At 33.0% G+C, this 144,179-nt stretch overlaps 1 long non-coding RNA gene across 1 annotated transcript; it reads right to left on the bottom strand.

Moving 5' to 3' along the window:
- Nucleotides 1–36,089: 36,089 nt before the first annotated feature.
- LOC142238028 (uncharacterized) lies at nucleotides 36,090–136,268 on the bottom strand. The gene is made up of 3 exons (XR_012722618.1): nucleotides 136,107–136,268; nucleotides 83,855–84,034; nucleotides 36,090–36,181 (listed from the first exon to the last, which is right to left on the bottom strand). It is a non-coding gene; the product is annotated as an uncharacterized LOC142238028 (long non-coding RNA).
- Nucleotides 136,269–144,179: the final 7,911 nt, after the last annotated feature.

Here is a 144,179-nt window from a genome sequence, read left to right as displayed (position 1 = left end):
AATGCATCAAGATATGAAACTACAACAACAAGTAAACAATTTGCATTCTCATAAACTTGGCTTTGTTGTTTGAGCACGATAACACTCTATGAGAACAACAGCAAGAAAAAACCAAAAGGCAATTATCTTTTTATCCTTCCTTTCGACCAAAACAATCACATAAGCCATTAAGGCTAAGTGATTTCGTTTTTGTTAAGGAGCTTTTCTTCTACTTGTGAGTGGTTAAGGGAGAAAGAGAGAGTGCACCCAGTATGATGCAATTGTTGTCTGTGGTGCATTGTATTTTGTCTCATTATAATGAAAAGTTAAATTGTTCTCTTTGTGCAAGATTGGTTAATGCACTGATGTATGAAATGTTGGCCTACTGTGCTATTCCTCAACTTTTGTGCATAAGGACAAAGGAAAGAGTGAGGTAATCGAGCTTAAGATGTTTACAGCGATGATTGCGAGTTAATGTATTTTGTTTAATATTTTGGAACTGGAGCATAGATGCCCAATGTAATAGTATTGGTGAGAGCGACGAAATAACACTGGAAGAAAAGATTTTTATATTCATTTTATTTAGCCGTCAACGAGATAGCGACAATAGCACAAAAAGCGCAATAATTTCAATTTATGTGTTCACTATCAGCAGTCTCCATCACCATTAAATGTAAATAAGACACAGAATTTCGGCTAGTGTAGCTTGTCTCTCCCACTCATATTTCTGTTTTGCTATTGGTTGATTGACGATCAAACAAAAGAGCGTAAGAATACGTGTGAGTTGAAATTGCTGAAATCAGCCACTACTGGGCATCTATGAACTAGAGCTAATTACATTGAGGGATAAATTCCATTAGCAATTTTTTCTATGAAAATTCGAATATCATCGAAAATTTAATGATAATCGACTTTTTATAAAAAGTTTGATGACAATCGAATTTTCATAGAAAATTTGGTAATAATCGAATTCTTATAAAAAAAAATTTATAATAATCGAATTTTCTTAGAAAATTTGATAGTAAACGAACTTTCATAGAAAATTTTATAATAATCGAATATTCATAGAAGATTTTATAGCAATCGTATTCTGAATTGAAAAATTGTATATAATCGAAATTGTCGATGAAAATTAGATGGCCATTAAATTCTTCATGAAACTTCGATTACAATCGACATTTTCTATGAAAATTCGATTACCATCAAATGTTCTATGAAAATTCGATTACAATCGACATTTTCTATGAAAATTCGATTACCATCAAATTTTCTATGAAAATTCGATTATTATTAATTTTTCGATTATCATCGAAAGTTTCTATTTTTCTATTTTCATAAAATTTTCTCCAATTCGATGGCCATTAAATTCTTCATGAAACTTCGATTACAATCGACATTTTCTATGAAAATTCGATTACCATCAAATTTTCTATGAAAATTCGATTATTACTAATTTTTCGATTATCATCGAAATTTTCTATTTTTCTATTTTCATAAAATTTTCTCCAAGATTAGATTAGATTAGATTAGATTAGATTAGATTAGATTAGATTAGATTAGATTAGATTAGATTAGATTAGATTAGATTAGATTAGATTAGATTAGATTAGATTAGATTAGATTAGATTAGATTAGATTAGATTAGATTAGATTAGATTAGATTAGATTAGATTAGATTAGATTAGATTAGATTAGATTAGATTAGATTAGATTAGATTAGATTAGATTAGATTAGATTAGATTAGATTAGATTAGATTAGATTAGATTAGATTAGATTAGATTAGATTAGATTAGATTAGATTAGATTAGATTAGATTAGATTAGATTAGATTAGAATAGATTAGATTAGATTAGATTAGATTAGATTAGATTAGATTAGATTAGATTAGATTAGATTAGATTAGATTAGATTAGATTAGATTAGATTAGATTAGATTAGATTAGATTAGATTAGATTAGATTAGATTAGATTAGATTAGATTAGATTAGATTAGATTAGATTAGATTAGATTAGATTAGATTAGATTAGATTAGATTAGATTAGATTAGATTAGATTAGATTAGATTAGATTATTATCAAAAATCTATGAATATTCGATTACCGTCAAAATTCGACCAGTATAAAATTTTTTAAGAAAATTCGATTAATACAAAATTTTCTACGAAAATTAGATTATTACCAAATTTTTCATGAAAATTCTATTATCATCGACATTTTCTGCGAAAATTCGATTATTATAAAATTTCTATAAAAAATTCGATTACCATCGACAATTTCTACGAAAATTCGATTATTATAAAATTTTCTAAAGGGTGATTCTTTTGAGGTTAGGATTTTCATGCATTAGTATTTGACAGATCACGTGGGATTTCAGACATGGTGTCAAAGAGAAAGATGCTCAGTATGCTTTGACATTTCATCATGAATAGACTTACTAACGAGCCACAACGTCGAATTTTCAGTGAATGGGCCCTAGAAAAGTTGGCAGAAAATGAGGCGATGAGGCTCATTTCTGGTTGAATGGCTACGTAAATAAGCAAAATTGGCGCATTTGGAGTGAAGAGCAACCAGAAGCCGTTCAAGAACTGCCCATGCATCCCGAAAAATGCACTGTTTGGTGTGGTTTGTACGCTGGTGGAATCATTGGACCGTATTTTTTCAAAGATGCTGTTGGACGCAACGTTACGGTGAATGGCGATCGCTATCGTTCGATGCTAACAAACTTTTTGTTGCCAAAAATGGAAGAACTGAACTTGGTTGACATGTGGTTTCAACAAGATGGCGCTACATGCCACACAGCTCGCGATTCTATGGCCATTTTGAGGGAAAACTTCGGAGAACAATTCATCTCAAGAAATGGACCGGTAAGTTGGCCACCAAGATCATGCGATTTGACGCCTTTAGACTATTTTTTGTGGGGCTACGTCAAGTCTAAAGTCTACAGAAATAAGCCAGCAACTATTCCAGCTTTGGAAGACAACATTTCCGAAGAAATTCGGGCTATTCCGGCCGAAATGCTCGAAAAAGTTGCCCAAAATTGGACTTTCCGAATGGACCACCTAAGACGCAGCCGCGGTCAACATTTAAATGAAATTATCTTCAAAAAGTAAATGTCATGGACCAATCTAACGTTTCAAATAAAGAACCGATGAGATTTTGCAAATTTTATGCGTTTTTTTAAAAAAAAAAGTTATCAAGCTCTTAACAAATCACCCTTTATAAAAATTCGATTATTATCAAATTTCTATGAAAATTCGATTGTAATCAAATTTTCTATGAAAATTCGATTATAATTTTTGGAAAACTATATCATCATAAAACTTTCTCCAAAAATTCGATTATCATCAAATTTTCTGTAGAAATTCAATTATCATTTTATTTTCTATGAAAATTCGATTATCATCTAAATTTTCTATGAAAATAATCATCAAACTTTTTATAAAAAGTCGTTTATCATTAAATTTTCTAAGAAAATTCAATCACCAAGGTTTTCTAGGAAAATTTTCTATAAAAACTCGATTATGATGAAATTTTCTATTAAAAATCGATTATCATCAAATTTTCTATGAACATTCGATTATCATCGCAATTTTCTGAAAATGATCATCACATTCGATTTTCATAAAATTTTCTGGTAAAAAATTAAAATTCATTTGTAATATTTTTATTTACGAAAATTCGATTTCTTAAAATTTTCTGGGAAAATTCGTTTTTCTTCAAATTTTCTATGTAAATTCGTTTAGAAGCAGAAAAAATATCAACAAAATATTTCCAATTAAAAAGTGAATTGAAGTTGAAAATTTTTCCAATAATTTATTAATTGATACAATTAACTTTTTAATCGAGATAGAAATATTAAGTTAATTAAGTCAATGATTGAAAATTTTTAAATTTTGAATTCAAAATTAAATGATACAATTAACTTTTTAATCGAATGCGGAAGACTAAGTCAGTTAAAAAAAGTGATGAACATTTTTTTTAATTTTTAATTAAAAATTTATTTCAATCAATCAATTGTTTAAACTAAAAACACTAAGCGAATTCAAAAAGTCATTGAAAATAGTTATCTTTTTTTATTAAAAAATTAATTGAGTTTTGCAATCACCATCAATTAAGTTTTTAATTGAATCAATTAAAAAATTAATTGAAATTTGCTAATGAAATCAATTAATTTTTTAATCAACAATTTTTTATATGCCCAATGAATTTTATGAAAAAATTAAAAAAAAAGAAATCGGAAAAATATCAGTAGGTATGAAATTATAAAGAAATTTAAATTAATAATTAAAATTCACGAAAAAAGCCAAACTAGATCATTAAAAAATTCCGTAAGTGTATTTGAAATTGTATTTGGCATTGTGAATCTGCCTTTAACGTCAAATGTCATGTTTTTCAGCGTTACGGAGTAGTTAGTGTAAGAAAAAGTTTGTTCACGTTAGGCGGTGTTCACATTAGGCCGAGTGCACTGTACTGCGAAAAATTTTCTATGATATGTCGATTATTATGAAACTTTCTTATCACCAAATTTTATATGAAATTTGTATTATTTTCAAATTTTCTAATAAAGTTCGCTTATTCTTAAATTTTCAAATGAGTTAGAGGTTAAAATGGTGTCCCATCTAGCTTATCCCTCCCCTCCGTCATCCCACCCAAATCAAACATAGCCAACACTGCCGTGTCCGCTAACAATTTATGCAAAATTAAATTTTTATTTGTTTACATCTAACCTAACAAGGATATCCGCTTATAATCGTTTGACACTTGAACGTATGTATATCCTTCGAAGGATTTTACAATTCATATTTACGCTCCTTGTCAGACATTACTGACAAACTATTTAGATTCATAAGACCTGCGAAAGGAGGAGTTGTGGCTGAAGTAAACACAAAACTCCGGAAATTAGGGTTACCTTCTCTAATGGTCCTAACTAACCACATCACCACACATACAGTCTAATAAGAACATATCCGCTAAAATGATATCCGGCTACTTGGGTATGCATATCACGCTTACTGTATGTACTAAACAACCAAACAACGGTTATCGTTGGCTTTTTGGGTCTATACGTTAAATGAAAACAACAAGGACATCTAAGAAGCAAGGATTGTAAGGCAGCATATGATAAGGTTTAATACTTTCAGTAATACCCTATGATATGATAGTAGGAGTGTAAGACTATTATGGATTCGTTTGTGTAATGGATTTATGAAGGATATGCACTCATATTTTTGACAGTAATTGGTGGCATTGAGATTACAGTGTCCGTCTTAGTTTCAGATGTTTTGGAAGGCTTCATGGGTAGTAGAAGCCTTCACAATATGTTACATGCTGAAGAAATACAACATCTAGTGGATGTTAGGGGCCAGATCAAGTGCATTTGTTGCACAATTGGGGATGTACTTAGTTTGGTATTGCGAGCACGGTTATCACATTTGGTAGAATTCTATCAGAAATTGTAGATTTTTTTCTGTTTGGTAGATTGGTAGAATTCTCGATGTTTTGGTAGATTTTTTTCACAATATTTCTCTCTTCTATAACATAGAAATAAAATTTTGACAAAATTTTCTAAAGAAATAACATTTTACCAAAATTTTCTATAGAAATAAAATGTTCCGTGTTTTGTTTTTTATTGGTGGTTTCTACTTCAATCATATTTGTTCGTTTTGATCTCAGCTTTAAAACCATTGTGTTGACTAAACTACAAGAGTAGCTTAGCCAACAGAGGAAAAGAATGTTTGTCAAATTTATTTGGGCAAAGCCCTATAGACTGCAAGATGGTTGGATGGGCTCACGTTTCGGAATTACCACATTCCTCATCAGCATCCTCTACTTGCAGCAAAACTATCAACCAATTATCAGAATAAACTCAGGCTGTTCACTAAACCCAAAGTGAACCACACTTGAACACTCCGAAGAAAGGTTTATAATAGCCGGCTTATGCCGAAATAAAAATTTTCCATAGAAATGAAATTTTAACAAAATTTTCTAAAGAAATTAAATTTTGACACATTTTTGATAGAAATAAAAATGTAATTTTGACAAAATTTTCTAAAGAAATAAAATTTTTACAAAATTTTCTATAAAACTGAAATTTTGACAAAACTTTATATAGAAATAAAATTTTGACAAAATTTTCTATAGAAATAAAATTTTGACAAAATTTTCTGTAGAAATAAAATTTTGACAAAATTTTCTATAGAAATAAAATTTTGACAAAAATTTCTATTGAAATAAAATTTTGACAAAAAAATTCTATAGAAATAAAATTTTGACAAAAATTTCTATTGAAATAAAATTTCGATAAAATGTTCCATCCAAATAAAATTTTGGTAAAAAATAATTCTATAGAAATAAAATTTTGACAAAATTTTCTATAGAAATAAAATCTTGACAAAACTTTCTATAATAATAAAATTTTGAAAAAATTTTCTACAGAAATAAAATTTTGAAAAAATTTTCTACAGAAATAAAATTTTGACAACATTTTCTATGGAAATACAATGTTGACAAAATTTTCTATATAAATGAAATTTTGAAAAAATTTTCTATTGTAATACAATTTTGACAAAAGTTTCTATAGAAATACAATTTTGACAAAGTTTTCTATAGAAATAAAATCTTGACAAAATTTTTTATAGAAATAAAATTTTGTCAAAATTTTCTATAATAATAAAATTTTGACAAAATTTTCTATTTAAATGAATTTTTGACAAAATTTTCTATGGAAATGAAATTTTGACAAAATTTTCTACAGACATAATATTTTGTTAAAAAGAACTTTCTAAAAAATAAAATTTTGGCAAAGTTTTCTATAGAAATAACATTTTTACAAAATTTTTTATAGAAATAAAATTTTGACAAAATTTTCTATAGAAATAAAATTTTGACAAAATTTTCTGTAGACATAAAATTTTGACAAAATTTTCTATAGAAATAAAACTTTGATAAAATTTTGAAAAAAAATTTCTATAGAAATAAAATCTTGGCAAAATTTTCTACAGAAATAAAATTTTGACAATTTTTATAGAAATAAAATTTTGATAAAATTTTCTATAGAAACAAAATTTTCGATAGTAGTAAAATTTTGACAACATGTTCTATAAAAAAAATTTTGACAAATTTTTCTATAGAAATAAAATTTTGATAAAAAATTTCTATAGAAATACAATTTTGACAAAATTTTCTATAGAAATAAAATTTTGACAAAATTTTCGATGGAAATGAAATTTTGACAAAATTTTCTACAGAAATAACAGTTTGACATAATTGTCTATAGAAATAAAATTTTGACAAAATTCTCACTAGAAATAATATTTTGACAAGATTTTTATTTTTTTTAGTTTTATTTCTATAAACTTTGACAAAATTTTCTATAATAATAAAATTTTGACACAATTTTCTATAGTAATAAAATATCGACAAAATTTTCTATGGAAATAAAATGTTGACAAAATTTTCTATATAAATGAAATTTTGACAAAATTTTCTATGGAAATGAAATTTTGACAAAATTTTCTATTGACAATATTTCGTTAAAAAGAACTTTCTATAAAAATAAAATTTTGACAAAATTTTCTATAGAAATAAAATTTTGACAACATGTTTTATAGAAATAAAATTTTGCCAAATTTTTCTATAGAAATAAAATTTTGCCAAATTTTTCTATAGAAATAAAATTTTGCCAAATTTTTTTATAGAAATAAAATTTTGACAAAAAATTTCTATAGAAATATAATTTTGACAATATTTTCGATAGAAATAAAATTTTGACAATATTTTCTATAGAAATAAAATTTTGACAAAATTTTCTATAGAAAAATACAACTTTGACAAAATTTTCTATTAAAATAAAATTTTAACAAAATTTTCTATATAAAAATAAAAATTTGACCAAATTTTCTATAGAAATAAAATTTTGCCAAAATATCGACAAAATTTTCTATTGAAATAAAATTTTGAAAAAATTTTCTATGGAAATAAAATTTTTACAACATTTTCTATAGAAATAAAATTAAAACAAAATTTACTATAGAAATAAAATTTTGACAATATTTTCTATAGAAATAAAATTTTGACAATATTTTCTATAGAAATACAATTTTGGCAAAATTTTCTATAGAAAAATAAAACTTTGACAAAATTTTCTATGAAAATAAAATTTTAACAAAATTTTCTATATAAAAATAAAAATTTGACAAAATTTTCTATAGAAATAGAATTTTGACAAAATTTTCTATAGAAATAAAATTTTGACAAAATTTTCTATAGAAATAAAATTTTGACAAAATTTTCTATAGAAATAAAATTTTGGCAAAATTTTCTATAGAAATAAAATTTTGGCAAAATTTTCTATAGAAATAAAATTTTGACAAAATTTTCTATAGAAATAAAATTTTGACAAAATTTTCTATAGAAATAAAATTTTGACAAAATTTTCTATAATAATAAAATTTTTCCAAAATTTTCTAAAGTAATAAAATATCGACAACATTTTTTACAGAAATAAAATTTTGACAAAATTTTCTATGGAAATAAAATGTTGACAAAATTTTCTATATAAATGAAATTTTGACAAAATTTTCTATGGAAATGAAATTGTGACAAAATTGTCTATAGACATAATATTTTGTTAAAAAGAACTTTCTATAAAAACAAAATTTTGACAAAATTTTCTATAGAAATAAAATGTTGACAAAATTTTCTATAGTAATAAAATATCGACAAAATTTTCTATAGAAATGAAATTTTGACAAAATTTTCTTTAAAAATTAATTTTTGAGTGCTTTCCGATTGTAGGTTCAGCTCAATGACAAGGGACTTCCTTTTTGTAGTAGATTCCGAATGGAATTCCTCATTGCTGTGAAACCTCTAAGAGAAGCTTTGAAATACTCAAAAATTTTGTAGGTTTTGTCAAATTCTAAAATGAAAGTATGAAATTTGCATTTTAACAAATATAGAATTTAATATATAGGATTTTTCCATTGAGACATTAAAATTTCCCAAACCATTTCCATCCATAGACTCTGCTACTTAACTTTATGGTAGAATGTTTGAATTGTGATACCAAAAATGTATTTCTTATCAACCCTCATATAAAACTTAAACCCTTTTAATTATCGTCAACAACATTCACGTACTCTAGATGGCCCTTCCCCCCACCGTTATAGTTGCTGTCGACCATAAATTGAAACAAAATTTATTTATTATGGCTGTAGTAGAGAACCCTTTTTAGTTCGTTTCACATTTGAATTAATTTTCCCTTAGACATTGGTTGACACTTCTTTTGGTGTTGTTTGCTTTCCCCAACCAAACAATGTGCGGAATGGTGGTATAGCTGAGTGTGAACAAATAATATTTTAGGATTTAGATCCCACCATAATGTCATGCTGGCAAAATTTTGCGAGAATGAGCAATTACTTTGTGGAGTTTGGTCGATGAGGTTAATTACCGAACGTTCTTCGGTCAGGTCGTTTGAGATAAAAACTTAAGCAGTTAAGAGTCATCGTACAACCCCACATGAATAATAAATCCCTGGCATTTATGGTTGATTTGTAAATTTTGAATTTGAATTTAAATTTTTGTTTACGTGTATGAGTGTAATGATTTTGGAAATGTGTAGCTTTATATGAGTGAGTTGAAGTTAATACTGAAATAAGAGCTTTTGGGACATTGACTTAAATAAATGGGAAAAAGCTTTATTGAAATTTTATTTGAGTATAAAAATTATCATAACTTTATGTAAGCTTAAATCATAGTTTAAAAATTTAAGTCACACCACTTTTAATACAAATCATATTTGAATTGAAAGCCACATATTAAGTATTTCTAATTAAAACCTCCCAGATGGACTTGCAGACCAATTTGTAAATTATTAAAGATATTTTACAGCGTAGTCTAATGATTGAAATCTATGGTGGAGGTGCAATTTAACGTGACCCCCTTAAAACCACAGGCCTTAATATGGCCTTAATATTAGTTTATTATTTAAATTATGGGAAATACCCTTTTGCAGATAGTCAATCAATAAAATACCTTTGAAGTCCCAAAAAACCGTTGCCATAACCTTACCAGCCGATTGAATTGTTTTTGCCTTCTTTGGGCCAGCTTCAGTCCATTGCTTGGATTTTTCTTTTGTCTCTGGAGTATAGTGGTGGATCCATGTCTCATCAACAGTTATGAAACGACGCTTAAAATCCATTTTATTTCGCTTAAAACAATCCAAACAAGCTTGAGAAATGTTCATTCTTATGCGTTTTTGATCGACTGTTAACAAATGCGGCACCCATCTTGCAGAAAGCTTTTTCATCCATAATTCTTCATGCAAAATTAAATGGACTCGATCAGTTGAGATGCCCATGATATTAGCAATTCCACGCACTTTTATTCGTCGATCATTTAATACCATATAATGCACTTTGGCTACAATTTCTGTTGTTGTTGCTATTTTTTGGACGTCCACTACGTGGTTCATCTTCAATGTTTGTACGACCACGTTTAAATTCAGCAACCTAATTTTTTTACTGTTGCATATGAAAGAGCACTTTCACCTAACACATTCACCATATCATTATGAATTTTTTGTCCCGATAAATCCTTTTTATGAAAGTATTTAATGACAGCACGCATTTCTAATTTTTCCATTGTAAAAAAATTACGGATGCGTCTTTTTTGAACACCTGTTTCTATATGAAGGAGTTGCCAGATCGAAACAAAATTTAACATGTGTTCATAACAGAGATGCAAGTTTCCAAAACACTTAACTTTTTTCTGTTTATACCGCGCTTTTGTCTCAAGAATTACTCGCACATATCGACACGTTTAAAGTAGATAGCCAAACATGGTCAGATCATATGCCGATTTCCTTAGCCATGGTCTTCAATCGGACCAGTAGCTCAAATAGAAATGTTTTGCTACCGAAATTACAGTGGAACCAAAACAAAATTAATCAATACAACGCCATAATACGGGAAGCTTTGGAAGACCACTTAACTACAAGACAACCCTTAGCACTTAATTTTGGAACCATTGCGGGAATCATAAGAGAAGCAAATAATCTTTGCTCTGCACAACATACCAGATTCGCAAAAAAACAAAAATGGTTTGATTTCAACTGCTACAAAGCCAGAGAAGCATCTTTCAAAAGTCTAGGAAAATATCAAAGGGAAAGCACATTGGACAATAGGTCTAGGTACTTAAATCTAAATCGCAAATATAAGGATATATGTATCAAATCGAAAGCGAAATACCAGTCCAATATCGAAAGGAAAATCGATAATGTGCGAGATTCCAAAGACTGGTGGAAAATTGTAAGGGAAATACGAAATGAGGATGCAATAAATAACATAGAGGTGCCTATGGAAGACTTGAAACATCACTTTTTTCAGTTACTTAACCAACCCCTGTTGGCACCAGATTTTCATTATGCACACATGCTTCTATTTGATGAAGATTTGGATGGAGAAATAACGCTCCGTGAAGTTAAGGAAGCGCTTGCTAAGACTAAAGTTAATAAGGCTCCTGGAGAAGACCGTGTACCATACGAATTTTACAAATATGCCCCGGATGAGCTCCTATTGCAAATTGCGATATCTTGTAATTATATACTTGAGAATGGGGAAGTAGACAATTCATTCTGCAAGAGCATTATATACCCTATATTCAAGAAAGGTGATAAATCACAACCAAGTAATTACCGTGGAATTTCGTTTATGAATTGTCTTCCCAAAGTTATGATGGGAATTGTTTCACAGAGATTAACAGATTGGGTTGAGAAACACGACAAATTAAACGAATTTCAAGCAGGTTTTCGTAGAAATTACTCCACATCTGACAATATTTTCTCACTAACGTCGGTCATTCACCTAAACTGGAATAGAAAAATGAAGACGTATGCATTCTTTGTCGACTTCAAAGCTGCCTTTGATAAGGTATCTCGAAGTGCAATGATGTATAAGCTACATAACATTGGTGTATCGACAAAAATAGTCCGATTTATCGAAAGGGTGTATGAAAAGACCATATTTTCTGTGTGGACAGGCACAGAACTGTCAGAAGAATTTTCCACAAAAACAGGAGTGAAGCAAGGCTGCCTACTTTCACCACTTTTATTTGCTCTGTACCTAGATGATCTTTATGAATGGCTTGGAGGCGGCACAAACGTGGAAGGTTTAAATATACGTCTTTTGCTTTATGCTGATGACATTGTCCTGCTGGCGAATGATGTTAATGTACTTCAACGGATGATTAATAGACTGGAAGAATATTGTAATTTGTGGAATATGGAGGTTAATATGAGTAAATCCCAAATTATGGTATTCAGGAAGGGTGGTAAAATATCAAAATATGAACAGTGGTATTATAAAGGCGAACAAATTAAGGTCACATCTGAATACTGCTACCTTGGGTTGACTTTGACGCCGAAACTATCCTTCACCAAACACGTCGTAGCTAGAAATCAAGCTGCAAAGAATAGCATTAATTGCACATGGGAAAGTTTTCTAAATAAGCCCAATGTATCAGTAAACTCTAAATGGAAATTATTTTTGGCGGTTTGCAGAGCGATACAAAGTTACGGGTCGCAAGTTTGGGGTTACTCCAACTTTGGGGAAGTCGACAGACTTGTTCTATACTTTTTGGAAAAAATTTTAAGATTGCCAAAATGTACGCCCACATATGTACTAATGCTGGAAACTGGTGTAGAAAATGGCCACATATTTACCTTGGGAACACATATGAAATATTTGTCTCGAATTATTTTTGACTATAATGAAAAACGACTTCCTCACCAACTTGCAAAAAAAATATTGCAAAGCGGAATATTTTGGGCAGAAGCCATAAATAACTTAATGTTGAAACACGATGTTGGGAGAATGGAGATAAATACGAAATCTGACTGGATGTGGAGAAGTGAACTTTTGCTGCAAAATATGCGAATAGAATATCTTAACAAGTGTAATAGGCAAGCAAGAGAAAGTCAAAGGTTTTATAAAAAATTTAATCCTGCAAGCGCCCAGTTTTATATAAATGAGCATCTCTCTCAGGAAGAAATTATGTGGATCTTCAAAGCTAGAAGTGACCTAATTCAATTGAATGGCAACATATTTCCACAGACCGTAAACCGTCAATGTTCTATGTGCAATATGCTTGGAACTGAAAACTCAACATTTCCTAGGCCATTGTCCTGCATTAAAGGAATTCAGACACATGTATTTTAAAAAGGTTTTGCTTACTGAAAATGATCTAATTTATGCTTTAGATGGCCTCTTAATTGCTTGGAAAGATTTAGCTTATTATATTAGAACTTGTATCCAATACAGAGAACAACTTTTACATGAATTTACTTTTTAAATAACTTACGTTCACATAAAGAAACAAGCTTAATGACTAACGACCATAGGTCAATGTCATGTATTCTTACAACTACATTATTCTTTATATCTTAAGATACCTAAATATGTTATCGTAAAATGCATTGTATTGATTTGTAAATGTATTACTTAAGAAAATAAAGAGAGAGTACTACTACTACTATACCGCGCTTTTTGTGCTGGGCTAAGAAGTTTCCGAACTGCCCTCGTATACATAGTTTTGTTGTTCCGAATAGTATTATTTCGCATCAAGTATATTTCTTACATGGTCGGCCTTCGTCCGGGGTTTAAGTATTTCTCCAAAGAACAGAGTCAAAAGTAGGTTTCATAATGAATTGTTAGGGTGCATTTCTTTTAAATGAACATTGTTTTTAAGTGAAAACCAGTAAGGAAAGTCTAAAGTCGGGCGGGGCCGACTATATTATACCCTGCACCACTTTGTAGATCTAAATTTTCGATACGATATCACATCCATCAAATGTGTTGGGGGCTATATATAAAGGTTTGTCCCAAATACATTTAAATATCACTCGATTTGGACACACACAAAAAAATATTATAATTTTTGAGCTGACAATAAATTGTTGTTACAGAAAATTTTGAAGTTCAACTAAATTTTTGTTGATATAACAAAATGTTTGTTGATATAACAAAATTAGTTGCTAAAGTGACTAAAATCGTAATTGTATTTACAAAATACGTTGTTAGCTCAAATTTAAACATAATTTTAATTGTATTGACAATCAAATTAATTGATATTTTTTTGTGTGCAGAATTTGATAGACTTCTACAAAATCTATAGACTCAAAATTTAAGTCGGCTAATGCACTAGGGTGGAACACAATGTTAGTAAAAAAACAAGTAAGTAAAGTCTAAAGTCGGGCGGAGACGACTATATTATACCCTTCACCACTATGTAGACAAACATTTGTGTTACCATCTCAACTACTTAAAATTTGCTGGGAGCTATATAAAGGTTTGCATTTCCAGATACAAATACTTTTAATGGAAACAATTTTTTGTACTTCTACAAAAACTCTAGAATTAAAATTTAAATCGGCTAACGCCCTGGGATGAAACACAATGTTAGTAAAAAACAAGTAAGGAAAGTCTAAAGTCGGGCGGGGCCGACTATATTATACCTTGCACCACTTAGTAGATCTAAATTTTCGATACCATATCACATTCGTCAAACGTGTTGCGGGCTATATATAAAGGTTTGTCCCAAATACATGCATTTAAATATCACTCGATCGGGACAGAATTTGATAGACTTCTACAAAATCTATAGGCTCAAAATTTATGTCGGCTAATGCACTAGGAACACAATTTTAGTAAAAAATATGGGAAACATTTAAATCTTAAGCAATTTTAAGGAAACTTCGCAAAAGTTTATTTATGATTTATCGCTCGATATATATGTATTAGAAGTTAAGGAAAATTAGAGTCATTTTTACAACTTTTCGACTAAGCAGTGGCGATTTAACAAGGAAAATGTTGGTATTTTTACCATTTTTGTCGAAATCAGAAAAACATATATATGGGAGCTATATCTAAATCTGAACCGATTTCTACCAAATTTGGCACGCATAGCAACAATGCTAATTCTACTCCCTGTGCAAAATTTCAACTAAATCGGAGTTAAAAATTGGCCTCTGTGGTCATATGAGTGTAAATCGGGCGAAAGTTATATATGGGAGATATATCTAAATCTGAACCGATTTCAACCAAATTTAGCACGCATAGCTACAATGCTAATTCTACTCCCTGTGAAAATTTTCAACTAAATCGGAGCAAAAAATTGGTCTCTGTGGTCATATGAGTGTAAATCGGGCGAAAGCTATATATGGGAGATATATCTAAATCTGAACCGATTTCGACCAAATTTGGCACGCATAGCAACAATGCTAATTCTACTCCCTGTGCAAAATTTCAACTAAATCAGAGTTAAAAATTGGCCTCTGTGGTCATATGAGTGTAAATCGGGCGAAAGCTATATATGGGAGCTATATCTAAATCTGAACCGATTTCAATAAAATTTGGCACCCTTGACTATAGTACTAATTGTTCTTCTTGTGCAGACTTTTAAGCAAATTAGGGTAAAACTCTGGCTTCTGGGGCCATATAAGTCCATATCGGGCGAAATATATATATGGGAGCTATATCTAAATCTGAACCGATTTCTTGAAAATCTTAATGGTTCTATTCTGAGCAAAAACACATACTTGTGCCAAATTTGAAGTCGATTGGACTAAAACTTCGACCTAGACTTTGATTACAAAAATGTGTTCACGGACAGACGGACATGGCTATATCGACTCAGGAGCCCACCCTGAGCATTTTTGCCAAAGACACCATGGGTCCATCTCGTATCCTTCTGGGTGTTGCAAAAATATGCACTTCCACAGTGTGGCGCAGGGTATAATTAGCCCTAATTTTATTTTGGAGTCGATTTTCATGCTTCCGTCATAATTTTCATGCGGCTCATATTATTAATGAAAAGTTAGCCCTTATTTTTGACCCTGTTTCATTTGTGTATTGGGGCAAAATTACCAGGGACCCATTTTCATACCGCCAAAATAGCATTTGACTGTATACGATTGTTTCTTGTTATATATGGTTAGGTTAGGTTCATTCAGTCCATTGTGATACCACTTTGTCCATTGTGATACCACTTCTCTCTTCTCACTTATCACTTCTCTCTTATCACTGAGTGCTGCCCGATTCCATGTTAAGCTCAATGACAAGGGACCTCCTTTTTATAGCCGAGTCCGAACGGCGTTCCACACTGCAGTGGAACCACTTAGAGAAGTTTTGAAACCCTCAGAAATGTAACCAGCATTACTGAGGTGGGATAATACACCGCTGAAAAACTTTTTGGTGTTCGGTCGAAGCAGGAATCGAACCTACGATCTAACCTAACCTATATATAGATCCAAAGTGGGTTTTCGCGAAATCGCAAATATAAGGGTGGGACGCCTTTGATTAGGGTTCGAGGTTTTGTCCTAAAGGGTGATACGGTCAAAATTTGGTCAATATAAACTTGACGTATTTCTTTCAATTTTGCATTTAAAAAACCTGAACACCCCTCATTTTGAAGGTGTGTGTGTGTAGAATGTTGCTCCTATTTTGACTTTGGAATTCACTCTTCAGTTGTCAAAATGCCGTACAAGCAAGAAGAACAGCGTATCAAAATTTTGCTCGCGCTGAAAAACTTTTTGGTGTTCGGTCGAAGCAGGAATCGAACCCACGATCTAACCTAACCTATATATAGATCCAAAGTGGGTTTTCGCGAAATCGCAAAGATAAGGGTGGGACGCCTTTGATTAGGGTTCGAGGTTTTGTCCTAAATGGTGATACGGTCAAAATTTGGTCAATATAAACTTGACGTATTTCTTTCAATTTTGCATTTAAAAAACCTGATCACCCCTCATTTTGAAGGTGTGTGTGTGTAGAATGTTGCTCCTATTTTGACTTTGGAATTGACTCTTCAGTTGTCAAAATGCCGTCCAAGCAAGAAGAGCAGCGTATCAAAATTTTTCTCGCGCATCGCGAAAATCCGAGCTACTCGCACGCAAAGCTGGCAAAATCGCTAAAACGTTGCCAAATCAACCGTTACATATGTAATTAAAGTGTTTGGGGAACGTTTGTCGACAGCCAGGAAGTCTGGATCGGGGGGAAATCGAAAACCGGAAGCCGCTGAGACGACAAAGAGAGTTGCCGGTAGTTTCAAGCGAAACCCTAACCTCTCTCTCCGAGATGCCGCAAATAAGCTGGGTGTATCGTCTACAACCGTGCATCGAGCCAAAAAACGAGTCGGACTATCGACTTACAAGAAGGTAGTGACTCCAAATCGCGATGATAAACAAAATACGACGGCCAAAGCGCGATCCCCGACGATGCTGACGAAGTTTGACTGCGTGGTAATGGACGACGAAACCCACGTCAAAGCCGACTACAAGCAGCTTCCGGGACAGGAGTTTTATACGGCAAAAGGAAGGGGAAAGGTAGCAGATATTTGCAAGCACATAAAACTGTCAAAGTTCGCAAAGAAATATCTGGTTTGGCAAGCCATCTGTACCTGGGGCTTGAAAAGCAGCATTTTCATAGCTTCCGGGACTGTCAACCAAGAAATTTACGTGAAAGAGTGTTTGAATAAACGTCTGCTGCCTTTCCTGAAAAAACACGGTTGTTCCGTACTGTTTTGGCCGGATTTGGCATCTTGCCATTACGGTAAAAAGGCCATGGAGTGGTACGCCGCCAACAACGTGCAGGTGGTTCCCAAGGACACGAACCCTCCCAACACGCCAGAGCTCCGCCCAATTGAGAAATACTGGGCTATTGTCAAGCGGAACCTAAAGAAGACCAAAAAACTGCTAAGGATGAGCAGCAGTTCAAGGCAAACTGGCTTTCTGCGGCGAAGAAGGTGGACAAGGTGGCTGTACAAAATCTGATGGCAGGTGTCAAGCGTGAGGCCCGGCAATTCGGATTTGGAAAAGCGAAAGCCTAACTGAATATTTTTCCTGAATTTTATACTAATTGAACTTGAAAAAGAAATTTAATTTGGTTTTTTTAAATAAACGATTTCACCGATTTACACGCGTTTTCCCTTGACCAAATTTTGACCGTATCACCCTTTAGTATTCTCTATGATACGCCCAAAGAAAAAATACTTTACTCCGAAACGAAATTTTAGACAAACGAAATTCTCCATTCTTATACAGTATTTTCTCTCAGAGCAAGTAAACCCGAGTTTATGATAAGAGATTGGTGCAATGGTTAGCATGCCTGCCTTGTATACACAAGGTCATGGATTCGATTTCTGCTTCGACCGAACACCAAAAAGTTTTTCAGCGGTGGATTATCCCACCTCAGTAATGCTAGTAACATTTCTGAGGGTTTCAAAGCTTCTCTAAGTGGTTTCACTGCAATGTGGAATGCCGTTCGGACTCGACTATAAAACGGAGGTCCCTTGTCATTGAGTTTAAGATGGAATCGGGCAGCACTCAGTGATAAGAGAGAAGTTCATGAACTGAATAGTCTAAGTGAGCCTGATACATCGGGCTGCCACCTAACCTACGTATTTCATCGGCCTTTAGAAAAAGGGTTCGTGTGTTAATGGATATCGACTGTTTTTTCATATTGAAACAATTGTTTCATTCGATCAATTTAATTCAACTTTGATGCACCCTGTGTATTTGCCATTAATTGGGTTCTGCCAAATTTCTCTAGAACATATTATTGTAGTCATAAAAATTTGCCACGAAAAAAAAACTTTCTAATTATCCAAATAAAACATAGTTGTTTAATTGTCAACAAAATATCCATTTATTTAAAAACTATATCACAAAATAATTTAATTTCATAGTTCATTACTTCCTCTTAGATTCCTGCATAAGACGACCTTTGGGGTATATTGCCTCGATTAACTCTATAAAACCCGCCATATTCTTCATAATCATTGGTCGATCCATAATTACTTCCACTATATTGGCCAAAACGGCCAAATTGACGTTTATCCCGAGTCAAAGTGTCATCATCATTCTCCCCATCAGCCGCCTGGGCCATGACAATCGTCATCAACAGAAAAACGAATGTAAGAACTGGTAAAACTTTCATTTTACTAAAACAATTTTACGTAAAACACTGCGATACGCATAGATTGGCTATTCAAACTGAAGTGACTGGCCTAGCTAAAGCTGATATAATCTTTTATATTGAATTGACTTCCAAACCGGTCATTTGGAGAAAAAACTAAACAAGAATATGATGTCTCATTACCATAACACTATGGTGGGGAGGGTAAATATTTCATTATTTAGTTCACATATTGAATGATTTCAAAAAAAAAAAAAAGTTTACTATTCTCATAAGTTTTGCTTTTGTTTTTAATATTGGTGGCGTTAATATTTTTTCTGTTTTTAATTACATTATGTAACAAAAAAGTACATTTTCACGTTTAATAAAATGACTTTTATTTTTGTAGTAATTATAGTTTTTTTTTAATAAATTAATAAAACTTCAAGGAAATAATAAATAAAAAATATTTTTTTGTTTTTAATAAAATCATGCAAGTTCTTTATAGAAATATTTCTGGTAGTTTATTTTTTAATAAAAATTAAAATTATAGTATAATGACCACATGTGCTAATGGAATTTCACGAAACGTCGTTTGTACTAGCCTATAATAACCCAGCAAAAAAAGCGTCGCCAAAAAAGTAATGAACATGTTGCTTTTTGGATCCGGCAGTGGTGTAAAATTGGCGCAGAAGCGATGAATTTAACATGGGCTTGTCATAGGATGGATGTCCACAATTTCCACAGCCGTTGCACTGAATTTGCTTCACTTTTTTAGGTGTGATCCGAATTCAGTGTTTTGGATGTAAATTAAAAACATTTGTGATATATTGCCAAATAAATAATTTATTATATTTTTTTAATGCATTCTAACCTTTGTTCGAAACTTTTGACCTCAAATATTTCCCGAAATTCTCAATTTTTCTAGAATGGATTTTGCATTTTTTTGACAAAATTTAAATAATTTGTACCATTTTATTAATACTTACTCTGTTTTTAACCTATTTGAAACAAAAAAAATTAAAATTACCCTTTGAAAATATGAAAAAAGCTAGTTATAAAAAATTTCATTAAAATAACTTCCTGAGTAGTTAAAATAAAGAACATCTTTGGAGGACACTTTTTGGAAGTGCTTTTAACGTTGTGCCCTTAGAAGTACTGGGTTCCTTCCCAGGAAGTTGTTCCACAAACAAGTCTTTTAAAGCGCATCCCGGAATCCTCCATTTTTTTCCACTTTTGAACAATTCCACAAATTAAGTGAAAATAAAACTTTTGGACATTTACATTTTATAAAAATGCCGTTTGACTTTTTCACGCCCATGGAAGTTCTTTTGAGAGGGTTTTGCAAATTACAATACGATTTTGAATTTTTTGTTAATTTTTAATGGAAACAAGTATATACGGCCGTAAGTTCGGCCAGGCCGAATCCACCATGGACTGCGTAGAAACTTCTTCTAAACACTGCCATCCACAATCGAATTACTTGAGTTGCGGTAACGCTTGCCGATGGCAAGATATCTTCAAATCTCCTAACACCGTCTTCTAAATTGTAAGTAAGTTCATACGAGGTATATATTAAATAAAAAAATACCGATTAAAAAGGTATATAATTCAGTTTGACAAAATTTTGTATATAAATAAAATTTTAACAAAATTTTCTATAGAAAAAAATTTTTGACAACATTTTCTATAGAAATAAAGTTTTGACAAAATTTTCTATAGAAATCAAATTTTAACAAAATATTATATAGAAATAAAATTTTAACAAACTTTTCTATAGAAATGAAATTTTGACACAATTTTCTATGGAAATACAATTTTGACAAAAGTTTCTATAGAAATTTTGGTAGATTATTTTTGGCTCGAGTGGCAACCGCGATTGTGAACCGATATGGACCACTTTTTGTGTGATTGAAGATCGGCTATATATAACTATAGACCGATAAGGACAAATTTTGGTATGTTTGTTAGCGGCCATATACTAACACCAAATTTGAACCGGATAGGATGAATTTTGCTCCAGATTTGACCTCCGGAGGAATCGGTTTATATGGGGGCTATATATAATTGTGAACCGATGTGGACCAATTTTTGCATGGTTGTTAGAGACCATATACCAACATCATGTACCAAATTTCAGCCGGATTGGATGAAATTTGTTACTCTTTGAGGCTCCTCAAGCCAAATCTGGGGATCGGTTTATATGGGGGCTATATATAATTATGGACCAATGTTGACCACTTTTTGCATGGTTGTTAGAGACCACATACCAAAACCGTGTACCAAATTTCAGCCGGATCGGATGAAATGTGCTTCTCTTTGAGGCTCCGCAAGTCAAATGTGGAGAACGGTTTATATGGGGGCTATATATAATTATGGACCGATATGGACCAATTTTTGCATTGTTGTTAGAGATCATATACCAACACCATGTACCAAATTAAAGCAAGATCGGATGAAATTTGCTTCTCTTTGAGGCTCCGCAAGCCAAATCTGGCGATCGGTTTATATGGGGGCTATATATAATTGTGAACCGATGTGGACCAATTTTTGCATGGTTGTTAGAGACCATATACCAACACCATGTACCAAATTTCAGCCGGATCGGATGAAATATGCTTTTCTTAGAGGCTCAGCAAGCCAAATCTGAGGGTCCGTTTATATGGCGGCTATACGTAAAAGTGGACCGATGTGGCCCATTTACAATACCATCGGACCTACATCAAAAACAACTACTTGTGCCAAGTTTCAAGTCGATAGTTTGTTTCGTTCGAAAGTTAGCGTGATTTCAACAGATGGACGGACGGACATGCTTAGACCAACTCAGAATTTCACCACGATCCAGAATATATACAATTTATGGGGTCTTAGAGCAATATTTCGATGTGTTACAAACGGAATGACAAAGTTAATATACCCCCATCCTATGGTGGAGGGTATAAAAATATATTTATACACAAATACATGCCAAAAAAACACAACAAAGTAAGAACCATGTATACCATACAAAAATTATTTTTTAGAAAAATATTTAATAAAAAATTGCTGCTGGTGAGATTAATAAAGAACATCTCAGGAAGTGGTTAGAATGTCATGCCGTGGTGTCATATTAGGTTCAAATCACAAACATTTGAATAGACATTTTGATGCATCATGTTCAATGGCGTTTGTGGCAGAGTGTGTTAAGGCGTTCTGTTATGGTGCCAACAGACCCAGGTTCCACCCACGGTCTAAGCGAAGAAAATTTTCAATTCATAAAAATTAGATAATAAGAAAATAAAAGTGGAACAAAAAATGCTGCTAAAAATAAAAAGTGAAATTGGACAAACATTTTTGATTTTTTGTTTTTTTTTTTTTAATTTCTTCGTCCAAATGAACTTCCAAGGCACAACTTCGAAAGCAATGCACAGGATCCAAAAATGGAGTATTTCCGCCCTATGACAACCCCATGTAAAATTCATTGGAGATGATCCGGAAGCTCTTATTTTGCTGGTCCCTTTTTAATGACCTTAGTCATACACCGACATAAAAATTAACATAATCCACCGACAAAAAACTTTTTGGTGTTCAGTCTAAACTGACCCTATTTATGGAAGACGGACATGCTAACCATTGCACTACAGTGGCTATCCTTTGAAAAGTAAATCACAAGTCAATACACTTAATTTGAGGCAATCATTTGATTGGAAAAAGATTTCTTTTGATTTGACATGAAACATGTGTCGTTTGATTTGAAAACGCTAGTTTAAGCAATACGTTAAGGCGAAGTGAATATTAAATCAAATAACTCAGGCAATTTATTTGGAAAGTACTTTCCTCCGGAACAAAATTTTAGACGAATGAAATTCGATTTTGCTATAAACTTTTTCAAGAGTAAATAAATCCGAATTTATGACAAGCGTTGGAATTAGAGTGATAAAATTGCAAGTCGGGGTTTTCGGTTTTAAAACACCTGTCTTTTTACCAAAAACCAGTGGGCGGTGTTTTTGAAACAAGTAGCTGACATAACAAGTTTAGGGTTTGAAAGGAAGCCCTAATTTGATTGGCACCAAAAATCAACGAAAAAACTAATTCCATAATTTATTAAAAGTTGGACACATTTTTTATACCCTCCACCATAGGATGGGGGTATATTAACTTTGTCATTCCGTTTGTAACACATCGAAATATTGCTCTAAGACCCCATAAAGTATATATATTCTGGGTCGTGGTGAAATTCTGAGTCCATCTGAGCATGTCCGTCCGTCCGTCCGTCCGTCTGTTGAAATCACGCTAACTTCCGAACGAAACAAGCCATCGACTTGAAACTTGGCACAAGTAGTTGTTATTGATGTAGATCGGATGGTAAGCAAATGGGCCACTTTTACGTATAGCCCCCATATAAACGGACCCCCAAATTTGGCTTGCGATTGCTCTAAGAGAAGCAAATTTCATCCGATCCGGCTGAAATTTGGTACATGGTGTAAGTATATGGTCTCTAACAAACATGCAAGAATTGGTCCATATCGGTCCATAATTACATATAGCCCCCATATAAACCGATCCCCCGATTTGGCTTGCGGAGCCTCTAAGAGAAGCAAATTTCATCCGATCCGGCTGAAATTTGGTACATGGTGTTAGTATATGGTCTCTAACAACTATGCAAAAATTAGTCCACATCGGTCCATAATTATATATAGCCCCCATATAAATCGATCCCCCGATTTGGCTTGCGGAGCCTCTAAGAGAAGCTAATTTCATCCGATCCGGCTGAAATTTGGTACATGGTGTTGGTATATGTTATCTAATGGCCATGCAAAAACTGGTCCACATCGGCCCATAATTATATATAGCCCCCATATAAGCCGATCCCCAGATTTGACCTCCGAAGCCTCTTAGAGGAGCAAAATAAATCCGATCCGGTTGAAATTTGGTACGTGGTGTTAGTATATGATCTCTAACAACCATGCAAGAATTAGTCCATATCGGTACATAATTACATATAGCCCCCATATAAACCGATCCCCCGATTTGGCTTGCGGGGCCTCTAAGAGAAGCAAATTTCATCCGATCCGGCTGAAATTTGGTACATGGTGTTAGTAAATGGTCTCTAACAACCATGCAAAAATTGGACCACATCCGTCCATAATTATATATAGCCCCATATAAACCGATCCCCCGATTTGGCTTGCGGAGCCTCTAAGAGAAGCAAATTTCATCCGATCCGGCTGAAATTTGGTACATGGTGTTAGGTTAGGTTAGGTTAGGTTAAAGTGGCAGCCCGATTAAATTTCAGGCTCACTTAGACTATTCAGTCCATTGTGATACCACATTTAACTAAAAGTACCTATTACATGGTGTTAGTATATGGTCTCTAACAACCATTGGTCCATATCGGTCCATAATTAGATATAGCCCCCATATAAGTCGATCCCCAGATTTGTCCCCCGGAGCCTCTTGGAGGAGCAAAATTCATCCGATCCGGTTGAAATTCGGAACATGGTGTTAGAATGTGGTCTCTAAGAAACACGCAAGAATTGGTCCATATCGGTCCATAATTATATATAGCCCCCATATAAACCGTTCCCCAGATTTGGTCTCCGGAGCTTTTGGAGGAGCAAAATTCATCCGATCCGGTTGAAATTTACAACGTGGTGTTAGTATAAGGCCGCTAATAACCATGCCAAAATTGGTCCGTATCGGTCTATAGTTATATATAGCCGATCCCCAATCACACAAAAATTGGTCCATATCGGTTCATAATCATGGTTGCCACTCGAGCCAAAAATAATCTACCAAAATTTTATTTTTATAGAAAACATTGTCAAAATGTTATTTCTATAGAAAATTTTGTCAATATTTTATTTCTATAGAAAAATTTTTCCAAATTTTATTCTTATAGAAAACATTGTCAAAATGTTATTTCTATAGAAAATTTTGTCAATATTTTATTTCTATAGAAAAATTTTTCCAAATTTTATTTCTATAGAAAATGTTGTCAAAATTTTATTTTGTCAAATTTTTATTTCTATAGAAACTTTAAACTTAATTACATACGTATTTAATCGGCCTTTTTAGTTTAATATATACCACGTATGGACTATGTGGTATATATTACGGTGTTAGGAAGTTTTAAGATACCTTGCCATCGGCAAGTGTTACCGCAACCCAAATAATTCGATTGTGGATGACAGTCTTCAGTAGAAGTTTCTTCGCAATCCATGGTGGAGGGTACATAAGCTTCGGCCTGTCCGAACTTACGGCCGTATATACTTGTTTTAAATTCAAACCTATCTGGAAGTGTTTTGATTGCAGTTTATTAAAATTCCCAGAAGTATTTGCCTAAGAACGACATTAAATTTTCAACTTTGCAATGAAAATATAAAAACGGAAAACGGGATTTGAGGCCTTAAAACACGGGGTATACAGAAAATGGGATTTTCACGAAAACTGGCAATTGGTGTAATAAGATACACCGGTTTTAATCACTCTAGTTAGAGTGATTATATCCAATGATCTTTATTATTTGCTTTAAAAGAATATATTTTATAATCAAAACAAAACCGCCGTTTGTATAAAAATTCGTTCCTCTGAAAAGATCGCTCTTCTTTCAATGTCCTTTCTTGCGAAACGATGAAACATTCTTATCTGTATTACCAACACACAAAAAAAATTAATTTCTTTTCTCGAAAACGAAATTCTACATCAACGAAGTTTTCTTTTATTGCTAACGTTGTTGTCGTTTTAGGGTTTCATAAACAAATATATATTTGTCATTAAAGAGACAACTTTACCATTAGAATAAAACATCGTTGGTCTAAAATTTCGTTTTGAGAATAATACCAATATATTGTTCCATAGTGTTATGTATTCATTCATTTTTAGGAACAAATGGTTATTGACTCATTGGCTTTCGTTTAAATCTAATTGTCATTGTTTCAACATTTTAGAAACTATTACTTTGAATACAATGATTCATATATAATTTACAATATAATAAAAGAACACCATTAAACCGGATGGTGGTGTTACACCCAGACAGAATGGTCATCTATAATGAATGGCAATCTTAATATTCATACGAGTATATTTGTGATTGAAAGATTAATACACGCAAAGAAAAAAAAAACGTTTGGAAAACGTGTACCGAAAACGTTTTTCTTTTGTTAGAGTTTTTTGAATTGAAAACCGGAAGCCGCTGAGACGACAAAGAGAGTTGCCGGTAGTTTCAAGCGAAACCCTAACCTCTCTCTCCGAGATGCCGCAAATAAGCTGGATGTATCGTCTACAACCGTGCATCGAGCCAAAAAACGAGCAGGACTATCGACTTACAAGAAGGTAGTGACTTCAAATCGCGATGATAAACAAAATATGACGGCCAAAGCGCGATCCCGGAGGCTGTACACGACGATGCTGACGAAGTTTGACTGCGTGGTAATGGACGACGAAACCTACGCCAAAGCCGACTACAAGCAGCTTCCGGGACAGGAGTTTTATACGGCAAAAGGAAGGGGAAAGGTAGCAGATATTTGCAAGCACATAAAACTGTCAAAGTTCGCAAAGAAATATCTGGTTTGGCAAGCCATCTGTACCTGTTGCTTGAAAAGCAGCATTTTCATTGCTTCCGGGACTGTCAACCAAGAAATTTACGTGAAAGAGTGTTTGAATAAACGTCTGCTACCTTTCCTAAAGAAACACGGTTGTTCCGTACTGTTTTGGCCGGATTTGGCATCTTGCCATTACGGTAAAAAGGCCATGGAGTGGTACGCCGCCAACAACGTGCAGGTGGTTCCCAAGGACAAGAACCCTCCCAACACGCCAGAGCTCCGCCCAATTGAGAAATACTGGGCTATTGTCAAGCGGAACCTAAAGAAGACCAAAAAAACTGCTAAGGACGAGCAGCAGTTCAAGGCAAACTGGCTTTCTGCGGCGAAGAAGGTGGACAAGGTGGCTGTACAAAATCTGATGGCAGGTGTCAAGCGTGAGGCCCGGCAATTCGGATTTGGAAAAGCGAAAGCCTAACTGAATATTTTTCCTGAATTTTATACTAATTGAACTTGAAAAAGAAATTTAATTTGATTTTTTAAATAAACGATTTCACCGATTTACACGCGTTTTCCCTTGACCAAATTTTGACCGTATCACTTTATATAACTATAACTTATATGGATATTTATCTATTGATGACCATAACAGGTACATAGCTCAGAGGTTAGTGTGTTGGCTAACAAAGCGCATGGTCCGCGGTTCGATTTTCCGTCCAGGCAAAAGATAAAAAAATGTTAATAATTTATAAAATCGTATAATTTCTTCTACATTGTTGGTATTACAGGAAAAGGTGTTAAGAACTAAAAAACCTCGTGGATGTGAGGGAAAATGCAATTAGCAAGAAAACTATGTTTTTTGTCTTTATGAAATTGTTTTTACATCCTGGAAAAGAATAAACGTTTATCACAAAAAGTATACACTTTTCTTCCAAATACACTTGCTTACAGCGAAAAGCAAATGAGAAACGAACTTTGTTTGTCTAAAATTTCGTTTGGGAGGAAAGAATTATTTTTTTGCGTGTATTAGAGTAGGAGTTGAACTTGGATAAATAACTTGGTAACAATTTCATCAAATGTTGTGGTATATAGAGCACCAAGAATTCAAATCGCGAGATAGGTCTATACACTGAAAGACGATTTTTTTTCCTGAGGAAAGAAATTTTGGATAAGCGAAGATTTCTTTTGCCGCTATTTTTATTTTATTTTTTTTACTTTATATTATTTTATTTCTTTAAAACCAAATAAAAAATTTTAGAGACAATCGTTGCATCACTTGTCTTAAATTCGGTCTTAATTGCTTTCAATGAGGATACTTTATAAGAAAGGGAAATTTCTTTTGTAAAAAATTTCGTTTCGGAGAAAACCATTTTTACTTTCGGTGTATGGGTGTATTATTGAAGCCTATAGCGTAATTACGCAAGGCAAACAGGGCAGATAGATGATATCCTTAGATCGTCTTCGAATTTTTCCCTAATCAAAAACATTATATACTATATAAGGTCGGAAATCGATATTTCGATGTGTTACAAACGGGATGGCAAATTTATTACACTCCCATTATCTTACGAAAATTATGATTTTTTTGGCGGCAACTTCTTTTACAAAAAAAAAAATGAATTTCTATTTTTACATCTTTATTTTTCCTTAAATATATATGACATGAAATCTCCATTATGAAGTTAATTCACTACTATATTGTCAGTGATGTGAGACATCATCGCTGTTGTTGACCCACTGATCTTACCATCTCAATGGCGTCCACCGCTTCTTTCCTTCCAGTGATCTACTCCACCATGCTGACCATCCCAATGAGGTCCATTGCTTTGTTCTTTCCAGTGGTCTGATCCACCATGCTGACCATCCCAATGTGGACCACCGTTTCGTTCTTTCCAGTGGTCTGCCCCACCATGATGGCCATCCCAATGATTTTCTACCGAGGATCCCAAGGATATCATTGCCATAAAGGAGAATATAGCGATAATCGTTAATACGAATTTCATTGTAATGGCTACTGAAGTTGAATAATTCAAATGTACTAATACTTCTAACTCCAATCCATCAGACTTTTATATGATATCAAGAGATATTGTAGAAAATTTGGAGAAAGTGAAGTAATCTTTGAAATTGCTTGTGCTTTAAATAAAAAGGGTCATTACAATCTGCAATTACAGCAATGATGACATGATGTGCACGTCAAATATATTTTCATGGCCTAAGTAAAATGATCCGCTTTCATATTTGTTAGAATTTAAATTTAAAAGGGGAAAAATTAATAATTTCATAATTAATATGCAACTCAGACATGATCTTGGCTTTATTTAGATCTTACATTTCAGCCAACCAGTTCGTCATTGCAGTAATTATAAATAATAATTGCAGAGGATTTATTTGCATCATAATTGTTTCCATTTTTATCCCTCAATATTTATGCCACAGTTTCTTTTAACCTAACATATAAAAACCTATGCCGTTGAGGTCGAAGTTATCAGTACAATTCGATAATTTCGACTACAATATCTTTATAGCATTAAAATGGAATTGTTCGTTAAAGTTGTCATCGCTTTAGCCTTTTTGGCAATGATATCAATGGGATCATCAGTTCAAGATCATTGGAATGGTCAACATGGAGGCGCAGATCATTGGAGTCATACAAGCGGTGGACCCCATTGGGATGGTAAACATGGGGGAGCAGATCTATGGCCTCTTAAAAGTGGAGGACCCCATTGGGATGGTCAACATGGAGGCGCAGATCTATGGCCTCTTAAAAGTGGTGGACCTCATTGGGATGGTAAACATGGAGGTGCCGACCAATGGCCTCTTAAAAGTGGTGGACCTCATTGGGATGGTAAACATGGAGGCGCAGATCAATGGCTAGTTAATAATGGCAATTCCAAAAATTAGTTCTTATGACAATCATAATTATAAAAATAATACAAAACAGAAATATCTAATTAATATATTGTGTTATAATAATAATGGAGTATACAAATAAAACATTATTTTCAAATATTATGTATTTATTCAATTTATTCATTATTACTCATTTAATTTCAAGAATAACAATTCACACAAAAAAGAAAATAATACTTCCCTCCTAAACAAAATTTTAGACAAGCAACCATTGTATAACCATTTGAAAGAAGTCTGTTTGGAAGAAAAGCAACAATATTTAATTAAATTTGTTCTAAAGGCACAACTGTAAAAGCACTTAAGTGGAAGTTGTTTTTATTCAATTTTTATAACATGCTTTTTCTTATTTTTATAGGGTAATTTTAACTTTTTATAGCCACCACCATAGGATGGTGATGGAGGTATAATAAATTTGCCATCCGGTTTGTAATATATCGAAATATCGATTTCCGACTATATAAATTATATATATAAATATATATATATATATATATATATATATATATATATATATATATATATATATATATATATATATATATATATATATATATATATATATATATATATATATATATATATATATATATATATATATATATATATATATATATATATATATATATATATATATATATATATATATATATATATATATATATATATATATATATATATATATATATATATATATATATATATATATATATATATATATATATATATATATATATATATATATATATATATATATATATATATATATATATATATATATATATATATATATATATATATATATATATATATATATATATATATATATATATATATATATATATATATATATATATATATATATATATATATATATATATATATATATATATATATATATATATATATATATATATATATATATATATATATATATATATATATATATCAGGGAGAAATTCTACGCCCATATAAGCACGTCTGTCTGTCTGTCTGTTGTAATCATGCTACAGCCTTCAATAATGGCGCTATCGTCCTGACATTTGGCACAGATTCGTCTTTTGTTTGCAGGAAGGTCAAGTTCGAAGATGGGCTATATCAGTCCAAGTTTTGATATAGTCCCCATATAAACCGACCTCCGATTTGGGGTCTTGAGCTTATAAAAACTGTACTTTTTATCCAATTTGCCTGAAATTGGAAATCTAGAGGTACTTTAGGACCATCAAAAAGTGTACCGAAAATGGTGCCTATCGGTCACGATTTTGCTTCTTGGGCGTCTAGAAGGTGTATTTTCTATCCGATTTGCCTAAAATTGGAAATGTAGAGGTATTCTAGGCCCATAAAAAGGTGTGCCTAAAATGGGGTGTATCGGTCCATGTTTTGATATATCCCCCACATAGACCGTATATCTCCCGATTTTACTTCTTGGGCATCTAGAATCCGTAGTTTTAATCCAATTTACCTGAAATTTGAAATCTAGAGATACTCTAGGACCCTAAAGATGTGTGCCGAAAATGGTGAGTACCGGTCCATGTTTTAATATATCCACCATATAGACCGATCTCCCGATTTTATTTCTTGGTCTTTTAGAATCCGTAATTTTTACCCAATTTGCCTCAAATCGGAAATCTAGAGGTATTCTAGGACATTAAAAAGGTGTGCCAAAAATTGTGAGTATCGGTCCATATTTTGATATAGCCCCCATATAGACCGATCTCTTGGTCTTCTACAATCCGTAGTTTTTACCCAATTTGCCTGCCATTGGAAATGTAGAGGTATTCTAGGAAAATAAAGATATGTGCCGAAAATGGTGATTATCGGACCATGTTTCGATGTAGCCCCAATATAGGCCGATCTGAAGATTTACTTCTTGGGCTTCTAGAATCCGTAGTTTTTATCTAATTTGCCTGAAATTGGAAATCTACAGGTATTCTAGGACCATAAAGAGGTGTGCCGCATATATTGAGTATCGGTACAGTTTTTGATATAGCCCCCTTTTAACCGGCTCTCCGATTTGGGTTCTAGATTCTAGAACTACACGGACGAAAAAGACTGTTTTTCATATGTTTGGATGTAAAAATTATATGGTTAGGAACTCAAATTTTTAACACAATATTTTTAAGTGCAAGCATATAATGTTCATAAATAACCATAAAATTTTTGGGACATATAGGGTTAATATGTGTTAGAACATATTATGTTTGGGACATAAAATGTTTGTAAATATAATAATGCTTAAATGCAAACATATATTAATTTGTAAATAGTCTATAAACATATATGTGTTTAGAAAGAGAGACCTAGAGAGTATGCTGCAAGTAAAATAATGGAACTAACCAATTAGCGCCTTAAAAATATATCCACATAAAGAAAACTTCATTAAACTTTTTTACTACCAGTGTATGCCCTATGGTGAAACATAATATGTTTTAATAATACAAACAATATTTTGTTTGGACCAATCCTAAAAATATATATTTGAAGCAAACTGTGTTTGGGACATATATTACAGAAGCGTTTTTTTTTTTTTTTTTTTTTTTTTTTTTTTTTTGAGGATGTACAATTAAATGTGCTGAATACTGTGTGCATCCTTCCATGTTTGGGTATAGCGCACTGATCACGGAAATTGCTTGAAACCAGATTTTACTTCTCGTAGTCATTTAAATAATTGGGATGAAAATTCACAGATTTTAGATTTCAAATCAAGGCGTTATTTCATCATTTTCTTGCACTTACAAGAGATGTTTATGATTCTCTAAAACTCAAACAAAAAATGGTTCTCATAAATTCAGAATCTGATCTAGTCGTCATAAGGTAAAATCTTTACATTTATCTGTGGGAAGTGTACTGGTTGAACTGATCCGCTTGGGAAAATATCTGTCATCAAACCCCCCCCCCCTGAAATTTTCAAAGGAAACTATTATATTTGATTCATGGTGGTGGGTATTTAAGAGTCGGCCCGGCCGAACTTACTACTGTATATACTTGTTAATGGGTAATTTTAACTTTTTATAGCCACCATCATAGGATGGTGATGGAGGTATAATAAATTTGCTATTCGGTTTGTAAAATATCGAAGTATCGCTTTCCAACCATATATAGTATATATACTCTTGATCGGGGAGAAATTCTAAGACGATATAACAATGTCCGTTTGTCTGGATATTTATTGTAATCACGCTACAGCCTTCAATAATGAAGCTATCTTGCTTAATTTTTACACAAATTCGTTTTTTGTCTCCAATCAGATCAAGTTCGATGATGGGCTATATCGGTCCATGTTTCGACATAGCCCCCATATGACTTATTGTGGGCATGGAAGCCGCAATGCTTATCCGATTTGCTTGAAAAATGAAATCTAAAGGTACTTTAAGTCAATTAAGACATATGCTAAATTTGGAATATATTGGTCCATGTTTAGATATAGCCCCCATATAGACCGATTTCCCAATTTGACTTCTTGAGGGCCTAGATGGCATAATTTTTAACCAATTCGCTTGAAGTTTTAAAACCAGAGGTATTTTAGTTTTATAAAGAGCTGTGCCAAATTTGGTATATATCGGTCCATGTTTAGATATAGCCCCCCGATTTGACTTCCCAGCAAAAAAATTTGGAAGTTTTTCTTAAGGCACAACTTTAAAAGCACTTCCAAAAATGTTCTCCCAAAGATGTTCTTTATTTTAAATGTACAGGAAGTTCATTTGAGTCAATTTTTTTAACTCGCTCTTTTTATATTTTTAATGGGAAATTTAAAATTTTATTGTTTCAAATGGATTAAAAACAGATTAAAAATTAATAAAATAGTGCAAATTATTTTAATTTTACCGAAAAAAAATCCTTTCTAGAAAAATTGCGAATTTTTGAAAATATTTGATGTCAAACGTTCCAGACAAGCACAAAATTTCTTTATTCACATCCAAATCACTGGATTTGCATCACACCTTAAGAAGTGATGCAAATTTAGTGCAACGGCTGTTTAAATGGTGGACATCCGTTTTATGACAAGCCCATGTTAACATCATCGCTTCTTCGCCAATTTTGCACCACTTCCGGATCCAAAAAGAACATTTTCACAACTTTTTTGGCGACGCTTTTTTTGCTGGGTTATTGTGGGCATGGAAGCCGCAATGTTTATCCAATTTGCTTCAAAATTGAAATCTAAAGGAATATATTGGTCCATGTTTAGATATAGCCCCCATATGGACCGATTTCCCAATTTGACTTCGTGAGGGCCTAGATGGCAAAATTTTCAACCAATTTGGTTGAAATTTTAAAACCAGAGGTATTTTAGTTTTATAAAGCGCTGTGCCAAATTTGGTATATATCGGTCCATTTAGATATAGCCCCCATATAAACTGATCCCCCGATTTGATTTCTTGAGGACATAAATGACACAATTTTCATCCGATTTGCTTGAAATTTGAAATCTAGAGGTACTTTAGGTCCAGCGTTGCCAGAATTGTTTCACCAAAAACCGCTAGATTTGTCCAAAAAACTAGCCAAAAAAAGCTAAAAAATTTTAAAAAATAGCTAGAAAAAAAGCTAAATTTTTTTGTATCAAAAGTCACGTTTTTGATTGAAATTTAACAAATTTAAAGGCTTTATTTCACTTAAAATGCATATTATTTTAATTGTATTCATTTTATTTCCATTTCTGTGAGACCGTAAGAAAATCTAAGTCATATTAGCTCTGTTTGCGTACTCGATACATTTGGATTACTATCACAAATTTTTACTGGAAGTACTTCGTTTATATTTCCTAGTAAAAACATTTTTCCCAGTAAACTTGCAATTATCAGCTGGTTAATCATCAACAAGTCAAATGTGCGATATATTGCACAATGTCACATAGAACTGCATTCGAAAATATCAACATATTTCATTTTAACTGAATTAATGATAAATTCGTGAACGAGTACACTTCTCCTAATATTTCCCAAGAGAATAAAACCCATTCTAACTATCTTGCAAGTTTATACTGAATAACTTTTATTCAAAAATTTCCCTACAAACCTATTGTTGTCCAATTTTCGTAAATGTAAATCCATTCCTTTAATAAATAGCAGATTTTTTGATCCTATCACTACGAATTTTTTTATTGCATATTTTTATGTTAAAAAAATAATACCACATTCAAAACTTTATTATTATTATTTTATTTATTATTATTATATTATTTCTATGTTCGGTTCCAAAGATTTTGAACACTAATGATTTTGGTATTGATTCCGAGTCAAATTTGAACTTATTCGTTTTTTCAGCTTTTTATTCATGAACTACCACAGTGCTTTAAAAACGTGCTAACGAAAACTTAAATTTCCAAATTCAGACTCTAAGTAGAAATTATTCTATGTATACGTTTTTAAAATAAAATGTTGAAAACCCTCTTCTATTTTTGAGCCCTATTTTGGTTTGTGGTCAAGATACAAAAACTCCACAAATTTAAAGACTATTTCATTAATTTTAAGAATTTTGTAGAATTGACCCTAGCCTTCTTTCATGTAAAGATACCCACTTTTAAGTTAAATCAATTAACTATAAGGACAAAACGACTTTATCGGCTTTTGGACAAGGAAAAAAGTTTATATAAGAGAAATTCACAAATGCTATTATAACCAAAATTCGCGTTCGTATTTTAAGGACATGAAATTCACAAATGCTATTATAACCAAAATTCGCCGACGTATTTTAAGGACATGAAATCTTTGGCCTCACGACAATGTTTTTTTAGTGTACAAAGCAATTCACATTTACTATTTTAGTTTAGTAATATCATAATAAATTTAGAATATTATAATAACATAAAAAGGATAAACGAGTCAAATGCTAATATTCCTAATAATTTACTGACAGTTTACATAAGGAATTTGTATGGTAATAGTAGATTTAAAGCTTACGATAACTTTTACGAATACGAGGAAAAAACTTTACAACAAGGTGTATTTGCTCCAAAAATGCCCGGATAATGGCTGGAATAATTATTAATGCTTCAATTGAGCTTCGAATTATTTCATATTTCAATAGGAACATGTCGAAAATAAAAAAGCCAAAAATAGCTAAAAGGGCCATGAAAAAAAGCCAGAAAAAAGCTAAAAGCTAAATGCATTTTTTTCCCGCTAAACGTCTTCAAAAAAAGCCAAATCTAGCGGGAAAAAAGCTAAATTGGCAACGCTGTTTAGGTCAGTTATGAGTTATGCTAAATTTTGTATACAACTGTCCATGGTTTGATATAGCCCCCGAGATCCCGATTTGATTTCTTGAGGGCATGGAAGCCCCAATTTTCGTCCGATTTGCTTTAAATTTGAAATCTAGGTACCTACTTTAGGTAATTTAAAAGGTGTACTAAATTTGATATCTATAGTTCCATGTTTTGCTATAGCACCCATATAGACCTATGTTTCCAATTGGGAGGGCATAGATACCCAAACCATTTTCCGACACGGATCCAGTCAAAATTGAGCTCATCTTGAGTTAGCCATAGACAAAAATATTATGAAATCTGATATACTTTGCCGAACTTAACTCTGTTCTTACTTATTTTGTTTCAAATAGGTTAAAACAGAATAAAACTTAATAAAATGGTACAAATTATTTAAATTTTGTTGAAAAAATGCAAAATCCGTTATGCATTGCGAATTTTTAAAAATATTTGATGTCAAAGCATTTGCTATTTTTGGTGGGTTTTTATGATAAACGATGACTCTTGTTATGAAAACAATTTGATAAAGACTTACCCAAAAAAACTGGAATTGTCTAGCCAATCGTATCTTTTCTCATAGTTTTCTCATTTTCACCTGATATATTTCGTTGTCAGCACATTTTTCTGTAAAATAAAAAATTTTATAATTTTTTTAAAAATTTTACTTTTGTACAGACGGAGAAGCAAACACACTATCTACTGGGTCATATAACTCTTATAATCACATGCAACACACAATTATCGTTATAGTCATCGATACACAAGCAACATATACAGTCAAGCAATTCTGTCTATAGACCAGATTTTTGGGCACACACATGTCGATTTATAGAGCCTTTAGTTAAGGAAAACAAACCACTTGAGATGGTCACTTTCTTAGAAACATATTTCAAGAATTTTGGCAAACCAACGAATATAATTTTCGGCACATTGTACTACAATAAATTTGTTACTACGAAATTTCAAATGTGACATAAGGTTAGGTTAAGTTAAAGTGACAGCCCGATTAAGATTCAGGCTCACTTAGACTATTCAGTCCATTGTGATACCACATTAACTAAAAGTACCTGTTACATATGGGCACTTCTAGTTTTAACCACTGAACCTTCACTATTATTTTCTTTTGTTGAACCAACCAGATTGTTCCAAAAACATTAGCAGACTGCTTAAGTTAACGTTTTCCAGGTCAGCCAGTAATCTAAAGCTATATGCCCCTAAAATTTGCTTACGCCTTACATACAATGCAGAACACTCACACATGAGGTGTTTAATTGATTCCTTTTCCTCCGCGTCATGACAGCTCATACAATAGTCATTATACTTCGCGCCAATAGTTTTTGCAAAATCGCCTACCAGGCAGCGACCCGTTATAGTAGATATCATGAGTGATATCTGACGTCTCGAGAACTCTAGCATATCTAGTGTGCGGTTTAAGTTTAAATGGGGTCATATTTGCTTGGTGTCGTTGCAACCCTTGCAATTCTCCCATCGAACATTTGCCATCACGCAGTATGAGCTTGCAGGTAGCCGGGGGCATACCAACAGATTCTAGTTCCCCTGGAATATGTAAGGTAGTTCCTAGCCTTCCTATCTCATCTGCTTCGCAGTTCCCCGGTATGTTCCTATGGCTAGACACCCATATTACGTGAATATTGTGCTGCTCAGCCATCTCATTGAGAGATTTGCGGCAGTCGATGGCCGTTTTCTAGTTGAGGAACACAGAGTCCAAGGATTTTATTGCAGGCTGACTGTCTGAGTATATATTAATGCCAATATTGCTTGGAGCATTACTTCTCAGCCAATTCACCACTTCTCTTATTGCTAATATTTCAGCTTGAAAAACAGCCAGTGATCAGGTAATCTTTTCGCTATTCGAAGTTTCAGATCTTTAGAATATACTCCGAAACCCACTTGTCCATCCATTTTGGAAACATCAGTGTAAAAATCTAAATATCTTTTATTCCCCGGGGTCCATGTACACCACGCCTCACTGTTGGGAATTAGAGTATCAAACTTTTTATCGAAAAGTGGTTTCGCCAAAATGTAATGGCATTATTTTGAGGACCGAACTGTGACCGTAACTTTTTTCCGACCACAGCGATAGCTCGCGCAACCGCACAGCCGTTATTGCAGTTGGCTGTTTGGCCAAAATGTCTAAAGGCAATTGATGCAGTATGACATTAAGGAATTTGTTCCTGTCTTGCTGAAGGCACCTGAGATGCGCAAGCACACCATACGCTGAACTTTGTCTAACCTTGTCGGCTGGTGAAGTGCCGGCCACCAGACTACAACACCATATACCACTGCCGTGTATAGCCAATGTACAATTTTTGGTTTTAGTCCCCACTTTTTTCCTATTGCCTTTTTGCACGAGTACAAAGATACCGTGGCTTTTCTCGCCCTTTCTTCAATATTAAGCTTACAGTTCAGTTTCCTGTCCAAAATAACGCCAAGGTATTTTGCACACTCACCAAAGGGAATTTCAATACCCACTAAGGATATGGGCTTAAACGTGGGAGTTTTGCGATATTTGCAGTACATGACTAGTTCTATCTTTGCAGGATTTACCCCAAGACCATTATCTTTCGCCCATTTCTCAGTCATCCGGAGGGCTCTCTGTAAAACATCTCTGATTGTGGATGGGAATTTTCCTCTGACTGCTAGAGCCACATCGTCTGCGTATGCCACCACTTTTATCGTTTCTTTTTCTAGGGAAACCAGAAGGTTGTTTATGGCAACATTCCAAAGAAGAGGTGATAGAGTTTATAACCTTGGCTTCAAAATTTTTGTTGCATTAAATTTAGGACACAAATTTTGAAAATTTGCGTCCCTTCGTTAAAGTCGCATGTCTTTGAACTAAACTCAATTTACCTTAAAGTAAAAAAATAAACTTTTGGTTTAAAGAAAACGTCCTTAAATTAACTGAAATATTGAATCTTTAGATTTAAGATAAAAACGCTTCTAATATAGGATAAGACTTATTTTTATGATTTTGCATCTTTGGTGTAAAGTTTTTTTTTGGAATTAAGAACACATTTTTTACTTTGAAGTATCTGTTATAATTTGAATTTTTAAACTGGCATTTGTTTGTACGTGAATGGCTTTATCAATATAGATTAGAATGAAAATTCGATGATATCTGTATACTATATATAATTTTTTAAAGCCAGATAGGTCTCTAAAAAATTTCCTTATTTTTAAAGAAGCCGCATCTTTGGCTCGGAAGCAATACCAAAATGCTTAAAGGAAGGAATCATTTGATCCATGTAAACTTTTTTAAGTGCAGCAAAGGTCCTTGGGTTTACATTTCTAGCTACAGATGATTATCGTCCTGTGGCACGGCCTTGTTGAAACCAAGCTCTTACATTTTGGACAAAGTTTCAAGGTGGCGCTCACAATTCATAGTTACATTGAAAAAATATTGTCATGTCCTTAAAATACGAATGGGAATTTTGCTTAGCATTGAAGACGTATTTCTTTGATATGTTATAAAGTTTTTTCTTTGTCCAAAATTCGATTCGAACTTTTCACTGAATTCGTTTTGTCCTTTTAGATAAGTGATTCGACTTAAAATTAGATTGTATAAATGTTGTCTTTATGAGGTCAACTCGACATTAAAAATTCAGAAAAATTCTTCAAAATTAATAAAAATCATCATCATACAAAGCAAAGAAATCTTTCAAAAATACACCCTATAAACAAGTAAGGAAAGTCTAAAGTTGGGCGGAGTCGACTATATTATACCCAACACCACTTTGTAAATCCACATTTTCGATACTATATCAAATCGGTCAAATGTGTTGGGTGCTATATATAAAGGTTTTTGTCCAAAATACGTACATTTAAATCGGACTCCATTTGAACAAAATCTATCATTTAAGCCGGCTAATGCCCTAGGATGGTACACTATGTTAGTAAAAAAATATGGGAAACATTTTAATCTGAACGAATTTTGAGGCAACTTCACAAAAGTGTATTTATGAATTATCGGTCGATAGATATGTATTAGAAATAAAGGAAAATGTGAGTAACTTTTACAAGTTTTCGATATATATATATATATATATATATATATATATATATATATATATATATATATATATATATATATATATATATATATATATATATATATATATATATATATATATATATATATATATATATATATATATATATATATATATATATATATATATATATATATATATAAAAATATATATATGCGAGCTATATCTTAATCTGAACCGATTTCAATAAGATTTTGCACACTTGACTACACTACTTATTGTACTCCTAGTGCAAAATTTCAACCAAATTGGGCTAAAACTCTGGCTTCTGGGGCCATATAAGTCTATATCGGGCGAAAGATGTATATGAGAGCTAATTTTATTATTTAATTTTATTTTTTTTAAAACCAAATAAAAAATCTTAGAGACAATCGTTGAATCAATTCGGTCTTAATTGTTTTTAATGAGGATACTTTATAAGAAAGGGAAATTTCGTTTGTCAAAAATTTCGTTTCGGAGAAAACCATTTTTACTTTCGGTGTATGGGGGGCTATCCCAAAACCATTATTTAAGCCTATAGCGTAATTACCCAAGGCAAACATGTCAAATAGATTATATCCTTAAATCGTCTTCGAATTTTTCCCTAATCAAAAACATTATATCCTATATAATGTCGGAAAACGATATTTCGATGTGTTACAACGCCATGGCAAATTTATTACACCCCCATCATTCTATGAAAATTATGATTTCTTTGGAGGCAATTTTTTTACAAAAAAAAAAATATATATGAATTTCTATTTTTACATCTTTATTTTTCCTTAAATCTATATTACATGAAATCTCCATTATGGAGTTAATTCACTACTATATTGTCAGTGATGTGCGTCATCATGGTTGTTGACCCACTGATCTTACCATCTCAATGGCGTCCACCGCTTCTTTCCTTCCAGTGATCTACTCCACCATGCTGACCATCCCAATGAGGTCCACCGCTTTGTTCTTTCCAGTGGTCTGCTCCACCATGCTGACCATCCCAATGTGGACCTCCGTTTCGTTCTTTCCAGTGGTCTGCCCCACCATGTTGACCATCCCAATGATTTTCTACCGAAGATCCCAAGGATATCATTGCCATAAAGGAGAATATAGCGATAATCGTTAATACGAATTTCATTGTAATGGCTACTGAAGTTGAATAATCCAAATGTACTAATACTTCCAACTCCAATCCATCAGACTTTTATATGATATCAAGAGATATTGTAGAAAATTTGGAGAAAGTGAAGTAATCTTTGAAATTGCTTGTGCTTTAAATAAAAATGGTCATTACAATCTGCAATTACAGCAATGATGACATGATGTGCACGTCAAATGTATTCTCATGGCCTAAGTAAAACAAGTAAGTAAAGTCTAAAGTCGGGCGGGCCGACTATATTATACCCTTCACCCCTATGTAGGCAAAAATTTGTGTTACCATCTCAACTACTTCACATTTGCTGGAAGCTATATAAAGGAGACAATTTTTTTACTTCTACAAAATCTCTAGAATTAAAATTTAAATCGGTTAATTGGAGGAAACTTCCATTGAAATTGGGTCTAAAATGTGTAACAGTCTACCATATTTTCCCAACTCTGGTGTACGTATATATGGGAGCTACATATAATCTGAACCGATTTTGACTAAATTTGACATGTATAGTTAGAATAATAATTCTGCTATCTATGCGAAATTTCACGTAAATGGGAGTATAACTTTGGCCCCCTTGGTCATATGAGTGCAAATCGGACGGAAGATATATATGGGAGCCATATCTAAATCTGAACCGATTTCAACCAACTTTGGCACAATTACCGATACTACTAAACGTACTCCTTATGCGAAATTTGAAGCAAATCACGGCAAAACCCTGGATTTTGAGTCCATATAAGTTCAAATCGGAAGAAAGATAAATATGGGAGCTACATCTAAATCTGAATCGATTTTGACCATATTTGGCACATACAATAGTATCGTTAAAAGTACCGCTTGTGCAAAATTTGAAGTAAGTCAGGGCAAAACTCTGGCTTTCTACTCCCTGTGCAAAATTTCAATTAAATCGGAGTAGAAGATTGGCCACTGTGGTTATATGAGTGTAAATCGGTCGAACGATATGAGCTATATCTAAATCTGAACCGATTTTAACAAAATTTTACACACTTCACGATATTATTAAACGTACCCCTTGTGCAATATTTTAAGCAAATCACGGCAAAACTCTGGCTTTTGTGGTCATAAAAGTTCAAATCGGACGAAAGATATATATGGGAGATATATCTAAATTTGAACCGATTTCAATTAAATTTACCAAGCATTGGTAGAATGTCAATTCTACCCTCTGTGCAAAATTTCACGAAGATCGGTAGTAAACTTTGGCCTCTGTGGTCATATGGGTCTAAATCGGACGAAAGATATATATGGGAGCTATATCTAAATCTGAACCGATTTGGCTGATATTTTGCAAGATTTTCGAGATTCATAAAATATTTGGATGTACGGTATTTCAAGAAAATTGGTTGATAAACACGCTAACTATGACCAAATCGGGGATAAATATATATGGTAGCTATATCTAAATCTGAACCGATTTTTTCCAAAAGCAATAGCGATTGTCTCTGTCCCAAGAAACGGCCCTGTGCCAAAATTGAGGACGATCGGACTTAAATTGCGAGCTGTACTTTGTGCACAAAATTACATATACAGACAGACGGACGGACGGAAAGACAGACAGACAGACAGACAGACAGACAGACAGACAGACAGACAGACAGACAGACAGACAGACAAACAAACAGACAGACAGACAGACAGACGGACATCGCTAAATCGACTCAGAATTTAATTCTAAGCCCATAGGTATACTAAAAGATGAGTCTATGACCACTATTTCTTGGCGTTACATACAATTGCACAGTAGTGGTGAAGGGTATAATGATAAGCTTTCATATTTGTTAGAATTTAAATTTAAAAGGCGAAAAATTAATAATTCCATAATTAATATGCAACTCAGACATGATCTTGGCTTTATTTAGATCTTACATTTCAGCCAACCAGTTCGTCATTGCAGTAATTACAAATAATAATTGCAGAGGATTTATTTGCATCATAATTGTTTCCATTTTTATCCCTCAATATTTATGCCACAGTTTCTTTTAACCTAACATATAAAAACCTATGCCATTGAGGTCGAAGTTATCAGTACAATTTCATAATTTTCAGTACAATATCTTTATAGCATTAAAATGAAATTGTTCGTTAAAGTTGTCATCGCTTTAGCCTTTTTGGCAATGATATCAATGGGATCATCAGTTCAAGATCATTGGGATGGTCAACATGGAGGCGCAGATCATTGGAGTCATACAAGCGGTGGACCCCATTGGGATGGTAAACATGGGGGAGCAGATCTATGGCCTCTTAAAAGTGGAGGACCCCATTGGGATGGTCAACATGGAGGCGCAGATCTATGGCCTCTTAAAAGTGGAGGACCCCATTGGGATGGTAAACATGGAGGTGCCGACCAATGGCCTCTTAAAAGTGGTGGACCTCATTGGGATGGTAAACATGGAGGCGCTGATTTATGGCCTCTTAAAAGTGGTGGACCCCATTGGGATGGTAAACATGGAGGCGCAGATCAATGGCTAGTTAATAATGGCAATTCCAAAAATTAGTTCATATGATAATCATCATTGTAAAAATAATACAAAATAGAAATATCTAATTAATATATTGTGTTATAATAATAATGGAGTATCCAAATAAAACATTATTTTCAAATATTATGTATTTATTTATTTAATTTCAAGAATAACAATTCACACAATAAAGAAAATAATAATTTCCTCCCAAACAAAATTTTAGACAAGCAACCATTGTATACCATTTGAAAGATCGGGGAGAAATTCTAACGATGTCCGTCTGTCTGTATATTTATTGTAATCATAAATACTACAGCCTTCAATAATGAAGCTATCTTGCTTAATTTTTGCACAAACTCGTTTTTTGTCTCCAAGCAGATCAAGTTCGATGATGGGCTATATCGGTCTATGTTTCGACATAGCCCCCATATAAACTGATCCCCCGATTTGACTTATTGTGGGCATGGAAGCCGCAATGTTTATCCGATTTGCTTGAAATTTTAAATCTAAAGGTACTTTAAGTCAATTAAGACGTGTGCAAAATTTGGACTATATTGGTCTATGTTTAGATATAGCCCCCATATAGATCGACTTCCCAATTTGATTTCTTGAGGGCCTAGATGGCATAATTTTCAACCAATTTGGTTGAAATTTTAAAACCAGAGGTATTTTAGTTTTATAAGACCGATATATGCCAAATTTGGTATATATCGGTCTATGTTTAGATATAGCCCCCATATACACTGATCCCTCGATTTGATTTCTTGAGAGCATAAATGACACAATTTTCATCCGATTTGCTTGTAATTTGAAATGTAGAGGTACTTTAGGTCAGTTATGAGTTATGCTAAATGTTGTCCATGGGTTGATATAACCCCCGACATAAGCGTAACTAGACAATTTTCCAAGGGGGGGGGGAGGGCATGCTCCCCCTACCCAAAAATTAATAGACTGAAGTTAGAGGTAAAATTAATGTTTTATTTTATAAAAATGAATAAAAAATCGGTCTTCAACATACTCGTACATAACTACACAGTCTGTTGTTCTAAGGGCACAACCTTAAAATCACTTCCAAAAATGTCTTCACAAAGAGTTAATTATTTTACATACGTAGGAAGTGTTTTTAATTCAATTTTTTATAACTCGTGTTTTTTTTTTTTGTATTTTTAATGGCTAATTTTTTTTAATAATTTTAAAAAGTGTTAGAATTCATAAAATGGTACACATTTTTCAAATTTTGCCGCAAAAGTGCTAAATCCATTCTAGAAATCTTTAATATTTTAATAATTTTTGAAAATATTCGGGGTCAAAAGTTTCAGACAAACGTTATAATGCATTAAAAATCAAAAAAATTATTCGGGCAAATATCACAAAAGTTTTTAATTCACCTTATAATAAAGAAACTAGCATACAATTAGAAGACAATGTTAGGAAATAAAACTATATTTCCATAGGCAATTGCTTCCATAATGCAAAGTCGTAAATAGGTTTTCAAATTCTGGGGGGGCTAAATTTTTTCTGGGGGGGTCTAAGCCCCCTCCCCAGAGACCTTCCTACACTTATGGCCCCCGAGCTCCCGATTTGATTTCTTGAGGGCATGGAAGCCTACATTTTCATTCGATTTGCTTGAAATTTGATATCTAGAGGTACTTTAAATCAGTTAAGAGCTGTGCTAAATTTGGTATTATGTTTCACCTTAGAGCATACACTGGTAGAAAAAAATTTTAATGAAATTTTCTTTGTTACTTCCATTATTTTACTTGCTGCATACTCTGTAATTCTCTCTTTCGAAACACATATATGTTTATAGGCTATTTCTCAATTAATATATGTTTGCATCCAAGCATATTATATTTACAAAAATTTTAGGTCCCAAACATAATATGTTCTAATATATTAACATATATGTCCCAAACAGGTTATGCTAGTTTCTGAACATTATATGCTTGCACTTAAAAATATTGTGTTAAAAAAACATTTGAGTTCCAAACATACAATTTTTACATCCAAACATATGAAAAGCAGTCTTTTTCGTGCGTGTAGGTCAATTTTTTTATAACTTTATTTTAAAGAGATTTTACTTGAAACCTAGCACAATTTTTATTTGTATTGTCAAATTATTTAATAGACTTAATAGTACATCACGTACAAAATCTGAAGAAACGAATAAAGTAAAATTCGTTTCCTTCAATCAAGTACGCAAAGGTCAAATTTGAATGAGAATTGTTCCTCAAATGTGTCCTTCAATTCTCCGCTTCTTAGGCTCGGAATCAAAACCAAAATCATTAGTGTAAAGACAAAATAAAGGGTGATTCTTTTGAGGTTAGGATTTTCATGCATTAGTATTTGACAGATCACGTGGGATTTCAGACATGGTGTCAAAGAGAAAGATGCTCAGTATGCTTTGACATTTCATCATGAATAGACTTACTAACGAGCCACAACGTCGAATTTTCAGTGAATGGGCCCTAGAAAAGTTGGCAGAAAATCCGCTTTTTTATCGACAAATTTTGTTCAGCGATGAGGCTCATTTCTGGTTGAATGGCTACGTAAATAAGCAAAATTGCCGCATTTGGAGTGAAGAGCAACCAGAAGCCGTTCAAGAACTGCCCATGCATCCCGAAAAATGCACTGTTTGGTGTGGTTTGTACGCTGGTGGAATCATTGGACCGTATTTTTTCAAAGATGCTGTTGGACGCAACGTTACGGTGAATGGCGATCGCTATCGTTCGATGCTAACAAACTTTTTGTTGCCAAAAATGGAAGAACTGAACTTGGTTGACATGTGGTTTCAACAAGATGGCGCTACATGCCACACAGCTCGCGATTCTATGGCCATTTTGAGGGAAAACTTCGGAGAACAATTCATCTCAAGAAATGGACCGGTAAGTTGGCCACCAAGATCATGCGATTTGACGCCTTTAGACTATTTTTTGTGGGGCTACGTCAAGTCTAAAGTCTACAGAAATAAGCCAGCAACTATTCCAGCTTTGGAAGACAACATTTCCGAAGAAATTCGGGCTATTCCGGCCGAAATGCTCGAAAAAGTTGCCCAAAATTGGACTTTCCGAATGGACCACCTAAGACACAGCCGCGGTCAACATTTAAATGAAATTATCTTCAAAAAGTAAATGTCATGGACCAATCTAACGTTTCAAATAAAGAACCGATGAGATTTTGCAAATTTTATGCGTTTTTTTTTTTTAAAAAGTTATCAAGCTCTTAACAAATCACCCTTTATTTGGAACCGAGATTGCTGTTTTTCAATGAATGCTACTGTTCGCATCATCTTTGAAGATATATGTTACGGGCCAATGATGCCAACAGCTCGTATACTACACCAAACGTATGCATTGGTAGCTTTTACAATGCTTCTGGCTGATCTTTACTCCAGATATTGCGATAAAAAATGTCTTTATTTTAAAGAAGCTGCGTCTTTGGCTCGGAATAAACAACAAAATCCTTAAGGGAAGATCAAAATCTTTGGATTGAGATCAACTGTTTTTTTGAATGTACTATAAGTGCAGTGGTCGTCACCATAATCATAGACCTTATGATCTTAGCTATAATATTACTGTGGACAGCGCAATAATTTCCATTGTTACTCTTGAAGTAAAACAACATAAATATATAAAAATAATATTTTATTTTTGTATTCATCCCTATAATTATATCACGACAATAAAATAAATTGTTTAGATAATTTTCTATAAATTTATCATAAATGGAGGAAATCAATGATGGGATTCACTATGATTAACAAGCCATTGATCTGCGCCACCATGTTTACCATCCCAATGGGGTCCGCCACTTTTAAGAGGCCATTGATCTGCACCACCATGTTTACCATCCCAATGGGGTCCACCACTTTTAAGAGGCCACTGATCTGCACCACCATGCTGACCATCCCAATGGGGTCCACCACTTTTCAGAGGCCATAGATCTGCGCCTCCATGTTTACCATCCCAATGGGGTCCACCGCTTGTATGACTCCAATGATCTGCCCCACCATGTTGACCATCCCAATGATCTTCAACTGGCGATCCCATTGATATCATTGCCAAAAAGCCTAAAGTGATGACAACTTTAACGAACAATTCCATTTTAATGCTATATGGATATTATAATGGAAATTATCAAGTTGTACTGATAACTTCAACTTCAATTGCATAGGCTTTTATATTATACGAGTATTCAACATAAATGTTGAGAGATAAAAATTGAAACAATCATGCTTCACATAAATCATCTGTAATTATTATATTCGTATGTAATTACTGCATTGACGATTTCAGATCTCGTGGGCTTGATGTGTGAGATCTAAATAAAGCCAAGACCATGCTTGAGTTGCATATTAATTATGAAATTATTAATTTTGCCCTTTTTAAATTTAAATTCTAACAAATATGAAAGCGGATCATTTTAGACATAACTGACAAGAAGACGTTTGACGTACAAATCAAGTCGTCAATGCTGTAATTGCAGATTGTAATGACCCTGCTTATTTAAAGCATAACCAATTTCAAAGATTACTTAGCTTTCTTAAAATGTTCTGCAAAATATCTCTTGATATCATATAAAAGTCTGATCGACCGGAGTTGGAAGTATTAGTACATTTGGATTATTCACCTTCAATAGCCATCACTGCCATCACTATGAAATTCCTATTAACCATTATTGTTACATTCTCCTTTATGGCAGTGATATCCTTGGGATCTACTGTAGAAAATCATTGGGATGGTCAACATGGTGGGGCAGACCACTGGAAAGAACGAAGCGGTGGCCCACATTGGGACGGTCAACATGGTGGAGCAGATCACTGGAAGGAAAGAAGTGGTGGCCCACATTGGGATGGTCAACATGGTGGAGCAGACCATTGGAATGAACTTAGTGGGGGCCCTTATTGGGATGGTCAACATGGTGGAGCAGATCACTGGAAGGAAAGAAGTGGTGGCCCCCATTGGGATGGTCAACATGGTGGAGCAGATTACTGGAAGGAAAGAAGTGGTGGCCCTCATTGGGATGGTCAACATGGTGGAGCAGATCATTGGAATGAAGTAAGCGGTGGATCTCATAACAAAATGAAGAAATAAATTTTCCAATGAATTATTTCCATAATGGAGTTTGTGTGTGATATAGATGTACGAGTATATACATTTAAGGACGAATAAAATTATAACAATTGATATCAATACAACTTTTTTATTTAGTTTCTGTTTTCCTTAAAAAAAATCATCCTTAGTACACTGAAAAAAAATATTATCATGAGGTCAAAGATTTCTTGTCCTTAAAATATGAATTGCTAAGCATAGAAGAAAAAAAGTTTTTTCCTTGTCCAAATGTGCAATGATACCATCTCAAATCCTTCACATTTGTTAGGTGCTATATGTAAATAACTACCCAGCAAAACAAGAGCTTCCTAAAAAGTAGTTTGGATCCCCAATCTGTGATCCGGAAGCAGTGCAAACTTGGATCATATCCAATGAATTTAACATGGGCTTGTCATAGGACAGAAGGACTCCCTTTTTGGATCCTTTGCATTGCTTTAGAAGTTGTGCCCTGGAAGTTAATTTGAATAAAGAAATTTAAAAAGCGAAAAAAAAACAATTTTTTTTTTTCAACCAATTTCACTTTTTTTACACTGAAAAAAAAATATTGTCGTGATGTCAAAGATTTCATATCTTTAAAATACGAATGCAAATTTTGCTTAGCATAGAATAGCATTTCTCTAGTATAAAGTTTTTTTCCTTGACCAAAGGTCGATAAACTTTTCAATGAAGTCGTATTGTCCTTATAATTATGTGATTTGATTTAAAAATATCATAACATGAAAGAAAAAATGTTTGGGCTAAGGTCAACTTGACTTTAATAATTCAGAAAAATTCTTTAAATTTAATGAAATTGTCTTTAAATTTGTTGTCTTTTTGCAACTTGATTACAAAGCAAAAAATCGTTCAAATATAGGACATGTTTTTCAACACTTTATTTTAAAGACGTTTTTTACTTGAAACACAACATAATTTCTACTAGAAGTCGAGTCTTAATTTGGAAAATAAATTCGTCGTTAACTTGTTTTTAAAGGACTTTGATAGCATATGAAGAAAAAAGCTGAAAAAGGGAAAAATTAAAATTTGCTTCCTAGAAGCAAGTACACAAAACCCGATTTTAAAAGAGAATTGTGTCTTAAAAGTATCCTTACTTGTATTCTCAGCTTCTTTGGCTCGGAATCAATACCAAATTTTTTAAAGTAAAGAAAAAATCTTTGGAACCGGGTATGCTTTTTTTTCAGTGTATCCATATGTTTTATTACACAATTATTTTCCTATTATCTAATTTTTACAATTTTAAAAACTTTTTCGCTCCGACCAGGGATTGAACCTGGGTTTGCTGGCACCATAACAGAATGCCTTAGCACACTCAGCCACAAATGCCATTGAACATAAAGCGTCGAAAGGTCAATTCAAATGTTTGTGATATGATCGTAATACGACACCAAGGAATACCATTCTAATTGCTTCTCGAGATGTTCTTTATTAGTATGAATGAAAAAATAAGAAACGCAGGTTCAAATCTCACCAGCGGCAATTTTTTTATCAAATATTTTTCTAAAAAATTATTTTTTTATGTCATGCATTGTTTTTATTTTTTATTTTCGGCATATATTTTCGTATAAATATATTTTTTTCTGTTAAAAATCAACCAAAAATTAAAAATTCTCGTAATTTGCAAAACCTTCACAAAAGAACTTCCATGGAAGCAAAAAAGTCAAACGGCACAGGTTCAAATCCCAGCGGGGATGAAATTTATTTTTTTTTATTATTATTTTATACTTTTTTTTATTAATTTCTATTTTTTTTAGTTTTTTTTTATTAGTTTTCTATTTTTTTTTGTAAAATTTAATTATACAAAATTTGCACTTATAATAGCCCGATTGCGTTCTTTCTAATACTTGTCCACAAGGACTGCATCGGATGTAGAAACAAATCATTGGGGTATCCAAAGATGCGCTTTAGAAGAAATGATTGTGCACTTGTCCAAAAGGACCGTATTGGAAGTGGAAAAAAATTATTGGGGGATCCCAAGATGCGCTTTAGAAGAAATGTTTGTGCACTTGTCCAAAAGGACTGCATCGGAAGTTGAAAAAACTCGATGGGGGATTCTGGGATGGGCTTTAAAAGAAATGTTTGTAGAACAACTTCCAATTTTTTTTTTTTTGCTGGGTATATATACATGTATTTATAGCTGACCCCATCTGGACAAAGATTGCTAGACTTCTACAAAATCAATAGACTTAAAATTTATGTCAGCTAATACCCCGTGGGTGCACTGAAAAAGTTATTTACGTGATATTAAAGATTACGCAACCTAAATTTTAGGATGCGAAATTTACAAAATATTAAGGACAAATTTCTTTAAAATAATGAAATTTTAATTAAAATAAAATTTAAAATATTTGCTTCAAAAATCTTTTTCATTAAATTTGGGCCACAAATTTTGTAAATTTGCATCTATCCGTTAAAGTCTCATGTCTTTGAACTAACACTAATTTTCCTCAAAGTAAAGAAACCAATTTTTGATTTAAAGAAATTGTCCTTAAATTAACTGAAATATTGAAACTTTAGATTTAAGATAAAAACGATTCAAATAAAGGCTAAGACTTATTTTTAGGATTTAACGTCTTTGGTTTAAAGCTTTTTTTGGAATTAAGAAAACATTTTTTACTTTGAAGTATCTGTTATAATTTGGATTTTTACACTGACATTTGTTTGTATGTAAGTACCTTTATTAATAAACCGCGAAAAGAGAATGAAAATTTGATAAATGGGATCTGTATCCTAATTTTAATTTTATTCGTCCTAGATTTAAGCCCAGATAGGTCGTTAAAAATGCAATAAAATGCAATAAATAAAATATTTACAATTTTCTAAAATAAACCTAAATTTTCTTTCATAGTGGATTCACTTTTTTCTGGGTGTAGAGATGGTTCGATTTATAAGGGTATAATTTTTGTACGCTTACTCCATTAGGAGCTAGCATATAAGATCCAAATTAACCCATCGTCTTCAGCCAAATGATGTTAGGTTAGATATTTCAGGCTCACTTAGACTATTCAGTCCATTGTGATACCACAGTGGTGAACTTCTCTCTTATCACTGAGTGCTGTCCGATTCTACGTTAAGCTCAATGACAAGAGACCTCATTTTTATAGCCGATTCCGAAGGGCGTTGAAACACTCAGAAATGTCACCAGCAGGTGTGATAATCCACCGCTGAAAAACTTTTTGGTGTTTGGTCGAAACTGAGTTTGAACCCACGACCCTGTGTGTGCAAGGCGGTCATGCTAACCATTGCACCAGGGTGAATCCCTTTTCCACATGAGGCTTTGTCTCAAGCATTTTCTTTTCAATGACTCAATTAACCAAATTCCTTAATCCCCTTTGCCCAAAAAAGCTCGAGTAATAATTATAAGTAACAAAAAAATTCTTTTAATTTCTCAATAAACGATTTTAATTTTTTTTTTGTATATTTAAAAATTTAACAATTCAATGATGCCAACTGCCGTGATGACCGCCCCAATGATGATCACCTCCATGATGGTTATTCCAATCGCCTCCATGATGATGACCTCCCATCATATGTCCACCATGGTGATTCCAACCGCTATGATGTCCACCCCAATGCTCATGATCGCTACGTTTTTCACGGACAACTTCATGACCACCATGGCCACTGTCATGATGGCCGCCACCATCATGATGATCACCACCATCTCCATGGCCACTGTCAGCAGCTCCAAATGAGAACATTGCAAGAAAAGCTAATGCAATGGTTAGGATTACAGTGAATTTCATTTTGATCCTAAGAATGTTGATTCTGTGATGTATCGTATTGAACTGATATCTTCAACACATTTTCCTTGATCTTTTATAGCATTTAGATGAAATTACATAAGCCAGTAAGGGAAAAATCTCCATATGATAATACTATAAATATAATGTACCATTGCAATTGGCCATTAATGATATTTTCATTTGGAAGATAAAAAAGCTTCGTTGACCTTGTTGAAATCTATATAAAGAATTTTCATTGTTTTTGGTTCATTTTTTATTAGGAGAATTTAAATGGACAGTCTAAGAAATATAAAACTGACTGGCAAAGGCTGAGACTGAGAGTGGCCTCACTAAAGCTGTACTAAATTTCCCATTTCGTTTGAGCCAGACATTCAAATATACCTAACCGTTCGAGGAATGCTAACAGAATTTATACTAAAAATAGATTGAGTTTATTTTTGTTACACTTCATGTTGAAGTGGGGATATATTTATAATTACCTCCCTTGCAAACAGTCGAGCCGCTGATGATGGAAATTTTTCCATTCAGTTTAATCATCTGAAATCTAAAGTACGTCGAATTTTCCAACAATTAATTTGAAAGTTTTCTTGCTTGACTGCCCATGTTTTCTTCTGAATGATCCAATGGTCAGAGGTATGGACAACATTGGAATGATCACCATGGTGATGGACATCATTGGAATGTCCATCATAACACTGGGCATCATTAGCTTGGTCATCATGGAGTTGGGCATCCTGATATTGGAAATCATTAGGGTACACATAATGCAGGTTGACAACATTGAGAATACAATCGCATATTATTTTAAAAAATTCATGTTGACTGCGGTAATTTTTTAATTGTAATCCCAAATACAAAAATAAAGATTCTTTAAGTGTTTTTGCAACCCAATTTGTGTACCCTACATTAAAATCTGATTACTTTTTTATACCATCCTTCATAGGATGGGGGGTATATTAACTTTGTCATACCGTTTGTAACACATCGAAATATTGGTCTAAGACCCCATAAAGTATATATATTCTGGGTCTTGGTGAAATTCTGAGTCGATCTGAGCATGTCCATACGTCCGTCAGTCCGTCCGTCCTTCTGTTGAAATCACGCTAACTTCCGAACGAAACAAGCTATCGGCTTGAAACTTGGCACAAGTAGTTGTTATTGATGTAGGTCGGATGGTATTGCAAATGGGCCATATCGGTCCACTTTTACGTATAGCCCCCATATAAACCCACACATTTGGCTTGCGGTTCCTCTTGGAGAAGCAAATTTCATCCGATCCGGCTAAAATTTGGTATATGGGCTCTAACAACCATGTAAAAATTGATCCACATCGGTCCATAATTATATTTGACCTCTGGAGCTATTGGAGGAGCAAAATTCACCGATTCGGTTGAAATATGGTACATTGCGCTAGTATATGGCCGCTATCAACCATGCCAAAATTGGTCCATATCGGTCTATAGTTATATACAGCCGATCCTTTGGGGATAATCTACCAAAATTTTAGTTCTATAGAAAATTTTGTCAAAATTTTATGACTATAGAAAATTTTGTCAAAATTTTATTTCTGTAGAAAATTTTGTCAAAAATTTATTCCTATAGAAAATTTTGTCAAAATTGTATTTCTATAGAAAATTTTGTCAAAATGTTATTTCAATAGAAAATTTTGTCAAAATTTTATTTCTATAGAAAATGTTGTCAAACTGAATTATATACGTATTTAATCGGCCTTTTTATACCCTCCACCATAGGATGGGGGTATATTAGCTTTATCATTCCGTTTGTAACACATCGAAATATTGCTCTAAGACCCCATAAAGTATATATATTCTGGGTCGTGGTGAAATTCTGAGTCGATCTGAGCATGTCCATCCGTCCGTCAGTCCGTCCGTCCGTCTGTTGAAATCACGCTAACTTCCGAACGAAACAAGCTATCTACTTGAAACTTGGCACAAGTAGTTGTTATTGATGTAGGTCGGATGCTATTGCAAAGGGGCCATATCGGTCCACTTTTACGTATAGCCCCCATATAAACGGACCCCCAAATTTGGCTTGCGATTGCTCTAAGAGTATCAAATTTCATCCGATCCGGCTGCAATTTGGTACATGGTGTTAGTATATGGTCTCTAACAACCATGCAAAAATTGGTCCACATCGGTCCATAATTACATATAGCCCCCATATAAACCGACCCCCGATTTAGCTTGCGGAGCCTCTAAGAGAAGCAAATTTCATCCGATCCGCTGAAATTTGGTACATGGTGTTAGTATATGGTCTCTACCAACAATGCACAAATTGGTCCACATCGGTCCATAATTATATATAGCCCCCACATAAACCGATCCCCAGATTTGACCTCCTGAGCCTCATCGATGGGCAAAATTCATCCGATTCGGTTGAAAGTTGGTACGTGGTGTTAGTATATGGTCTCTAACAACCATGCAGGAATTGGTCCATACCGGTCTTAATTATATAACCTCCATTTAAACCGATCCCCAGATTTGGCCACCGCAGCTCTTGAGGAGCAAAATTCATCCGATCCGGTTGAAATTTGGTACGTGTTGAAATTTGGTACATTGCGCTAGTATATGGCCGCAACCAACCATGCCAAAATTGGTCCATATCGGTATATAGTTATATAGAGCCGATCCCCAAAAATAATCTACCAAAATTTTATTTCTATAGAAAATTTTGTCAACATTTTATTACAATAGAAAATTTTGCAAAGATTTTAGTTGTATAGAAAATTCTGTCAAAATTTTATTTCTATAGAAAAATTTGTTAAAATTTTATTTCCGTAGAAAATTTTGTCAAAATTTTATTTCTATACGTTACAATTTCAACCACTAGATCCGTTAATAATTTTTGATAACTATCACAAATTTTTTCTGGAAGTCGTTCGTTTACTCCAAAAACCCAGCAAAAGAGAGCCAGAGAGGCTAAAATTTGGCAATTTAGAAAAAGCGAAGTTGCAAGTTTTTGCTAGAGATTTTTTTGTCAGTAAAACTTGTAAGAGTTTGTCATAAACATAATATACGTGCTATATATTTCACAGAGTCAATTATAAGTGTAGTATACAAAATATATATTTTTATTATTTTAATTCATTTAAAGGCTTTAAGTTGCCTGATGGTAAATTGGCACTAGATGGCGTTCGCATACATTACTGCTAACTTTAGCAAAGAGAAAAAAATCAATTTTTACTCTCTTGAAAGTTTACGTTTTACTGGATTTTTGTTACAATAAGTTCCCGTATTGTTTTTGTGTTGTTTTATAGAACAGTTTTTGTAATAAAAAGACCTCACAAATATAAGCGACTTTTTTTATAATTATGCGACTTTTTGTGCGACCTGTTTTTGAATATGCGACTTTTTCAAAATTTCCAACGGTAACACTGAGTACAGCATTCGAGTAAGTATCCGGCAACACATTGGATAGCCGCGATTCCTTTAGTTAATTTGGAATAAATCCATCCTGAATCATCCCAGCAAAAACTCCTATTACCAGGTATGAGTACAAGTATGCCTGCGCCAAATTGGTTACAACTTCCTCGTACATACATATATCAGTAGTAATACTTTTACACGGGTATGGCATTGGAGGAAAGTACTTCCGTGCAAGCATACCAGTAGTCGAAAAATAAATACTTCTTCGCAAGCATACCAGCTCTCCAAAAATAATATCTTTACCATAAAGGTACCCAAAAAGTGCGAACTCATCCCTGTTGTTTTGTAATCCAACACACTATACCACTTTACAACTTTAGAAAACGAAGGTATATTTTATTGGCAATTTTTTTTCTGAAATGTAATTTGGCATTACTTATCGCTAACGGTGCCCACTGTAGAGCCGAACCCGGACCTCAAGATATGATTTTGATTACCGGTATTAATAGAATGAATCACTTTTTGCCTACACAGGTAAGTTATTATTTTTATACCCACCACCATAGAATGATGATGGGGGTCTAATAAGTTTGTCATTCCGTGTGTAACACATCGAAATATCGACTTCCGACTATATAAAGTATATATATTCTTGATCAGGGAGAAATTCTAAGACGATATAAGCATGTCTGTCTGTCTGTTGCAATCACGCTACAGCCTTTAATAATTGCGCTATCGTCCTGAAATTTGGCACAGATTCGTTTTTTGGTTGCAGGCAGGTCAAGTTCGAAGATGGGCTATATCGGTCCAAGTTTTGATATAGTCCCCATATAAACCGATTTCTCGATTTGGGGTCTTGGGTTTATAAAAAACGTAGTTTTTGTCCAATTAGCCTGAAATTGAAAATCTAGAGGTATTCTAGGACCATAAAGAGGTGTGTCGAAAATGGTTCGTATCGGTCCATGTTTTGGCATAGCCCCCATATAGACCGATTTCCCTATTTTGGTTCTTGGGCGTCTAGAACCTGTAGTTTCTATCCGATTCTCCTCAAATTGAAAATCTAGAGGTACTTTAGGACCATAAAGAGGTGTGTCGAAAATGGTCCATATCGGTCCATGTTTTGGTATAGTCGCCATATACCCCGATCTCCCGATTTTTATTCTTTGGCTTCTATATACTGTATTTTCTATCCGATTTGCCTGCAATTGAAAATCTAGAGGTACTTTAGGACCATAAAAAGGTGTGTCGAAAATGGTCCGTATCGGTCCATGTTTTGGTATAGTCGTCATATAGACCGATCTCCCGATTTTTATTCTTTGGCTTATCGGCGTATCGGTCCATTTTTTGGTATAACCCCCATATAGATCAATCTCTCGGTTTTACTTCTTGGGCGTCTAGAGACTATATTTTCTAGCCGATTTGCTTGAAATTGAAAATCTACAGGTATTTTAAGATCACAAATAGGTGTGTCGCAAATGGTGCCTATTGGTCCATATTTTGGTATAGCCCCTATATAGACCGATCTCCCGACTTTATTTCTTGGAATGAAAATCTACAGGTATTTTAAGATCACAAATAGGTGTGTCGCAAATGGTGCCTATTGGTCCATGTTTTAGTATAACCCCCATATGGACCAATCTCTCGGTTTTACTTCTTGGGCGTCTAGAGAATATATTTTCTAGCCGATTTGCTTGAAATGGAAAATCTACAGGTATTTTAAGATCACAAATAGGTGTGTCGCAAATGGTGCCTATTGGTCCATATTTTGGTATAGCCCCTATATAGATCGATCTCCCGACTTTATTTCTTGGGCTTCTAGAATCCGTGGTTTTTATCCAAATTGCCGGAAATTAGAAATATAGACGTATCTTAGGACCATAAAGAGGTGTGTCGAAAATGGTCCGTATCGGTCCATGTTTTGGTATAGCCCCTATATAGACTGATCTCTCGATTTTACTTCTTGGGCCTCTAGAATTCGTAGTTTTCACCAATTCGTCTGAAAGTGGAATTCTAGAGGTATCTGAGGAACATTAAGAGGTGGTGAGTTGGCGATTGGTTCATGTTTTGGTATAGGCCCCATATAGACCTAACTCCCGAATTTACTTCTAGGACTTCAAATCAAGGCGTTATTTCATCATATATACGATATGTTTATGATTTCTCTAAAACTCAAACAAAATTGGTTCTCATAAATCCAGAATCTGAGCTGGTCTTCATAGGGAAACGTATTGGTTGAACTGATTTGCTTGGGAGAAGATTTGTCATCAAACCCCCTAAAATGCTATATATTATCAAGTAACCCGCTACGACGATGAGTTTTCAAAGTAAACGATTATATTTGATTCATGGTGGCGGGTATTTAAGATTCGGCCCGGCCGAACTTACTGCTGTTAAATCCCAGGTAATACTGCAAGTAGTAACTTTTAGATTACCGGTATTACTGAAACAATCACTAGTGCTTACCCAGTTTTTGGTGGGATATTTTTTTACAACAATTTTTCCTCTATTGTCAGAATCATCTTACGAGTACTTGCAGATATCGTTAACGAATGTAATATCAAAATATTGTTTCTCTAATATAATAATAAAACGCATTAACTTATAATATGCCAATAACAATTTTTATTTAAAAACAAAATTAAACATTTCCTCAAACAGTTCCTTATCGTTGATGTCATCAATGATGCCAGTTTCCATGATGATCACCCCAATGATTTCCGCCATGACCATGATTCCAACCGCCGTGATGACCACCCCAGTGATTTCCTCCATGATGACCATCCCAATGATGTCCACCGTCATTATGACCACCCCAATGATGACCAATAGATGAAGCCGTGGTGTACAATGCCAAGCAGGCAAAAATGATGGTCACAATTAAAATTGATTTCATTTTGCTGTAGAAGTTACACAATTGTACTGATACTATTAACTGGTAATGTCGGTGCTTTTATATAAAATCTAACCTTGTAAAAATTCCATATAGAAAAGTTCGGAATAAGCGTGGATGCCAAAACTTTCTAATAAATGGTAAATGATTCTTACACACCAACGATATGAGGTTGCCTTAATTATACCCAAATGTCGTCATCTTATCTGACATCTAAATATAACCCAACTTCAATATGGATCGTCATCATCAAGGTGATGAAAAATAAATATCATGGCTTAAGGTTATGGAAAAGAACATTCTACCATAAGCCTACATATCAGATGCTTTTGGTTGCAAAAATAAAATGAAAAATTTTCCACCATCTTGCTCGATGGTAATGATAATATTTATTTATAATTTCATCTTATGAAGATTTTTTCAATATTTTCATCTGTTTGCTCTAAGACTAAAGCCGCCTTGGTATTATAAAAGATCGAGCAATTTCTGTTGACAATATCAGTCAACTTCGATAGTTCCAATACCAAACAATATACCTACCATCAACATGAAATTCGTTCTAATCCTAACGATTGCATTTGCCTTCTTGGCTATGTTATCATTTGTAACGGCTGACAGTGGACATGGAGGAGATGGTCATCATGATGGTGGCCATCATGATGGGGGCCATCACGATAGTGGTCACGGAGTAGTTCGTGAAAAACGTAGCGATCATTGGGGAGGTAATCATGACAACTGGAATCACCACGGTGGACATATGATGGGAGGCCACCATCAAGGAGGTGATCACCATTGGAATAACCATCATGGTGGTGATAATCATTGGGGCGGTCATCATGGAAATTGGCATCATTGAGGACGTCTTTAAATTAAATAAAAAAGAAATTTGAAAAAATATATATGCGTTTTATTTATTTTTATAATTTGCAACAACTACAGATCAGGTGAAAGATCCCTGAATTTTAGGTGCACTGAAAAAAAATTAATACACTAAAACGAAAGAGGATGCAACCTAAATTTTGGGACACCCAATTAACACAATATAAACACCCACAGAAAAAATCATGAACAGCATCCACGTTTCAAAACAATCCGTTCATGAAAGTGAAACAACACCGCAAAAATAGTAGATTTTTTACTGTTTAGTAGAATTTTTGATGTTTTGGTATATTTGGCAAAAATCTACCTCTCCAACTAAGAGGTACTTATATTTTCCGTGTATAGAAATAAAATTTTGAAAACATTTTCCATAGATATAAAATCTTGACACATTTTTTTGTAGAACTAAAATTTTGACAAAATTGTTTATAGAACTAAAATTTTTACAAAATTTTCTATAGAACTAAAATTTTGACAAAATTTTCTTAAGAAATAAAATTTTGACATAATTTTCCTAAAAAATGAAATTTTGACAAAATTTTCTTAAGAAATAAAATTTTGACAAAATTTTCCTAAAAAAATGAAATTTTAACAAAATTTTCTTAAGAAATAAAATTTGACAAAATTTTCTTAAGAAATAAAATTTGACAAAATTTTCTATAGAAATAAAATTTTCACAAAATTTTCTATAGAAATAAAATTTTCACAAAATTTTCTATAGAAATAAAATTTTCAACGTAAATTTTAGGACACAGGATGCAACGTAAATTTTAGGACACCCAATTAACACAATATAAACACCCACAGAAAAAAACATGAACAGCATTCACGTTTCAAAACAATCCGTTCATGAAAGTGAAACAACACCGCAAAAATAGTAGATTTTTTACTGTTTAGTAGAATGGTAGAATTTTTGATGTTTTCGTAGATTTGGCAAAAATCTACCTCTCCAACTAAGAGGTACTTATGTTTTCTATGTATAGAAATAAAATTTTGAAAACATTTTCCATAGATATAAAATCTTGACACAATTTTTTATAGAACTAAAATGTTGACAAAATTTTCTTAAGAAATAAAATTTTGACAAAATTTTCTAAAGAAATAAAATTTTGACAAAATTTTCTTAAAAAATAAAATTTTGACAAAATTTTCCTAAAAAATGAAATTTTGACAAAATTTTCCTAAAAAATTAAATTTTGACAAAATTTTCTTAAGAAATAAAATTTTGACAAAATTTTCCTAAAAAAATGAAATGTTGACAAAATTTTCTTCAGAAATAAAATTTGACAAAATTTTCTATAGAAATAAAATTTTCATAAAATTTTCTATAGACATAAAATGTTGACAAAATTGTTTATAGAAATAAAATGTTCACAAAATTTTCTATAGAAATAAAATTTTCACAAAATTCTCTATAGAAATAAAATTTTGATAAAGTTCTCTATAGAAATAAAATTTTGGTAGATTATTTTTGGCGATATGGTACAAGTTTTGTGTGATTGGCCATCGGCTATATATAACTATAGACTATATATAACTACACATAAAAAAAATTTTTCACGAAATTAATTGATACAATTAATTTTTAATTGAAATGTCTTCAATCACAGAAATGATAGTATCAATTAAAAAATTAATTGAAGGTCAATTAAAAAGTTAATTGATCCAATTAAAAAATTAAATGATACTATTATTTTTGTGATTGATTTTTGTTTCAATTAAAAAATTAGTTGAATCAATTAAATTTTTAATTGAATATTTTTTAAAACTCAATTAAAATTTTAATTGAAAAAATTTTCGTGAACTTTTTTTGTGTGTATGGACCATTTTTTGCATGGCTGTTAGCGGCCATATACTAGCGCAATGTACAAAATTTCAACCGAATCGGATGAATTTTGCTCCTCCAAGAGGACGGATGTGGACCAATTTTTGCATGGTTGCTAGAGACCATATACTAACACTATGTACCAAATGTCATCCGATCTTAGAGGCTCCGCAAACCAAATCGGGGGATCGGTTTATATGGAGGCTACATATAATTTTGGACCGATGTGGGCCAATTTTTTGCATGGATGTTGGAGACCATATACTAACACCATGTACCAAATTTCAACCGGATCGGATGAATTTTGCTCCTCCAAGAGGCTCCGCAAGCCAAGTCTGAGCGTCGGTTTCAGATTTAGATATAGTAAAAGTGGTCCGATATGGCCCATTTGCAATACCACCCGACCTACATCAATAACAACTACTTGTGACAAGTTTCAAGTCGATAACCTCTTTCGTTCGGAAGTTAGCGTGATTTCAACAGACAAACGGAGGGACGGGCATGCTTAGATCGACTCAGAATTTCCCCACGACCCAGAATATATATACTTTATGGGGTCTTAGAGCAATATTTCGATGTGTTACAAACGGAATGACAAAGTTAATATACCCCCCATCTCATGGTGGAGGGTATAAAAAAACCGCTACCGTGACTCGAACCCGGGTTTGCTGCTCCATACGCATTAACGGTCGCCTTAGTACAATGCACCACCGATGGATTTGCCATAAGTACGTCTATCAAATATTTTAAGACTCTTCATAGCAAAAGAAAAACGAAAGCCGTTCATGAAATCCTGAACACCCGTGGACGAAATCGTGAACATTTCGTTTTGATTTTTCGCGAACGTTTCCGTGTTAATTTGTTACCATCCATTCACGAATTTTTATACCCTGCGCCACACTGTGGAACAGGGTATTATAAGTTAGTGCATATGTTTGCAACACCCAGAAGGAGACGAGATAGACACGTGGTGTCTTTGGCAAAAATGCTCAGGCTGAGCTCCTGAGTCGATATAGCCATGTCCGTCTGTCAGTGAACACATTTTTGTAATTTTGTAAGTCTAGGTCGCAGTTTTAGTCCAATCGACTTCAAATTTGGCACAAGTATGTGTTTTGGCTCAGAATAGAACCCTATTGATTTTGGAAGAAATCGGTTCAGATTTAGATATAGCTCCCATATATATATTTCGCCCGATATGGACTTATATGAAGCCAGAGTTTTACCCTAATTTGCTTAAAATTTTGCACAAAAAGAGCAATTAGTACTATAGTCAAGTGTGCCAAATTTCATTGAAATCGGTTCAGATTTAGATATAGCTCCCATATATATCTTTCGCCCGATATGCACTAATACGGTCCCAGAAGCCAGAGTTTTACCCCAATTTGGTTGAAACTTTGCACAGGGAGTAGAATTAGTAGTGTAGTCAAGTGTGCCAAATTTTATTGAAATTGGTTCAGATTTAGATATAGCTCCCATATATATCGTTCGCCCGATTTACACTCATATGACCACAGTGGCCAATCTTTTACTCCGATTTAATTGAAATTTTGCACAGGGCGTAGAATTAGCATTGTAGCTATGCGTGCCAAATTTGGTTGAAATCGGTTCAGATTTAGATATAGATCCCATATATAGCTTTCGCCCGATTTACACTCATATGACCATAGAGGCCAAGTTTTTACTCCGATTTAGTTGAAATTTTGCACAGGGAGTAGAATTAGCTTTGTTGCTATGCGTGCCAAATTTGGTTGAAATCGGTTCAGATTTAGATATAGCTCCCATATATATCGTTCGCCCGATTTACACTCATATGACCACAGTGGCCAATCTTTTACTCCGATTTAATTGAAATTTTGCACAGGGAGTAGAATTAGCATTGTAGCTATGCGTGCCAAATTTGGTTGAAATCGGTTCAGATTTAGATATAGCTCCCATATATAGCTTTCGCCCGATTTACACTCATATGACCATAGAGGCCAAGTTTTTACTCCGATTTAGTTGAAATTTTGCACTGGGAGTAGAATTAGCTTTGTTGCTATTCGTGCCAAATTTGGTTGAAATCGGTTCAGATTTAGATATAGCTCCCATATATATGTTTTTCTGATTTCGACAAAAATGGTCAAAATACCAACATTTTCCTTGTAAAATCGCCACTGCTTAGTCGAAAAGTTGTAAAACTGACTCTAATTTTCCTAAACTTCTAATACATATATATCGAGCGATAAATCATAAATAAACTTTTGCGAAGTTTCCTTAAAATTGCTTCAGATTTTAATGTTTCCCATATTTTTTTACTAACATTGTGTTCCACCCTAGTGCATTAACCGACTTCAATTTTGAGTCTATAGATTTTATAGAAGTCTATAAAATTCTGTCCAGATCGAGTGATATTTAAATGTATGTATTTGGGACAAACCTTTATATATAGCACCCAACACATTGATATCGAAAATTTAGATCTACAAAGTGGTGCAGGGTATAATATAGTCGGCCCCGCCCGACTTTAGACTTTTCTTACTTGTTTTTTACTATCATTGTGTTCCACCACATTAACCGACTTAAATTTTAAGTCAATATATTTTCTAAGTCTTAAATATATTGTCCACTAAGAAGTCTTAAATATATATAAATGTATATACATATGGGAACATAAACCTTTATATATATATCACCCAACAAATTTGAAGGTATTCAAATGGTATCGAAAATGTAGATCCACAAAGTGGTGCAGGGTATAATATAGTCTGCCCCGCCCGACTTTAGACTTTCCTTACATGTTAGTTCCTGTATCTAACATAGCCAGCTTGGCTACCAATAGGGTATTAATAAGAAGGACTCATAATTCCTCCATGGATATAGTCAATCTTCTAACTTAGCCAGCTTGGCTACCAATAGGGTATTAATAAAAAGGGCTCATAATTTTTTTGTTTGTTTTTTAATTTACTTTTTTAATCAATTTAAAATCTTTTCTCAATGATGCCAACCTCCATGGTGACCGCCCCAATGATGACCACCAGCATGATGGTTATTCCAATGATGATCACCTCCATGATGATGACCTCCCATCATATGTCCCCTGTGATGATTCCAATCTCCATGATGTCCACCCCAATGATGATCATTGCTACGTTTTTCACGAACTACTTCATGACCAGTATCGTGATGCCCCCCATCATGATGGCCACCATCATGATGATCATCTCCTCCATGACCACTGTCTGCAGCGCCAAAGGATAACATTGCCAAAAAGGCGAAAGCAATTGTTAGGATTACAATGAATTTCATTTTAATGCTAAAAATATTGATATTAGATCTATAGAATTATACTGATATCATAAACACAAAATCCTCGATCTTTTATAATAATTCAGAAGAAGTAAGTATATGAACGAAATAAAGATATAAAAAAATTTTACCATTACCATAGGCGACGATGCATTCGGTGATGGTAATTTTCCAATTTTATTTATTTACTTTACTTTATTTTATATTTACAGCTTAAACCACACACATGAGATGGTCGAATGAAGCTATAAAATGGTATTTACTTTTACTCACTTTGATGACGATTAATGTTAAAGCTGGCATATATTTAGAATGAAATGACAAAAATTGCAGCTCCTCAACCGTAGTTGTGGAAGCTTCATTTACCTTTCATTAGAAAGTTATGATATGCAAGATCTTTGCAAATTTTTCCATATTTTCTTTCACACTTTCTGTTTTACTATATAAACCCCAACCATAAGCTGTAGGTGGTATCAGTACAATTTTGTAAATCCTACAACAAAATGAAATCAACTCTAATTCTGACCATCATTTTTGCCTGTTTGGCATTGTACACCACGGCCTCATCTATGGGTCATCATTGGGGTGGTCATCATGACGATGGACATCATTGGGATGGTCATCATGGAGGAGGACATCATGGCGGTTGGAATCATGGTCATGGTGGAAATCATTGGGGTGACCATCATGGAGACTGGCATCATTAAGGATCGAAAATAGACTGTTTTAGAAAATATTATATTTTTTGAAATCAAAATAAAAACTGTTATTGACAATTAAAACACGATTTTTTATTCTATGGCGTTTTTATATAAAACAAATGTATACAGCATTAAGTTCGACCGAATCTCAAATACCCACTACTATGAATCAAATATAATAGTGTCCATTGAAAACCCCTAGTCGTGGAGGGTTACTTGAAAATATATAGATTTTTGATTGAATTTCTGTTTGAGGTTTAGAAATATCTCTGAAGTATCTAAGTCTAAGAGTGCAAGCAAATCTGATGATCATATGATTTGAAATCTCAATTTTGTATAGTTTTACCCTCATTACACGTACACGCAAAGAAAAATAACGTTTGGAAAACGTGTACCGAAAACGTTTTTCTTTTGTTAGAGTTTTTTGAATTGCTTCGAAAAGTATACACATTTATCACCAAAAAAATTCGTTTGTTACACAATTTTTATTTTTTCAATAAAAAGAGTTATTTTTGAACCAACAACACAGTCCATTTCGTTTATATCAAACACTGTTCTTTTCTGACTTTAGGTCTTTAATAAGACACATTTTACAGTTCACAGTAAAAATTTAATATAGTAGAATGTAATGTTGAAAATTTTTTCGGAATCTTCCGACCATATCTGGAATATATGTAAAAAAAAAAAAAAAACTTTGGTCGAAGCAGGGATCGAACCCACGACCCTTGGCATGCAAGTCCGACGTAGCAACCACTGCTCCACGGTCCCAAACTAAATGCATTTCTCTGTTAAATAAACTTTGTTTAATCGGCTCGTGGGCGCCGCAAGCTATGCTACACGCTCACAAAAAATCGCTTCTGTAACATATACTCCCAAACATATTTTGCTTCAAGCATATACATTTTTGGGTATTGCCCAAACATTTATATGTTTGATCTCTTCCAATATATAATATGTTTGAAAGCATATTGGTCTAAACAATATATGTTTGGGTAGTCTAAGTTCCAAACATTTTGTATTTTTGCATCCAAATTCAATAATGTTGTCTTCCAAAACAACAATATGTTATTATATGAACATATAATATGTTTGGAAGCATTTTGCGCCCAAAATTATTATATGCTTAATTATTTATATATTTACAATCATAATGAATTATGAAAATAAACAGGTAATATAGGTGCTGACAACATAGGTTTTCGACCTGAATGCTCAAAATTTTGTTTCTGCCCAATTGTATATTCCCCCACATCTTTCTCACTTCCACGAGATTTTTTAGTTCTTAGCACCTTTTTCTGTAATACAAACATTGTAGAAGAAATTATTCAATTGTATGATTTTTTTATTTTAATTTTACCTTTTGCCGGACGGGGATTCGAACCGCGGACCACACAGTTTGTAAGGATCAAAGAAGTAGCTGATCAATTGCCCAAGGAAAAATAAAATGTTAATTTTGTAACAACAAGCAACAACCACCAACTTAATTCAATATCGCTCCCTGTTAAATAGCGCTCCAAGCTATTAAAAACATATATGTTTATAGGCTATTTCTAAATTAATATATGTTTGCATCCAAGCATATTATATTTACAAACATTTTATGTCCCAAACATAATATGTTCTAGCATATTAACATATATGTCCCAAACATGTTATGCTAGTTTATGAACATTATATGCTTGCACTCAAAAATATTGTGTTTAAAAATTTGTGTTCCAAACATATAATGTTTATAGCCAAACATATGAAAAACAGTCTTTTTCATCCGTGTATATTAATATAACTTATATGGATAATTAGCTATTGATGACAATAACAGCTACGTAGTTCAGTGGATAGTGTGCTGCCTTACAAATTGCATGGTCCGCGGTTCGATTCTCAGTCCAGGCGAAAGGTAAAAAAAAAATTTAAAATTTATAAAATCGTATAATTTCTTCTACATTGTTTGTATTACAGAAAAAGGTGCTAAGAACTAAAAAACTTCGTGGAAGTGGGAAAGATGTGAGGGAAAATGCAATTAGCCAGAAAAAAAAAATTTTTGAGTTAGTCTTTATGAAATTGCTTTTACATCCTGGAAAAGAATAAACGTTTATCACAAAAAGTATATACTTTTCTTCCAAATACACTTCCTTTCAACGAAAAGCAAATGAGAAACGAACTTTGTTTGTCTAAAATTTCGTTTGGGAGGAAAGAATTATTTTTTTGCGTGTATGAGCACGAGAAGTAAAATGTGGAAATTTTACTTCTAGTTTCTTTAAATATGGGTAATTTCAGGGAAATGGGTACACCGTAAAAAAAATGCTTCTGTAACATATGCCCCAAACACATTTTGCTTCAAGCATATATATTTTCAGGATTGGTCCAAACAAAATATTGTTTGTATTGTTCTAACATATTATGTTTCAACTTAGGTCATACACTGGTAGAAAACAAATGTTAATGAAATATTCTTTGTGTGGATATATTTTTAAGGCGCCAATTGGTTGTTCCCATTATTTAACTTGCAGTATACTCCCTAGGTCTCTCTTTCTAAACACATATATATTTATAGGCTATTTCTAAATTAATATATGTTTGCATCTAAGCATATTATATTTACAAACATTTTATGTCCCAAACATAATATGTTCTAATATATTAAAATATATGTTCCAAACACTTGCTTGCACTTAAAAATATTGTGTTAAAAAATTTGAGACATATAATTTTTACATCCAAACATATGAAAAACAGTCTTTTTTGTCCGTATATATACTTTACCAAAAAGTAGACACAGATCATGTTCCGCAAACCTATTTGTGGACCTCAAATACCTCTAGATTTTCAGTTTTAGTTAATCGGATATAAATTCCGGTGTCCTGACGCCCAAGAAGTCAAATCGGGATATCGGCCTATAACATATAGAGGAGCTTTATCAAACCATGGAACGATAAACATTATAAAATGTCGACAAAATTTCTTATAGAAATAAAATTTTGACAAAATTTTCTATAGAAATAAAATTTTGACAAAATTTTCTAACGAAATAAAATTTTGACAAAAATTTCCATAAAAATAAAATTTTGATAAATTTTTCGATAGAAATAAAATATCGACAAAATATTCTATAGAAATAAAAAGTTTACAAAATTTTCTATAGAAATAAACCCACATTCGACCAAGCACCAAAAAGATTTTCAGCTGTCAGTAATGCTGCTGACATTTCTTCCGGTGGTTTTACCGCAAAGCGACATGTAGTTTGGACTCAATAAAAAGGCCCTTGCTCTTGTAATGATAGAAAAAGTATCACCAAAATATTTCCAATTAAAAAATTGATTGAAGTTGGAAATTTTTGATACAATTAACTTTTTTAATTAATATAGCAGCATTAGGGTAATTAAGTCAATGATGTTTAAAATTTTAAATTTAAAAGAAAATGATACAATTAACTTTTTAATCTGACTTTGAGGACCAACCACCATTTTCATGAAGCTCCGTTAGTGCTACGTTAGCTAACGAACTTTTAAACCTTACTATGGACATATCTGTCATCTTGCCTATATATTCCATATGCCATTTAGGAACTTAACTGCTAAACATTTTTCAGTTAGAGTTAACCGGAAAGAAGATATTTCCATTTTACTTTCTGTTAACTGGGAATTAAAGTCTAACAGAGCTTCGTGTAGCTCCGTAAGTCAGATAAAAATGTGATGGATTTTTTTATTTTTTTAATTTTAAATAAAAATTTATTTCAAACAATCAATTTTTCAAACAATCAAATAATATATGGTATTCTATCATTGAGCTAGACATAAAATCGGGCAGCACTGATTGATTAGAGAAAATTTCACCTCATGTGGTATCACAATGAACTTAAATGGGCCAGAAGCCGTTAAATAAAAACAAATCTATGGATCTTATTCAAATTTTTTTGATGTTTTTGCCTTTTACTGTCAAATTGAACATTTAATCTATTAAAATAAAATATAAAAAAAATATAAAAAATTGTTTAATAAAAATTTTTATTTTGCTTTAAATAAAAAACAATATTTTATAACATTTTCTCAGACAGCTTGCGAACGATCGTATCCTCAATGATGCCAGCCTCCATGATGGCCACCCCAATGGTTTCCACCATGACCATGATTCCAACCGCCATGATGTCCACCTCCATGATGACCACCCCAATGATGTCCATCGTCATGATGACCACCCCAATGGTGGCCAATAGAAGAAGCCATGGTGAATATGGCCAAACAGGCAAATATGATTGTCACAATAAAAGCGGTTCTCATTTTGTTGTAGGACTTGTAAATGCTTACTGATACCTTCAATAGCTATTGCCAAAGGTTTTTATATTATAACAGATCGTTTAAAATTAAGCATATGGAACCATAGTTTTTTTAAATAATCTTGGTTCACAAAACTTTCTATTTAATGGTAAATAAGTTTTCCACAACTACCATTATTGCCTTTCAAAAGAAGGACAAATATCATTATCTTATTTAAAATCTAAATATATCTCAATTAAAACAGGGTTCATCATCAATGTAATTAAAATTATATGCAATTACTTAACGTCATGGATATGATTTTTTTGTCATCTCAAGTGAATGCGCGAAAGTGTTACAAAATTAAATGTAAAAAATTACCACACATTTGGTTGGTAAACACGAAAAGGGCCAGCTTTATATATCTAATATTCAATATTCAAAGAAGTTGATATGATAATTATGCATTGCCTTTAAAGCAAACACATGAGATGATAAAAAATAATTCTTCATGACCTTAAGTGATGACACGTTCGAGTTGAGATATAATTAGATTTTAAATAAATGGAAGGGGTTGATCCATCTCTAGAAATCCAGTACCCGGAATTGTGAAAGTTTCTTTTTTGCCATTTATTAGAATGTTCTGTTATTAAAGATTATTGCAAATATTTCCACATGTTATTTACCAATCAATGATTTTATATAAAAAGCCCAACATTATGGTATCAGTACATCTTTGTAAATCCTACAACAAAATGAAATCAACTCTAATTCTGAGCATCATTTTTGCCTGCTTGGCATTATACACAACGGCCTCATCTATCGGCCATCATTGGGGTGGTCATCATGACAGTGGACATCATTGGGATGGTCATCATGGAGGAGGTCATCATGGCGGTTGGAATCATGGCGATTGGAATCATGGTCATGGTGGAAATCATTGGGGTGGTCATCATGGAAGCTGGCATCATTGAGGATCGAACACAACCGTTTGGAGGAGATATTATAAAATTTTGAAACCAAAAAATAAAAAAACTGTTATTGGCAAATGTTAAAAAATTATTTTAATTTGTGATTTTAGTGGCGAATTTGCCTCTGTTTTAATCGTTCACACTTTTGTGCCAACTTTTTCTTGTGCACCATTTTATTAATTCATTGTTTAGTTCAATAGCTTTCGCAAATTTTCTTAGATCCCTTTAAACTTAAGGATATAATCGGTATCTCATTATAAAATCGAACTTATGCTTCCAATTCTATAATATTGAGCACGTTTTCCTTCTGAAACCACAGTGTTATCAAGCGGACAGTTGTGGCGCCTGAAAATAGGCAAAGCAAATTTTCTGCAATAGGTAAACCAGTTTATTCCAAACATTTAATGAAGAATCCAAAAATGATTAAAATATAGTCCTAGGTGTTGAGTCCTTGGTTGCCCCTTGTGCCAAAAATAATCTACCAAAATTTGGAGCAAATTTTACAAAAAAAAAACTACCAACCAAAAGTATCTTATTTTGTCAAAATTTTATTTCTTTATTAAATTTTCTCAAACTTTTATTTGATTTATTTTTATATATGTTTTGAAGATTTTTTAAATATTTGTTCTTAAAGACAATTTTGTCAAAATTTTATTTCTATAGAATATTTTGTCAAAACTTTATTTCTATAGAAAATTTGGCCAAAATTGTATTTCTTTAGAAAATTTTGTCAAAATTTTATTTCTATAGAAAATTTTGTCAAAATTTTATTTCTATAGAAAATTTTGTCAAAATTTTATTTCTATAGAAAATGTTGTCAAAATTTTATTTCTATAGAAGTAGGATAAACGTTAAAGTTGCAGCCCGATTTATTGTCAGGCTCACTAAGACTATTCAGTCATAATTTTATTGCTTTAGAAAGTTTTGTCAAATTTCCTTCCTTTCGAAAGTTTTGTCAAATCTTGCCAAAATTTTATTTCTATAGAAAAATTTGGAAACATTTTATTTCTATAGAACATTTTGTAAAAATTTTATTTCTATCGAAAATTTTGTCAAAATTTTATTTCTATAGAAATTTTTGTCAAAATTTTATTTCTATAGAAATTTTTGTCAAAATTTTATTTCTATAGAAATTTTTGTTTTTATGGGGCCCATATTCACAGCGCTTGTATCGACTATCCAAAAAATTTTCTATAGAAGTAAAATTTTTGCAACATTTTCCATAGAAATAAAATTTTGACAAAATTTTCTATAGCAATAAAACTTTTGCAAAATTTTCTATAGAAGTAAAATTTTGACAAAATTTTGTATAGAAATAAAATTTTTGCAAAATTTTCTACAGAAGTAAAATTTTTGAAAATTTTCTATAGAAATAAAATTTTGATAAAATTTTCTAACGAAATAAAATTTGGACAAAATGTTCTAAAGAAATAAAATTTGGACAAAATTTTCTATAGAAATAAAATTTTGACAAAAAGTTTCTATAGAAATAAAATGTTCGCAAAATTTTCAATGGAAATAAATTTTTGACAAAATTTTCTATGGAAATAAATTTTTGACAAAATTTTCTATAGAAATAAAATTGGGACAAAAATTTTCTATAGAAATAAAATTTGGACAAAATTTTCTCTAAAAATAAAATTTTGACAAAATTTTCTATAGAAATTAAATTTAGACAAAATTTTCTATAGAAATAAAATTTTGAATAAATAAGATACTTTTGGTTGGTAGTTTTTGGGGTAAAATTTGCTCCAAATTTTGGTAGATTATTTTTGGCCCAAGGGGCAACCGTGGACTCAACACCTAGGACTATATATTAAGCATTTTTGGATTCTTCATTAAATTTTTGGAATTTTGGACAAATTTTCTATAGAAATAAAATTTTGTATACAAATAAAATTATGTATAGAAATAAAATGTTGACAAAAATTTCTATAGGAATAAAATTTTGACACAACTTTCTAAAGGAATAAAATTTTGACAAAGTTTTCTATAGAAATATGTCACAATGGACTGAAAAGTTTTAGTGAGCCTGACAATAAATCGGGCTGCCACTTTAACCTTTATCCTATTTCTATAGAAATAAAATTTTGCCAAAATTTTTTAGAAATAAAAAAAAATTGTCTATAGAAAAAAATTGACAAAATTTTCTATAAAAATAAAATTTTTGAATATTTTTCTCTAGAAATAAAATTTTTGAAAGTTCTTTTACAGAAATACAATTTTGGCCAAATTTTCTATAGAAATAAAATGTTGACAAAATTTTTTTATAGAAATAAAATTTTGACAAAATTTTTTATAGAAATAAAATTTTGACAAAATTTTCTATAGAAATAAAATTTTGACAAAATTTTCTATAGAAATAAAATTTTGACAAAATTTTCTAAAGAAATACAATTTTGGCCAAATTTTCTTTAGAAATAAAATTTTTGACAAAATTTTCTATAGAAATAAAATTTTGACCAAATTGTCCGTAAGAACAAATATTTACAAAATCTTCAAAACATATATAAAAATAAATCAAATAAAAGTTTGAGAAAATATAATAAAGAAATAAATTTTTGACAAAATAAGATACTTTTGGTTGGTAGTTTTTTTTTTTTTTTGGTAAAATTTGCTCCAAATTTTAGTAGATTATTTTTGGCTCAAGTGGCAACCGTGGACTCAACACCTAGGACTATATTTTAATCATTTTTGGATTCTTAATAAAATTTTTGGAATAAACTGGTTTACCTATTGCAGAAAATTTGCTTTGCCTATTTTCAGGCGTCACAACTGTCCGCTTGGTAACACTATGATTTCAGAAGGAAAACGTGCTCAATATTATAGAATTGGAAGCATAAGTTCGATGTTATAATGAGACAACGATCATATCCTTAAGTTTAAAGGGATCTAGGAAAATTTGCGAAAGCTATTGAACTAAACAATGAATTAACAAAATGGTGCACAACAAAAATTTGGCACAAAAGTGTGAACGATTAAAACAGAGGCAAATTCGCCACTAAAATCTCAAATTAAAACAATTTTTTAACATTTGCCAAAAACAATTTTTTATTTTTTGTTTTCAAATTTTATAATATCTCCTCCAAACGGTTGTGTTCGATCCTCAATGATGCCAGCCTCCATGATGGCCACCCCAATGATTTCCACCATGACCATGATTCCAATCGCCATGATTCCAACCGCCATGATGACCTCCTCCACGATGACCATCCCAATGATGTCCACTGTCATGATGACCACCCCAATGATGGCCGATAGATGAGGCCGTGGTGTATAATGCCAAGCAGGCAAAAATGATGCTCAGAATTAGAGTTGATTTCATTTTGTTGTAGGATTTACAAAGATGTACTGATACCATCTACAGCTAATGTTTATATGAAATCTAAATATATCTCAACTTGAACGTGCCAACACTTAAGGTCATGAAGAAGAATTTTTTATCATCTCATGTGTTTGCATTAAAGGCAATGCATAATTATCATATCAACTTCTTTGAATATTGAATATTAGATATATAAAGCTGGCCCTTTTCGTGTTTACCAACCAAATGTAATTTTTTACATTTAATTTTGTAACACTTTCACGCATTCACTTGAGATGACAAAAAAATCATATCCATGTCGTTAAGTAATTGCATATATTTTTAATTACATTGATGATGAACCATGTTTTAATTGAAATATATTTAGATTTTAAATAAGATAATGATATTTGTCCTTCTTTTGAAAGGCAATAATGGTAGTTGTGGAAAACTTATTTACAATTAAATAGAAAGATTATTTAAAAAAACTATGGTTCCATATGCTTAATTTTAAACGATCTGTTATAATATAAAAACCTTTGGCAATAGCTATTGAAGGTATCAGTAAGCATTTACAAGTCCTACAACAAAATGAGAACCGCTTTTATTGTGACAATCATATTTGCCTGTTTGGCCATATTCACCATGGCTTCTTCTATTGGCCACCATTGGGGTGGTCATCATGACGATGGACATCATTGGGGTGGTCATCATGGAGGTGGACATCATGGCGGTTGGAATCATGGTCATGGTGGAAACCATTGGGGTGGCCATCATGGAGGCTGGCATCATTGAGGATACGATCGTTCGCAAGCTGTCTGAGAAAATGTTATAAAATATTGTTTTTTATTTAAAGCAAAATAAAAATTTTTATTAAAAAATTATGAAAAGAGTTTTCACATTTTATTTTAATAGATTAAATGTTCAATTTGACAGTAAAAGGCAAAAACATCGAAAAAAAAGATCCATAGATTTCTTTTTATTTAACGGCTTCTGGGCCAATTAAGTTCATTGTGATACCACGTGAGGTGAAATTTTCTCTAATCAATCAGTGCTGCCCAATTTTATGTCTAGCTCAATGATAGAATACCATATATTATCTGATTGTTTGAAAAATTGGTTGTTTGCAATAAATTTTTATTTAAAATTAAAAAAAAAATCCATCACATTTTTATCTGACTTACGAAGCTACACGAAGCTCCGTTAGACTTTAATTCCCAGTTAATAGAAAGTAAAATGGAAATATCTTCTTTCCGGTTAACTCTAACTGAAAAATGTTTAGCAGTTAAGTTCCTAAATGGCATATGGAATATATAGGCAAGATGACAGATATGTCCATAGTAAGGTTTAAAAGTTCGTTAGCTAACGTAGCACTAACGGAGCTTCATGAAAATGGTGGTTAGCCCTCCAAGTCAGATTAAAAAGTTAATTGTATCATTTTCTTTTAAATTTAAAATTTTAAAAAGGTATTTTAGGTCCATAAAGAGAAATCGAGAAAATGGAGAACCTATATGCGGTCTCCCGATTTATCTTCTTGAGGGGATAGAAGCACGGTTGCCACTCGAGCCAAAAATAATCTGCCAAAATTTTGAGAAAATTTTACCAAAAAATATGAAACAAGAAATCTTATTTTGCAAAATATTATTTTTTTCAAAATTTTATTACAATTGAAAATTTTCTCAAAATTTTATTACTATATAAAATTATCTCAAAAATTTATTTTTATAGAAAATTTTGTTAAAATTATATTCTATAGAAAATTTTGTTAAAATTTTTTTCTATAGAAAATTTTGTCAAAATTTTATTTCTATAGAAAACTTTGTCAACATTTTATTTCTATTGAAAATTTTGTCAAAATTTTATTTCTATATAAAATTTTGTAAAAATTTTATTTCTATCTCTAATATTTTGTCAAAAAATTATTTCTATAGAAAATTTTGTCAAAATTTTATTTCTATAGAAAATTTTCCAAAAACTTAATTTCTAAAGCAAATTTTGTCACAATTTTATTTCTATAGAATATTTTGTCAAAACTTTATTTCTATATAAAATTTTCTCAAAATTTTATTTCTATAGAAAATATTGTCAAACGGAAATTTTGTCAATTTTTGTTTCTGTAGAAAATTTTGCAAAATTTTATTTGTATTGAAACTTTTGTCAAAATTTTATTTCTATAGAAAATTTTGTAAAAATTTTATTTCTATAGAAAATTTTATTTCTATAGAAAATTTTGTCAAAATTTTATTTCTATATAAAAATTTCTCAAAATTTTATTATACCCTGCACCACTTTGTAGATCTAAATATTCGATACCATATCACATCCGTCAAATGTGTTGGGTGCTATATATAAAGGTTTGTCCCAAATACATACATTTAAATATCACTCGATCTGGACAGAATTTTATAGACTTCTATAAAATCTATAGACTCAAAATTGAAGTCGGTTAATGTTCCAAATACAAATAATAGTCGGTCCCGCCCGACTTTAGACTTCCCTTACTTGTTTCTATAGAAAAATGTTTCAAAATTTCATTTCTATAGAAAATTTGCTCAAATTTTTTATTCTATAGAAAACTTCCTCAAACTTGTATTTTTAAATAAACGTGTAAAGTATCTCATAGAAATATTTTGCAAAATCTACCAAAACATCAAAAATACCAGCAATCCACCATTTTTGGTAGAATTCTACCAATTTTGGGAACCGTGGATAGAAGTTGAACCTGACATTGACCCTTATTAGAAGTGACATTTCCGTTGTTGTTTTTCGTGCTCATTCAAGTAATAGAGGTAAACATTAATTTAGTTTTTAAATCATATGAAATGAGTTAGTTTATCAGATTTGCTTCTATTTAGCTGAATTTTGCACCTTTCATATTTGCATAACCCCCACAGGGTGGAAACTCCGTTTACGCTACATAAAGCCCTATTTCCGATATATACGTCATCTTATCTATATGATCTTATATCGTTTCGGAACTTAACTATTTTCCAGTTAAATCTAAGCAGAGAGGAAATATTAAAAAAGTAAATTTGTGAATATAATTTCACCTTCATAAGGTCAACTGGACCCTTACATAAATCCACGGTGGGAGCCGCTGTGGTACAATGGTAAGCATGCCCACCTTGCATACACAGGGTCGTGGGTTCCAACCCAGTTTCGACCAAACACCAAACAGTTTTTCGGCAGTGGATTAACCCACCTCAGTAATGCTGGTGACATTTCTGAAGATGTCAAAGCTTCTCTAAGTGGTTTCACTGCGGCTATAAAAAGGAGGACTCGGCTATATGAGCTTAACATAGAATCGGGCAGCACTCAGTGATAAGAGAGAAGTTCACAACTGTGGTATCACAATGGACTGAATAGTCTAAGTGAGATATCAGGCTGCCCTATACCTAACCTAACCTAAATCCCACACTGAAAGAAGAGTTTTCTTTTCTGAGGAACGAAATTATGGACAAGCAAAGTTTTCTTTTGGCGTTAAAGAACTTGTGCTTTAACCGCAAACAAAAAAAGTTTAAATATAATCGTTGAGTTGCTTATTATAAATTCGGTTTTTTTGCTCTTAAAGAAATTATTTTATAAGAAAAGGGAATTTCGTTTGTCGAAAATTCCGTTGCAGAGGAAAGTAGTTTTTCTTTGGGTATACTGACCTTTGAAATATAAACACAATTTTTTATGATTTTTCAATAGCAATTTTTATTTTCGTTTGATAACAACTTTTTTTTTAAATTTCCTGTAACATTTGTAAATTTTATTCAATGATGCCAGCCTCCATGATGGCCGCCCCAATGATTTCCACCATGACCATGATTCCAACCGCCATGATTCCAGCCGCCATGATGTCCACCTCCACGATGACCATCCCAATGATGTCCATCGTCATGATGACCACCCCAGTGGTGGCCAATAGAAGAAGCCATGGTGTATATGGCCAAACAGGCAAATATGATTGTCACAATAAAAGCGGATCTCATTTTGTTGTAGGACTTGTAAATGCTTACTGATACCTTCAACAGTTATTGACAAACCTTTTATATTATAAGAGAACGTTGTTCATGGAAAATTTTTTGAAACAATCTTGGATACCAAAACTTTCTATTGAAATAAGTCTTACACAACTATGGGTATTGTGTTGCAAAAGTGGGAAATTGAAAATAAAAAAAGACTGAAAACAAGACAACAAAAACGAAAGGACAACATTTTTATCTTATTTAAAATCTAAATATATCTCAATTAGAACATGGATCATCATCAATCTAATTAAAATTCAATACGATGGCTTAACGTCATGGATATGAATGTTTTGTCATCTCAAGAGACCACACCTTTGGTGGGCATACACAAGAAGGGCCAGTGTCGTATCTCTAATATCCAAAAGAATTGATATTGATAATTGTCTTTAATGCAAACACTGGATGTGATAAAAAATCTTCTTCATGACCTTAAGTGATGGTATTTATTTTTGATTGCTTTGATTATGTTCCATACTGAAGTTGTGATATATTTAGATTTCAAATAAGTTCCAAAGATTGAGCCTTCTGTAGAAATCCATTACTCTGAATTGTGAAAGGTTCTTTTAAGATCTGTTGCAAGATTGTGGCTTTCAAGATAATTGCCAATGTTTCCATATATTTTTGTTTATCAATCACTATTTTAATATAAAAACCCAGACATTAGCTGTAGCTGGTATTAGTACATCTTTGTAAATCCTACAACAACATAATGAAATCAACTCTAATTCTGAGCATCATTTTTGCCTGTTTGGCTATATTCACCACGGCCTCATCTATTGGTCAAAATTGGGGTGGTGGTCATCATGATGGTGGACATCATTGGGATGGACATAGTGGAAGTGGAAATCATTGGGGTGGTCATCATGATAGTTGGCATCATGGTCATGGTGGAAATCATTGGGGTGACCATCATGGAGGCTGGCATCATTGAGGATTGAACACAACCCGTTTAAGAAAATATTAAAAAAAAATTATATAAAAATTGTTATTGACAAATGGTAAATAATTTGTTTTAGTTTTAATGTTTTTGAATTTTGGTAATAAATAGAAAATTGCATTGAGGATTTTTGAAATAGTTAAGAAATTATTTCATAAGTTTGAGTTCGAATTATGAAGTTGGTCAGGAACTAAAATTAGAATATCGATGTATTCGATTGAAGTTACCAATTTGTGCAACGACCTTGAGTTAGGCCAGACTGCGACACCTCTATGGCAAGTCTAACCGTTCCTAAGGTAGCGACATCAAACTTTGGTAATCTCTTAAGAAAGTGGTTTAAGACACACCGAAAATATTTACGTGATATTAGAGATTACGCAACCTATATTTTAGGATGCGAAATTTACAAAATATGTTATTAAGGGCAAATTTCTGTAAAATAATGAAATTTTAATTAAAAACAAGTATATACGGCCGTAAATTCGGCCAGGCCGAAGCTTATGTACCTCCATAGATTCTTCTTCTATACACAGCCATCCACAATCGAATTACTTGGGTTGCGGTAAAGCTTGCCGATGGTAAGGTATCTTAAAACCTCCTAACACCGTCTTCTAAATTGTAAGTAAGTTCATATGTGGTATATATTAAATTAAAAAAAAAAAACGATTAAATACGTATATAATTCAGTTTGACAAAATTTTCTATAAAAATAAAATTTTAACAAAATTTTGTATAGAAATAAAATTTTAACAAAATTTTGTATAGAAATAAAATTTTGACAAAATTTTTTATAAAAATAAAATTTTTACAAAATTTTCTATAGAAATAAAATTTTAACAAAATTTTCTATAGAAATAAAGTTTTGACAATATTTTCTATAGAAATGAAATTTTAACAAAATTTTCTATAGAAATGAAATTTTAACAAAATTTTCTATAGAAATAAAATATTGACAAAATTTTCTACAGGAATACGATTTTGACAAAATTTTCTATAGAAATAAAATTTTGGTAGATTATTTTTGGCTCGAGTGGCAACCATGATTATAAACCGATATGGACCAATTTTTGCGTGATTGGGGATCGGCTATATATAACTATAGACCGATATGGACTAATTTTGGTGTGGTTGTTAGCGGCCATATACTAACACCACGTTCCAAATTTGAACCGGATCGGATGAATTTTGCTCCTCCAAAAGGCTCCGGAGGTCAAATCTGGAGAACGGTTTATATGGGGGCTATATAAAGGGTGATACGGTCAAAATTTGGTCAATATAAACTTGAGGTATTTCTTTCAATTTTGCATTTAAAAAACCTGAACACCCCTCATGTTGAAGGTGTGTGTGTGTAGAATGTTGCTCCTATTTTGATTTTGAAATTCACTCTTCAGTTGTCAAAATGCCGTCCACGCAAGAAGAGCAGCGTATCAAAATTTTGCTCGCGCATCGCGAAAATCCGAGCTACTCGCACGCAAAGCTTGCAAAATCGCTAAAAGTTGCCAAATCAACCGTTACAAATGTAATTAAAGTGTTTGGGGAACGTTTGTCGACAGCCAGGAAGTCTGGATCGGGGGGAAATCGAAAACCGGAAGCCGCTGAGACGACAAAGAGAGTTGCCGGTAGTTTCAAGCAAAACCCTAACCTCTCTCTCCGAGATGCCGCAAATAAGCTGGGTGTATCGTCTACAACCGTGCATCGAGCCAAAAAACGAGCCGGACTATCGACTTACAAATCGCGATGATAAACAAAATACGACGGCCAAAGCGCGATCCCGGATGCTGACGAAGTTTGACTGCGTGGTAATGGACGACGAAACCTACGTCAAAGCCGACTACAAGCAGCTTCCGGGACAGGTGTTTTATAGGCAAAAGGAAGGGGAAAGGTAGCAGATATTTTCAAGCACATAAAACTGTCAAACTTCGCAAAGAAATGTCTGGTTTGGCAAGCCATCTGTACCTGTGGCTTGAAAAGCAGCATTATCATAGCTTCCGGGACTGTCAATCAAGAAATTTACGTGAAAGAGTGTTTGAATAAACGTCTGCTGCCTTTCCTGAAGAAACACGGTTGTTCCGTACTGTTTTGGCCGGATTTGACATCTTGCCATTACGGTAAAAAGGCCTTGGAGTGGTACCCGGCCTACAACGTGCAGGTGGTTCCCAAGGACAAGAACCCTCCCAACACGCCAGAGCTCCGCCCAATTGACAAATACTGGGCTATTGTCAAGCGGAACCTAAAGAAGACCAAAAAAACTGCTAAGAATGAGCAGCAGTTCAAGGCAAACTGGCTTTCTGCGGCGAAGAAAGTGGACAAGGTGGCTGTACAAAATCTGATGGCAGGTGTCAAGCGTGAGGCCCGGCAATTCGGATTTGGAAAAGCGAAAGCCTAACTGAATATTTTTCCTGAATTTTATACTAATTAAACTTGAAAAAGAAATTTAATTTGATTTTTTAAATAAACGATTTCACCGATTTACACGCGTTTTCCCTTGACCAAATTTTGACCGTATCACCCTTTAATTATGGACCGATATGGACCAATTCTGGCATGGTTGTTAGAGACCATATACTAACACCACATTTAAAATTTGAGCAGGATCGGATGAAATTTGCTTTTACTAGAGGCTCCGCAAGCCAAATCTGGGGATCGGATTTTATGGAGGCTTTATATAATTATGAACCGATGTGGACCAATTTTTGCATGGTTGTTAGATACCATATACTAACACCAAGTTCCAAATTTGAACCAGATAGGATGAATTTTGCTCCTCCAAGAGGCTCCGGAGGTCAAATCTGGAGAACGGTTTATATGGGGCTATATATAATTATGGACCGATATGGACCAATTCTGTCATGGTTGTTAGAGACCATATACTAACACCATGTTCCAAATTTCAACTGAAACAGATGAATTTTGCTTCTCTTAGAGGATCCGCAAACCAAATCTGGGGATCAGTTTCTGTGGGGGCTATATATAATTATGAACCGATGTGGACCAATTTTTGCAGTTGTTAAAGACCATATACTAACACCATGTACCAAATTTCAGCCGGATCGATGAAATATTCTTCTCTTAGAGGGTGTGCAAGCCAAATTTGGGGGTCCGTTTATATGGGGGTTATATATAATTATGGACCGATGTGGACCAATTTTTGAATGGTTGTTAGAGACCATATACTTACACCATGTACCAAATTTCAGCCGAATCGGATGTAATTTGCTTCTCTTAGAGCGTCTGCAAGCCAAATTTCCGTTTATATGAGGGCTATACGTAAAAGTGGACCGATATGGCCATTTTGCGATACCATCCGACCTACATCAATAACAACTACTTGTGCCAAGTTTCAAGTCGATAGCTTGTTTCGTTCGGAAGTTAGCGTGATTTCAACAGGCGGACGGACATGCTCAGATCGACTCAGAATTTCACCACGACCCAGAATAACATACAAACGGAATGACAAAGTTAATATACCCCCATCCTACACTGAAAAAAATATTGTCCTGAGGTCAAAGATTTCATGTCTTTAAAATACGAATACAAATTTTGCTTAGCATAGAAGACGCATTTCTCTAAAATAAAGTTATTTTCCTTGTCCAAAAGTCGATAAACTTTTCAATGAAGTCGTATTGTCCTTATAATTAAGTGATTTCAATTAAAAAAGGGTATCATAACATGAAAGAAAAAATGTTTGGGCTAAGGTCAACTTGACTTTAACAATTCACAAATATTCTTTAAATTTAATGAAATTGTCTTTAAATTAGTTGTCTTTTTGTATCTTGACTACAAAGCAAAAAATCGTTCAAATATAGGACATGTTTTTCAAAACTTTATTTTAAAGAAGTTTTTTACTTGAAACATAGCATAATTTCTACTGGAATTCGAGTCTTAATTTGGAAAATAAAGTTGTCGTTAACTCGTTTTTAAAGGACTTTGATAGCATATGAAGAAAAAAAGATGAGAAAGCGAAAACTAAAAATTTGCTTCCTAGAAGCAAGTACACAAAACCTAAATTTAAAAGAGAATTGTGTCTTAAAATTATCCTTACTTGTATACTCCGCTCTTTGGCTCGGAATCAATACCAAATTTTTTAAAGTAAAGACAAAATCTTTGGAACCGAGTATGCTTTTTTTTCAGTGTATGGTGGAGGGTATAAAAATCAATAGCAAAGAGTTGCCACTTCGGCTGCCTGAAACAGCCAAACGGGTTGCCATATTGCTTAACCATTTTCGATTTTTTGGGTAATGTGTTGTCAACTTTTTTGCTTAATTTTCACAAGTTCAAAAATTGTTTTTTAAGTCCCAGGGCCATGTGAGTTATGGACTCCATTATATTCATACGAAGGTATAAATACGACGAGCAAAAGGATTTCGAAACGGACAAGAATCCATCCAAGTCAGAAATGAACAGATCTTTAAAGGAAATACCAAAAACGCAGACATGGAAGAACATCGTATGCGGGAGGAGATTTATACAGTCTGAAAATTCAACAGAATTGAATCAAGGTTACGAGAGGCATTGCGAAAATCCCGTAATTGTTTAAATTAATTATTTTTTTTAATTAATTATGCCGTTTTTTATTTTATTTTATTCATTTTGTTTTTTATGGATTCCCTTATCCATAATGACGATGACCATGACCTCCGTAACCACCATGACTACCTCCATATCCACCATGAGCTCCGCGATGCCCACCGTGTCCTCCATGATGCCCACCGTGACCTCCATGATGACCACCATGATATCCACCAAGACCTCCACGGCCTCCTCCGTGGCCTCCGCCATATCTGCTTCCGAAATCACGTTTCTCACGAACCAAGTCTTCAGCTGCAGACATCGAAAACATTGCCAACAAGGCACAAATGACGGATAGAATGTAAATGAATTTCATTTTGGGGTTTCTACACTGTCGTTAAGAATATCTATGATAGATTCTTAAACCAATTTCATGCTATTTATATTTGTCAATCAGTGTCAAATTTTGACAATTCATCAAAAGTTGTCCAAATTATGAACGGTAATTGTAGTTTTTTTTATTTGTTTTTAATGATCTCGTTAGTGATCCTATAAATTGATTTGAGTACTAAAATCTCAAAATGACATTTGTCGTGTCAACTTTTAATTATATTTTTTGTTAATTGCTCAGATAAACAAGAAAATTAATTAGCCAACAGATACATACTTACTTTTTAATCTAAATTTATGATAATTCTTAAGAAATAATTTTTATGTTTCGCATATAGCATCATATTCCATATGCATGGAAATATTACAAATAAAAATCCATCTAGCGATGGACTCCAATAGAGATAAAACAAGTACTTACCGCCGAAAGATCGGTCAGGTCGAATCTTATATATACACCACTATAGATTGCATACAAAGTTCTACTGAAGACTATCATTCACAATCGAGTTACATGGAATGTGGTAAATGTTGCCAATGTCGAGGGATCTTAAAACTTTTTAACATTGTCTTCTAAGTTGTAAGTTAGTCCAAATGGAATCTATGCGAAAGAAATAAACATAAAAACGATAAAATAGACAAATAAAAAAGATATATAAACAGACGGACTAAATACCTAAATAAGTCATTTTGGTTCTTGATTGGTTTATATAAAGTAGACTATAAATAATTGTGAACAAATATGAACCAATTTTTCCATAATAATTAGAAGGTCATCCCAGCAAAAAAAATTTTGGAAGTTCTTCAAACGGCACAACTTTAAAAGCACTTCCAAAAGATGTACTCCCAAAGATGTTCTTTATTTCAACTACACAGGAAGTTCTTTTAACTCAATTATTTATAACTCGCTTTTTTCTTATTTTTAATGGCTAAATTTAATTTTTTTGTTTTAAAAAGGTTAAAAACAGAGTAAGTTTCAATAAAATGGTACAAATTATAGAAATTTTGTCGAAAAAAAATCAAAATCCATTCAAGAAATATTGCGAATTTTTCAAAATATTTTAATTCAAACGTTTTGAACAAGCGTTAGAATGTATTAAAAATCATAAAAAATTATAAAAATTATTTATTTGTCAAAATATGACAACATTTTTTAATTCACATCCAAAACACTGAATTTGAATCACAGAGTAAGAAGTTATGCAAATTCAGTGCAACGGCTGTATAAATGATGGACATCCGACCTATGACAAGCCCGCATTAAATTCATCGCTTCTGCGCCAATCTTGCACTACTTCCGGACCAACAAAGAACATTTTCACTACTTTTTTAGCGACGCTTTTCTTACTGGGATATATCAACCGGGTCGGATATAGTTTGTTCCCCATTAGGCTCGAGATGTTAAATATGGAAATTAGTTGTTGGAGGGCAAATACTAAAAATCAATCGGATCGCATGAAATTTACTCCTCCGGAAGCTAAATCTGGGGGTCGGTTTATATGGGGCTATGCCTAAAAGTGGTTCGATGCGGCCGATTTGACATACATAATTAATTGCGCCAAGTTTCAAGTAATAGCTTGTTTTATTCGGAAGTAAGCGTGATTTCAACAAACTGGAGGATGGACATCGGATGTATGACAAAATTTTATATAAAAACAAATTTTTTACTAAATTTCCTGTAGAAATAAAAATTTGACAAATTTTTCTAAAGAAATAAAATTTTGACAAAATATTCTATAGAAATAAAATTTTGACAAAATTTTCTATAGAAATAATATTTTGACAAATTTTTCTAAAGAAATAAAATTTTTACCAAATATTCTATAGAAATAAAATTTTGACAAAATTTTCTATAGAAATAAATATTTGAAAACATTTTCTAAAAAACTAAAATTTTGACTACACTTTCTTAAAATATAAAATTTTGACAAAACATCCTAGAAATAAAATTTTGACAAAATTTTCTACAGAAATAAAATTTTGACAAAATTTTATTCTATAGAAAAAAGGGTTAGAAATAAAATTTTGAGAAAAATTTTCTATAGAAATAAAATTTTGACAAAATTTTCTATAGAAATAAAATTTTGACAACATTTTTAATAGAAATACAATTTTGACTACACTTTCTAAAAATATAAAGTTTTGACAAAACATCCTATAGAAATAAAATTTTGACAAAATTTTATTCTATAGAAAAGAGGGTTAGAAATAAAATTTTGAGAAATTTTTCTATAGAAATAAAATTTTGACAAAATTTTCTATAGAAATACAATTTTGACAACATTTATAATAGAAATTTTGACAAAATTTTCTGTAGAAATAAAATTTTGACAACATTTTTAATAGAAATACTACACTTTCTAAAAATATAAAATTTTGACAAAACATCCTATCGAAATAAAATTTTGACAAAATTTTCTACACAAATAAAATTTTGACAAAATTTTGTTCTATAGAAAAGAGGGTTAGAAATAAAATTATTAGAAATTTTTCTATAGAAATAAAATTTTGACAAAATTTTCTATAGATATATAATTTTGACAAAATTTTCTATAGAAATAAAATTTTAGCAAAATTTTCTATAAAAATAAAATTTTGACAAAATTTTTTTCTATAGAAAAAAGGATTTCTAATAGAAATAAAATTTTGCCAAAATTTTCTATAGAAATAAAATGTTGACAAAATTTTATATACAAATAAAATGTTGAATAAATTTTCTATGGAAATAAAATTTTTAGAAAATTTTCTAAAAAAATAAAATTTTGACTACACCTCTAAAAATATAAAATTTTGGCAAAATTTCCTATAGAAATAAAATTTTGGCAAAATTTTCTATAGAAATAAAATTTTGGCAAAATTTTCTATAGAAATAAAATGTTGAGAAAATTTTATATACAAATAAAATGTTGACAAAGTTTTCTATAGAAATAAAATTTTGACAAAATTTTATTCTATAGAAAAAAGGGTTTCTAATAGAAATAAAATTTTGCCAAAAGTTTCTATAGAAATAAAATTTTGACATAATTTTCTATAGAAATACAATTTTGACAAAATTTTCTATAGAAATAAAATTTTGACAAAATTTTCTATAGAAATAAATATTTGAAACCATTTTCTAAAAAAGTAAAAAGTGTAGTCAACTTTCTAAAAATATAAAATTTTGAAAAAATTTCCTATAGAAATAAAATTTTGACAAAATTTTCTATAGAAATAAAATTTTGAGAAAAATTTTCTATAAAAATAAAATTTTGAGAAAAATTTTCTATAGAAATAAAATTTTGACAAAATCTTCTATAGAAATAAAATTTTAAGAAAAAAATTTTATAGAAATAAAATTTTGACAAAAATTTGTATAGAAATAAAATTTTGACAAAATTTTCTATAGAAATAAAATTTTGCCAAAATTGTCTATAGAAATAAAATTTTAGCAAAATGTTATTCTATAGAAAAAAGGGTTTCTAATAGAAATAAAATTTTGCCAAAATTTTCTATAGAAATAAGGTTTTGACAAAATTTTCTATAGAAATAAAATTTTTACATAATTTTCTATAAAAATAAAATTTTGACAAAATTTTCTATAGACTACACTTTCTAAAACTATAAAATTTTGACAAAATTTCCTATAGAAACAAAATTTTGACAATTTTCTATAGAAATAAAATTTTTACCAAATTTCCTGTAGAAATAAAATTTTGGTAAAATAAAATAAAATTCAATATATTTAAAAATTTTAATTTTCGTGTTATTTTATACTACACAGTTCAACACAAAAAAACCAAACAAAAAATCACTTGTCCCAGCCGAAAGTACTCGATGAGAGAAGAAAAGTAATGTCGGGATTTTGCTAGATTGGTAGAGGTAGAGGTATTCAATAAAGTTGTAGATCTTGACTCGGCCAACGAAAATGACCGAGTCAGTGGTCATATGTATTTGGCATGTACTACAAAGTTAATAATTTTATAGGCTACATTTCTTCCCTCTACCGTTTGATAAAATTTTCAACAGTTCAAGAGCAGAGAATGAAGCCGACCCATTTTTGTCGGCGGCGGCGGACACTAAATTTTTGCCTCCGGCGGCGGCGGCTTGACGGCTGAGCCGATATAAATTTGTTCACTCGGCGGCGGACAATTATCCATTATAAAATCAATTTGAATTAATCGAATGGTAATGAGATTAGTTGTACAACCTATCTTACAAACAAATTTACTTTTCGTTCAAATTTTCTGAGCTCAATTTTGCTAAATTATTATAGCAGCTTAAATATGATTGGTTGTGTTAAAAATTTTGGAAAAAATACGACAATTATATATAAATTTTTCTGATTTAAATCGACATTTTTGGTTAATTGGAGCTAAATTTGAGTCAAGATGAGTCGACATATTCGGCCGCGGCGTCGATTGGCAAAAAAGGTCGGCGGCGACTGAAATCGGCGGCGCGACTCGGCGGCTTCATTCTCTGTTCAGGAGCTGTAGTCGAAAAACCGGTGATTTTATCGAAGTGGTAATTTTATCGACATTTTTGGGATTTTCAACATGAAAATGAACATTTTCCGACTTAAATATTCAGCTCTTTTGTTGGCCGAGTCAAGAGCTACAACTTTGCTTAATACCTCAAAAATGAATTCACAGCATTTTTTGAGCTATGGCCATCCGAAAAATGCAAAAGGCGCTCAAAATCGAATTTGGCGACAAAACTTTAGAGGCTCATAAAAGACGAACGGCAACCAGTCTGGTAAAATCCATAAATTACTTTTCTCCTGTCATCGAGTACTTTCAGCTGGAATAAATGATTTTTTGTTTGGAGACAAAAAGTTTAATTTTGCGTCATAGTGCTATCAAAGTCCATTGGGAGTAAGCTCTTCCTTTTTCACGCGATATTTATACACCAAAAAAAGAAGGATACCCTCATCGTTCAGTTAAAAGTATAATTGCGCATCACCTTTTGGTACTAGAGAAATTCAGCAGTATAAAAATACTATAGTAGACGAGGCTAAGTAAGTTAGAGACTTTCATATAAATTATTTCTAACCTAACCTGTATCACTTTATCTGTTTAAATTTTCTGTCCCCTCATCCTTTGCCACGGTCTGTAGCGATACATTACGATATAAACATTCGAATATTTCGAATGTTCTCATAGAATATTAGATTAGGTTTTAATTTTTTTTTGACCACGGTCTAAAAAATTAAAATGAAATTAGCCATCAGTAACAATAAAGTAATTTACATTTAAATGTATGGCTATCAGATCTGGATTGAAAAAAAATACAAGAAATTGTTTCAAAATAATTTGGTCGAACTGCACAAAGCAATAATGATCTCTTGAATTTACCTATAAAAGCCTACAGATTCAATATCTAAGTTATCAGTGGAATTTGAGAATTCAATCATCAATACTGACGATATCTTCAATATGAAGTTCGGTTTAATTTTTGCAATTATAGTTGCCCTCTTGGCAATGTTATCCTTTGGTTCGGCCGAGGAAGTGGTTCGTGAGAAACGTGGTGGTTATGGAGGAGGAGGTCGTGGAGGAGGCCATGGTGGCGGCCATGGAGGCGGCCATGGCGGTGGATACGGTGGTGGCTATGGTCGTTAAAATTCCCTTGGAGTTTTAAAACACCATTCCTGGAGATCTAAACGGCCTGAATAAACTGAAATACAAATTGAAACAATATCAAATAATTTTGTGGATTGCTATACTTTGCGATTAAATAAATATTTCAGATTGTATCAAACTATGATGGAATTTTTGTTTGAAGAGGAAATTTTGCATACACTGTGAAAAAAGTATTGTCGTGAGTCCAAAGATGTGATGTCCTTAAAATAAAAATGCGAATTTTGACGCATTTCTCTGCTACAAAGTTTTTCTCCTAGTCCAAAAGTAGATAAACTTTTCAATGAAGTGATTTTGTCCTTATATTTAAGTGATTCGACTTAAAAATGGGTATCTTAACATGAAAGAAAATTTTGTTTCACTAAGGTTAACTTGTCCTTAATGGTTCAGAACAATTCTTTAAAATTACGCAAATCGTATTTTAATTTGTTGGCTTTTTGTATCTTGACTACAAACCTGAAGCGCTTTTAAAAATAGCAGATGTTTTTCAATACTTTGTTTTACAAACATTGTTTTACTTGAAACCTAACATAATTTCTACTTCAAGTCGGGTCTGAGTATAAAAACTGAAGTTGCCGATAATACGTTTTCGAAAGAACTTTGAGCACACGAAGAAAGCAACTGAAAACATGAATGAATTAAAATGTGTTTCCTAGAATCAAGTAAACAATATTCAAATTTAAAAGAGAATTGTGTCTTAAAGGTATCCCTACTTCAATTCTCCACTTCTTCGGCTGGGAATCAATACCAAAATCATTTGTGTAAAGATAAAATCTTCGCCAAAAAAGTAGTGAACATATTCTTTTTGGATCCGCAGGTGGTGCAAAATTTGCGCAGAAGCGATGAATTTAACATTGGCTTGACATAGAACGGATGTCCACTATTTCAACAGCCGTTGCAGTAAATATACATCATTTCTTAAGGTGTGATCCAAATTCAGTGTTTTGGATGAATATTAAAAAAAATTGTTATATTTTGCCAAATAAATAATTTTTATAATTCTTAATGCATTTTAACGCCTTTCTAAAGCGTTTGACCTTACAAATCAGACATTCGAATTTTTTATACCCTGCACCACACTGTGGAACAGGGTATTATAAGTTAGTGCATATGTTTGCACCACCCACACGGATGAAAAAGACTGTTTTTCATATGTTTGGCTATAAACATTATATGTTTGGAACACAATTTTTTAAACACAATATTTTTGAGTGCAAGCATATAATGTTCATAAACTAGCATAACATGTTTGGGACATATATGTTAATATGTTAGAACATATTATGTTTGGGACATAAAATGTTTGTAAATATAATATGCTTGGATGCAAACATATATTAATTTAGAAATAGCCTATAAACATATATGTGTTTAGTAGCTTGGAGCGCTATTTAACAGGGAGCGATATTGAATTAAGTTGGTGGTTGTTGCTTGTTATTACAAAATTAACATTTTATTTTTCCTTGGGCAATTTATCAGCTACTTCTTTGATCCTTACAAACTGTGTGGTCCGCTGTTCGAATCCCCGTCCGGCAAAAGGTAAAATTAAAATAAAATAAAAATCATAAAATTGAATAAATTCTTCTACAATGTTTGTATTACAGAAAAGGGCGCTAAGAACTAAAAAATCTCGTGGAAGTGAGAAAGATGTGGGGGAATATACAATTAGGCAGAAACAAAATTTTGAGCATTCAGGTCGAAAACCTATGTTGTTAGCACCTATATTACCTGTCTATTTTCATAATTCATTATGATTGTAAATATATAAATAAATAAAATTTTGAGCACAATATTGTTTGGGAGAATTTTTTTTAAGCATATAATATTTTTGGGTGCAAAATGCTTCCAAACATATTATATGTTCACATAATAACATATTGTTTTTTAGAAGACAACATTATTGAATTTGGATGCAAAAATACAAAATGTTTGGCACTTAGACTACCCAAACATATATTGTTTAGACCAATATGCTTCCAAACATATTATATATTGGAAGAGATCAAACATATAAATGTTTGGGCAATACCCAAAAATGTATATGCTTGAAGCAAAATATGTTTGGGAGTATATGTTACAGAAGCGATTTTTTGTGAGGGTGCAGAAGGAGACGAGATAGACACATGGTTTCTTTGGCAAAAATGCTCAGGGTGGGCTCCTGAGTCGATATAGCCATGTCCGTCTGTCCGTGAACACATTTTTGTAATCAAAGTCTAGGTCGCAGTTTTAGTCCAATCGACTTCAAATTTGGCACAAGTATGTGTTTTGGCTCAGAATAGAACCCTATTGATTTTGGAAGAAATTGGTTCAGATTTAGATATAGCTCCATTTTTAAAGTAAAGAATTTTTTTGGAACCGGGCATGCTTTTTTTTCAGTGCAGGAAGCATATAGTAGAGGATGTAGTGAGTACACTGAAAAAAGAGATTTTTTTTATTAGAACGACATTTTAGACAAACAGAGTTCTCTTTTGTCCTTAAAACTATTCTTTACATGCAAAAAGGAGAGATTAGAGAGAGTCGTAAAATTATTTTTCATAAGATTTGCTCTAAAAGAAAATAAGAAAGAAGAATCAATATCTAATTAAAAACAAGTAAGGAAAGTCTAAAGTCGGTCGGGGCCGACTATATTATACCCTGCACTACTTTGTAGATCCAAATTTTCGATAACATATCATATCCGTCAAATGTGTTGGGTGCTATATATAAAGGTTTGTCCCAAATACATACATTTAAATATCACTCGATTTGGACAGAATTTGATAGACTTCTACAAAATCTATAGACTCAAAATTTAAGTCGGCTAATGCACTAGGATGGAACACAATGTTAGTAAAAAAAATATGGGAAACATTTAAATCTGAAGCAATTTTAAGGAAACTTCGCAAAAGTTTATTTATGATTTATCGCTCGAGATATATGTATTAGAAGTTTAGGAAAATTAGAGTCATTTTTACAACTTTTCGACTAAGCAGTGGCGATTTTACAAGGAAAATGTTGGTATTTTGACCACTTATGTCGAAATCAGAAAAACATATATATGGGAGCTATATCTAAATCTGAACCAATTTCAACCAAATTTGGCACGCATAGCTACAATGCTAATTCTACTCCCTGTGTAAAATTTTAACTAAATCGGAGTTAAAATTGGCCTCTGTGGTCATATGAGTGTAAATCGGGCGAAAGCTATATATGGGAGCTATATCTAAATCTGAACCGATTTCAACCAAATTTGGCACGCATAGCTACAATGCTAATTCTATTCCCTGTGCAAAATTTCAATTAAATAGGAGTAAAATATTGGCCATTGTGTAAATCGGGCGAACGATATATATGGGAGCTATATCTAAATCTGAACCGATTTCAATAAAATTTGGCACCCTTGACTATAGTACTAATTGTTCTTCTTGTGCAAAATTTTAAGCTAATTGGGGTAAAACTCTGGCTTCTGGGGCCATATAAGTCTATATCGGGCGAAATATATATATGGGAGCTATATCTAAATCTGAACCGATTTCTTCCAAAATCAATAGGGTTCTATTCTGAGCCAAAACACATACTTGTGCCAAATTTGAATTTGTCGATTGGACTAAAACTGCGACCTAGACTTTGATTACAAAAATGTGTTCACGGACAGACGGACATGGCTATATCGACTCAGGAGCTCACCCTGAGCATTTTTGCCAAAGACACCATGTGTCTATCTCATCTCCTTCTGGGTGTTGCAAACATATGCACTAACTTATAATACACTGGTAGAAAAAGTTTCGTTATATTAATGAAATGTGTCATTAAAATTGCGCCAATGAAACAAATTCATTGATATAAAGAAATTTTTGTTATTATAACGAATTTTCTGTTAGTCAACGAAACGTTTCGTACTATTAACGAACATTTTCATTGTCTTAATGAAAATGTTTCGTTGTATCCTTGAAAAATTTTCGTTGGCTCGATTTTAATGAAATTTTCTTTGTGTGTACCCTGTTCCACAGTGTGGCGCAGGGTATAATTAGGTTGTCTAAAATTTCGTTCCGGGGGAAAGTATTTTTTCTTGTTGTGAAACTTTCTTGCTAAAATTCAACAGGACAATTTCGAAGGTAATCTATATAACTTTATCTCTTCATTTAATTTCTTAATTCGATATAGTGGAAAAAAATCGCAATATCTCTTATTGCATCTAAATAAATATATAATAAATATAGATTTCTACATGCAGAGAAGAAGGATAAGATAACCGCAAACAACATTAGGATATCCGTATGTTCGTCTGTCTGTCTGTTATAATCACGCTTCAGCCTTCAATAATCTGGGCGTCTTGTTTATTAAATCTCTAGACTTACCAATTTTATCCAATTTGCCTGAAATTGAAAATATGGAAGTATTTCAGGCCCGTAAATGGATGTCCTCCATATAGATCCATTTCCAGATTTCATTTCTTGAGCTTCTAGATACCGTACTTTGTATCCGATTTGCTGAATTCTAGAGGTAGTTTAGGTCCACAAATACCCGTATAAAATGTGGTTTAAATTGGTTCATATTTTAGTAAAGTCTCCATATAGACCCATCTCCGATTTGAATCCATAAAGAGATACGTGAAAGCTGGCTTATATCGGTAAAAGTTTGATATAAACCGGCCTCCTGATTTAAGGCGCATTGATAATCCAAATTGCCCAAAACTAAAAGTAAAATTTACCGATATTACCGTGAACCGATCTTCTTGAGGAATTATGTTTCTGCAAATCCACTTGAATTGGTTTTAAGTAAATCGCTATGACATCCCTCATCGTTTTCAAAGGAAGAATCTAAGATTTTGCCGGACGAAGGTATATAATTATTTTACTTTAGATTCGTAAAGTGTTGTAAGGTAATTTCTAGATAAAACATCCCAATTTCACTTCATGAAGAAAATGTTCCCAATATTTGGAATAATCTATTATTTAACATCCATTTTTGTACCCTCTACCATAGGATGGGGGTATAGTAACTTTGTCATTCTGTTTGTAACACATCGAAATATTGCTTTCAGATCCCATAAAGTATATATTCTGGGTGGAGGTGAAATTCTTCGTCGATCTTGTGATGTTCTTTCGTCCGTCTGTGGAAATAACCCTAACTTCCGAACGAAACGATCTACCGACTAGGTCGGATGGTATTGCATATAGGCCATATCGGACCACTTTTAGGTATAGCCCCCATATAAATCCATCCCCAGATTTGCCTTACGGATCGTCTTGGAAGAGCAAATTTCTTCCGATCCAGTAGAAATTTGGTACGCGATGTTACTACATATGCTTCGTAATAACCATGAAAAAATTGGTCCATATTGGTCTATAATTTTATATAGCCCCCATTCAAAACGATCCCCAAAATTGACCTCCGGAACCTTTTGGATGAGTAAATTTCATCCGATCCGGATACCAACCATGCAAAAGTTGATCCATATCCGTCCAGAATACCAAAAACCAAACCACACAAATAACATAGTTGGATTTCATCGACAATCAAATATTACATCGGTAAATTGCCATAGTGTGTTTTGTCGGCTAAAATTTATCTCTTATTGCAAAATTTTATTAAAACCTCATGTTACAATGAAATTCACAATTTTATTCCTAGCCATGATTACCACCACGACGATTTCCATATCCACCTATAACATAGACTCCAGGAACGTTAACTCCTCGACCGTTCGACCTTCTGCGGTAATTCCGATATCCACCATTAGGAGGTCCAAATAGTTGTCTTTTTTCTCGTTTCAACTCATCCCCATGACTTATATCCGTCGTAGAGCTGACGCTTAACGTCATAAAAACTACACAAATAAAACTTAGAATTAATAGAATGCGCATTTGATACGAAAATGGTATTTTAGCTTGTTTAAATTCGAAAATGATATTTGTTGGATATTTTATACCTGGCGTACTTTGTGTAAAATAACACACTAAGTAAATATCCAAAATTTTATTAGAAAAAATTTTAATCCTAATTAAAATCCAAAAAGAAAAATGGCAGTAACATTTATAAATAATATAAACTCATTAATAATTTTTGCGGTCAGTACTCAAATCAAATCAGTAATCAAAATTTGATTTATGACCGGTCTAACAGTCGGATCTACATACACAGAAAAAAACTGTTCTATAAGGAGAACGAATTACTTTGTGTGAAAGTTGAACTTAATTGTACTCCACATTTTGAGATTTCCATAAAGCTTTGTTAAAACCAGGACAATGTAATGCCTTGGTGTACTTTTTGACTGTAATTCATGAAATTACACCATCTCATAGAAGAAAAAATGAACTAAATGTAAAGTAAAAATCATTGTTCCAAAGATTTTGTTTTTACATTAAAAATTCAGGTACTGATTCCGAGCCAACTAAGCGGAGTATACAAGTAGGGATACTTTTAAGATACAATTCTCTTTAAAATTTGGGTTTTGTGTACTTGCTTCTAGGAAGCAAATTTTACTTTTTGTAATTTCAGCTTTTTTTCTTCACATGCTATCAAACCCCTTTAAAAACGACAACTTTATTTTCCAAATTCAGACTCGACTTGTCCTATTTTTGAACGATTTTTTGCTTTGTAGTCAAGATGCAAAAAGAGAACAAATTTAACGCTAACTTCCGAACGAAACAACTTATCGACTAGGTCGGATGGTATTGCATATAGGCCATATCGGACCACTTTTAGGTATAGCCCCCATATAAACCGATACAATTTCATTAATTTTAAAGAATCTTTCTGAATTATTAAAGTCAAGTTGACCTTAGGCCAAATTTTTTTTTCTTCCATGTTATGATACCCATCTCTCAGTCAAATCATTTAATTATGAGGAAAATAACATACGACTTCATTGAAAAGTTGCTCGACTTTTGGACAAGGAAAAAACTTTATAATAGAGAAATGCGTCTTCTATGCTAAGCAAAATTTGGATTCGCATTTTAAGGACATGAAATATTTGTCCCCACGACAATATTTTTTTCAGTGTACCCTCCACCATGAATTACGTAGAAACTTTTACTAAAGATTGTCATCCACAATCGAGTTACTTGAGTTGAGGTAAAGGGTGATACGATGAAATCGTTTATTTAAAAAATCAAATTAAATTTCTTTTTCAAGTTCAATTAGTATCAAATTCAGGAAAAATATTCAGTTAGGCTTTCGCTTTTCCAAATCCGAATTGCCGAGCCTCACGCTTGACACCTGTCATCAGATTTTGTACAGCCACCTTGTCCACCTTCTTCGCCGCAGAAAGCCAGTTTGCCTTGAACTGCTGCTCGTCCTTAGCAGTTTTTTGGTCTTCTTTAGGTTCCGCTTGACAATAGCCCAGTATTTTTCAATTGGGCGGAGCTCTGGCGTGTTGGGAGGGTTCTTGTCCTTGGGAACCTCCTGCACGTTGTTGGAGGCGTACCACTCCATGGCCTATTTACCGTAATGGCAAGATGCCAAATCCGGCCAAAACAGTACGGAACAACCGTGATTTTTCAGGAAAGGCAGCAGACGTTTATTCAAACACTCTTTCACGTAAATTTCTTGGTTGACAGTCCCGGAAGCTATGAGAATGCTGCTTTTCAAGCCACAGGTACAGATGGCTTGCCAAACCAGATATTTCTTTGCGAACTTTGACAGTTTTATGTGCTTGAAAATATCTGCTACCTTTCCCCTTCCTTTTGCCGTATAAAACTCCTGTCCCGGAAGCTGCTTGTAGTCGGCTTTGGCGTAGGTTTCGTCGTCCATTACCACGCAGTCAAACTTCGTCAGCATCGTCGTGTACAGCCTCCGGGATCGCGCTTTGGCCGTCGTATTTTGTTTATCATCGCGATTTGGAGTCACTACCTTCTTGTAAGTCGATAGTCCGGCTCGTTTTTTGGCTCGATGCACGGTTGTAGACGATATACCCAGCTTATTTGCGGCATCTCGAAGAGAGAGGTTAGGGTTTCGCTTGAAACTACCGGCAACTCTCTTTGTCGTCTCAGCGGCTTCCGGTTTTCGATTTCCCCCCGATCCAGACTTCCTGGCTGTCGACAAACATTCCCCAAACACTTTAATTACATTTGTAACGGTTGATTTGGCAACTTTTAGCGATTTTGCCAGCTTTGCGTGCGAGTAGCTCGGATTTTCGCGATGCGCGAGCAAAATTTTGATACGCTGCTCTTCTTGCTTGGACGGCATTTTGACAACTGAAGAGTGAATTCCAAAATCAAAATAGGAGCAACATTCTACACACACACCTTCAAAAACCTGAACATCCCTCAGGTTTTTTAAATGCAAAATTGAAAGAAATACGTCAAGTTTATATTGACCAAATTTTGACCGTATCACCCTTTAATACCCACCGATGGCAAGGTATCTTAAAATTTCTTAACATCGTCTTCTAAAGTGTAAGTTATTAGACAAAACAAGGCACACTCAAAAAAAGTTTACTTGGATCCAAAGATTTTGACCTTCCCATAAGGATTTTGGTATTGACTCCGAGCGAAAGATGCGGTTTCTTTAAAATAAAGAAATTTTTTAGCGACCTATATGGCTTTAAATCTGGGACCAATAAAATTAAAATTGAGATACATTTATCAAATTTTCATTATCTTTTCGTGGTTTAGTAAAAAAGGTACTCACGTACAAACGAATGTAACGGATACTTCAAAGTAAAAAAATGTTTTCGTAATTCAAAAAAAAAAACTTTAAACCAAAGACGCTAAATCCCAAAAATAAGTGTTAGCCTATATTTGAAGCGTTCTTATCTTAAATCTAAAATTTCAATATTTCAATTATTTTAAGGACAATTTCTTTAAATCAAAAATGTGTTTCTTTACTTTAACGAAAATTAGCCTTAGTTCAAAGACATGCGGCGGAGGGACGCACATTTACAAAATGTGTCCTGAATTCAATTGAAAAAATTTTTGAAGCAAAGATCATAAACTTCATTTTAATTTAAATTTCATTATTTTATAGAAATTTGTTCTTAACATTTTGTAAATTTCGCATCCCAAAATTTAGGTTGCGTAATCTTTAATATCACGTAAATATTTTTTTCAGTGTATATAGAGATACAAATAATTTCGAAACGATATTTTGCGCTCTCTAAATAGCCCAAATTGAAATATGGTTGCTATATATAATTATGGACCGATATGGAACAATTTTTATGTGATTGGGGATCAGTTTATCTGAGGGCTATATATAACTATAGACCGATATGGACCAAGTTTGGCGTGGTTGTTAGGAGCCACATACTAACACAATGTACTAAATTGCAATCGAATCGGATGAATTTTGCTACTCTTTTGCTATATATTTAGTATATGGTATCTAACAATCATGTAAAAATTGTTCCCTATCGATCCATAATTATATAAAACCCCCATATAAATCGATCCCCAGATTTGACCTCCAGAGCCTCTTGGAGGAGCAAGGATAGGTTAGGTTAGGTGGCAGCCCGATGTATCAGGCTCACTTAGACTATTCAGTCCATTGTGATACCACATTGGTGAAATCCTCTCTTATCACTGAGTGCTGCCCGATTCCATGTTAAGCTCAATGACAATGGTCCTCCTTTTTATAGCTGAGTCCGAACGGCGTTCCTCATTGCAATGAAACCACTTAGAGAAGCTTTGAAACCCTCAGAAGTGTCACCAGCATTACTAAGGTGGGATAATCCACCGCTGAAAAACTTTTTGGTGTTCGGTCGAAGCAAGAATCGAACCCACGACTTTGTGTATGCAAGGCGGGCATGCTAACCATTGCACCACGGTGGCTCCCGTCATCATCTACTAATCCGGTTGAAATTTAGTGCGTGGTATCTAACAACCATGCAAAAATTGGTCAACATCGGTCTATAGTTACACTACCACCACGTACCAAATTTCAACCAGATCGGATGAATTTTGCTTCTCCAAAAAGCACCGGAGGTCAAATCTGGGGATCGGAGGTCAAATCTGGGGATATATATAATTATGGACTGATATGAACCAATTCCTGCATGGTTGTTGGATACTATATACTAACATCTCGTACCAAATTTCAACTGAATCGGATGGATTTTGCTCTTCCAAAGGGCTCCGGAGGTCAAATCTGGGGATTGGTTTATATGGGGGCTATATGTAATTATGGACCGATTTCGACCAATTTTTGCATGGGTGTTTAAGGCCATATATTAACACCACGTTCCAAATTTCAACTGAATCAGATGAATTTTGGTCTTTCAAGAGGCTCCGGAGGTCAAATCTGGTGATCGGTTTATATGGGGGCTATATATAATTATGGACCGATGTGGACCAATTTTTGCATGGCCATTAGAGACCATATACTAACACCACGTACCAAATTTCAGCCAGATCGGATGAAATTTGCTTCTATTAGAGGAACCGCAAGCCAAATCGGAGGATCGGTTTATATGGGGGCTAAATAAAATTATTGACCGATGTGGACCAATTTTTGCATAGTTGTTTGAGACCATATACTCACACCATGTACCAAATTTCAGCCGGATCAGCCAAATCGGGGGATCGGTTTATATGGGGGCTATATATAATTATGAACCGATGTGGACCACTTTTTGCATGGTTGTTAGAGACCACATAATAATAAGACTCAACCAGATCGGATGAAATTTGCTTCTCTAAGGGTCTCCACAATCCAAATCTGTGAATCGGTTTATATGGTGGCTATATGTTAAACTGGTCCGATGTGGCCCATTTGCAATACCATCCGAGCTACATTAATAACAACTATTTATGCGAAGTCGATAGCTTGTTTCGTTCGGAAGTTGTCGTGATTTCAAGAGACGGACGCACGTGGCTAGAACGACTCAGAATTTCACTACGACCCAGAATATATATACTTTATGGGGTCTTAGAGCAATATTTCGATGTATTACAAACGGAATGACAAAGTTACTATACCCCCCATCCTATGGTGAAGGGTAGAGGTGTGCGCGTGAGTGAAATTTCACTCACACTTACACACATTCACAAAGCAAAATGTTTATTCACGCACACTACGTGTGGTAGCCACGCACAGTCACGCATATTCACGAAAAGCAAACCAGTACTCATGCACGCTCTCGCACGATTCACGACAATTAACGTGACTCACGACAAATTCACGAGACTCACGACATTTGCCAAACAGTAATGAGCAATGGTACCAAAATTCAAGAATTTTTTTGTGAACGTGATTTTGCAGAAATTTTATTCATGAACATTCACGAACCGATTTTATTTCTCACGCACATTCACGCTCGACATATTTGTTTCAGTCCCATTCACGTACGTTCACGAGAGTTGCTTCAGATTTTGTTCACGACTCACGTGATTCACGCGTGTCACGACAATTTCGTGTCACGCGTACACCTCTAGTGGAGGGTATAAAAAGGAAAATTTCATTGCACTGTAGAAATTTTCAAAAAATTAATAATAAAATGTAAATACAAACAAATATTTTTTTTCGCAATAAAAATAAATTAAATTTAACGTTAGTTTCCATTTCCTCATTGGTTCCTAAAATAGGACAAATGTTCACTGCTGTCCACTGTATTTGTAACAAAACAAATTTTGAATATCCTATTCCGAAGACATGTGTAGGGCATTATAATGCAATAATAGAATAAGTGATTCTCCATAACACGTTTTATAATATATTATTCCACTAATTAATTAATGATGACAACCCCAAAACAAAGATATACATTAAATTAAAACATTTCAAGTGACCAAATGTGTAATAATGTGCATCGTTTGAAAGGAAACTGGTTTCTGTGTCAAACATTTTCGTAAAAACCTCATTTACTACTAAAACCGCCAATAAAACTTCAATTATTTTGTTACGATGACTTTTGCAAAATATTAATAAAATAATACATGCAAAAACCTAACAAAATATAAAATGAATAAAAAAACGTTTTTGAATTCAACTAAAACACGATTTAGATTTTTATGGTTGCAATTCATAAAAAAATTCGACTTAATATTTCAATCGAAATCTATTTAATACGTTTTCATTCATATTTAATATGGTGATTCCCCATACGATCAAGATCTTTCGAATATAATTTTTTGTTCACAATAATGACTTTAACATTTGAATATTCATTTCTTAAACATTTGCTGGCTGGCAGTCACATGTCACATCTTGGTTTGTATGAGCCAAAATTAGTTTACTCTTGGCAAAGTTAGTCTTTAACTTTCATCTGATATCAACCAAATGGGTACCACCCCTATGGTGATGTCCAGACATCTCATGTAGCTAAATTTAAATAGTCTATAATGATATACACTATAAAAAAAAACGATATTTACCATTTAGTATACTCGTTTTATTTATGATCAAAACCTAAATGTGACGATATCTTTATTTAGTTAACAAAAAGCATTGGTATCCGAAAATAGGTGATCAGTTATTATTCAAACCTGCTGTTAATTGTTAAAAGAAACAAAATAATGCGATTTATACCCATTAGCAGTTGTCTGCTAATTTTGCTGTCGTGCATTATATTATTGTGTCAGACTGAAGACAAATTTCCAACAAATTCCCGTACAGAAGCCGGTGTGAAAAATCCAAATATTCATCTGAGATTATCGTATAAACATTATACGCTACAAGGCATTCCCAAGCAAAAAGATTAATCATCACAAGTGTCATTTAAATACACATTATAATTATTATTCGTGGTGCAAAATAAATCATTTAAATGGAGATTTTAAATAAAATGAATTAAATACCAGCGAAAAAATCATACAATGCTACAAAATAAATTTACAAACCATGTTTTTATAAAAAAAAACAAGTATATACAGCAGTAAGTTCGGCCGGGCCGAATCTTAAATACCCACCACCATGCATCAAATATAATAGTTTACTTGGAAAACTCATCGTCGTAGCGGGTTACTTGATAATATATAGCATTTTAGGGGGTTTGATGACAAATCTTCTCCCAAGCAAATCAGTTCAACCAGTACGCTTCCAGAAGAAAACAAGTATATACGGCCGTAAGTTGGGCCAGGCCGAATCTTATGTACCCTCCACCATGGATTGCGTAGAAACTTCTACGAAAGACTGTCATTCACAATCGAATTAATTGGGTTGTGGTACTTCTTAACACCGTTTTCTATATTGTTAGTTAGTCCACACGTGGTATATATTAGACAAAAAAGGTATGTATAGGTAATTCTAAAAATAACTACGAATCGATATGGACTTTTGCACGGTACGTAGAGAGCCAGAATTGAAATATGGGGATCGCTTATATGAGGGTTATATACAATTATGAACTTGATATAGACCAATTTTTGTGTGATTGGGGATCTATTTATCTGAGGGCTATATATAACTATAGACCGATATGGACCTAGTTAGGCATGGACCTAGTTAGACAGGGACCTAGTTAGGCACAATGTACCAAATTTCAACTGACTCGGATGAAATATGCTCCTCCAAGTGGCTCCAAAACCAAATCTCAGGATCGGTTTATATGGGGGCTATATATGATTATGGACTGATATGGACCATATATTAACACCACATACCAAATTTCAACCGAATCGGTTGAATTTTGCTCTTCCACGAGGCTCCGGAGGTCAAATCTGGGGATCGCTTTATATGGGGGCTATATATAATTATGGACCGATGTGGATCAATTTTTGCATGGTTGTTAGAGACCATTTACTAACACCATGTACCAAATTTCAACCGAATCGGATGAATTTTGCTCTTCCAAGGGGCTCCGGAGGTCAAATCTGGGGATCGGTTTATATGGGGGCTATATATAATTATGGACCGATGTGGATCAATTTTTGCATGGTTGTTAGAGACCATATACTAACACCACATACCAAATTTCAACCGAATCGGATGAAATTTGCTTCTCTTAGAGGATCCGCAAACCAAATCTGGGGATCGGTTTATATGGGGGCTATATATAATTATGGGCCGATGTGGACCAATTTTTGCATGGTTGCTAGAGACCATATACCACACCATGTACCAAATTTCAGCCGGATCGGAGGGTCTGAAAGCCAAATTTGGGGGTCCGTTTATATGGGGGCTATACGTAAAAGTGGACCGATATGGCCGATTTGCAATACCATCCGACCTACATCAATAACAACTACTTGTGCCAAGTTTCAAGTTGATAGCTTGTTTCGTTCGGAAGTTAGCGTGATTTCAACAGACGGACGGACGGATATGCTCAGATTGACTCAGAATTTCACCACGACCCAGAATATATATACTTTAAGGGGTCTTAAAGCAATATTTCGATGTGTTACAAACGGAATTACAAAGTTAATATACCCCCATCCTATGGTGGATGGTATAAAAATTAAAGATTCTACCTATGAATACCAGCTCAGATTTTAGAGAAATCATAAACATATCGTGTATATGATGAAATAACTCCTTGATTTGAAGTCCTAGATATAAATTCTGGAGTTAGGTCTATATGGGGCCTATACCAAAACATGGACCAATACTCACCACTTTTTAATGTTCCTCAACTACCTCTAGAATTCCACTTTTAGACGAATTGGTGAAAACTAGGAATTCTAGAAGCCCAAGAAGTAAATTCAAGAGATCAGTCTATATGTAGGGGCTATAGCAAAACATGGAGCGATACGGACCATTTTCGACACACCTCTTTATGGTCCTAAGACACGTCTATATTTCTAATTTCCGGCAATTTGGATAAAAACTACGGATTCTAGAAGCCCAAGAAATAAAGTCGGGAGATCGGTCTATATGGGGACTATACCAAAATATGGACCAATAGGCACCATATGCGACACACCTATTTGTGATCTTAAAATACCTGGAGATTTTCAATTTCAAGCAAATTGGCTAGAAAATATAGTCTCTAGACGCCCAAGAATTAAAACCGAGAGAGCGGTCTATATGGGGGTTATACCAAAAAATGGACCGATATACCTCAATTTCGGCACACATATTTGGGGTCCCAAAATACCTCTAAATTTCCAATTTCAGGCAAATCTGATAGAAAATACAGTTTCTAGACGCCCAAGAACCAAAATCGGGAGATCGGTCTATATGGGGGCTACACCAAAACATGGACCGATACGGACCATTTTCGACACACCTCTTTAAGGTCCCCAAATATCTCTAAATTTCAGGCAATTCGGATAGTAAATACAGTTTCTAGAAGCCCAAGAAGCAAAATCGGGAGATCGGTCTATATGGCGACTATACCAAAACATGGACCGATACGGACCATTTTCGACACACCTCTTTATGATCTTAAAATACCTCTATATTTTCAATTTCAGGCAAATCGGATAGTAACTACAGTTTCCAGAAGCCCAAGAAGCAAAATCGGGGATCGGTCTATATGGGGGCTATACCAAAACATGGTCCGATGGGCACCATTTTCGGCACACCTCTTTATGGTCTTCAAGTACGTCTGGATTTTCAATTTCAGGCTAATTGGACAAAAACTACGTTTCTTATAAGCCCAAGACACCAAACCGAGAAATCGGTTTATATGGGGACTATATCAAAACTTGGACCGATATAGCCCATCTTCGAACTTGACCTACCTGCAACCAAAAAACGAATCTGTGCCAAATTTCAGGACGATAGCGCAATTATTGAAGGCTGTAGCGTGATTACAACAGACGAACGGACAGACGGGCATGCTTATATCGTCTTAGAATTTCTCCCTGATCAAGAATATATATACTTTATATAGTCGGAAGTCGATATTTCGATGTATTACATACGGAATGACAAACTTATTACACCCCCATCATCATTCGATGGTGGTGGGTATAAAAAATCGATTTTTCAATTAAATTTCTTGTAAAATTAATAACAGTCAGATGTCAACATCCCAGCAAAAAAAGAGCTTCCAAAAAAGTAGTTTGGATCCCCAATCTGTGATCCGGATCATCTCCAATGAATTTTACATGGGCTTGTCATAGGACGGAAGTACTCCCTTTTTGGATCCTTTGCATTGATCTAGAAGTTGTGTCCTGAAAGTTAATTTGAATAAAGAAATTTAAAAAGCAAAAAAAATTTTTTTTTCAACCAATTTCACTTTTTTTCCATCCATATGTTTTATTACACAATTATTTTCCTATTATCTAATTTTTACAATTTGAAAAACTTTTTCGCTCCGAGCAGGGGTTGAACCTGGGTTTGCAGGCACTATAACAGAACGCCTTAGCACACTCAGCCACAAACGCCATTGAGCATAAAGCGTCGAGAGGTCAATTCAAATGTTTGTGATATGAACGTAAAACGACACCATGGAATAACATTATAATTGCTTCTCGAGATGTTCTTTATTAGTATGAACGAAAAAATAAGAAACGCAGGTTCAAATCTCACCAGCGGCAATTTTTTTTATCAAATATTTGTCTAAAAAATTATTTTTCTATGTTATGCATCGTTTTTATTTTTTATTTTCGGCATATATTTTCGTATAAATATATTTTTTCCATTAAAAATCAACAAAAAAATTAAAAATTCTCGTAATTAGCAAAACCTTCTCAAAAGAACTTCCATGGAAGCGAAAAAGTCAAACGGCACAGGTTCAAATCCCAGCGGGGACGAAATTTATTTTTTTATTATTATTTTTTTTTACTTTTTTATTAATTTTCTTTTCTTTTTTTATTTTTATAAGTTTTCTATTTTTTTGTAAACTTTAATTGTCCAAAATTTGCACTTAAAATAGGCTGATTGCGTTTTTTCTAATACTTGTCCACAAGGACTGCATTGGAAGTAGAAAAAAATCATTGGGGGATCCCAAGATGCGCTTTAGAAGAAATGTTTGTGGACTTGTCCAAAAGGACTGCATTGGAAGTTGAAAAAACTCGATGGGGGATTTTGGGATGGGCTTTAAAAGAAATGTTTGTGGAACAACTTCCAATTTTTTTTGCTGGGATATTATTTAAATCTTTGTTGTCCATTTAATTTATTAGCAAATTATTCGCCTACATTTTGCTAATGGCCAATTGCACTACTAAATTTACCACAAAAGGTAAGGACAGCTAATATCAACAATAAAAAAGCGTATAGGGGGACCGGTCTCTTCCCAAAAGTGTTCAACCATAAAAATAGAATTGCAAATCAAACTTGAGTAACCGTAACACATTTCAAATCATCCTAGAGGATGTGGAGATGAGACTCTCAACAAAAGACCACAAAAATACCAGCATTTTGCAGAACTATCAAATGGACAAATTCGAACATTCCTGTTGCTGTCAACGTCAGACAAAAAGTCAATTCATATAAATTAAAAGTCAGTATTGTCCCCATGTCCCTCATAATGGTCTACCATTTTCTGGACCAACCTCATTGTTCATTGGGCAAGAGGATTGTGATAATGGACATAAAAAACACCTGAAAACTCCATTTAATGTTGGTTTTTTTTTTTATTTTCTACTAGTTTGTTTTCTTTCCCGGCGGAGAAAAGTAGATGCTTGCTTTTGCTTCTGGGGTGGATGGGACTTTGTGATTTTTGTGGTTGTGTGGCAACAAATGAATGTGGTAAAGAGAAAACTAAAACAAACTATGGCCACTGTCAACCAACAATGACCGTCAATAAATGTCCTCTGGCTTTTTGTCTTCTTCCATTGTCTATCTCCGAATAAAAAAAAGCCAAACTACTACGGAAATTGATTAAGGACTTACATGCATTTCCACCATCCGAACATAAGGTAAAGCTTTGTAAATGGAGTGGCTAGCTCGAAGGCTATGAAGGTAAACAGTAAAGGAAATAGCTTAGATGGCTTTTATGCTAGAATGTTAAGTGAGTGGCATAAAAAATAATTTCGTTTAACAAAAAAGCAAAGGATATCACTTCATGGACCACATATATATGCTCTAGAGCACCTTAAGGGTTTTTTTACCCTTGAAAGATGGGTGCCATAAAACAGAATTGACCACAACTAAGTGTATTGAATAGTCCTTGGAATGACAAAAAACTATATATCAATGGATAGATGGAGAAAAGGACATTACTTATCTTCAACTATGCGAAGAACTTTTTTGAACTTCGTGCGAAATATGCTATGGGAGAAACCTGGCTTATCAAGGATGTTTCGTGTTCGGTTTCACAGCTCTTTGTGTTTCCTGTTTCTATGGTTTTGGGCTATAGTTTATGACCTGTAATAAATCAAAGTTTACTTTGGGGTATGGATATGGAATTTCAAGGAAAATTAAATGAAAATGGCTTGCAAAAACCTCTCTAAAACTGTGGGTTTTTTTGTTTGGAAACCAAAAATTAAATTATTCCACGTTTTGTTAAAAAATCGACTTTTCTTGACAAATCATAATTTAATTCATTTTCATTGTTGTAATGAAATATTTACATTAATACAATGAAATTTATAGTTATTAATGCGAAACATTTCATTACTTAACAACACATTGTTATATCTATGAAAAATTTCATTATATTTACGAAGTCGTCTCTTTGGCGAATTTTATTAAAAAGTCTTAAGTTGACATTTCTCTAACCACAAAAGTCTAAAGTGAACTTTTCCAAATTTTAAAAATTCAACTTTTCCCAATTTGTAAGAAGGTAGAAAAATCTTCTTTTCCATATGTTTTACAAGTAAATACGACCATCTTTACTTGGGATGTAGTAAAAATTGACGGTGGCGAAGTATGTTATGCCTTCGTAAAATTGTCTACTTAATTGTAAATTAGTCCATATGGAGTCTTTGTTAAATAATAAAGGGAGAATAAAAACCTATATAAACCGCTTTAGTTCTTAATTGATTTATATGGAAGCTATGAACCGATAAGAACGAATTATCGCATGGTAATTAGAACGCCAAAAATGAAGTTTGTGCCTCCACAAGGCTTCGGGAGAAAAATCTTTTTGGTCGGTTTATATTGGATTTAAATAAAATTATGAACAGTTATGGACCATTTTGTTTTTATACCCTTATATATTAACTTTGTCAGTCCGTTTGTAACACATCGAAATATATAGTATATATATTCTGGGTGGGGTGAAATTCTGAGTCAATCTGAGCATGTCCGTTCGTCCGTCCGTCTGTTGAAATCACGCTAACTTCCGAACGAAACAAGCTATCGACTTGAAACTTGGCACATATAAACCGATCCCCCGATTTGGCTTGCGGAGCCTCTAAGAGAATCAAATTTCATCCGATCCGGCTGAAATTTGGTACATGGTGTTAGTATATGGTCTCTAACAACCATGCAAAAATTGGTCCACATCGGTCCATAATTACATATAGCCTCGATATAAACCAATCCCCCGATTTAGCTTGCTGAGCCTCTAATAGAAGCAAATTTCATCCGATCCGGAAGAAATTTGGTACATGGTGTAAGTATATGATCTCTAACAACCATGCAAAAATTGGTCTACATCGGTCCATAATTATATATAGCCCCCATATAAACCGATCCCCAGATTTGACCTCCTGTGCCTTTTGGAGAAGCAAAATTCATCCGATCTGGTTGAAATTTGGTACGTGGTGGTAGTATATGATATTTAATAACCATTCTAAAAGTGGTCCATATCAGTCCATAATCATATATAGCCCCTATATAAACCGATCCCGAGATTTGGGTTTGGAGCCTCTTGGAGGAGCAAATTTCATCCGAGTTAAAATTTGGTACATTGTGCTAGTATATGGCCGTAAACAACCATGCCTAACTAGGTCCATATCGGTCTATAGTTATATATAGCCCTCAGATAAATCGATCCCCAATCACATAAAAATTGGTCCATATCAATTGGTCATATCATAATTCTATATAGCACCCATATAAGCGACCCTCAAATTTCAATTTCCATGTCGATTCGTAATTATTTGTAGACTTTCCTATACATAACTTTTTTGTCTAATATATACCACGTATGGACTAACTCACAATTTAGAAAACGATGTTAAGAAGTTTTAAGATACCACAACCCAAGTAATTCGATTGTGGATGATAGTCTTTAGTAGAAGTTTCTATGCAATCCATGGTGGAGGGTACATAAGATTCGGCCTGACCGAACTTACGGCCGAATATACTTGTTTTTTGCTAGAGTTTTTTGAATAGCTTCGAAAATTTTAAACTTGTATCACCAAAAACTTCGTTTGTTACAAAATTTTTATTTTTTCAATAAAAAAAAATTATTTTTGAACCAACAACACAGTCCATTTCGTTTATATCAATCACTGTTCTTTTCTGACTTTAAGTCTTTAATAAGACACATTTTACAATTCATAGTAAAAATTTAATATACAGAAGTATGTAATCTTAAACATCTTTTCGGAATCTTCGGAACATACACAGAAAAAAATATCACCAAAATATTTCCAATTAAAAAGTTAATTGAAGTTGAAAATTTTTTCAATTAATAAATTAATTGATACAATTAACTTTTTAATCAAATTCGGAAGACTAATTCAGTTAAAAAAGTGTTTTTTTTTTTTTAATTTTAAATAAAAATGTATTTCAAACACTCATTTGTTAATCTAAATAGAAACTCTAAGCCAATTCAGAAAGTAATAAAAATAGTTACATTTTTAATTAATAAATTAATTGAGTTTTGCAATCAACATCAATTAAATTTTTAATTGAATTTTAATTGATTCAAATTAATTTCAATTGATTCAAATTAATTGAAATTTGCTGAAAAAAATCAATTAATTTTTTAATCAAGAATTTTTCTATGCCCAATTAAAACTGTGATTGATACTATCATTTTCGTGATTGAAGACATTTCAATTAAAAAATTAATTGGATCAATTAATTTGGTGATTGAATCAGAAAAAAAATTTTTGTGTGTATCTGGAATATATGTAAAAAAAACTTTTTGGTATCGAAGCAGGCATCGAACCCATGACCCTTGACATGCAAGGCGGACGTAGCTACCACTGCTCCACGGTGCCTAACTAAATGTATATGTAATGTTTAATCGGCTCGTGGGCGCCGAAAGCTATGCTATATAAATATAACTTATATTGATAATGATCTATTGATGACAATAACAGCAACATAGCTCAGTCGATAGTATGTTGGCTTACAAATTGCATGATCCGCGGTTCGATTCTCCGTGCAGGCAAAAGGTACAATTTAAAAAATTTATAATATCGAATAATTTCTTCTACATTGTTTGTATTACAGAAAAAGGTTGTAAGACCTAAAAAACCTCGTGAAAGTGAGAGGAAATGCAATTAGTCAGAAAAGATTTTTTTTTTTTCTTTTTTGGGTTAGTCTTTATGCAATTGTTTTTACATCCTGGAAAACAATAAATGTTTATCGCAAAAAGAATATACTTTTCTTCCGAATAAACTTCCTTACAATGAGAAACAAACTTTGTTTGTCTAAAATTCCTCCCAAACAAAATTTTAGACAAACAAAGTGATCCGAGGTCAGTGTTTTGGATGTGTATTGAAAACTTTTGTAAAATTTTGTCAAATAATTATTTAATTATTAATGATTTTTAATTCATTTAAAGAACTTCCTGGGTAGTTAAAATAAAGTACATCTTTGGGAGGGCATGGTTGGAAGTGCTTTTAAAGTTATGCCTTTAGAACAACTTCTTCGTGCCAAATTTTAGAAATCATATCGTATACTGACACAGCGTACCAAATTTTATTCGGATCGAATGAAAATCGCAAATCCGGGGACCGATTTGGAACAAATTTTGCACGATTATTAGAGGGCATATACAAATCAGAGGAAATTTGTTCCATTTAGAGGATCCGGATGTCACATTGTAGTATCGGTTTATGTCGGGGTTATATATAATTATAGACCGATTTCAACCAATTTCGGCGCGATTGTTACTGACATCACGTACCAAATTTCAACAAGATCGCATGAGAAATTTACTCCGGGCTTCGGATTATCTTGGCATTATAGATATGTTTTGGAACCAATTTGTTAGTGGGCTATATGCACACAAAAGCATGAAAACAAATCAAGAAAAATCCAGTACGTGCTGTAAAGATTTAACTGAGTTTTGTACTATTTTAAACAATGTTGTTGTCTTTCGACGTGTCTCACTAAAAAATTCAGGTTTTAATTAGGATAACCTAAAGGTGTGCTTGCGCAATAGATGCTCAATCTCCTTTTAAACACTACTGCCCATATTCATAATAATTTACTGACAGTTTATCGAAGGAATTTGTATGGCAATAGTAGGTTTAAAGTTTACGTTAACTTTTATGAATATGGAAATAGAAAATTTTTATATTAAAATATTTTTAAATATTGTGTCATAGACATTTACTACTAAAGTAAATATTGTTTCCAGTGTTTGCGAGTGTTTTAGTTTATATATACATATTATTCTTATTGTGTCCGGTATAAATTTCATTCACTTACACCTCACTAATTCTAAAACTAACTACAAGCCTAAAAGTATGCTAAGATAAACTGAATTCGATTTATATTCACACAGCATAACTCACACACAACATGTGAATATCTTAACGTATTTTAAATTCAAATATAACCACTTACTTAGACAAATAACAGCGGAACAAAAAACGAAACACAGCCTGTGAAAGTGACGTCTTTTCTTATCCAGGTGCTTGACAAATGCTCCCCAAAGAGCCTGAATATCAACAAGAAAAAACAAATGCCAGAACCCTATAAAAAAAGAACTCTAAATGTTCCCCAAACACTTTAACAACGCTTGTCAATTTCATTTGCCAAACAACTCCTGCAAGTGGTCCTTGTCATGGGCTACGTAATATGAAACCCTCAATGCCTGAGTATGTGGCAAAATTACATTTACACATTTCCTCTATGGAGTCCAATGACAAAGGAGCAATATCTAAATTTCGACTCACTCGTTATACGTAAGGGAGTGGTGGTATGGGTGGCTTCAGGGTGGCGTTAGCTTTGGTATGCCCTTTGGGGGGAGGAAGATCTAAATCTAAAACATTACACACTTAAATGTCATATTGTTGGAATATCATGCAGGCTTTTTTTCAGCGCGAATTTAGCTTGCGTGTGGCTAAGGGGCTTTGTATGGTAGTTGTGATTTGCCCTCGAGAGTGCTTAAGGGAAATTTAACAAATTACCACCTACTTGTGGTTGATTTCATTTCCATCACTTCACTCTGTGTGGGTATGTTGGTTTTTTTTTTCGAAAAGTAACTTTTGAATTGTGATTTGTTTTTTTTTCGGGTTTTCTGAGATTGCTTACATTTACATTTCCAATGTATTTGACATTTGTAAAAAAAAGTCCAGGGTTTTATATCCTGTCTGTCTCTCTTGGTATATCCTTGCTGAGCTGCTTTGATGGCGTATTAGTGGATTTACGTGTAGCCCATCATTTATATCGTGATGGGTGATGAGGAATTAAATATGCACCCCTCATTTTATGGTTTTGTCATGCCCCAGAGCCTCGAGTGTATATCGAAGTGATGACTGGGACTGGGTACCTGTCCTATCTGAGGTGTTAAATGTTAATTTTTCACTTCTTTGTTTTAAAGTTTACTTTTACTCCCGGTACAAGAAGTTTTTATCATTTTTACAAAAGTTTTCCCCATATAGATAAGAATTTATGAAGTTACCTAGACAATTCTATGCAAAACCAGGAGCATTAAGTACTATAGAAGAATAAGATATGAACAATGTAAACGGTAAATTCTTTCCAAGTGAGTGGTGTGATTTACTTCATTTAAATGTATTTTATGAAAGATATTGTACTCTCATATAAAATAGAGAAAACAAAATTTTTGAGACAAAAGTGTTCTATGATGCCCGTTCAAAAATAACATTAAGCTCTTGAAAAGATTTTGAGGTGATCGTGTTCCTTCACAGAAAAGAAAAAAAATATTTTTTTGTATTTAATCAAAAAATAAATTGATTCAATTAATTTTTAATTGAAATGCCCTACAATCACAGAAATGATAGTAGCAATCACCAAAGTCAATTAAAAAATTGATTTTTTCAATTAAAACAAGTATATACGGCCGTAAGTTCGGCCAGGCCGAATCTTATGTACCCTCCACCATGGATTGCGTAGGAACTTCTACAAAAGGCTGTCATCCACAATCGAATTACTTGGGTTGCGATAACACTTGCCGATGGCAAGGTATCGTAAAACTTTTTAACACTGTCTTCTAAATTGTAAGTTAGTCCATAAGGGGTATATATTAAACAAAAAAAGGCCGATTAAATACGTATATAATTCAGTTTGACAAAATTTTCTATAGAAATAAAATTTTGACAAAATTTTCTATAGAAATAAAAACTTGACAAAATTTTCTATAGAAATAAAATGTTGACAAAATTTTCTATGGAAGTAAAATGTTGACAAAATTTTCTATAGAAATAAAATGTTGACAAAATTTTCTACAGAAATAATTTTTTTACAAAATTTTCTATCGAAATAAAATTTTGACAAAATTTTCTATGGAAATAAAATGTTGACAAACATTGCTATAGAAATAAACTTTTTACAAAACTTTCTATAGAAATGAAATTTTGACAAAACTTTCTATAGTAATAAAATTTGACAATTTTTAAATGGCTGTTAGAGGCCATATACTAACGAAATGTACCAAATTTCAACCGCATCGGATGACTTTTGCTCCTCCAAGAGGCTCCGGAGGTCAAATCTGGGGATCGGTTTATATGGGAGCTATATATAATTATGGACCGATATGGACCAATTTTTGCATGGTTGTTAGAGACCATATACTAACACCACGTACTAAATTTCAATTGGATCGGATGAATTTTGCTCATCCAAGAGGCTCCAGAGTTCAAATCTGGGGATCGGTTTATATGGGAGCTATATATAAATATGGACCGATATGGACCAATTTTTGCATGGTTGTTAGATACCGTATACTAACATCAGGTACCCAATTTCAAACGGATCGGATGAATTTTACCCCTCCAAGAGGCTCCGGAGGTCAAATCTGGGGATCGGTTTATATGGGAGCTATATATAATTATGGACCGATATGGACCAGTTTTTGCATGGTTGTTAGAGACCATATACTAACACCACGTACCAAATTTCAACCGGATCGGATGAATTTTGCTGCTCCGGAAGGCTCCGCAAGCCAAATTTGGGGATCGGTTTATATGGGGGCTATACGTAAACGTGGGCCGATATGGCCCATTTTCAATACCATCCGACCTACATCAATAACAACTACTTGTGCCAAGTTTGAAGTCGATAGCTAGTTTCGTTCGGAAGTTAGCGTGATTTCCACAGACGGACGGACAGCCGGACAGACGGACAGACGGACGGACGGACGGACGGACGGACATGCTTATATCGACTCAGAATTTCACCACGACCCAGAATATATATACTTTATGGGGTCTTAGAGCAATATTTCGATGTGTTACAAACGGAATGACAAAGTTAATATACCCCCATCCTATGGTGGAGGGTATAAAAATAATTTATACAATTAATTTTTGTGATTGATTTTTGTTTCAATTAAAAAATTTGTTGGACCAATTGAACTTTTAATTGAATATGTGTAAAAATTCAATTAAAATTTTAATTGGAACATTTTTGGAGATATTTTGTTCTGTGTTCTCTGAGTTTGCGTATCCACCAAACCACGTATCTTGTAACATTTTCTGTTGCAAACCCTTTCCAAATAGTTCGTATTAAGAACTTAGATTGTTTTGTGTTCTCTGAGTTTGCGTATCGACCAAACCACTTATCTTCTAAGATTTTCTGTAGCAAAACCTTTTCAGATATTTCGTATTAAAAACCTAGAGTCTACACTCAAAAAAAAAGTTTACTTGAATCCCAAGATTTTGACATTTTCTTAAGGATTTTGGTATTGATTTCGGCTTCTTTAAAATATAGACATTATTAGCCACCTATCTGGCTTTAAATCTAGGATCAACAAAATTAAAATTAGGATATAGATCTCATTTATTAAATTGTTATCCTTTCGCGATATATTTATAAAGCTATTCACGTACAAACAAATTCCAGTTTAAAAATACAAATTATAACGGATACTTCAAAGTAAAAAAAAATGTTTTCTTAATTCCATAAAAAAAAACTTTAAACCAAATATGCTAAATCCTCAAAATAAGTATTAGCCTATATTTGAATCGTTTTTATCTTCAATCTAAAGATTTAATATTTCAGTTAATTTAAGGACGATTTCTTTAAATCCAAAAATGCGTTTCTTTTCTTTAAGGAAAATTTGCCTTAGTTCAAAGGCATACGATTTTAACGGAGGGACGCAAATTTCCAAAATATGTGTCCTATATTTAATAAAAAATTGAAGCAAAGATTATAAACTTTATGTTAATTAAAATTTCATTATTTTAAAGAAATGTGCCCTCAATCTTTTGTAAATTGCTCATCCTAAAATAAAGTTTGCATAATCTTTATCATCACATAAATATTTTTTCAGTATAGTTCCTCAAAAACTCAAATCTGAAGATTGAGTTAAGTGGGTATGTGGCTATATCAGACAATCGTTCGATTTACAAACATGACCAGCCTGCTACCAAAAACCTTGAAGGCGGTAGCTTACTTCCACATACAGAAAGATAGACGGACATAGACAATTTATTCCCTTTGCATTGAGCTGTAAGCACATTCCGGGATTTTCTGTTCATTTTCTTCACTTCCTATTAAGTTCTTTTGGACAAATCATGAAAAAGGATTTATTTCGACGTGTTAAGAAAAAATAGGAAATTTTGAGAATTAAATGAAAAATAATAGGGAATTAAGTAAGATTAAAGAGATCTAGAAGCCCAAGAAATCAAATCGTGAGATCGGGCTATATGGGGCCTATGCCGAAACATGGACCTAAAGGGTGATACGGCCAAAATTTGGTCAATATAAACTTGACGTATTTCTTTCAATTTTGCATTTAAAAAACCTGAACATCCCTCATTTTGAAGGTGTGTGTGTGTAGAATGTTGCTCCTATTTTGATTTTGGAATTCACTTGGCAGCGTATCAAAATTTTGCTCGCGCATCGCGAAAATCCGAGCTACTCGCACGCAAAGCTGGCAAAATCGCTAAAAGTTGCCAAATCAACCGTTACAAATGTAATTAAAGTGTTTGGGGAACGTTTGTCGACAGCCAGGAAGTCTGGATCGGGGGGAAATCGAAAACCGGAAGCCGCTGAGACGACAAAGAGAGTTGCCGGTAGTTTCAAGCGAAACCCTAACCTCTTTCGCCGAGATGCCGCAAATAAGCTGGGTGTATCGTCTACAACCGTGCAGCGAGCCAAAAAACGAGCCGGACAAGAAGGTAGTGACTACAAATCGCGATGATAAACAAAATACGACGGCCAAAGCTCGATCCCGGAGGCTGTACACGACGATGCTGACGAAGTTTGACTGCGTGGTAATGGACGACGAACCCTACGTCAAAGCCGACTACAAGCAGCTTCCGGGACACGAGTTTTATACGGCAAAAGGAAGGGGAAAGGTAGCAGATATTTTCAAGCATATAAAACTGTCAAAGTTCGCAAAGAAATATCTGGTTTGGCAAGCCATCTGTACCTGTGGCTTGAAAAGCAGCATTTTCATAGCTTCCGGGACGTCAACCAAGAAATTTACGTAGAAGAGTGTTTGAATAAACGTCTGCTGCCTTTCCTGAACAAACACGGTTGTTCCGTAATGTTTTGGCCGGATTTGGCATCGTGCCATTACGGTAAATAGGCCATGGAGTGGTACGCCGCCAACAACGTGCAGGTGGTTCCCAAGGACAAGAACCCTCCCAACACGCCAGAGCTCCGCCCAATTGAGAAATACTGGGCTATTGTCATTCATACCATATTCGGCACACATTTTAAAGTATCTGAAATAGCTCCACCTTTTATCCAATATGCTCTATTACGAAACCTAAATTTTAGGATGGGAAATTTACAAAATATTGAGGACAAATTTCTTTAAAATAATGAAATTTTAATTAAAATAAAGTTTATAATTTTTGCTTCAAAAATTTTTTCATTAAATTTAGGACACACATTTTGTAAATTTGCGTCCCTCCGTTAAAGTCCCATATATTTTCCTTAAAGTACAGAAACGAATTTTTGATTTAAAGAAATTGTCCTTAAATAAAGTGAAATATTGAAACTTTAGATTTAAGATAAAGACGCTTCAAGTATAGTCTAAAATTTATTTTGAGGATTTAGCTTTTTTGGTTTAACGTTTTTTTTTTTTTTTTTTGATTTAAGAAAACATTTTGTACTTTGAAGTATCCATTATAAGTTGGATTTTTAAACTGGCATTTGTTTGTACGTGAGTACTTTTATTATTATTAAACCTCGAAAAGAGAATGAAAATTCGATAAATGAGATCTGTATCCAAATTTTAATTTTATTGGCCCTAGATTTTAAGCCAGATAGGTCGCTAAAAAATTTTTTTATTTTAAAGAAGACGCATCTTTGGCTCGGAATCAAAACCAAAATCCTTAAGGGAAGGTCAAAATCTTAGAATCCAAGTAAACTTTTTTTTAGTGTAGATGCCCAAGACCCCAGCGCGGGAGATCGGTTTGTATGCGGGCTACATCAAAACCTGGACCCATATAGCCCATCTTCGAATTTGAACTGCTAGGTGTCGGTTTATATGGAGGCTATATATATAACTATGAACTGATACGGTGATGATTTTTGCATGATTAGTAGTACACACAAAAAATTTTTTTTCTGATTCAATCACGAAATTAATTGATCCAATTAATTTTTAATTGAAATGTCTTCAATCACAGAAATGATAGTATCAATTAAAAAATTAATTGAAGGTCAATTAAAAAGTTAATTGATCCAATTAAAAAATTAATTGATACTATTATTTTTGTGATTGATTTTTGTTTCAATTAAAAAATTTGTTGAATCAATTAAATTTTTAATTGAATATTTTTTAAAACTCAATTAAAATTTTAATTGGAAAAATTTTTGTGAATTTTTTTTGTGTGTAGTATAGACTGACATCACGTACCAAATTTCAACCGGATCGGATAAAATTTCTTTTTCCAGGGGGCTCAAGAATAAAATTTGTGGATCGGTTTATATAGAAGGTATATATATTTATAGACCGATATGAATCAATTTTGATAGAGGTCACATACTAACACCACATACCACATTTCACGCGGATCGGATGAAATTTGTTCCTCCAAGAGACTCGACACGCAAAATCTGGGGATTGACTTATATTGGGGCTATATATAATTATGATCCGATATGGACCAATTTTTGCATGGTACTTAGAGGCTACACTGAAAGAAGAATTTTCTTTTCTACGGAACGAAATTTTAGACAAACGAAATTTTCTTTTGACGCCATAAAAGAGGGATTTTGTTTGTCTAAAATTTCGTTCCGGAGGAAAGTATTTTTTCTTTGGGTGTATATACTAATAACACATACCAAATTTCACCTGCATCGGATGCAGGACTCCGCAAGCCAAATCTGGGGGCCGGTTTATATGTGGCTATACCTAACAATAGGCCTGTATGGCCTATTTGCAATACCATGTGACCTGCAGTAATAACAACTACTTTTGTTTCAAGTAGATAGCTTATTTCGTTCGGAAGATAGCGTGATTTGTACAGACGGACGGACGGACGGACATCGCTAGGTCGACTAACGATGACCCAAAATATATAGAATTTATGGGGTCTGAGACCGTCTTACAAACGAAAGGACAAAGTTAATATGCCTTCATCCTGGTGGATGGTATAAAAATAATAATGGAAATATAAAATATGTATACGACAAGAAAAATTTTGTGAATACTACGTTCCTCGTGAGATTCCAATCTAAGATTCCAGCCTGCCTGTTCACTGTCTAAAACCACGTATCTTGTAACATTTTCTATTGCAAAACCTTGCAATAATTGTATATTACAGAGTAGTATGATAAACACAAATATTTAGATTTACGAAATTCTTTTATTAGACATTCTTCTCATTGCATCAATTAGGCAGTTAACCACGTCTTCCATAACCATAACCACCACGTCCACCAAAACCGTAGCCGCCACGTCCATAACCACGTCCGCCGCCACCAAAATAACCATTTCCTCCGTAACCGCCACGTCCAAAGGAACCACCACCACCTCTTCCTCCGCCAAATTGTCTCTTCTCACGTACTAACTGCATTTCACCAAAATTCTCCGTTGCTTCTTGGCCATAGCAAATAGCCATCAACAGAACACTGAACAAGGCAAAAATCACCAAAAAGCGCATTTGCGTAAAATGTATCCTCTAGATGCAATTATCGAAAACTAACTAAGGCATCTCATTGCAATCGCATCCATTTTTATAGGCTAATAAAAGTGCTAATAAGATGCCTATTGATTACAATAGTTTTCCAATTAATGGGAAATTCTCTAGTTTTGTTTTATGCCAATATGATGCCACTATCACAACCAGTTCAGTATTAATCATCTTAATCCATAGGAAAACATCATCTTAGATGGAACAAAACGCGTTATAGTGTTCACAAATAGGGTTGCCAGTTGAGATTGGAATATTATTTAAAATTGCTGGAATTTAGAATGTTTAAGACGATCCTCGCATTCCTGATATGATCACCTCAAACATTTTAATGTTACTTTGTTTCAGCCATGTTCCTCGAAACCTTGAAAATTATGTATATGTTTGGCCAGAAAATAAAATTTTTTTGCGACAGAAATGTTCTGTATTCTTCGCGAAAAAGTAACATTATGCTCTTTGAACACGCGCGAACATTGACAAAAAATAACAAACTGGCAATAGACGTGGTGTAATAATTATCATGCCGTGGGTTCAATTCCAAATTCGACCAAACATCAAAAAGATTTTCAGCTTTGGAGTATCCCCTCTCAGTAATGCTGGTCACATATCTAAGTGTTTCAAATTTTGTCGAGGAGCACTTCAGTGATCGATAAGCTAGTGTGCTTATATATCTTAGGCGCATTCAGTAAGACAGGCTGAGATTCCCTTAATGTCATGTTGCACCTATTGCCTTTAGACGTATTATATTTAATGAGTCTCAAAAAGAGTGATAGCTTGAAAATATCGAAGGCAATTTTTTATCAAAGACTCAATGGTTTCGAAACAAGGTTCGATCAATCTATACCGGATTCATAATAAGAGTTTATATAATAACCAAAATGTGTCATTTCCAACTCAGTGGTTTCTAACCTAAATTTCAGAGAAATAATGTTATTTCTCTAAAATATATCTTCATCGAAACCGCTTACTAATCGATATATCCTTATTGGCATCCCTAATTCACAAGTAGGTGTTACACATTACATGCCTTTCATACGCTTGGTATTTCCAATGAATCTTTAAAATAAGTGATATGTACATCCCCAATTAACTCTTAAATAGATGGAGAAAAAAAATTCTAACAAGATTACAAATAATAAAATAAAACTAAATAATTTAATAATTTCATGAATGGTTACAAAAAAAAATCTAAAAACCTTTCCGGTTTATATTAGAGCTGATAATGTAGAAGTGGCAGATCGGAAATAAATCGAAATAGGCCAACTATTTGTGGAAGAAATTTAGTTAAAAAAACCCATTTGCTTTTTTTATAAGACCACCCTATCTCTTCCCCATGACCTTGAATCGGTGGCAGCCCACTATTTACGGCTCACATAGACTATTCAGTCCATTCTGGTACCACAACGATGAACTTCTCTCTTATCCCTGAGAGCTGCCCGATTCCATATTTAGTTCAATGACAAGGGTTCTTCTTTTTATAGCCGAGTCCGAACAGCGTTTCACATTGCGGTCAAAGCACTTAAGCTTTGAAACACTGCGCCACACTGTGGAACAGGGTATTATAAGTTAGTGCATATGTTTGCAACACCCAGAAGGAGACGAGATAGACACATGGTGTCTTTGCTCAGGGTGGGCTCCTGAGTCGATATAGCCATGTCCGTCTGTCCGTGAACACATTTTTGTAATCAAAGTCTAGGTCGCAGTTTTAGTCCAATCGACTTGAAATTAGGCACAAGTATGTGTTTTGGCTCAGAATAGAACCCTAATGATTTATATATATATATATATATATATATATATATATATATATATATATATATATATATATATATATATATATATATATATATATATATATATATATATATATATATATATATATATATATATATATATATATATATATATAGTTCGCCCGATTTACACTCATATGACCACAGTGGCCAATCTTTTACTCCGATTTAATTGAAATTTTGCACAGGGAGTAGAATTAGCATTGTAGCTATGCGTGACAAATTTGGTTGAAATCGGTTCAGATTTAGATATATCTCCCATATATAGCTTTCGCCCGATTTACACTCATATGACCACAGAGGCCAATTTTTAACTCCGTTTTAAATGTTTCCCATATTTTTTTACTAACATTGTGTTCCAGTGCACTAGGGTGGAACACAATGTTAGTAAAAAAATATTGAGTCTATAGATTTTGTAGAAGTCTATCAAATTCTATCCAGATCGAGTGATATTTAAATGCATGTATTTGGGACAAACCTTTGTATATAGCCCCCAACACATTTGACGGATGTGATATGGTATCAAAAATTTAGATCTACAAAGTGGTGCAGGGTATAATATAGTCGGCCCCGCCCGACTTTAGACTTTCCTTACTTGTTTTAGTATAGGTTGCAGGAATATTCTCATACCGAAATATAATGAAGACAATGGAAGCAACATTTTTAGAATTTCATAAGATAAAAGAATAATTTTCAATAAATGAAAATTGGTCACTATTCTATTATAGTTGTTCAAACTGGGGTTTTTGGTCAGTTGGTTTTTGTATGAATTAAATAAAACTCAGTATAAAGGGCCCAAAATTGAGTTATCTATCACAGTTATCTATCACAATAATTAATTGTAAATTGAAAAACTAATTTATTTCATATTTTACTCAACGTTTCGTTGGTTCTTTCCAACTTCATCAGGAGTGTTTTATTGAAAATCAATTAGTTTTACGACTTCTTATTAATTAAAATAAACCTGGACATCACGACACATATTTTAATAATAATTAATAATAATAAGTAAAATTATTGCAGCGAACCCCCTTATACTATTATCACAGAACTAAACACTTTAAAATATTGCAACTGAACTTGCATCACTTTTGTGTTCTGTTTGGTACGGTTCAAAAAATTAATTTTTTTTCCTTACAGAAATATGGAATCAAGCAAGCCCCAGTAGTCAATCATTCAAACAATTTCATATCCACATCTCGTCTGCAAATCTCAAACACAACTTTATGAGTTCTTTTTGAAGTCCTTTGGTTAGGTGATACTATTGAAAAGCATCACCAAATCATGCCATAGCTAATTTATGTAGAAAAACATTTCTCTTAAAAAAAAAAAAACAAGTATATACGGCCGTAAGTTCGGCCAGGCCGAATCTTATGTACCCTCCACCATGGATTGCGTAGGAACTTCTACTAAAGGCTGTCATCCACAATCGAATTACTTGGGTTGCGATAACACTTGCCGATGGCAAGGTATCGTAAAACTTTTTAACACTGTCTTCTAAATTGTAAGTTAGTCCATAAGGGGTATATATTAAACAAAAAAAAGGCCGATTAAATACGTATATAATTCAGTTTGACAAAATTTTCTATAGAAATAAAATTTTGACAAAATTTTCTATAGAAATAAAAACTTGACAAGATTTTCTATAGAAATAAAATGTTGACAAAATTTTCTATAGAAATAAAATGTTGACAAAATGTTCTATAGAAATAAAATGTTGACAAAATTGTCTATAGAAATAAAATGGTGACAAAATTTCCTACAGAAATAAATTTTTTACAAAATTTTCTATAGAAATAAAATTTTGACAAAATTTTCTATGGAAATAAAATGTTGACAAATATTGCTATAGAAATAAACTTTTTACAAAACTTTTACATAAAATTTGACAATTTTTACATGGCTGTTAGAGGCCATATACTAACGAAATGTACCAAATTTCAACCGCATCGGATGACTTTTGCTCCTCCAAGAGGCTCCGGAGGTCAAATCTGGGGATCGATTTATATGGGAGCTATATATAATTATGGACCGATATGGACCAATTTTTGCATGGTTGTTAGAGACCATATACTAACACCACGTACTAAATTTCAATTGGATCGGATGAATTTTGCTCATCCAAGAGGCTCCAGAGTTCAAATCTGGGGATCGGTTTATATGCGAGCTATATATAATTATGGACCGATATGGACCAATTTTTGCATGCTTGTTAGAGACCGTATACTAACATCAGGTACCCAATTTCAAACGGATCGGATGAATTTTGCCCCTCCAAGAGGCTCCGGAGGTCAAATCTGGGGATCGGTTTATATGGGGGCTATATATAATTATGGACCGATATGGACCAATTTTTGCATGGTTATTAGAGACCGTATACTTAGACCACGTACCAAATTTCAACCGGATCGGATGAATTTTGCTGCTCCGGAAGGCTCCGCAAGCCAAATTTGGGGATCGGTTTATATGGGGGCTATACGTAAACGTGGGCCGATATGGCCCATTTTCAATACCATCCGACCTACATCAATAACAACTACTTGTGCCAAGTTTCAAGTCGATAGCTAGTTTCGTTCGGAAGTTAGCGTGACTTCCACAGACGGACGGACAGCCGGACAGACGGACAGACGGACGGACATGCTTAGATCGACTCAGAATTTCACCACGACCCAGAATATATATACTTTATGGGGTCTTAGAGCAATATTTCGATGTGTTACAAACGGAATGACAAAGTTAATATACCCCCATCCTATGGTGGGGGGTATAAAAAAAAAAAAAACAGAGAAGTTAATTAACTCCAACAAACTGTTAGTTTGACGTACTTAAAATTCGTAAAAAAAATGCAACAACAGAATGCACAAAGAATTTATGAAATAATTTTGTTTTCCCCATCCAAGAGACTACAAATAGTTATTCAGTAGGGATAAGAAGAAATGTTGCTGACACGCCTGTTACAAATACACACTGCATTTTTTATTTGCTGACAAGATTTTACCAAGCACCAATGACAATCACATCGAGAGCATGGAAAACTAACACAATATGGGGATAAAAACAAATTTCATTAGTGTTGAAGTGAAACCGAAAGAATATAAGGTAAAAGATGTATGAATATTTCTACAGATTAGACGGCAGAGGAGTACCCTACCTGGGGGGTCTGATCAGTACATCGTCCATAAGGTTTTTCCGCATATTTTGCTTTTCATATGGTGTGAAACTGTGATCAGCCATAATCCACCGAGAATCTAACATTTTTCCAACTTTTCCTTAATGCCCTCAATGTAAGCCTTCGTGACGGCTATGGCCTCATCATTCCACTGATATAAACACAAACACCATATAAATATATATTCCATCAGAAAAGTATATAAAAAAGATATTCTACTCTATTAAGGCGATATTCCAGGGAATACTTAAGAAGAACGTTTGAACCGCCATCGTTGCAGAGGTCTATTTGCGTAAAATATCATTAAGGCTTTACATACACACTTACAAGGATACCAAAATCGAAACTAGACTTATCGACAAATCGATTTGTGCATTGCGCTTGATACGTTTAATTTTAGAAACAGTAAGTATATACGGCCATAAGTTCGGCCAGGCCGAATCTTATGTAAACTCCACCATGGTTTGCGTAGAAAGTTCTACTAAATAAAGACTGTCATCCACAATCGAATTACTTGGGTTGTGGTAATACTTGCCGATGACCTTGCCATCTTAAAACTTCATAACATCGTCCTCTAAATTATAAGTTAGTCCATACATGGTATATATTAGCCAAAAAAAATACGTATATAATTCAGATCTTGACCCGCTATATGGTATATAAGTATATAAATAATTACCAACGGATATGCAGTTTTGAGCGGTATTTAGAGAGCCGAATTGAAATATGGGGGTCGCATTATAAGGGGGCTATATGCAATTACGAACCGATATGGACCAATTTTGGCATGGTTGTTAGCGGCCACATACTCACACAATGTAAAATTTTCAACCGAATCGGATGAATTTTGCTCCTCCAAGAGGCTCCGGAAGCCAAATCTGGGGATCGGTTTATATGGGGGATATATATAAATGGACTGATATGGACGAGTTTTTACATGGGTTTTAAAGACTTAATACTTAGACCACGTACCAAATTTCAACCGGATCGGATGAATGTTGCTCCTCCAAGAGGCTTTGGAGGTCAAATCTGGGGATCGGTTTATATGGGGACTATATATAATTATGGACTGTTATGGACCAATTTTTGCTTGGTTGTTAGAGACCATATACTAAAACCACATTACAAATTTTAATCGGATCGGATGAGTTTTGCTCCTCCAATAGGTTCCGGAGGTCAAATCTGGGGATCGGTAATATGGGGGCTATATATACACGCAAAAAAAAAACGTTTGGAAAACGTGTACCGAAAACGTTTTTCTTTTGTTAGAGTTTTTTGAATTGCTTCGAAAAGTATACACTTTTATCACCAAATAAATTCGTTTGGTACAAAAGTTTTATTTTTTCAATAAAAAAAGTTATTTTTGAACCACCAACACAGTCCATTTCGTTTATATCAAACACTGTTATTTTCTGACTTTAGGTCTTTAATAAGACACATTTTACAGTTCATAGTAAAAATTTCATATAGTAGAATGTAATGTTGAACATTTTTTCGGAATCTTCCGCCCATATCTGGAATATATGTAAAAACAAAAAAAAAAACTTTGGTCTTAGCAGGGATCGAACCCACGACCCTTGGCATACAAGTCGGACGTAGCAACCACTGCTCCACGGTGCCCAACTAAATGTATTTTTCTGTTAAATAAACTTTGTTTAATCGGCTCGTGGGCGCCACAAGCTATGCTATATAAATATAACTTATATGGGTAATTGTCTATTGATGACAATAACGGCTACATAGCTCAGTGGATAGTGTGTTGGCTTACAAATTTCATGGTCCGCGGTTCGATTCTTCGTCCATGCGAAAGGTAAAAAAAAAATTAAAAATTTATAAAATCGTATAATTTCTTCTACATTGTTTGTATTACAGAAAAAGGTGCTAAGAACTAAAAAACTTCGTGGAATGGAGAAATATGTGAAGGAAAATGCAATTAGCCAGATTTTTTTTTTTTAGTTAGTCTTTATGAAATTGTTTTTACATCATGGAAAAGAATAAACGTTTATCACAAAAATTATATACTTTTCTTCCAAATACACTTCCTTTCAACGAAAAGCAAATGAGAAACGAACTTTGTTTGTCTAAAATTTCGTTTGGGAGGAAAGAATTATTTTTTTGCGTGTAATTATGGTTTTTTACTTGGTTGTTAGAGACCATATACTAACACCATGTACCAAATTTCAGGGGGATCGGATGAAATTTGCTTTTCTTAGAGGCTCCGCAAACCAAATCTGGGGATCGGTTTATATGGGGGCTATATATAATTAAGGACCGATGGGGACCAATTTTTGCATGGTTGTTAGAGACCATATTCTAACACCATGAACCAAAATTCAGACGGATAGGATGAAATTTGCTTCATTTAGAGGCTCCGCAGACCAAATCTGGGGATCGGTTTATATGGGGGGCTATATATAATTATGGACCGATGTGGACCAATTTTTGCATGATTGTTAGAGTCCATATACTAACACCACGTACCAAATTTCAGCCAGATCGGATGAATACGCAAGCCAAATCTGGGGGTCCGTTTATATGGGGGCCATACGTGAAAGTGAACCGATATGGCCCATTTGCAGTACTATCCGACCTACATCAATAACAACTACTTATGCCAAGTTTAAAGTCGATTGCTTGTTTCGTTCGGAAGGTGGCGTGATTTCAACAGACGGACGGACGGACATGCTTAGATCGACTCAGAATTTCACCACGACCCAGAATATAAAGGGTGATTCTTTTGAGGTTAGGATTTTCATGCATTAGTATTTGACAGATCACGTGGGATTTCAGACATGGTGTCAAAGAGAAAGATGCTCAGTATGCTTTGACATTTCATCATGAATAGCCGAACGATCTGCCACAACGTCGAATTTTCAGTGAATGGGCCCTAGAAAAGTTGGCAGAAAATCCGCTTTTTTATCGACAAATTTTGTTCAGCGATGAGGCTCATTTCTGGTTGAATGGCTACGTAAATAAGCAAAATTGCCGCATTTGGAGTGAAGAGCAACCAGAAGCCGTTCAAGAACTGCCCATGTTCAAGAACTGTCCCGAAAAATGCACTGTTTGGTGTGGTTTGTACGCTGGTGGAATCATTGGACCGTATTTTTTCAAAGATGCTGTTGGACGCAACGTTACGGTGAATGGCGATCGCTATCGTTCGATGCTAACAAACTTTTTGTTGCCAAAAATGGAAGAACTGAACTTGGTTGACATGTGGTTTCAACAAGATGGCGCTACATGCCACACAGCTCGCGATTCTATGGCCATTTTGAGGGAAAACTTCGGAGAACAATTCATCTCAAGAAATGGACCGGTAAGTTGGCCACCAAGATCATGCGATTTGACGCCTTTAGACTATTTTTTGTGGGGCTACGTCAAGTCTAAAGTCTACAGAAATAAGCCAGCAACTATTCCAGCTTTGGAAGACAACATTTCCGAAGAAATTCGGGCTATTCCGGCCGAAATGCTCGAAAAAGTTGCCCAAAATTGGACTTTCCGAATGGACCACCTAAGACGCAGCCGCGGTCAACATTTAAATGAAATTATCTTCAAAAAGTAAATGTCATGGACCAATCTAACGTTTCAAATAAAGAACCGATGAGATTTTGCAAATTTTATGCGTTTTTTTTTTAAAAAAAGTTATCAAGCTCTTAACAAATCACCCTTTATATACTTTATGGGGACTTAAAGCAATATTTCGATGTTGTGTGTTACAAACGGAATGACAAAGTTAATATACTCCCATCCTATGGTGGAGGGTATAAAAATAAGTTTTCCCAGCAAAAACTGGATAAGTAGTTAAGTTGAAAAACTGCTTACCAAGAGCGTCTAAGACGCTCTTGGTAAGCATTAAAAGACCGATTATGATAAGTCATTACTCCCAAGCATACAGAATTGCTGAGGTATGCGATAACTGCTCTTGATAAGAACTTTTTATCCACTTACCCAATTTTTGCTGCGATCACTTTGTTCAATGAACTCTACAAGTAACGTCCTGTGATCGTTTCCCTTCTTTTTAATTAAAATTCCATTCATTGTTTCAATCTAGCATTGTGTGATTCCTAAGACTTCAGTGTAAGGGAAACTTTTTGCCCTCATTTACCATCCCCATCACATTCGAACGATGTGTTAAGCATTGGGAGACACTTCATGCAAAACAAGTTTACATCCTTGAAACAGCGGCCTTGGCATCTGGGATTTAACCCATAATCACCGATATCTGGGATTAAATCCGTGATTCTGTCGGAGCAAATATCTTTGATATAAAAAATGCAGACTTCAACAAATAATTTCATTTAAAATTAAGATACTCATGAGCCACTGTGGTGCAATGGTTAGCATACCCGAATTGCATACATAGGGACGTGGATTCGATCCCTGCTTCGACCGAACACCACAAATTTTTCAGCGGAGGATTATCCCCTCTTAGTAATGCTTGTGACATTTCTGAGTGTTTCAAAGCTTCTTTAAGTGTTTTTTTTCAACAATGTGAAACGCCGTTCGGACTCGGCTCTAAAAAGGAGGTCCCTTGTCATTGAGCTTAACATAGAATCGGGCAGCACTCAGTGATAGGAGAGAAGTTCACCACTGTGGTATCACAATGGACTGAATGTCTAAGTGAGACCGATAATGTCGGGCTGCCACCTAACTTAACCTAAGATACTCATGAGAGTCATCGTTCTCTCTCTCTCTCTCTCTCTCTGACACACATAAAACAAATTGCCAAGGTATGTTAGATCTTCCCCTTAAGAGACCTTATAATAATTTCGCGAGTAGCTCTCCCCTTAAGGCTTTTTTTTAGGGATTAAGGAGACACCGTGGTTCATGGGTTCAATACCAGTTCCGACCAAACACCAACAAGTTTTTCAGCAGTAATGGTACTCCAGTAATGCTGGTGATATTTCTGGGTGTTACAAAGCTTCTCCAAAGGGTTTCACCGCAATGTGAAAGGCCGTTTTAATTCGGCTATAAAAAAGATCCATTGTCATTAAGCTAAGCATGACAGGCAGCACTCATTGATAAGAAAGAAGTTCACCTGTGTGGTATCACAATGGACTGAATAGTGAGCCTGAATTAGCGGGCTGCCACTATTCCTAACCTAACCCATGACTTTTCGGAGAAACTTATACTTAAAGTGTTGTCACGAACGTGTGACCCTTCACTAAAACTTGGCTATCATATACCACTCAGCTGAAAAAGGAACCGATTAGTCCTCTTTACCATATTTATAATCGGGAAGCTCTGTTTAGTTTGGAAAGCCCTCTAAAAAAGGATACCCTTGATTATCATCCCATTCCCATTCCAATAATCACTACTGCCATCTACCACACATAGAGTACTCTGTAGATTTTTATTCAACATAGAAAATAAAGTTATGCAAAAACATTTTGCAATGTAAAATAAAGAAATAAATTTAAAGTTTATAGACCAACATGTTTCGTGTAATATCAACAAACATGAAAACGAAGTGACAGAAATAAAATCTAACCAAACTAAGAAAAGGTGGGGGAGAGAGGCATGCGATGCGAACGTATGTTTCACAATGGAGTGAGAGATTTTTGAATTTGAACATGTCCTTCTTATAAAATTCAATATTCTTTGCCAAGGACGGAAAACAACAATAGCTGGAACAAGAGCAACAACAACAAAATGTCATATAATGAAAATTTTGTGGTTATTTAACATTCCTTTGGCGTAAACAAAAGTGGATATTGATATTTTGTCCTTTTAAAATTCAATGTGGTTCGGAGATGAGTGTGTATGTGTGTGTGTGAAGAAGGCAGAACTAAATAACCCTCCCCGCTTTTCGCCTCCTCTGCCAAAGAAAGGACATTGCGTAAAATTTCAAACAATTGTTGTCCATTTGTAGAGAAATCGTGCCAGGATAACAAGTGGGAACCATCCCACAAGAGGATGTTTTTGCAAAGTTGTGCAAATTTAACACAACATTGTTGTTATTTTGTCATAATTTTTCTTTTTTTTTTTTTTGTTGCTCGCAATTTCAAACTCAAAGCTCAAGAAGAGAAGTTCCCTTTCTAGTGAAAGGAATCCAAAAGATTTGTGGGTGGATAGAATAGCTTTAGCAATGTCCTTACATACGTATAAATGTTAGAGTAGTTGCAAAGGAAAGGACCATTGGTGTTGGCGGTTTGAGTTTCCAGAGATTATTGTTAAAGTTTTGAGCTCTTAGCACCCATTGACATGCAAGTCATGTGTCATATAATAGAGGACGTCGCTTAACATTGATAGACCCAAACAAGACAAATATTTCCCATGCTCTATATGAATCGAGAGCCACTATGCGCAGATACACAGGAAACAATTGGCATTTAATTCGAAGATAACAAGAATAAAAAAATAGAGATCACTCATAGTCTGTCCACGGTTACCCCAGTTACCAAAATTCTACTAAAAATTATAGATTTTACAAAATATTTCTCTTTTAAACTTAAATTTTCTATACAAATAAAATTTATAGAAAATTTTCTATAAAACTAAAATTTTAACAAATTTTCTATAGAAATAAAATTTTAGCAATTTTTTTTACACAAATACAATTTGTATAAAATTTTCTATAGAAATAAAATTTTGACAAAATTTTCTATAGAAATAAAATTTTGACAAAATTTTCTATAGAAATAAAATGTTGATACAATTTTCTACAAAAATAAAATTTTGACAAAATTTTCTATAGAAATAAAATTTTGACAAAATTTTCTATAGAAATAAAATTTTAATAAAATTTTCCATAGAACTAAAATTTTGTAAAACTTTTCTACAGAAATAAAATTTTAACAAAATTTTTCTATAGAAATAAAATGTTAACAAAATTTTCTATAGAAATAAAATTTTGACAAAATTTACTATAGAACAAAAATTTTACAAAATTTTTTAAAGAAATAAAAATTTGAAAAAATTTCTATAGAAATAAAATTTTGGCAACAATTTCCATAGAAATAAAATTTTCATAAAATTTTCTATAGAAATAAAATTTTCATAAAATTTTCTTTACAAATAAAATTTTGACAAAATTTTCGATACAAATAAAATTTTTACAAAATTTTCTATAGAAATAAGATTTTGACAAAATTTTCTGTAGGAAAAAAATTTTAACAAAATATTTCCATAGAACTAAAATTTTCACAAAATTTTCTCAAGCACTAAAATGTTGACAAAATTTTCTATAGAAATAAAATTTTAAGAAAATTTTCTATAGAAATAAAATGTTAACAAAATTTTCTATAGAAATAAAATTTTGACAACATTTTCTATAGAAATAAAATGTTAACAAAATTTTCTATAGAAATAAAATTTTGAAAAAATTTTCTATAAAAATAAAATTTTTACAAAATTTTCTGTAGAAATAAAATTTTAACAAAATTTTCTGTAGAAATAAAATTTTAACAAAATTTTTTACACAAATACAATTTGGACAAAATTTTCCATACAATTAAAATTTTGACAAAATTTTCTATACAATTAAAATTTTGACAAAATTTTCTATACAAATAAAATTTTGACAAAATTTTCTATAGAAATAAGATTTTGACAAAATTTTCTATAGAAATAAAATTTTAACAAAATTTTCCATAGAACTAAAATTTTCTCAAGCACTAAAATTTTAACAAAATTTTTCTATAGAAATAAAATGCTAACAAAATTTTCTATAGAAATAAAATGTTAACAAAATTTTCTATAGAAATAAAATGTTGACAAAATTTTCTATAGAACAAAAATTTTACAAAATTTTCTATAAAAATAAAATGTTGACGAAATTTTCTTTAGAAATAAAATTTTCACAAAATTTTTTTATACAAATAAAATTTGGATAAAATTTTCTATAGAAATAAAATTTTGACAAAATTTCTTATAAAAATAAAATTTTAACACAATTTTCTATAAAAATAAAATTTTCACAAAATTTTCTATAGAAATAAAACGTTGACAAAATTTTCTATAGATATAAAATTTTGACAAAATTTTCTATAGAAATAAATTTTGACAAAATTTTCTATAGAAATAAAATTTTGACAAAATTTTCTATAGAAATAAAATTTTAACAAAATTTTTTATACAAATACAATTTGGATAAAATTTTCTATAGAAATAAAATTTTGACAAAAAATTCTTTAGAAATAAAATTTTGACATAATTATTTATAGCAAACAAATTTTACGAAATTTTCTATAGAAATAAAATTTTGACAAAATTTTCTATAGAAATAAAATTTTGACAAAATTTTCTATAGAAATAAAATTTTGATACAATTACCTACAGAAATAAAATTTTGACAAAGTTTTCTATAGAAATAAAATTTTGACAAAATTTTCTATAAAAATAAAATTTTTACAAAATTTTCTATAGTAATAAAATTTTGACAAAATTTTCTATAGAAATAAAATTTTCACAAAATTTTCTATAGAAATAAAATTTTGATCAAATTTTCTTTACAAATAAAATTTTGACAAAATTTTTTATACAAATAAAATTTTGACAAAATTTTCTATAGAAATAAGATTTTGACAAAATTTTCTGTAGGAAAAAAATTTTAACAAAATTTTCCATAGAACTAAAATTTTCACATAATTTTCTCAAGCACTAAAATTTTCTATAGAAATAAAATTTTAAGAAAATTTTCTATAGAAATAAAATGTTAACAAAATTTTCTATAGAAATAAAATTTTGACTAAATTTTCTATAGAAATAAAATTTTGACAAAGTTTTCTATAGAAATAAAATTTTGACAAAATTTTCTATAAAAATAAAACTTTTACAAAATTTTCTATAGAAATAAAATTTTAACAAAATTTTCTGTAGAAATAAAATTTTAACAAAATTTTTTACACAAATACAATTTGGACAAAATTTTCCATACAATTAAAATTTTGACAAAATTTTCTATACAATTAAAATTTTGACTATTTCTATAGAAATAGAAATAATAACAAAATTTTCTATAGAAATAAAATTTTGACAAAATTTTCTATAGAACAAAAATTTTACAAAATTTTCTTTAAAAATAAAATTTTCACAAAATTTTTTTATACAAATAAAATTTGGATAAAATTTTCTATAGAAATAAAATTTTGACAAAATTTCTTATAAAAATAAAATTTTAACAAAATTTTTTATAGAAATAAAATTTTCACAAAATTTTCTATATAAATAATAATTGACAAAATTTTCTATAGAAATAAAATTTTGAAAAAAAAATCTATAGAAATAACATTTTGACCATCATCTTAGCAGATCTATGAGCACGGTATACGTGCATTTCTTGTCCAGTGTATATATATATTACCCACCAATATTCGTTGCCCCACGTTGGGCGCCAAAAATAATTTTATATTATTTTGTAAAGTGCATTTCCATTTTTTTTGTCAATATGTATGATTGTCCTTACTTATGGGCCTGATGGGTTGGTCACATATATGTTCTTTGCAAATGGAGGATTGTATCTACTAACATGACTTTTCTGCTGCCATGTAACCCCACTCGACATATTTTATACTTTTGGCTATAAATTCACTTTAGTTACGGTTGGAAAATATCGCAGCAACAAATCCAACAGCGAAGATGATGATGGCGGCATCGACAAACGACAACAAATTCACGAACAATTGAATTTGCAAAAAAAAAAAAAAAAAAAACGCGCACACACTCCACAAATGAAATCAATAGACTTGGAAGAAGAAATTTGAAAATTCCAATAAAGCGTAAAATTTATGATTGAAAAATTGAATTTAAAAACATTACTTTGAAATGTGTTACGTGAGCTAGAGTACCGGGATTAAATTGTTTAATATAGGGAAAGGAAAAGAAAAGAAAGTGAATGGAATGGAAAATCATGGAAGGATGTAGGTTTTCTAGCTATATATTATGTGAAATATTAGCAATTCGCAAAAATAGTATAGGGCTTATATCGGGAGGAGCCAACGGCATGCTACGCAACACAAACATTGCCCAAGTGATGATTAAAGGGGCCTTGTGTGTCTGTTAGAACTATGGCAACATGTCGACGTATTTCTTCTCTGGACCATATTCTCGTAGAGAATACTATATTTTCTGTGTACTGGCATTATGATATTTTGTCAAGAGTCACTCCTGACCTGTTTTGACAGAAGCCATACCGCTTAAGTCTGGAATATTTTCCAGGCAGATTTTTGTAGTCCTTACAAAGATACTTAATATGACACGGTAAATTGCACTTGGATTCTGACAATAGCAAGTCGATTCCCTCAGTCGATTGACTCAAAAAAGTGGTAAAATGCAGTCACTTTCAGGTGCCCTATGACCATTGACCAAGCACCATATAATACTCAAAACCCAGCTCGTTTGCAACGGGAAATCCCCGACTTAGATCAACAGATGAATGACACAACTAAGAAACCCCTTAGTTAATGGTTTAAAGTTGTACACCCAGTCCATCTTTATTAAACATACGGAAGTTGTTTTCAAAAATATGTGGAGATAAGACAATCAAAGGTATTTCCCCTGTGAAGTACCTGACATTAGTCAAAACCAACCGAATGATGCCAAAAATTAGAAGATACACTTAGAGAGAACCACTACATGCATATTCTATTTTAGGATGGACCTTATATAATTGTACACTTGATCCGATATAAATTGTGAGAATAAAGACGGTAAGCGCACACATATATAGATTTAGGAGGCTGCTCCCTTCACCATGCTGCACCGTATCTTTCTGAGGAGGAGAAACAACAAATTAGAGAGGCCAGACCGGTTCTATCACAATTAAGATTAGATTGGTCAAAACCGGTGGACCGGTTTAACTTCTTACACCGATTACCGGTTTTCTTAAAAATCCCATTTTCGGTGGACCAGGAGAATCGAAGTTTCCAAGGCCTCAACAACTGGCTTTCGGTTTTTATATTTTCATTGTAAAATTGCCTATTTAATGCCAAATTTAAGCAAATACATCTGGGTGTCCAACTTTTAATAAATTATTGAATTATCATTTTCGTTTATTTTTTGTGACAAGAAAATTAGATTTTCCTTACAAAATTACGTGCTTTTATGGAAACCGGTTGAACCGGTTATTTGTTTCGAAAAACACCGTACACCGGTTTTTTACAACTCTAATTAAGATCCGATATTTCCAAGTACTAAAACAGATACTTTCTTAACTTCCTAAGAATGAATGTTCGAAATATGACACCAGCATCACTCTGTATGCATCCGCTAGTCAGCTTGACGCTTAAAATTATTTTAATTTTTATATTCAATCTTATTCCGATACCTCACGCTCATGACGGAATATTTTTACTCAGACACGTTATATTTCACATTACGAGTATATTTCCACGAACAACTTCTAAGGGGTTTATTTTTATTCACGCATTCTCACCATCAGAAGAAAGTACTACGAGTAAAACACAGAAATGTCGTGATTCACGAAAATTCGGCTAACCCAAGAAAATTATCGTGACTAACTATTGGGTCGTATATTAGTGATGAAATTTTCTTTTTTGGGAGTATGTATATCCGAATAAAACCGTTTACTGGTGACTTTTTACTGGTGATCCCAATTAAATTCAAATCTGGAGCGTTATAAAAACCTTAACATCATAGTTGTGAATTGTAAATTGTAAGAAAAGAAAAACGTTGTTTTTTTTTACTCACGCACGCTAATGAACTGAGTATTTTCGTGCCACACGCACTACATTTTATTGGTTAATCACGCTCCCGCACACTCACACCACTGCCATCAGCGTGACTCTCTCGTTGGCCACAACTTAACCGTTGAATATTTTCAAAATATGGCACAAAAAGTGTCATTTTCAAAAAAGGTACCACATTTATTTTAAAAAAGTGGCCCCTAAGGTGGCACACTTTTTGTTATCAATTGGATTAATTAAATTAATTTTTATAGAATAGAATTGCAAAAAAAATATATTTTTCCAATTAAATTTACCTCACAATAATTGTATCCAAATTTCTTTGAAAATTACTCCTTGGCAATCCGGTTTGCATATAATTCCTTGCATACTTTCAGGCGTTGCAGATATTTGCTTGAAAAGACATTGATATCAGAAGTAATTTAGTATAACGAAAAAAACCCAGATTGTATGTTAAGCCACCGTTCACATCCATAATCTTAACGGGATTTGGGACAAAAACCTATAAAAAAGTTTACAGTATAAAAGGTTTTAATAAAATAGTGATAAAAATGTGGTACAAAACTGTGAAAAGTAAAGAAAATTTAAAAATTGCGATAAGCTACCTACACACAAAAAAATATTTTTTGTCTTCAATAACGAAATTAATTGATCCAATTAATTTTTAATTGAAATCACCGAAATGATAGTATCAATCACCAAAGTCAATTAAAACAAATATATACTGCAGTAAGTTCGGCCAAGCCGAATCTTAAATACCCACAACCATAAACCAAATATTAGGGTTTCCTTTGAAATTTCAGGAGGGCTTGAGGACTTGAGGACACTTCCCAAAGATAAATTTAAAGATTTCAGCTATGAGGACTATATCAGATTCTGGATTTATAAGAACCATTTTTGTTTGAGTTTTAGAGGAATCATTAACATCTCTTGTAAGTGTGTAAGAAAATTTAAAATAACGTCTTGATTTGAAATCTTAAATCTGTAGATTTTCACCCGAGAAGTAAAATCTGGAAATTTTACATTGAGAAGCAATTTTCATGATAAGTGCGCCTTCTATACCCTCAAGAAGTGAAGTCGGCCTCTATGGAGGCATTACCAAATGGACCGATAAAAACTTAATCCGATACACGTTTTTGTGAGCCTAAAATGCCAGAATATTTACAATTTCAGGCAAATCGGATAAAAACTACGGTTTCTAGAAACCCAAGGAGTTAAATCGGGAGATCGTTCGTATGGGGGCTATACCAAAACATGGAACGATACGGACCATTTTCGGCACACCTTTTGATGGTCCCCAAGTGCCTCTAGATTTTCAATTTCAGGCAAATTGGATAAAAACTACGGTTTCTATAAGCCCAAGACCCCAAATCGGGAGGTCGGTTTATCTGGGGACCATACCAAAACATGGAGCGATGCTCACATTTTTCGCACACCTCTTTACGGTTCTAAGGTACCTTTCGATTTTCAATTTCAGGTAAATTGGATAAAACCTGCGGTTTCTATACCGAAATATGGACCGATACTCACAATTTTTGGCACACGTATTTGTGGTCCTATAATACCTCTAGATTTTCAATTTCAGGTAAATTGAATAAAAACTGCGGTTTCTATAAGCCCAAGAAGTAAGATCGGGAGATCGGTCTATATGGGGGCTATACCAAAACGTGGACCAATACTCACCTCTTTATGGTCATAAAATACCTCTAGATTTCAAATTTCAGGCAAATTGGATAAAAACTACGATTTCTATAAGCCCAAGACCCCAAATCGGGAGGTCGGTTTATATGGAGACTATATCAAACCCTGGACCGATATATCCCATCTTCGAACTTGACCTGCCTGCGGACAAAAGACGAGTGTGTGCAAAATTTCAGCACGATTGCTTCATTATTGAAGACTGTAGCGTGATTACAACAGACAGACAGTCAGACAGACAGACGGACATCGTCATATCGTCCTAGAATTTCTCCCTGATCAAGAATATGTATATATATATATATATATATATATATATATATATATATATATATATATATATATATATATATATATATATATATATATATATATATATATATATATATATATATATATATATATATATATATATATATATATATATATATATATATATATATATATATATATATATATATATATATATATATATATATATATATATATATATATATATATATATATATATATATATATATATATATATATATATATATATATATATATATATATATATATATATATATATATATATATATATATATATATATATATATATATATATATATATATATATATATATATATATATATATATATATATATATATATATATATATATATATATATATATATATATATATATATATATATATATATATATATATATATATATATATATATATATATATATTTATATATATATATATATATATATATATATATATATATATATATATATATATATATATATATATATATATATATATATATATATATATATATATATATATATATATATATACATATATATATATATATATATATATATATATATATATATATATATATATATATATATATATATATATATATATATATATATATATATATACTTTATATATATATACTTTATATAGTCGGAAATCGATATTTCGATGTGTTACATGTGTTTTGCCAAATAATTTTTTTATCATTTTTATACCCTCCACCATAGGATGGGGGTATATTAACTTTGTCATTCAGTTTGTAACACATCGAAATATTGCTCTAAGACCCCATAAAGTATATATATTCTGGGTCGTGGTGAAATTCTGAGTCGATCTGAGCATGTCCGTCCGTCCGTCTGTTGAAATCACGCTAACTTCCGAACGAAACAAGCTATCGACTTGAAACTTGGCACAAGTAGTTATTATTGATTTAGGTCGAATGGTATTGCAAATGGGCCATATCGGTCCACTTTTACGTATAGCCCCCATATAAACGGACCCCCAAATTTGGCTTGCGAGGCCTCTAAGAAAAGCAAATTTCATCCGATCCAGCTGAAATTTGGTACATGGTGTTAGTATATGGTCTCTAACACCCGTGCAAAAATTGGTCCACATCGGTCCATAATTATATATAGCCCCCATATAAACCGATCCCCCGATTTGGCTTGCGAGGCCTCTAAGAGAAGCAATTTTCGTCCGATCCGGCTGAAATTTGGTGCATGGTGTTAGTATATGGTATCAAACAACCATGCAAAAATTGGTCCACATCGGTCCATAATTATATATAGCCCCCATATAAACCGATCCCCCGATTTGGCTTGCGAGGCTTTTAAGAGAAGCAAATTTCATCCGATCCGGCTGAAATTTGGTGCATGGTGTTAGTATATGGTCTCTAACAACCATGCAAAAATTGGTCCACATCGGTCCATAATTATATATAGCCCCCATATAAACCGATCACCAGATTTGAACTCCGGATCCTCTTGGAAGACCAAAATTCGTCTGATTCAGTTGAAATTTGGTACGTAGTGTTAATATATGGCCTCAAACTCTCATGCAAAAATTGGTCGATATCGGCCCATAATTATATATAGGCCCCATATAAACCGATCCCCAGATTTGACCTCCAGAGCCCGTTGGAAGAGCAAAATTCTTCCCATTCGTTTGAAATTTGGTACTTGATATTAGTATATGGTATCCAACAACCATGCAAGAATTGGTTCCTATCAGTCCATAATTATATATAGTTCCCATATAAACCGATCCCCAGATTTGACCTCCGGTGCCTTTTGGAGAAGCAAAATTCATCCGATCTGCTTGAAATTTGGTACGTGGGGATAGTATATGATATTTAACAACCATGCCAAAAGTGGTCCATATCAGTCCATAATCATATATAGTCCCATATAAACCGATCCCGAGATTTGGTTTTGGAGCCTCTTGGAGGAGCCAATGTACCAAGCCAAATCATCCGAGTGAATTGAAATTTGGTACATTGTGCTAGTATATGGTCGTTAACAACCATGCCTAACTAGGTCCATATCGGTCTATAGTTATATATATCCCTCAGATAAATCGATTTCCAATCACACAAAAATTGGTCCATATCAAGTTCATAATTGTATATAGCCCCCATATAAGCGACCCCCATATTTCAATTCTGGCTCTCTACGTACCGTGCAAAAAGTCCATATCGATTCGTAATTATTTGTAGACTTAACTATACATAACTTTTTTGTCTAATATATACCACGTATGGACTAACTCACAATTTAGAAAACGATGTTAAGAAGTTTTAAGATACCACAACCCAAGTAATACGATTGTGGATGACAGTCTTTCGTAGAAGTTTCTACGCAATCCATGGTGGAGGATTGCGTAGAATCCGGCCGTAAGTTCAGCCTGGCCGAAGTTTCTACGTAGAAGTAGAAGTTTCTACGCAATCCATGGTGGAGGATTGCGTAGAATCCGGCCGTAAGTTCAGCCTGGCCGAACTTACGGCCGTATATTCTTGTTTTTTATTATTTTCTTTTTATGATTTCTAATGTCTGAAACATCAGATATTTTGATAAATTCGAAATTTAGATTTACCATTTTTTCGACAAAATTAAATTATTTGTACTATGTTATTAATTCTTATTCTTTTATATTTACTATTTGAAACAAAAAAGTTAATTTTGCCCATTAAAAATATGAAAAAAGCGAGCTATAAAAGTTGAATTAACCCTCTAATGCCCATTTAATAAGGAAGCTTTTAGTAAAACACACCATAAGCCAACAAAAATGGGCAAAATAAAAAGAAAACTTATTTGAAACTATTAAGAGGCTTTGCAGCATATGCTAAATTTTACGGTATAAATTGTTCTTGCTTAGTTCTCTTTCTTTTGTGTCGTTAACATTGAAAATTTAATCAGCTGGCAAAAAAATTGGGGCATTAGAGGGTTAAAAAACTTCCTGTGTGGTTAAAATAAAGAACATCTTTGGGAGCACATTTTTTGGAAGTGCTTTTAAAGTTCCAATTTTTTTTACTGAGTAGAACATCGGTATCAGTCCTGTCGTATGTCCCTCAATGGCAAATTACACCAATTCCTAGTAGGTTTGTACTTAGCAAAATATGGCCAATTTGCAACTTCGCAATTTGATGCACCTCTACTCGTATATGCGAGCTTATAACTCAACCGATTTACCCAACTGAGGGAAATAATGCCAGTGGCCTTCTTTAGGCATTGACAATTTTAAATACATTTCCTTTTTATCATAAATATATAAAACACAATGAAAATCTCATGTGGATAGCCTTATGACACAAAAAATGTTATCAAATTTCCGACCACAACCTCAAAACTCTTTAAAAGTCAAATTTAATAAAAAAAGGTCCTTTCAGCGGAAACAAGAAATGGCTTTTTTTATATTCTAATCATTTGGCCTGTCATACTTCAGTTGACATTTACAAAATAATCCAAAGATCTTGTTTAAAGAATCACATCAACCACAATTGACATTTGTTTATATGCGAAAGGAAACTACACACATACAAAGTAATTCAATCTATGCTTTTGTGTGTGTGTAGGACATACAAGAATTCAAGCTTACTTTCACCTACCACATATGTAATGACTGTGTGGTTTCGTATGGTGGTTATCCGCTACAAGGGATGCCCCATAAAAAAGAGCATCTTTACTTTTGGTAAATGTAAAATGGTATAAGGATTCGCTAGATTAATTTGAGGTCATGGATATTAGGAAAATTACATACCACACATGTGTGTTGGTATGGGTGAATGATGGTACTCCAACAAAAGGACAATGATTAGGGTGTACAAAGGCATAAAGCCATCAAATTAAATTCTATTTGGAAGGGTTTTCTCTAGTGTGGTAAGGAAAATTTGTGAGAGTAAGTATAGTACTCTACAGGAGGCATAGAAACACGAGAAACAAATATTGTCATGGAAATAGAAAAACAAGTATATATAGTAGTACGTTCGGCCGGGCCAAATCTTAAATACCCACCACCATGAATCAAATATAATAGTTTCCTTTGAAAATTTCAGGGGGGTTTGATGACAGATATTTTTCCAAGCAGATCATTTCAACCAGTACGCTTCCCACAGATAGAGGTAAAGATTTTACCTATGAAGACTACATCAGATTCTGAATTTATAAGAACCATTTTTTGTTTGAGTTTTAGAGGAATCATAAACATCTCTTGTAAGTGTGCAAGAAAATTATGAAATAACGCCTTGATTTGAAATCTATAATCTGTGGATTTTCATCCCAATTATTTAAATGACTTCGAGAAGTAAAATCTGGAAATTTTGCATCTGTGGATTTTCATCCCAATTATTTAAATGACTTCGAGAAGTAAAATCTGGAAATTTTGCATTCAGTTTCAAGCAATTTTCATGATCAGTGCGCCTATATGGAGGCCTTACCAAATGGACCGATTAAACCAAATCATATACACTTTGTTATGGGTCTGACAGTATATTTTCAATTTGTGGCAAATCGGATAAAAACTACAATTTCTAGAAACCCTAGGAGTGAAATTGGGAGTTCGGTGTAATGGGGACTATACCAAAACATGGAAAGATACATACAGTATTCAGCACATTTAATTGTAGTTCGAGAATCTCGACCCCAAATCGGAGGGCCGGTTTATAAGGGGGCTATATCAAAAACTGTACCCATACTCAATATATTCGGCACAACGCTTTATGGTCCTAGAATACCTCAAGATTTCCAATTTCAGGCAAATTGGATAAAAACTACGGATTCTAGAAGGCCAAGAAATAAATCTGGAGATCGGTCTATATGGGGGCTATATCGAAACATGGTCCGATAATCACAATTTTTGGCACATGTATTTGTGGTCCTACAATACCTCTAGATTTCCAATTTCAGGTAAATTGAATAAAAACTGCGGTTTCTATAAGCCCAAGAAGTAAAATCGGGAGATCGGTCTATATGGGGGCAGCGTTGCCAGAATTGTTTCACCAAAAACCGCTAGATTTGCCCAAAAAATAGCTAAAGAAAAGCTAAAAAATGCTTAAAAATAGCTAGAAAAAAAGCTAAATATTTTTGTATCAAAAGTCACATTTTTTATTGAAATTTAACAAACTTAAAGGCTTTATTTCACTTAAAATGCATATTATTTTCATTTTAATTCATTTTAATTCATTTATCTAAGGCATATTAGCTCTGTTTGCGTATTCAATACATTTTGATTACTATCACAAATTTTTTACTGGAAGTCCTTCGTTTTGCGGGAGCTACCTTCTCAACACCTCTATTTTATTTACTTGTTATTTTAAAATATAAATAATCTAAGCATGCTTTGGATTTTGTAAAAAAAAATGATTTGCCATTTTTTAAAATAAAATTTTAGTTTGGTTGTGAAATTGTGAGAAATTCGAAATACATTACTTTTATTTAAATTGTAGAAAATACCTACAGTTTACATTTCCCAGTAAAAACATTTTCCTTTTCTTCATGAGCTATCAAAGTGCTTTAAAAACGTGCTAACGCCAACTTAAATTTCCAAATTCAGACTCGACTTCAAGTAGAAATTATTGTATGTTTACGTTTTTAAAATAAAGTGTTGAAAAACATCTTCTATTTTTGAACGCTATTTTGGTTTGTGGTCAAGAAGTAAAAACTCCTCACATTTAAAGACTATTTCATTAATTCTTCCTTCATTCATGAAAAGAAAAAGGACAAAACGACTTTATCGTCTTTTGGACAAGGAAAACAGTTTATATAAGAGAAACTCACAAATGCTATTATAACCATAATTCGCGTTCGTATTTTAAGGAGATGAAATTTTTGGCCTCACGACAATATTTTTTCAGTGCACAAAGCAATTCACATCTACTATTTTAATTTAGTAATATCGTATATAAAAACGACAAACGAGCCAAATGACAACTTTTATGAATATGATGAAAAAACTACAACAAGGTGTATTTGTTACAAAAATGCCCGCATAATGGCTGGAATCATTATTAATGTTTCAACTGAGCTTTGAAATATGTGGAAACCCTTATTCTTGCAGCAATGCTTATATAAAAACGCCGTTTTATCCATATTTCAATAGAAACATGTCGAAAGTCAAAAATAGCTAAAAGGGTCATGGAAAAAAGCCAGAAAAAAAGCTAAAAGCTAAATGCATTTTTTCCCGCTAAACGTCTTCAAAAAAAGCCAAATCTAGCGGGAAAAAAGCTAAATTGGCAACGCTGATGGGGGCTATACCAAAACATGGACCGATACTCACCATTTTTGGCACACCTCTTTATGGTCATAAAATACCTCTAGATTTCAAATTCCAGGCAAATTGGATAAAAACTACGATTTCTATAAGCCCA

Source organism: Haematobia irritans, chromosome 1 (assembly GCF_050003625.1).
Source record: "Haematobia irritans isolate KBUSLIRL chromosome 1, ASM5000362v1, whole genome shotgun sequence".
NCBI lineage: Eukaryota > Metazoa > Arthropoda > Insecta > Diptera > Muscidae > Haematobia > Haematobia irritans.
The sequence above is the reverse complement of the archived record's forward strand: the minus strand, read 5'-3'. Positions and strand labels throughout refer to the sequence as shown.